Below are 135,628 nucleotides of genomic sequence, written 5' to 3'. Positions count from 1 at the left end.
CCGGCGCTCAGTCACACCCCGGGAGGGCATGCCCAAAAGGAGCGTAAAGACACGCGCCTCCCTAGACTAGCGTGGAAGCGGTGCAGAAGCCTTACCCCCACAGCCGGAAACCAGGCCGCGATGCCTGCAACGGCACAAGAGACGCAGAAACGTGATGCCCACACGGGCAGTGGGATGCTACTAAAGCATGAAATTAGGGGAACTCCAGCTTCGGACCACCGCGTGCGTGGATCTCACGCACAAACCATGGAGTTCTGCACTCACATGACAGCGTTCCATTCTGCAGAGCTCCAGGGTGGGCAGGACCGCTCTGTAGATGACACGGCCAGAACCGCAGGGTCTGGGGAAGGAGAGAGAAGGTGCTGCCTCGGGAGCGTGGCTTTGTGACCTGAGCGGGGGGCGCAGCTGCGCTCATGGTGCCAGCACTTCCTGCCCACACGCCTGGCACCGGGCCGGCTCTCCAATGACTGGCATACCTAGCTTACTCAAAAGTAGGCGGCGGACTCCACACGTGTCCCTGTCCCTCCCGTCCTAAAGCCCTGTGGAAATTCATGAGTCCATTCAGCCCACGGATGGAGCATCTGTTCCGGGTCAGGTGGGAGCTGGAGCGGCAGAAGACAAGGGAACAAAATGTTTGTGCCTTTTACGTGCTCACGTAGCGGGCAGTGGCGGGGCCGGGAAGAGACGAGGAGCGAGCTGACTGCCGATGGTGACAGACATGACGACTAACATAGGAAAGGAAGGGGCGGGAGAGCAGGGCATGGCGGTGAGGTGGTGGGTACATTTCTAAAAAGGCGTGCGGGCAAGGCCTTGCCAAGATGCGGTCATGTGGGCAGAGGCCGGAGGAGGCTGGGGAGCCCTGAGGACGTGCAGGGGACAGACAGCAGAGGCTCCAAGGACACAGGTGGCAGCTGGGAGGAACCTGGAGGACTGTGAGGCAGCAGGAGACGCAAGGACAGGAAGGGCAGTGTGAGCATGTGGGGTCTGCTGTCAGGCCTTGGGGGCCGTTGAAGACACAGGGCATTGCCTTGGTGGGTTCGGACGTCACAGGGATGTCCCTCAGAAGACACGTGTGACCTGGGATCACATGGGGTCACTTTGCTGCTGTATTGAACAGGCTGGAGATGACCTGGGAGACAGACTGTGGCGGTCGGGCCAGTGGCCATGGCTGTGCAGGGGAGAAGCAGACTGGGTCAGAATGGCCGTCATCAACAAATCAACAAACAACAAGTGCTGGCGAGGATGCGGAGAAAGGGGACCCTGGTGCCCTGCTGGTGGGAATGCAGACTGGGGAAACCGCTGTGGAAAGCAGTATGGAGATACTTCAAAAAATGAAAAATGGAACTGCCTTATGACCCAGCGATTCCGCTTCTGGGAATTTATCCAAAGAAAGTCGAACCAAAGGACTTCCAACCAAGATAGAGGTGTAGGTGTAGGTGGAAACACTGCGTCTCCCTCCACAGCTAAGAAGGAACACAACTACCTCAAAACTGGAGACAACCAGAAGTTCCAGAACACTAAGCTGCATGGAAGTCCTGCAAACAAAGATATAAAGAAGAAACACTCATCCAGACAGGTAGGAGGGGCAGAGCCAGGGTGGAGAGGACGCGGTGTGGTGGTGGCAGCAGCGGCAGCAGCAGCAGGCCCGTGGAAAAGTGCAGTCACAAGTTTTAAAAAGTCAGGAGGGACACCTGGGGAGTGTTCCCAGCTCCTCACTAGACCGCCCACCTCACGGTCCCAGCGCCGGGGAAAATCAAGTCTCATTGCTTCTGACTGTGCAGACCAGTGGGGGTTGGGGCAGAGGCAGAAACTGCCTGTCTCAGTAGAGTTTGCTTGTTTAGAGGCCCCCACGGTCCTATAACATCCGCAGACCCACCCACTCTGGGAACAATGGCCAGGACAACAGCTAGAGAGGTGCCAGTCCCATAAGAAAGTGGGAGAGGTGCCTGGAAAAGGGGCAAGTGCTGAGCAAGAGGTATTGTTCCCTCTCAGACTCCTCCCCCACACACAGCACCACAACGTGGTGAAACGGGTCGCCCTGTACTGACGAATCCGTAAGGCTCCGCCCCTTACAATGTAACAGGTGCAACAGTTCTACCTAAGACACAGAGGCAAACAAACACAGGAGCCTGTCAAGATGAGGGGACAGAGAAGTATGGCCCAAAGGGGAAAAGAATCAAGGTTCCAGTGGGAGAACTAAGCGACGAGGAGATAGCCAGCCTAACAGATGCAGAGTTCAAAACATTAGTGATAAAGATGCTCACAGGATATGCTTGAGTACGGCAACACATAAGGGAAGAAATGAAGGCTATGCTAAGTGAAACAAAGGAAAATACACACAAAACCAATGGTGAAGGGAAAGAAACCAGGGTTCATATCAATGATTTGGAACATAAGGAAGAAAAAAACAGTCAACAGTGCAGAATGAGGAAACAAGAATTGTTGCTTAGGAACCTCTGGGACAACTTTAGACATGCCAACATCTGACTCATTGAGGTGCCAGAAGGAGAAGAGGAAGAACAAGGCATTGAAAACTTATGTGAAAAAATAATAAAGGAAAACTTCCCAAATTTGATAAAGGAAATAGACAGACAAGTCCAGGAAGCACAGAGAGTCCCAAACAAGCTAGACCCAAGGAGGACCACACCAAGACACATCATCATTAAAATGCCAAAGGTGAAAGATAAAGAGACTCTTAAAAGCAGCAAGAGAAAAGCAGAGAGTTACCTACAAAGGGGTGCCTATAAGAGTCTCAGCTGGTTTCTCAGAAGAAACTTTGCAGGCAAGAAGGGACTGGCAAGAAGTATTCAAGGTGATGAAAAACAAGGACCTACAACCAAGATTATTCTATCCAGCAAAGCTATCATTTAGATGGAAGGGCAGATGAAGTGCTTCCCAGACAAGATAAACCTGAAGGAGTTCATCATCATCAAGCCTTTATTGTATGAAATGTCAAAAGGACTTATTTTAAAAAAAGAAGATCAACACTATGAACATTAAAATGACAAGAGACTCACAACATCAACAACAGAAACTAAAAAAATAAAAACAAAAACAAACTAAACAAACAACCAGAACAGGAACAGACTCACAGGTATGGGGATCATCTGGAAGGTTATCAGCTGGGAGGGGGAGGGGGAGAAATGGGGAAATGGCGCAGGGATCAGGAAGCAAATTGGTTGGTACAAAACAGGGGGAAGTTAAGAATAACACAGGAAAGGGTGAAGCCAAAGAACTTATGTGCACCACCCATGGACATGAACTAAGGGGGGTGGGATTGCTGGAGGGAAGGGGGTACTGGGCAGAGGGGAGCAAAGAGAAAGAAACTGGGACAACTGTAACAGCATAACCAATAAAATATACTTTAAAAATAAAAGAAACTCAAAACACCGATTCGAAAGTACGTACCCACCCCTGCGTTCATCACAGTGTCCTTTACAGTCGCTAAGCTATGGATGCAGCCCAGGTGTCCATCGGTAGCTGAACAGTTAAAACAACTACAAGACACTTCCACAAGGGAGTGCTATGCAGCCATCAAAAAGAAGGAAATCTTACCTGTTGCAACAGCATGGGTGGACCTGGAGATTACTGTGCTGAGTGAAATAAGCCAGTCCGGCCCTGGATGGTGTGGCTCAGCAGATAAAGCACCGGCCAGTGGACTGAAAGGCCACCAGTTCGACTCCCAGTCAGGGCATGTGCCTGGATTGCGGGCCAGGTCCCCCACTGGGGGCGCACGTGAGAGGCAACAGATCAATGTTTCTCTCTCACGTTGCTGTTTCTCTCCCTCTCTTTCACCATCCCTTCCGCTCTCTCTAAAATCAATAAATAAAAACTCTAAAAAAAAAAAAAGAAAAGAAAAAAGGAAATAATAAGCAAGTCAGAGAAAGAGACATACCATATAATTTTACTTAGAGGTGGAATCTAATAAAAAAGAAAACAGTAACAAACGAAATAGAAGCAGCCCCACAGATACAGAGAGGAGCCTGATGGGTGTCGGAGGGAGGGGGTGGGGGGCCGGGGGTAAAGGGCGAGGGATTAAAACACTCACAGACATAGACAGAAATATGCTGATTCCCAGAGGGAATGGGGGGGCGGTAAGAGAGGGTGAGGGGGCAGGTGGAGGGAGACGGGGGTAAATGGTGACGGAAAGAGACTCTCCTGGGTGCTGAGCACACAGTACAACACGCAGCTGACATATCAGAATTGTGCCCCAGAAGCCTGGATAATTTTGTTCACCAATGTCACCCCTATAAATCCAATACAACTTTTAACAATAAGCAAATAATTAAAAAGCCAAACCCTATGTACTTCACTTTGATAAAAATTTAAATTAATCTTTAAATACTGAATAACAAAACTAGTATGAGAATTAATTAGAAATTAACAGTCTCCTCAACGAGCCCAAAGGACTGGGCCCTGGGCACCGAGACCATGAGGCTCGCTCCCCGTGGCTCCTGCCCTCGCCCCCAGCGCCAGCCACTGCAGGAAGTCAGACCCCTGAGGATGCTCCTGGGACCCTGCGCGGTTCTGGCAATTAGCACGAAGGCAGGTGGCCCGTTCCTGCCGCTGCCGGGAAGCACCAGGCAAACAGAAGCTGAGTCCCTCGTTACACAGGCCAAGAGAGGAAGACACCGAATTTAGAAACCTAAGAGAGTGGACGTTTCCTGAGCCAGTGAGGACGGGGACACCCAGCAAACAAACACGGCACAGCAGAGTGGCACACAAGGAACCAGGAAGTGACCACGTGCCGGCCTGCGTCCCCCCTGCCCCGGCAGGTACATAAAGGCCCCGGCCCGGGAGCCCCGCACCAGCCACCTCCCTCTCCACCTGCTCCTCTGACCTGCTCCGCCCTCAACTGCCAGAACCATGAGCTGCGGGGGCTGTCCCGGGGGCTGCGGCCCCAGCTGCTGCGAGCCCGTGTGCTGCTGCGTGCCGGCCTGTGCCTGCTCCAGCCGCGGGGGCTGCGGCTCGTGCGGGGGCTGCAAGGGGGGCTGCGGCTCGTGCGGGGGCTGCAAGGGGGGCTGCGGCTCGTGCGGGGGCTGCAAGGGGGGCTGTGGCTCGTGCGGGGGCTGCAAGGGGGGCTGCGGCTCGTGCGGGGGCTGCAAGGGGGGCTGCGGCTCGTGCGGGGGCTGCAAGGGGGGCTGCGGCTCCAGCTGCTGTGTGCCCGTCTGCTGCCCGTCCAGCTGCTGCAAAACCATCTGCTGCCCGACCACCTGCTGCAAACCCTGCTGCTGCCAGACCAGCTGCTGTGCCCCCGTCTGCTGCCAGACCAGCTGCTGCAAACCCTGCTGCTGCCCGACCACCTGCTGCACCCCCGTTTGCTGCCCGTCCAGCTGCTGCAAACCCTGCTGCTGCCAGACCAGCTGCTGTGCCCCCATTTGCTGCCAGTGCAAGATCTGAGGCTCTGCGCCCAGACTTTCAGTCTCAGAGCCTGGGGACCTGAGTCAGGTCTCTCCGCACATGCTCCCTGAGGGACTGCAACACCCTCCTCCTTGTCTTATGGGGTTCAGATCACCCTCCACTGTGCAGCGCCCTGGCCTGTCTTTGTCCCCCTCACTCAGGAGCAGTGTGATTCCTGGACCCCAGGGATGCCTCTGCTTGGAAGAAGGTGCCAGCTGACAGCCATGAGGTGCCCTTCTGACTGGTGAGCAGAGCCTCTGCCGGCCCTCCTGGGCTGGCGGAGGGGTGGGGGCGGACCCTGCAGAGCCAGGGCTGCGTGTCAGCATGGTGACCAAGGACTGCTGTGACCTGGCTTCTTCGTCGCCGGGACTCTAGCTCCTCCGGCCACATTCTCCATCACCATGACTAGCCTTCACTATGACAGTTTCCTTCCTCCTTTGCTTCCAACTTCTTCTGTTTAAAAAAAACCCTGAATTTCTCTTTAATAAAACTTCTCCTGTCCCTGGAAGCCCACCGTATACTTGGTGTAATTCTTTCCTGTCTGGTGACGAATCACCAACGGCCACATAAATATGATCTTGGACCCGCCACCTCTGTCTGGCATGGCCACAGAGCACCTCCCATGGGCTTGTCTTCCCGGTGGCCCCCAAAGTCACCGTCCTGTCCACTGCCAGGATGAGGGTGCTCTGACACAGGGAATGGGCGCCAGGTGCCTCCCCTAGAGGTGCCAAGGGCAGACACACACACAGACAGTGCTGAGCGGCAATGACCACCAGAGCCGGGCTTGGCAGGAGTGCCCAGGTGACCGGGAACAGTGGCCACCCGCCTGGCTTCCGGCTCCCAAGTGCTGGTCAAGGCCAGGCCCAGAGGGAGCCACGGACGAAGATGCCAGGCCCTCCCCTTGGGGAGCTGCGGACCCCCCGCGATTCAGACAAATGATTCAAAGACAAAGTGAGGGATCAGCAGTGCGCTGCAGTGAGTGCCACTCGGGGCCCCGGCCGCCACAGCGAGGGCACGGGTGCTTTGGGGGACCTGGGGGAGTGAGGCTGTCCCACGTGGACACGCCTCGGCAGCGCCGTACTGCCAGAGCAGGTCACTGTGCAAGGTTTTAGAAGTGACGGTGTTTCTGGGGAGGAGAGGACCCAAGTTCGTGCGGAAGTGCCCCGGCCCAACGAGCGTTCCACACCACAGAGAAAAACCCAGAAGCACGGGCGGTCGGTGGGCGCCCATGGGCTGTGCAGCGAGACCCAGAGAGTGGCTGACGGCGGGGGGGGGGAGGCATGAGGGGGAGGAAACACAGAATGACCTGGAAACAAAATTTTGGATTTTCCCAGCTCCATTTGGGAAAGGAGAGAGTGTGCCAGAGGCCTCGCCTCACCAGGGAGCCGGGGGTTGTTTATTCGACGGTGCTGAACGAAAATGCGGTTTAAGATGCTTTGGTCAAATATTCTAGTCGGGGACTCGGGAAAGGTGGCGTGGGTGGACAATGGGTGCCTGCATATTTCTGTGTCCACACGTAAAAGCAGACAGAGTCACCAGCTAGGAGCTTAGAAGTCACAGTGGGTGCTTCTACCGAAACCAGGGGAGCCCAGGGTGTGGGTTTCCAAGGGCCACAGCCCTCTGCGGACTCGGCATCTAGGCAGGAGAAATCGGGGTGACGGCCAACCCCCGGAGGACAGGGGGCCCTGGAAGCGGCCACGAGAGACCTGCATAGGTTTCGAGCTCAGCACCTAAAACGGGGGGTGGGGGTGGGGGCTCCCTGCGGGACGGGGGCCGCGGCCCTGAAACCAACGGCCACGCAGCTCCCCCGTCCAGAACTAGGGGACGGCCCCGGCATGCGCACAAGATGCCCGTGGGCCGTGGGCCAGACCCGGAATATTTGGGAAACCAGGCGACAGCCGGCAAGGGAAGGGCGCACGGGCCAGCGGAGAAAAACCGTTTCAGAAACAGACGGGAAGGCAGGGGACCCCAGAGCGTGTGAGCACAGCAGACAACGTGAAAAACCGCAAAGAGATGAAAGAAGAAACAGAGGATTCAAGAGAAAGTGACAAACGCTGAAGCGGGCCAAGGCCCCGCCCCCGAGGCCCCGCCCACACGCCCCGAGGCCCCGCCCACACAGGCCGGCCCCCAAGGCCGCGGGGAGAAGCGGGGCAGGACAGGGCCCTCGGGGCCAGAGGCGCCCCAGGAAATGGAGAGAATGCAGACGCTCAGCACCGCCTTAAACACAAGGCGGGGGGCCTTACGCCCACGCGTGTCCGCAACAGCGTCAGACGTAAACGGACAGACGGGCCCCAGTTTAAATGCCGTGACTGCTGAACTCGGGTTCCCCAAATCCCGCTGCAGGCAAATTCAAAAGCCGCACCAAACACACACAGCGGGAAAGGCTAGGCTGTCGGTGGGTTAAAAATCAAGGACGAAAAGGGCGGTCCGTGCAAAGAACGCTAGATTCCTAGGAGGCAGAACAGAAATAAAGGCCCAAAAAGTCACTAGTGTCACTTCAATAAACTAAGAGTTCTAACCATTTAAAATCTGTTGAGAGCCCCGGCTGGTGCGGCTCAGCAGACTGAGCACCGGCTTGCAAACCGAAGGGTCGCTGGTTCGATTCCCAGTCAGGGCACAGGCCTGGGTTGTGGGCAGGGTCCCCAGTTAGGGGCGCGTGAGAGGCAACCACACAAATAAATTAATAAAGTCTGCCGATTCATTACGAAATGCCTTTAAAAAAAGGAAGCAACATTTGACAAACTACGGGGTGAGAGGAGGAAAACCGAAATCAAAGCGGAAATTTTTAGCAGCCCTGCCTGCGTAATTTACATGCAAGCAGACAAAAACCATCAGAGCCGATCTGGCGTGTCTGAACCCCAAAATTAACCAACTGACCTCACACGTCGTATGCAGAGCCTCGTGTTCCGGGTCTGCACCCTCAGCGCGACCGCAGAAATGGACAAGAGCAGCCCAGACAAACGGCAGAGGGCTAGAGCCACCCGGAGCCCGTTCTGTCTCCGCCTTGGGAACAGGCTAGAAACCAACACCAGGAACCCAATGGAAATTTCCCGAATGGGTAGAAACGAAGACACAGCAGAGCTCTGGCTGATCTGGCATCTTCCTGAGGCCAGCTGCTTGGAAGAACGGGGCCAGTGTGTCCAGAGAGAACAGGCCCATCCCCTCGTGGGGGGCCAGCGGGTAAACTGTCTTCCAGCGGTGACAAGGGTCACCTCCCAGACGGGACAGGTGAGAAGGGAGCGAGCAGGACTCCTGCGGGACAGGGATCCTGTCGGTTTTCCTGCTGCCAGCGGAACGCCCACACCTCCCAGAACACCCGAGGACACACGGCGAGGCGCCCCGGGGGCCGCTGTGCAACTCACAATCGTCAGCAAGTGACCCTCCCGTGTCATGATGGCCATGCCCATCCTCGTCCGCCCCACGCAGGGGCACATGCTCACGCGCGTCTCTGGCATCCCTCTCTCCCACGAGTTCATGGGAACATGCGGGCGTCCTGTTGTGACAGACAGGGTGTCTTTTTCCAGTGTGCGTCTGCTTACCTTTGTGATGGTCACCAAGCTGGTCCTCTGTCTCCTTGTCAGCCCTCCTGGCATTTCTGAGAGGTGCCCGCCTTGCCACAGGAAAAGGCCACTACACAGAGTGTGACAGTCTCCGCAGGGATGCCCCGCCCTGCAGGGAGCTCTGTGCTGCCCCACGCAGCACACGGCTTACGTCCCTCTCCCTTGGATCTGTGTGTGTGTTTCCCTGGGGTGCGTCCCCGGGGAGGCGAGGGGCCGTGTCATCGGGCACACGTGTATGTGATACTCCAGGCCACCAGCTTGCTCCTCAGCAGAGCTACCAGACGTACCCTCTCTGCAGCTGTAAAGGGCTGTTTTCCTTTCATTTGCTTTTACTCGGGTTTAAAATAAGGGTGACGCCCTCTCAGTGTCCTCGTGGCCACTCATGTGTGTCCCGGTCCTATTCCCTGACCCCTGACCGTGTCCCCTTTGGGCTCCTGGCTCCTCCACACGCGCACCCCCCTCCCCCACTTCACTTGCAGCACTTTCTAGTGTAACCCACACGTCAGCCCTTCGGTGGCGATAAATGTGGCGACACCTTCTCTCGGGTATCCCGCCACCCTGCATGCTGCTCCGCGGTGGCCTCCCTCAACCGAGGAACCCTTAATTCCGTGGGTTTGATGTGCTGAAATCCGGCATTCTTCTTACCATGACTTGTGCTCTGGGTTGGATTTAAGAGTTCCTTCCCTACCCTTAAAATAATAAACATGACCTCCGGCTCGGTCTTCTCCTCTTTCCATATTTTCCCTCCCACCGGAACACGTGCTGTCAGGTCTTAAATCCATCCGGGTCCTACAGGGGTGAGGCAGGCGCCCAATCTGAATTTCCCGTGTCCAGTGGGCCCTCTTCCCTGTTCGGTGTATTAGAAATCACAGTTCGAAAACCCTCGGTTCTCTCCTGGGCTCCTGTCCCATCCTTTCCTCTACTTACCCAGCCCCGTGCCAACAGCACACTTTGAATAACTGGGACGCGTCACGCCTGATATCTGGCCACGTCCCACCTTGGCCGATAGCTCGTCATCAGCTCAGTCACTCGTGGGCTTTCCACGTGCGCCTTAGCTCTGTGGGGACAATTCCCCAATCAGACCCTCCTGGGATCTCCACCGGAACGGCGCTGAACCTATGGATGAATACAGGGAGTGCTAACCCTGTCTAAGGTTAGGCCTTTGCACCCACGAACGGGGTACATGACTCCACTCATCCACATCTTCTTTGGGCTTTTTTTTTTTTTTTTTTAAGATTTTTCCATTTTCCTCATAGAGGTCGCAGGCATTCCGTATAGATTAAGTACATGTAGCTTTTGTTGCTATTTTAAATGATGCGTTATTTTCCACCAGATTTTCTAATTATCCGTGGTGACGAGGAAGGCCCCGTTGCTGTTGGCTGAGCTGGAACCCTTGAACCTGTGCACAGTGACCTGTTGACTTGGAGGTTTTCCAGGCAAATGGTCAGGTTCTCTGGAAGAACGCGGCGATTTTCTCCGCCCCGTCCGGGTCGCACAGGAGCTGCAGCCCTGCTGCCGGCCATCCGGCAATTTCTAAGTGGCTCCGCGAGGGCTGTGTTTGCGGGAAGCCTCCGCTGCCCGGTGTGACCAGGGGACGGGGTCTTCTGTGTCTCTCCTTTCTAAGCCACTAACACAGAACACGTCCTCTGCCCTCCCAGCCCCACGGGGACCAGAGCTGCCTTCAGGACCAGGGCGCGCTGGGTCGCCAAGCCCAAGCCCCGGTCCAGGCCCGACGAGGGGCCGAGCGCCCTCCACGTCCTTCCCTTCCTCCCCTTTCTGAAGACTCCAGACCTCTGCTCGTGGCCCCACCAGGTCTGAGCCCCAGCTCCACGTGCCTGCCCCGCTAACACCTCCTCCGGCCACCGCGGACCTCCTGGTGGGCTGTGAGGGTCCTCGGGCTGTTCCGGGAGCGCCGAGCGCACAGCCCAGGCTCGGGCCGCAGCTCCGGCCGCCGCACCCAGCCCGGCCCCTGCTCGCCCGCCTGCCCCGCGCTCAGCCGCCCGCCGGAGCGGCTCTAGCTTCTCACTCGGGGAGCTCCGGGACTGGCCCGGGGCCCAGGGGCGGCGTGGTGTGCGCAGGGGGCAGCGGCTGCTCACAGAGCTCGCCGGGGCTCCCCGGACGCCGCGCGTGGGTGTGGAGGCACATGTCGCTGCGCCAACAAACCATGAGCCAGAGGGAAGGGAAAGACACACGGCCGAGGTGCTGACGCGCCCGTGAGGCGGGAGGGGCGAGCAGGCTGCCGTCTCTGTCTCCCCGGTTCCTGGCCCCAAAAAGCTGTCCTTGCACTCAGACCATGTTTGGTTTGAAAACATTGTGTGTGAAATGTACAGGGTTGGTCGCTTCTAAATCAGTCAAGGCGCAGGATCCAGCCCGCTGGCCAGGGACAGGAACCCCCAAAACAGGCGTTTGCAAAGCGGCTCCTCCCCAGTCACGAGAAACAGCCCCCACAATGGAAGCGGAACCGGACGCAGGGCTGGCCGCTGGGTGCTTCGGAACCCAGCCTCCGACAGGGGCGGGTATAGGAGCCCCGTCCACCCCCCAGGGGAGGCGCAGCCCAGCGAGGCCAGCACGTGCGAGACCCTACGGAGGAAAAGGCATTCAATCTTGAGGCCACGGCGCTTCCAGGCCTTCTGCGTGAGCGGAGAATCACGTGGCGTCCGTGGATGAGAAGGATCAAATCTCTGCGCCGCCAGGTCTCCCGTCAGCAAATCTATTAACTCAGTGCGGGCGCAATAACCCTGCTGACAAGGTGACTCACTCCACGGGGACAGAAGAGACGGGGCGGGGGGGAGGGGTCATGGCCAGGGTCATGGTCAACTCAGTCTCGTAGGGAGCCGGATGTTTGAACTGGGTCCTGGAGGGTCCCCGGGCAGAGGGCGGGCCTGGAATGGGGCGGAACCACACGCTGCAGACCACCAGGACTCGGCCATACCAGGCAGGCCTGCTATTCACTTGGAAAAGAGTTTTAAGTAAGTGGAATCTCTACTTCAAAAAAAATACCCAAAATTTAATTACTTTATAACTCCCAGCTTTCAATTTTCAAAAAAACAAACAAACATAAAGGGAATTATATCTGATGAAGGGTCTTGAGGAAGGGAAGGAGTTTCCAAATAAAAAAACAAAAATATGAACTCTAAAGAAAAAGGTGAACACGTTTTGCGACATCCAAATTTTAAAGGCTGGTACACGAGAAATGGCGGCAGGTGGGCGGGAAGCACAGAGGGCGACCCCCACGGACTGAAGAACGACAGTGGCAGTGCCTGTTCCTGATTAGAGTCCGGAAAATTGAAAGAACCTCAGAACTCAAGAAAACAATACGCAGCCCAGCTTTGCTACGTGGGCAAAGGATGTGAAGGGAGGGTGAACGAACAGAGGATTCTGGCAACAAAGAAGCATGAAAAGACTCGCAGGCTCACGAGGAACCGGGAGCAGCGAGGCCGAACAGAGCAGCCCCGCCTCCCCAGACCGGCAGGTATTCCCGGTGATGGTGACGGTGGCAGGCGCGGGCTGGGACGCCAGCTGGGACGGCGGCTCTGGGGGATGGGCTGGTAATGCCCGCTCAGGGCTCAGTGGATCCCAGGACCCAGCTGTGAGCGCCCCCCGGCAGGTGCCCCAGGGACTTCCAAGAGCCAGAACAGGTTGAAATAGCAAAAACCGGCAACAAAATGTCCCCCAGCAGGTAAACGGATACTCTAGTGGTTGCACCTTCAGCCATTAGAGAAAATGGACCCACCCAAGCACCAGGACTGACAAAAATCTCCAGCCCTGATTTCTTCAAAAGCCATTTTCAGAAGGAGAAAGAAAGCATCCTCCCAATTCCATGCAGTTCAAACCCTGCAAAATATGTGCGTTTCAAGATAATATATAGTTCGTAAGAATGTCCAGATCTCGCAGGACTGATGAACTCCAACTCAGAAACGTGCCTACAGCACGGGGTGGCGGGGAACACGGATGGGTGTGTGAAGGGCTTCATCTGTCTTTGTAAATTTTCATAATGGGGAGGTTTGGTACATGTTTATTTGACATATTATCTGTACCCTTTCCACAGCTAAAATACATCATCTCTTAAAATCAAATGAAACTCTGCAGTTAATAATGCGACGCACCCTTGGGTGGGGGACGGGGCCCCCTCAAGTCTGAGCATGATATCAGCAAAAGGACTGGGTCCTGATGAGCAACCAAGAGCAGGTAATGGCACGTGAACCTCAAACCAGGAAAACAAGGTGGAAGAGGTCCTAAATATGGCACACGCAGGAACCAGGAAGTGACCGTGTGCCGGCCTGCGTCTCCCCTGCCCCGGCAGGTACATAAAGGCCCCGGCCCGGGAGCCCCGCACCAACCACCTCCCTCTCCACCTGCTCCTCTGACCTGCTCCGCCCTCAACCGCCAGAACCATGAGCTGCGGGGGCTGTTCCGGGGGCTGCGGCCCCAGCGGCTGCGAGCCCGTGTGCTGCTGCGTGCCGGCCTGTGCCTGCTCCAGCCGCGGGGGCTGCGGCTCGTGTGGGGGCTGCAAGGGGGGCTGCGGCTCGTGCGGGGGCTGCAAGGGGGGCTGCGGCTCGTGCGGGGGCTGCAAGGGGGGCTGCGGCTCGTGCGGGGGCTGCAAGGGGGGCTGCGGCTCGTGCGGGGGCTGCGGCTCGTGTGGGGGCTGCAAGGGGGGCTGCGGCTCCAGCTGCTGTGTGCCCGTCTGCTGCTGCCAGACCAGCTGCTGCAAACCCTGCTGCTGCCCGTCCAGCTGCTGCAAACCCTGCAGCTGCCAGACCAGCTGCTGCGCCCCCGTTTGCTGCCCGTCCAGCTGCTGCAAAACCATCTGCTGCCCGACCAGCTGCTGCAAACCCTGCTGCTGCCAGACCAGCTGCTGCACCCCCGTTTGCTGCCAGACCAGCTGCTGCGCCCCCGTTTGCTGCCAGTGCAAGATCTGATTTTTGGTTTTTGCGGGGACTCTTCCCAAAGTTGGTGTCATCCCCGGTGGCAGGCTGCAGCAAAGACGTCACCTGCCCTTCCCAGCCCCCCGAATGAGCCTGTCCCTCTCCACCCCAGAGCCCTACCTGCTATCCCCTCCCTCGCCAGATGTGATCGTTTTTCGCTGGCTTTCCGCAAGAAGTGCCGTGGGCATTTGTGGCCAAGAATGACCCCCAGAGCCCCGTCTCCCAGCAGCAGAAGACCTTCCCCGCACCTGCGGCCAAGGACCGTCCCCAAGCCCTGCCTACCTGGCCCCTCCTCCAGGGAGGACATCTGCGTGGGGACGGCACAGGCTTTTCTGCTTGTTCTGTGGTCACTAAGTGGCCCCTCCTGCCCTGTAAGCATCTAATAAAGACGCTTGCCCCACTGCTGTGTTGGTGCATTTATCCGTTTTCCTGCCTCTGTGGGGTGGGGGAGTGTGCGTGGGAACAGCGCCCGTGACCCGCTCCATTCCGGGGCCCTGTCTGAGCTCCCGGAGTGCCCTCCGCCGACGCTGCTCCGCTCTGCCTCCCAAACGCCACGTGCATGTTCCCATAGCCGGCTAGCGGAACAGCCTGAGTAAACCCTTTTCCTCCCAGCACCACAGTGCCCACATGTGGGACGTGGGCTGCCCTCTGAGCCTTCCTCGCAGAAAAGGATCTGTGGGTGGGCAAGCAGCCCCATGAGACGGGGCCTGTTACAGCGACCGGGTGAGTGGCTCTGTTTTTCATGTCGGGATGCTGACGGTCTTGGGGCCCCCACACACGCTTGAGGAGCCGATGAGAAAACCCAGTGTCGCCAGCAGGACCCCCAGCCCGCACGGACAACCTGTCCCCTAAGCAGGACAAAAGCCAAAGCACGGTCCCTTCCCCATGTGCAAGCTTGGGGGCCTGCTCTGCACACCCCACTCTGTGACGAGCAAACCCTGCCCTGCCCTCTGGGTGGGCAAGTAATGTCCTCACCTGATGCCTAAGCCGCTGGAGGGCAGGCCACGGGACGGCCACAGAGCAGGCACCTCACCCCCATGCTCTGCGGAGGCTCCGGCGAGGACTGAAACCACTCGGGCCACCTCTGCACCCACAGCCCCAACCTCCGAACCCTGAAGGTCTGTGTGGCGCTGTCCTGGCAAAAGCCACAGCGCAAAGCTCTGCTTCTCCCGGAAGCTCAGTGACCCCGCTGCAGCCATTAGGAAAGGCCAAGTTCATTGCAACATCCATAGGTTAAAAGACATTAATAAATTTTATGTTTTTAGCCCTGGCTGGTGTGGCTCAGTGGATTGAGCGCTGACCTGTGAACCCAAGGGTTGCCAGTTCGATTCCCAGTCGGGGCGCAGGCCTGGGTTGTGGGCCGGGTCCCCAATTGGGGTGCAGGAGAGGCAACCACACACGGATGTTCCTCTCCCTGTCTTTCTCCCTCCCTTCCCTTCTCTCTAAAAGTTATTAAGTAAAATCTTTCTTTAAAAAAAGGCAGCTAACAGGAGAGAGAACCTGGATAGAGGCGGAAGAGGAAGTTGCGGTAGTCGGGCGCAGACAACAAGCCCAGCAGTACAGTAACCTGCGTCAGCGATCACCCTGCGTGCGCGCGACCTGAACACTCGCATCCGATTCGGACACCAGGCTGGACACTGAGAGAAAACTCAACTGCACGCTGTTCACCAAAGACACACTTTAAATACGGGGACCCAGGGAGGCAGGAAGCAAAAGGTGTGTCATGCAAACACCGATTTTGTAAAAAGCTGGCGTGGCTGTGTTAGTGGCAGACGCTGCGTGTGGGCTCTAGGACCGCACCGCGGCTGGAGGTGGCCAAGAGCATCTCCTGATGCTAGACACTGTCTTCAGGCGAGAGCCCTGGGCCCCAGGGGCTGGGGGCGTGCGTGCGTGTTCGATGGCCACAGAGTGCCGGTTGGGGAGCAGGGGAAGTTCTGGAGACGAGGGGGCGGCGGCTGCGGGACCGTGTGCATGTGCCCGACGCCACTGATGGGCACGTTTATGTTATGCGTGTCTCAGCACAACAAAAAGGCGATTTTACATGAGAATTGGCAAAAGTAAAGGCATGCGGAAAGCGAAAAACAGAAGGCTGAACGTGTGCAGCGCGCCCGGCTTGTGAGGACACGTGATGCCGGTGCGGCGGCGGAAGCGGGGCGCTGATGGGGTGGGTCTAATGCACTGGTGACACCGACAGGGCCAGCGGGGTGACCGAGGGATGTGGCTCTGAGAGGAATTAGCCAGAACGCTGGCTGCATGCAGAAAACCGTGCGAACGAGCCACGTGTCCGGGGACAGAGGGACGGCTAAGCGACAGTCCCTGCGTGCAGTGGAAGCCACAGCACCTAAGATGGGCCCCCAGGCCGCCACCACCCCCGGCACCACCAGGGCAAACAGACCAGGAAGTGATGAAAAGCAAACTGAGGGGGAACAGTTGCTTATACGTCAATACCTAAAAACACACACGGGGACTTCCAGGTAAGTCAGAGGCTCAGACAGACACGCTGCGTCTGCCTCCACAACTAAGAAGGAACACAACTACCTCAAACCTAGAGACAACCAGAAGTTCCAGAAAATAAAGAAGAAATACTCACCCTGACAGGTAGGAGAGGCAGAGCCCAGGCGGAGAGGACACAGTGTGCTGCCAGCAGCGGCGACAGTGGCAGGCCAGCAGAAGGCTCAGTCAAACATTTTACAAACTCGGGAGGGACACCTGGGGAGCATTCACAGCTCCTCACCGGACCTCGCAGCTCATGGTCCCAGCACCAGGGAAAATCAAGCCTCATTGCTTCTGACTGTGCAAACCAGTGGGGCTTGGGGCGGAGGCAGAAACTGGCGGTCTCAGCAGAGTCTGCTTGTTTAAAGGGACCCCACGGTCCTAGAACATCCACAAACCCACCCACTCTGGGAACGATGGCCAGTGCAGCAGCTAAAGGGGCGCAGGTCTCATACGAAAGTGGGAGAAGTGCCTGGAAAAGGGACGAGTGCTGAGCAAGCGGCATTGTTCCCTCTCGGACCCTCCCCCACATACAGCACCACAACATGGTGAAACGGGTCGCCCTGCACTGACAAATCCCTAAGGCTCCGCCCCTTACAACATAACAGGTGCAACAGCTCTACCTAAGACACAGAGGCAAACAAACACAGGAGCCTGTCAAGATGAGGAGACAGAGAAGTATGATCCAAAAGGGGGAACGGATCCAGGTTTCTGTGAGAGAACTAAGTGATGAGGAGATAGCCAACCTAACAGATGCAGAGTTCAAAACACTTGTGATAAAGATGCCCAAGGGCTTGACAGATATACTTGAGTACAGGAGACACATAAGGGAAGAAGTGAAGGCTATGCTAAGTGAAACAAAGAAAAATCCACACAAAACCAAGGGTGAAGGGAAGGAAACTGGGGTTCAAATCAATGATTTGGAACATAAGAAGGAAAACAACAGTCAACCAGTACAGAATGAGGAAACAAGAATTGAAAAAAATGAGGAAAGGCTTAGGAACCTCTGGGACAACTTTAAATGTGCCAACATCCAAATCATAGGCATGCCAGAAGGAGAAGAGGAAGAGCAAGAAATTGAAAACTTATGTGAAACAATAATGAAGGAAAACTCCTCAAATTTAGCAAAGGAAATAGACATACAAGTCCAGGAAGCACAGAGAGTTCCAAACAAGCTAGACTCAAGGAGGACCACACCAAGACACATCATCATTAAAATGCCAAAAGTTCAAGATAAAGAGAGAATATTAAAAGCAGCAAGAGAAAAGCAGAGAGTTACCTACAAAGGGGCGCCTATAAGACTGTCAGCTGATTTCTCAAAAGAAACTTTGCAGGCAAGAAGGGACTGGCAAGAAGTATTCAACGTGATGAAAAGCAAAGACCTACACCCAAAGTTACTCTATCCAGCAAAGCTATCATTTAGAATGGAAGGGCAGATGAAGTGCTTCCCAGACAAGGCAAAGCTAAAGGAGTTCACCATCACCAAATCATTATTATACAAAACGTTAAAGGGACTTATTTAAGAAAAATAAGGTCAACACTATGAACATTCAAATGACAACAAACTCACAACTATCAACAATTGAATCTAAAAAGAAAAAAAAATCTAACTAAGCAAACCAGAATAGGAACAGAATCATAGGTATGGGGATTATTCAGAGGGTTATCGGCTGGGAGGGGGAGGGGGAGAAATGGGGAAAAGGTGCAGGGACTAAGAAGCATAATCGGTTGGTACAAAACAGACAGGGGGAAGGTCAGAATAATATAGGAAAGGGTGAAGCCAAAGAACGTATATGCATGACCCATGGACATGAACTCAAGGGGGTGGGACTATTGGAGGGAAGGGGGGTACTGGGCAGAGGGGAGCAAAGGGAAAAAAATGGGAACTACTGTAACAATATAATCAATAAAATATACTTTAAAAAACACCGCACACACATGGGACTCACACATGCAGTGAAGCATAAAGACGGACCTGGGAAGACACCCAGCACCCTGCCCTGGCTGCCTCTGGACAAAGCGGGTCAGGGGAATGGGGTTGCCCCTGGGTCCCCGCTGTCCTGTGTCTCATCTAAAGCAAAAATGGAAAAATACAGACATGATTGGGGGATCTAGGAGCTCAGTGCTTGTTTACTATTCTCTCTGCACTTGTTTGTAAGTATTTAAATATAATAAATAACAGGAAAGAAAATCACCTGTGACGTGTCATTAGAAGCACACAGAGCCCTGGTCGGTGGCTCGGTTGGGTGGAGCGTCATCCTGTACACCAGAAGGCCACGGGTTCGATCCCTGGTCAGGGCACATGCCTAGCTAGCAGGTCCGATGCCTGGTCGGTCGGCGCCCATCCCGGAGACACTGGATCCATGTTTGTTTCTCTCTCTTGCTCTCTTTCTCTCTCTCTTTTCTCTCTAAAATCAATAAACATATCCTCCGGTGAGAATTTTTTTCAGCATATAGCATATCGCTCGGCACACTGTCCTTATAGCTGAACTACGGGAATAGTCTAGTGAAACAGAGTAGGTTTGAGTACCACTGCACATCCAGAGAACACAAAACACCACGCAGAGACTGAGCATCGTTCCTTGAGTGAAAAAAAGCCAAACACACAAGAAGTCATGCTGCACGTTTCTGTCTCCATGAAGTTCGAGAACAGGCGACGTTAGCCTGCTGCGAGAGGTCAGAAGGCCGGGGGACAATTGTCCGGAAAGGGGCGCGGAGGAACTGTCCGGGGTGACCGGAGAGCGCTGGCAACACGGGTGCACCCCGTTTTCACATCCATCTGCCTCCGTGTTCACCTGAGACACGCGTTTTATTAACTAGGCCTTGACTTTTACAAAGTCAAGTAGTGGGAAGTGGACACGTTGGGAAAACGGTCCCTCTATGTCCACTGGGCTGCAAATCAGCGAGAGGAAGCGAACCGCTTTCCTTTCAGAAGCGCCCGCCCCGGGCGTCCTCGCCGAAGCGCAGCGCGCGCAGGCGGGCGGCAGGCGGCGCGCACGGACCACCGAGACCGGGGCGCTCGGCTGGCCGGAAGGATGGACGGACCCAGCACGCAGCCTCGCTGCCTCCCTGGCCCTGCGCGGGTCCGGCTCTACCCCCGGGACCTCGCGGAGCCGCATTACCTGCGGGGAACCAGGGCGCCCCGGACAGCCGGGCTTGGACTTTGCCTCGCTTGGCACAGCGGCCACTGCGGGAGTCCAGGCCACATCGGAGCTGTAAACCCCGCGAGGTGTTCCCTTCCACGCGCGTGGCCTACTGCTCGGAACCATCGCAGCTCGTCCCCCAGGACGCCCCTGCCTCCCCCCACCTGCGCCCAGAGGACATGCTGGCTGCCCAGCAGAGCTGAGCCGGTCTCGGGGCTCAGGGCCCACCCGTCAGGCCCCAACCCTCTGCTTGGGGATGAGGGAGCACCCGAAAGCCAGAGGGGATCGAATCTAGCTCCTGGACTGGGAAGCACCTAGGGTCAGAACTGGTGGCCTTGCGAAGCCACTGTCCTCGCCAGAGTGAGCATCTCCTTACCCACCAGCCCCGCTGCGGCAGAACGCCAAGTTTTGAGGGCTCATTTGCAGGAGAAACAGCCGTTAGGATTAGAAAATACGCATGCGGAGACACACTCCCCTGGCCAGGCACAGCCCGGGGCACTGTATGCCACCCACAACCTGCAGCTTCCGGAAGGGGACACAGGGACAGCACCGCCAGCCCCTCCATGGCCCGCCGTCTGCTCAGGCCTAGCCAGGAGCCGCCCAGAGCACAGCAGAGTCCTTGGGGACCGAAAGACCCCGGGCCACTGGCGAGCACTGATCCCACCTGGGCTCCGCCGCAGGGAGCTGGTCCACCCCTTCCCGGGGGCCCACTCAGACACCACCGCACCCCGACCTTCCTCCTCCCTCCTGGGCTCCCCCTGGGCCAGGCAAGGGGAGCAAGCGGGGCTGGGCATCTCCCGCCCCCTCAGGGGCCAGTGCTTCCAGAAAGACGTGGACAACCTCACCCCTGCGGGTCCCAGGCCTGCCCGCTCGGCTAGGGCCTCCCGCAGTCCCCACCACCCCTCCCGAGGCCCTGCCTCCCCCACTTTTCAGACAGGGCGTGCGCCCAGCGCAGCCAGGTCCCACCGCAGCCCACCCCCACGGCTTGCTGGGCATCTCCCTCACTGAGCACCAGGTCCACCTCTGGCCGGGACCTGTCTGCCTCAGGGAAGGAGCAAAACCTTGAGCCCCGCCCCAGCGCTAAACAGCCCTGTTCCCAGTGCTTCCACCCTCCATCCCCTCCCCACACACACACCCCACCACTGCCCAGATGCTCCTCAGGCCAGCGAGGGAGGAGTCCCCAAGCACTCATTAAACTCCTACTGTGTGCTAAGCTCTGAGGCAGCACAGTCTGGTCAGAAGAACTGAGGACGGGACAGGGGAGGGCCCCTCCTAATCCCTGGCCAACACGCACCTGCTGCTCGCTGCCCTCTGCCCTCCCCCATTCCCACTCAGAGCTCTGGGGTCCTGGGTGCCCACGCTGGCCCTGAGGGGACAGGCCAAGTCTTGCCTGCTTCATTTTTGTGACCCTTCTTTCAACCGGCGATAGCCGAAGGCCATCCCCAGCTCCCTCCCTCCATGGCAAAGGGCTGCACTTCCCGGGGACCGAGGCCTCTCCCAGAGCCCAGGTGGCCGGCGGAGGCCTGCGCTGGTGGGAGGAGAGACCACCCTCACTCTCCAGGGGGGCAGCCCGGGCCAGGGCTGGGGATCTCTAGGCTGCCTAGTCCCACCTCCCCGAAGATAGTTACCTTCCAGGCTCCCGGGCTCTTCGTTCCCTTTCTCGGAAGTAAGTCCCAGCGCGCGGCACAGGGCCTGGCCCCGAAAAGGCACTCGGTAAATATTGACGAATCAATAGATGCGCTGCCGCGTGTCCTCTCCGCCTCCAGCGCTCTGGCCTCCTCCTCGCGGAAGGACAAGGTCCTCTCCTGCCCGGACGGTCCCTGCTGCACCACAGGGCTCCTGGGCCGCCAGCCACTGCTCGCATGTCACCTCCTGGGGTGGCCTCCGGGACGCCCACCTGCTCCACGGTGTTGCTGGCCTCTGTTTCCGGCGGCCCAACATTTGCCCAAGGTGTAATTACCTGTGCTTGTTCCCGCTCTGGACTCCCAGCGTCCAAGCCGCCGGCTGGCTGTGTTCCCACAGCGACCGGCTGGGGGCGGACCCTCCCAGTCTTTACTGGGGATGGGGGTGGGAGGTGCGGGGAGCTGGGGAGGGGGACGGGGACTCACACCGTCGGGGTGAGCCCCGGGCAGCGCTGTTTAGGGGCGGTTTCTCAGTGGAAGCGCCAAGGGCTGGATGTCATCGGTGGGGCTGGGGCGCACAGCCCTGCTCTGCGCCCTACACCAGAGTTCGTGAGATGTGTGACGGAGGCCAACCATCTCGCCTCTAAGCTGCCAATCCTCTCCCAGGCGAAACGGAGACCTGGGTTCCCGCCTCCGGGGTCGCGGAGACGGGTGAGCGCAGACGCTGCAGGGCAAGCGCTCCGCAGGGCTGGGCTCAAGGTGCGCACTCGCGGGCCAGCCCCGGGGCAAGCGAGAGCTCTCCAGGAGGCAGGCCCCGCACGAACAAAGGCTGCGGGGAGGGGGGCGGGGGCCGGCGCCGGCTCCTGCTCGACGGCGGGGAGAGGATCCTCGAGCGGGAGGACCCTCCGCGAGTCTGCGTGCGGTGGGGCTTGGGGTCCCCGGGCAAGGCAGAGCGCTGGGTCTGGGAAGGCTTCCTGGAGGTGGAGGTGGGGTCTCCAGCCCTGCATAGGGACACCGCGCGGCCCCTTTAAAAACCAGTGCCCGGGTGCCGGGTGAGGGCAGAGGGCGGAGGGCGGAGGGCGGCAGCCGCGAGCCCGGTCCCCCGCCCCCTGCGGCCGCGTCCTCTCATCTGCACCCAAAGCTGGGCTCCGGCTGACGTCACCTGCCCCGGAGCCGCGCGCGCTGATTGGCTGCAGGTGACGTCAGGGGCTTTTTTCGCTCGGCATGACCTCATCCCCTCCGGCGGCCCCGCCCTCCGCCCCGGGCCTGTCACCCGCGGCGGAGCCGGCTCCGCGCCCCTAGCCCGGACGCCGGAACCCGAGCCGAGCCGGAGCCGGGGCAGCACCGGCCGCGCCCGCGGAGCTGCGGGGTGGGATGCGCGCCGCGAGTGCGCGTGCCCGCCCGCAGTGCGCGCGCCCCGGCCCGAACGAGCGCTCCCCGCGGCGGCCGTGGCGACGACGACGGCGACGGCGACGCGGCCCGCACGCTCCCCTGGCTCCTGCCCCGGCTGCGCGGGCCCCTGCCGGGCCCATGGGCAGCGCAGCGGACCCGGCGCACTGAGCGCGGCAAGGTGCCCCGGTGCGCCCCGGAGGCGAGCGTGAGCGAGGTGAGCGGGGGCGCCGGGCGGGGGGCGCCGGCGGGGAGGAGGTTAACCGGCGCGGAGCCCGTGCGCCCGGCCCGGCCCAGGGGGCGCTACGTCGGGAGCGCTAGGGGGCTGCGCCTGCCGGGCGCCCGGGAGGAGGAGACGGCCAGGAGGTGAGCGGTCCGGGCTCGCAGGGCGGCGGCCCCAAACCCGGCTCGCAGGGGTACCACGGACTGGACGGCAAGCCCGTGCCCCGCTCCTTGCGGCGCCCAGAGGACCCCGGCCCGGCCCACGCCCTGCCACCGATTAGCACCCTTTCTCCTTGAGATTGCTTCTTATCTTGGTGGGGGGAGGGGTTACGAATTAAGAACCCAGGAGGGCCATTTCAGATCCAGCGGGGCTCTGTCCCCGACCACCGAGCGAGAGCACGACGCCCAACCCCACCCCGGACAGCCCCTGTCACGTTGGGGCCCAGAATTGGAGAAGGTCGTCCCCGCCGCGGGCTTGCCGGGGATGCGGAGGCTTTGGCCGTAGGGACGGAGGGCCTTTGGCCTTTGGGAGGCTCAAGAGAGGGCTAATTCTGCATCGGGTGGGGAGAGCTGCAGACCTGGCGCCCCTGCCTGCCCAGGCCGCCCCCGGCACCCCCACCTCGGGGTGCACAGTGCGCCCCTGCGGAATAAAGACCTCCGCCACGCTGCCCCAGAGGCAGCGCGAGCGCGGGGGGAGGGGCTGGCACTGCCAGGCTGAGTGCTGCCAGTCTCCTTCCCCCTATCTGCCCACCTGGGGGCGGGGTACATAATAGCCTGGCCTGGAAGGAAGGGGTACCAGGCAGCCGGGCGCACACCAGGTCATCTCATTCTGGGAGAATTTGCCTCTGGCTTCTGCTGGGGGGAGCTGAGGGCCAGGGAGCTGCAGCGATGCGGGTGAGGGGTACCTGGGGACTGGAGGAGAGGCATCTGCAGTGTTCTTGTTGTGCAGCTGGGGGGGGGGGGCTGCAGGCCAGGGGAGCAGGGTTCCTCCTGGCTCCAGGCCTTCTTGCCCATGAGGAGCACCCAGCACCCCCACCCTGCTCGGCCGGACAGGTGTCTCCCGCAGTCACTCAGATGGTTAATGAGCACCTGCCAAGGACTGGGCTGCACCTGAAGCCTGGCTGCAGTCCGCCTGGGCTGGGAGAGTCTGGGCAGGGTCTAGTCCCTCCTGCCCTCAGCCCTGGGGAGGCTCCTGGCCCCAGAGGGTGCCTCCAGGAACAGCGAGTTCCAGGAACAGAGAGGCTGGGGTTCGTCCTGTTCTCTGAGACCCTTCCCAGTATTGCCTCTCCTCTCAGGCTGAGGCTGCCCTCGGGGCCAGAAGCTTCGGTGGGACAAATGGCTCCAGGGGCCATACCTGTGGCCAAGGGAACCTGGACAGTGTCCCGGCTATGCCTCCAAAATGTGCGGGCAGCTCATGCAGAAGGAGAGGAGAGGCCAAACCTGCAGCAAAGAGACACGCTCAGGCAGGCTGACCCTGCATGGGCCGAGGCCACTTCTCCCGGGCAGCTGGTCCATGTGGGGAGGGAGCATGGTGGCCAGTGGCCAGCAGAAGCCTGGGCTGGCCTGGTTGTGTACCGTGGGGACAAGGCCAGCAGGAACAGGGAACCCTGACATGGTGGGTCCTGCACCTGCCCCATCAAAGGCCCTCAAGCCCAGCCCTCCCACCCCAGGCTCAGCCCAGACCCCTGAGGACCGAGGGGACAGGCCTCCACCTGCTGCCTCCAAAGACCATTGCCTTCCCAGGCTGGGCAGGCAAGTGAAGACCCGCTTGGGTCCTGTCCTGCTCACGCCCAGGAGCTGAGAGGGGAGCAGGGGTGCAAGCTTTTGGGGTCCCTGACAAGCACAGAGGAAGGGAAGGTGAACTGACCTGGTGTGAGCCCTGGGGCCCCTGCCCTGGAGGACTCAGTGCAGCAGTGTCTGCCCGGTGTCCCTGCAAGCAGGGCCTGCCAACATCGCAGGTCGCCCCACTGCCCGCTTTTCCTGAAAGGCAGCCCGTGAGAGCCACAGTCCCCATCCTCACCGTCCTGATGGCCACGCAGGAGGGGCCTGGGTGAGGATGCCGGCAGTGGGGAGTCCCCGGTCATACATGCACTCAGGCACATGCATGGGCTGCTGGAGTCCCTCAGTGCCGAGGGTGTGAGGTTGTGACACTGGCACCAGGGGTGGGGTGTCCTGGGATTTGGGGGTACTTGGCATGCAGCGGGTGGGGACGTGTGCATCCAGTGAGCACATGTATGTACACACACGTTTTGTGTAACTGCATATGGCTGGCAGGAGTGAGCTGAGGGGACTGTGGGAGAGGGGTGAGCGCGCGTCCGGCTGTGTTCAGTTTGCAAAGGGGCATGTCCCAGCAGGCTCAGCGGCATGCGTGCGGCCCGGGCCAGGGCAGGCTCTCCTGCCTCTGGACTGGGAACGGCTGTTTGGAGATGGTGGGTGGGGGGGTGTACAGGCTGTGCCTCCCTCCTCCCTGCTCCCGGGCTCTGGAATAGGAGGTGGTCAGTGCCCCTCCCCTCAGTAGCTCCCAGAAGTGGGGTCTGGTCTGAGCCTAGGTGCATCCTTGAAGGCGGGAAGGCCCAAGACCTTACAGTGTCTATGACCTCTGTACGGTGCACCTGGCCCCAGGATCTGCTCGAGGCTGTCCTTAGCATCTCCACCCCTGACCCCCGCCTTGTGCCCACAGCATCTTTGGGAAGGGAGGGGTAAGCTTTCAATCCGAGGGGGTCCTGTGCTCCCAGGAGGCCAGCTCAGTGCAGGAGGGGCTGGGCCAGACCTTGGCCATCCAGAGAAAGCCTCCAACGGCTGGACATCTGTGCAGGGTGGGTGCCAGACGGGGCGGAGGGTTAGGACCAGGTGGAGCAGAAAGGGAAGGGTACTCATGGGGCCTGGCTGGGGTGGTGTGAGGGAATCCCAGGCCCCAGCTACTGGGCACCTGCAGGGATGGGTAGAGGCGGAACAAGTGAGGAAGGGGACCTGCCACTCTACAGAGCCAGCCTTGCTCAGTGGCTGCTGCAGTGGGAGGAGCGGTTGCCTGGCACCTCTGCTGTTGCCATGGCAACAACGGAGGTGCTAACTGGCTAATGAGTCCCCGTTGGCTGCAAATAACAATACTGTAGTGGTTAATAGGGCCGCACCGGAGGATCCTTGGGAGGCAGCGCCGTCCAGGTGCTGGCCTGGGGCCGGCGGCCCATGCCCCCTCCAGCCTCTGCCGGCCCTGGCCCCCGCCCCTCTCTGGCCCCAGCCTCCCCTCCGCCCTGCCCTCCCTACAGCCTCTGTTCCCCTCTGTGGGGTGGACATCTCTACACCCTGCAGGGAGCCTGCAGGCCTCTCTCCCAGCCCCTTCCCTCCTCCCTGCGCTGACGTGCCAGTGCCGGGTGGGAGGGGATTGCTCCCAGCTCCCTGACGAGGATGTGGAGGCGAGGGCCCCCTCCCCCACCCTGTCTGCTCAGGGTCCTGGGCCTCGGAGCGGGACTCTTGGTTCCACGTCAAAGGGCAGGAGGCTCTGCCCAGGCCTGCAGGAGAGGCACGTGGGAGGGGACCTGGTGGCTCCTCAGCCTTGAGGAGATTCAGGTCAGAGCTCACAAGCTTCCCAAAACTGCTTGAAAAGGAATCACACCAGGGCCCCCACAGCAGGCGGGACCCTCAGGAGGGCAGCAGCCCCGGCTGCACCCCCACAGCAGAGGGGCCTGGGAAGCAAGTGTCTGTGGATAGACCCCAGGGCCAGTCCACTGACCAGGGCTGTGCTGAGCCACACCTGCCTTGAACCTGCCTCCCTGGGGACTGCTGCCAGCTGGGGCCCCCTCGGGTGGGTGGTCCAGAAGCGGGGGCAGCAGCTGCTGTTGCCTCCAGTGCTGTCTCACCGTCTGGAATGTGACTGGTGTCCTCAGGGTGCCTTGCCCCAATGCCTTCGGGGTCCCCTCTCTGTGAGCCCCAGGGGACATCTGTCTCTCAGCCTCCCCTTCCTCCCACGCTGGGCAGGGACTAGCCGGAGGCAGGAACTGATGGAGTGAGCCTGGGGTTCTGTCCAGCCTCCTGGGTGTGCCCTTGGGTTGACCCCACCCCTGTCCTGAGCCTCAGTTTACCTGTCTTTAAAGCAAACATCCTCCTGGGGGGCTGGGAGGCTTCAGTGGAGACAGGAAAGGTGGGGCCTGGCAGGTGGGGCGAGGGGTGGCAGAGCCTTGGCCCTGACCCCCAGGAGGGGCTCCCACCCAGGGCTCTGCCACCCCTGGACCTCCCCCTCCATCCATGCACCCTCCACCCAAGGGCCTGTGGAGACCGTGACGAGGGTCCCAGCTCTCCCAAGGGTCCCAGGTGCAGGTCACCCATGTGGACCTTCATCCTTGGGTTGTCTCTGCCCCACAGCACCCTGGGATCTGGCAACCCCCAGGCCCCAGGCCCCCGCTGTGCCCGGAACAGGTGGTTTTCACCCTCGCTCTGTGAGCATGGGTGCACCTCGCAGGAGGACACCGGCTCTGCACCCCTGTGTGGCGGGTATGCGGCCGCTCCAGGCCTGGCTGCAGAACAGGAGCAGTGGGGGCAGCAGGGGGGCCCCACAGTGCTGAGCCCCCGCCAGTGCCCCACCGGGGCCACCCGCCTCTGGGAGCCCATCCGCCCCCAGTCACCTGTCCAGATCACCTGGTTATGGAGCGACTGGGCTACTCGGGGTCAGAGAAGGAGGGTGTGCCACAGCAGGGGCCTTGGCGGCGAGGGGTCCTGGGGACCAGGAAGATGTGGGGGCCAGAGAGGGGAGTGGGTAACAAGCCGCAGGGGCAGACAGAAGGGGGCCCCCGGGGCAGGACGCGCAGGGCTGTCCTGTGTGTCTGTGGCCCAGTCCAAGCCCTGAGCCCCTTCCCTCGGGTCCCCACGTGCCCTGCTTTGTCCTGCTGAGGCTGGTACTGTGACCAGATGCGGCAGGCTGGATGAGCCACCCCTGAGTACCCTGGACATTGCAGCTCTCTGTGTCACACGTCCCAGTGCACTTTCAGGGAAGAGCCAGAGGGGCACCAGTTCACCGAGGGAGGGAATCGTGCCAGGACCAGGCCGGCTGTGTCCTGGGACCGCACGAGGGCCCCTCTGAAGCCTGTGCTGACCGGCTGCCTCTTCCTGCAGGTCTGGCACCATGCCCGGTCACTCTGAGCTCTAGGCCGCACCCGGGCCATTGGAGCAGCCCCTGCTCGCTTCACGGGGCACCCCGCTCCCGACTGCCCACTGCCCACCATGGCCGGGGACCGGCTCCCCAGGAAGGTGATGGACGCCAAGAAGCTGGCCAGCCTGCTGAGGGGCGGGCCTGGGGGCCCGCTGGTCATCGACAGCCGCTCCTTCGTGGAGTACAACCGCTGGCACGTGCTCAGCTCCGTCAACATTTGCTGCTCCAAGCTGGTGAAGCGGCGGCTGCAGCAAGGCAAAGTGACCATTGCGGAGCTCATCCAGCCCACCGGGAGCTGCCAGGTACCGGCGCCAGCCACAGCCCTCCCCGGCTCCCGCCGCCCCGCCCCGCGCTCTCCCCCCACCCCACCCACCCCCGCCCTGCCCCGCACTCCCCCCGCCGGCTCCCAGGCGGAGGGTCCCAGCCAGGTGCACAGGGCCTGGGGCTTGGACAGCCTCCCCTCCCTTGCCCTTGAACCCAAACGAGGCTCACTGGGGTCAGGATGTCTGGAGCCATTCCACACCCACGCTGTGGCAGGGTAGCCCCTACACGGGAAGGGCCCACCGTCTCCATCCCCCTCCACCGCCACCCCAGAGCCTTCCGACCCTGCCTGGGTCCTCACTCAGCCCCCACGGAGCTGTGCAAACACTAGGCTGGGCCATGTCCTGGGCGCCCAGAGAGGCGCTGGGTGGATGAGCAAGGGTTTCCGGGCACAGGGTGCGCTGCGGCCCAGGTGACAGGGGCCAGGGGCCAGGACGGCAGCCGGTCAGGCACACTCTGGCGGCTGTGAGGACTCAGGAGAGGACAGGAGGGTGACCAAGAGGCTAATGATGAGCAGTCCCTGTCCCCAGCACCCCGGTTCTTTCCCCTTTGGAGTCTCGAGTGGCCCAGAATTCTCTCTGTGACCACCAAGAATGCCACAGGTCACCTGCAGTGGACAATCCTGTCTGTGTTCCTAGTAGCATCAAGTCCAGCTGGGAGGGATGGCTGGGCCAGTGACCTAAGAAGGCAGTGGCAATGGGGGCTGCAGGGGCTGGGGGGCGGTCTCCATCACAGGCCCTGCCCCGGGCAGAGTGCAGACCTAGTTGTCAGAGGGCGCAGGGGACGGCCGGCAGTCGGGAGCCCCCCACACCATGGGCAGACCGCTCCCTGCAGCCTCAGTGAGGGGAATCCGGTCATTAATCACCCCCAGCGAGGACTCCCTGCCACAGTGTGATCCCATTGGCTGGTGGTGACATCACCGGCTGAGTTGGGGGCTCAGCTGGCTTAAGGGCTGATTGTGCGTGGGGGGCGGGGGTATCAGCCGCTCTCTGAGCAAAAGCCGCTGAACATCTGGCCCCCAGGCTGGGCACCCGGGGGAGGAGGGGGGCAGGTGGAACCCCGGCTTCCAGCTGCTGCCTCTGGAATTGTGGCCCACAGAGCTGGCTGGGGACACGGGGAGAGCCCAGACCCAAAGGTGCCCTGCCTTCAAATCCCTGAAGTGTGCTTCCCAGACACCCTGAGGACAGGGTTCCCTTGGCCTTGGCCAACATGGGAGCCAGCCCAGGCCATGGCTGTGCAATCCTGTCCCTGTGGGCCTGCTGGGGACCCTGTCACATTCACCTGTGTCTCCTCCACGTGGGCCTGGCCACAGTGGAAGCCCATAAGTGCCTGTTCCCTTCACCTGTGTGAGTGTGCGTGAGGCATGGCTGCATTGGGGACCAGTGTCCCCCCCATCTCTGCCTGCACTGATGGGCCCACCTGTGTGGCTGTGGTGTGCACACCTATCCAGGTGTAAGATGGGTGCCACCCTGTGCTCAAGGCAGCTGGGTAGCAGCAGCCCCTCCCGTCCATCCCCTGAGCCCCACCTGGAGGGGCTTTGACCTCTGCCCTGTGGCCCCCAGGTGGAGGCCGAGGAGCCACAGGATGTGGTGGTCTACGACCAGAGCACACGGGACGCCAGCGTGCTGGCCGCGGACAGCTTCCTCTCCATCCTGCTCAGCAAGCTGGACGGCTGCTTCGACAGCGTGGCCATCCTCACAGGTGAGCCCCGGCAGACGGGAGGGGTGCAGGACACCTGTGCCGTCTGCCTCTCCCCCACTGTCCGTCTGGCTGGGAGTCAGGGGCGTCCTGGGGGCAGGTTCTGAGTCCACCTCTGATCTCTATAAGTGTCTGCTGGGCCAAGGCGGGGAATCTCAGTAGCTCTGGAGTTCTCGGGGCTCCACCATCCCTCCCCAGACCCCATTCCTCAGGGCCCCTCCACGAGCAGGTGAAGAGGTGAATGGAGGAAAACTCACAAATACCTCTTATGGTGGGGGTGGGGGACAGATCTAGGCAAAGATGTGGCTCTGCTGAGAACCCCCCCCCACCAGCAACTGTCCCAAGGAGAAGGAATAGGCCCCACCCTCTGGAAACCCCAGTGTGAGAACAGGCCCCCCACTGGGAGGGCCCCTGAGGGCTCCATCCCAGCACAGGATGCCTGGTTGCAGGCCAGGTGGTCATGACCCCAGCCTGGCGACCCTCAGGGGTCCCCACAGGGCTTCCTGTTCCCCAAAGGAGCCAGGCCAACCTGGAAGCTGAAAAGCCCACACACATACATGCTTGCACACCTGCACACACTTACATGCATGCTCGCACACATGTATGCACGCACCCTCACACACTGCGTATGCAGACACACTCGCACAATGGTTGCACACAGGCCCACTTACACAACTTGCACCAATACACATGCACACTTGCACCCAGACACACACACTCGTACACAGACACACACGCACACACTGGCACAGACACACTTGCACACCCATGCATGCACACTTGCACATACACTGGCACATAGACACTTGCACACACCTGCATGCACACTTGCACACAGACATGTTTGCACATAGACTCAGACACACTTGCACATACACTTGCACACACCTGAATGCACACTTACATGCCAACAAATTTGCACATACACACAGGCTTGTACACAGACACACTTGTATGCAGACTTGCAGACACGCTCACATAGACACACTTGCACAGGCACACACACCACTGCACACACTTGCACAGAGACATGCTTGCACGCACTCGCACACTCACACAGACATTTGCACACAGACCACTTGTGCACAGGCTTGCACATGTGCACAGACACACCTGCATGCACACTTGGCATGGACACAGCTGAACACACTCATGCACACACTTGCATACACAGGCTCTACTGTGGTCCCCACTGGTTCCTCACTCCTATGGGCAGTCTCCTGGCTGCCTTGGCCAGGCTGCTCAGGGCAGACCTCTGTGCACGGCTCTGGGAAGCTGGTGGCCAGCACCCACCAGCCTCTGAGTCCCACTGCTGGGGCTTCTGAGGTCATCTGTGTGTCCCTGTGGAGCCAGAATCACAGAACAGACACTGGTGGCACCCCTGCCCCCCAGTTCATCTGAGGCTGAGTGGCTAGGAAGTGGAGAAGATGGCAGCAGTCAGGGCTTTTTACAGGTGTCCTGGGCAAACGGGAGCTCCCAGGGCCCGGCCAGGAACCCCAGTGTGCACATGCTCCCCAGCAGGAGCGGGGACCACCAGGCCCTGCGGAGGGTCTGACAAGAGGGTCCCAGAGCTTTGCCCTTTCCATCTTCAGGCTGCCAGGAAAAGCCCAGACTCTCAAGTGGTCTGCCTCCCCGCCCCGCCCCCAGGGGTGAGGACTGGGGCCCCTCCCACAGGCCCTGGAAGGGCAGGCCTGGGCTGGGGTGCACCAGGAGGGCTCACTTGGGACCTGGCTGTGCCCCACCTGCCTATCTCCCTCTCTCTGCCCCACCCTGCAAAGTTAGGATATCTGTCGCCGTTCCTCCTAGAGCCAAGCCAGGACGAAGCCCTGACCCTCCGGGTATGAGTAGGGCTCATAGGGACACCAAATCAGGACCCAGACATGGGGACAGCCCCTGGTCTTGCCCACAGCTCCCACCCCGTCAAGGCAAGCAGGCCCATGAGCTGTGAGAATAGGAAGGCCGGGCTGAGTGGGGGAGTTGGGAAATCCAGCACAGGAGAGGGGTCTGCGGAGGCCAGAACTGGCAGACTGATTGCTGGGGGAGAGGTGAGGGGTGCTGAGGAACCCCAAGAAGAGGCGGACAGCAGTGCTGGGAGGGAGGGAAAGCGCCACCCCACCCACCACCCACATGACAGGGAGGTGGGCGCAAGCGGGAGAGGGTAGTGGGATCAGGCGCACGGGGGTGCGAGAAACGGCAGCTGTGACCCCGGTCCCCCGTCCCCCACCCCCAACCCAGCCGCTTGGCTGTGACGTCCGACGCGGGCGGGGACTGGAAGGGGAGCCTGGCCCTTTAAGCGGCCATGGCCCAGAACCCGCGGCTGCTTGCGCGCAGCGCTGCGGAATGCGGGGATGCTACCGCCGGACGAGTGCGCCCCTGCGTCTCGACCCCACGCGCATCGCCCTCCGACCCAGGCTGGAGAAGGTGGCAGGAGCAGCCTTAGCGCTGAGGGTGGGTGGGGACCCGCCGGGGAGGGTGGGGTGGGGGCGGCCTTAGGGCTGGAGTGCAAGGTGGCAGAGGCAGCGGCGGGGCGGTAGCTGGGCCCGCGTGCCGGCGGGGTGGGCGCGCGTCAGGGCGCGTGCTCTTGCGTGAGTGCGGGATCTCATCGTGAAAGGCATGCTGGCTGCTGTACCCTCCCGGACTCTCCAGGCAGCAGAGGGGACGGTGTTAGTTGGTAGCGGGGCGGGGGGGGGGGTCCCTCCTGAAGGAAGGCGCCCTTAGGGATGCTTAGGAGGCAGGGACCTGCAGGTGCCGCAGGTGTGCTGCCGCTGCATCACTCCCGTGTGCCCATCCCTAGAGCCCGGGGCGGCCCTGGTTTCCTGCTGGACCTGGCACCTACAGGGCATTGGTAGGGGGCTCCCCAAGCTGGTTGGCTGTACCCAGGGGGCGTCCTGGGAGCTTTACCCGAGAAACGGCAGCGAGCGCTGGCAGGTCTCTGCACTTGTGCAGACAGTTCCCTTTGGGGGAGGGGTTCCTGGTGGACCCCCTCCCATTTGGCCAGGCTGCTCTGAACATGGGGGAGTCCCTGGGCTCTGGGTGTTGAGCGGAAGCTGAGCCCAGGCTCCAGCGTGGCCTCCTGGGGGCCAGGGGTCTGCGTGGTCAGTAGCTCTTTCCTGGGGAAGGAACAGCTCCTCTCCAAGCTAGCACCTCCACTCCCCAGCCTGGAGGTCCCCATCTCCACGGCCCCCCCGGAGTCCAGCCTTCACTGGGGACACAGGGAGCATTCTGGTTGGGGGTTGGCACGCACTGGCCACAGAGCTGGGCTAGCGTGAAGGCGGAAACCCCTGGGTGTCGTCAACCTTGGGAATCGGCCAGGTCGCTGGCACTAGCTGCTTCTGTGCACCAGACCCCGCCTCGCCCCCTGCCTCCTCCGCTGGGGCTGAGTAGGCCTGGGCCCTGCTGTCACATGGGATGGGCTGCCCCACTAAGACCAGAAACAGTGGCTCACTGGGCTGGGAGCAGACAAGGTGCCACAGGGCTTGTGCCCCCAGAAGTGTGGTCAGCCCCAGTGGGCCACCGTGCAGACCTTCCTCATTCTACCAAGAGCTGGCGGCCACTGGACACTGCTTGGTTGCTGACCCGGGCCAGAGGTCACCCGGCCAGGCTGGGTGTGTGAGGGTCCATTCCCAGTGCGTAGCAGGCAGGATGGGGAACAGCTGTGCCCGTGGTCACTCACCGAGTCAGGGGTACAGAGGGGAAGAATTCCGTTCAAGGGGGCTCCCTTCTCCAACCCATGGCCCAGGACTCAGACATGCCGTGTGGGGACAGTGGCAGCACCCGTGCCTGCTGCCTGCCCTGGTGCTCCCAGGCCCCTGGCTCCTCGGTCTTTGCTGCTGGAATGGAGCCAGAACCAGTGGGTGATGTCATGCCCGGGGGGGGGGAGGGCCTCTCAGAAGCTCTTGCCTCCTGGTCCTGGCACCCAAGCCTGGCCTGGGGCTCCTGGCCAGATGGAGGCAGAGAAGTATTGCATCAGCCCGGGGGGCAGAGGTGGAAGGCGCAGCCTGGCCCTGGCCACAGGGGCTGTGTGACCCACACCCTCCACAGGGGACCCCCAGCACCACCACCAAGCCTGCCCTGCCCGGGCCCTGTGCGTGCTGCTGTATTGAATGCCACCTGGACCCCACATTTTACAGGCATCATCACGGCATCCTCAGGGGGCTGACCCCTCCCTGGCGAAGGGAGGACTGTTGGCCTAGGGGTGGGCTGAGCCACCGCTACATGGTGACATGGCCCTCCAGCACCCGTAGGGCCAGCCTCAGCCTTCGGGGCCAGGCTGCCGAGGGGCTGGGATGCAGCAGTGGTCCATGCCCTGGGCTCTCTCCTGCCCCGGTGGCCTGACCTGACCATCTCTTCCACTCCTCCTCCCGCAGGGGGCTTTGCCACCTTCTCCTCCTGCTTCCCCAGCCTCTGTGAGGGCAAGCCTGCGGCCCTGCTGCCCCTGAGCCTCTCCCAGCCCTGCCTGCCCGTGCCCAGCGTGGGCCTGACCCGAATTCTGCCCCACCTCTACCTGGGCTCTCAGAAGGATGTCCTGAACAAGGTGTGTGCGCAGCCCCGGGAGCTCAGGAACTCCTCCTGGGCTTGGCTGGGGGAGGAAGGGAGCTGACGGCTGGCGGGGGTGGGGTGAATGAGCACGGACTAGGGGCACAGGAGGACCCAAGGGGACCCAGCAGGACCAGAGCCCGGCTGGGGGAAGGGCCCGGTAGGGCAGGGTGGAGAAGCAGCTCCTGCCCCTCGGCGGTAGAGCTCACATGCCAAACTGCTGATGTCACTGGGCCTCTGGCCAGCGCTGAAAGAATCCCGTGTTTTAAAAATGGTGACGAGGGAAGAGGGTAAAGCCACCGCCCAGGCAGCCCTGAAATTCCTGGGAACAAGGGCGGGCTGTGGGCGGGGCGTACAAAGCCTGCGGGCTCCAGGGTGGGAGTGGGCGGGGCTCCCGGTCCTGCCCGGCTGCAGCCCCTTCCAGCCTGTCTTCCTGTCCCTCCAGGATCTGATGACCCAAAACGGAATAAGCTATGTCCTCAATGCCAGCAACTCCTGCCCCAAGCCGGACTTCATCTGCGAGAGCCGCTTCATGCGCATCCCCATCAATGACAACTACTGTGAAAAGCTGCTGCCCTGGCTGGACAAATCCATCGAGTTCATCGGTGAGGGGAGGGCGGGAGCCGGGCCGTGGCTGGAAGGTTCCCCATCAGGAGGGCGGGGTTCCCCACCGCGGTGGGGAGGGACTGGGCCACCCTGCAACTCACCTGGCCCCCTGGTCCCCACCGCCCCCAGATAAAGCCAAGCTGTCCAGCTGCCAGGTCATTGTGCACTGTCTGGCTGGCATCTCCCGCTCCGCCACCATCGCCATCGCCTACATCATGAAGACCATGGGCATGTCCTCGGACGACGCCTACAGGTAGCCTGCCCCGCCTCTGGCCGGAGACCATCCGGTCCCCTCCCTTCCCCTCCCCTCCCCTCACCTCCCCACCCACCGGCATCAGAACTCCGGGCGTCCAGGCCCCCCGGCTGGGGAAGGGGTGGGGAAGCCTGCCCTAGCCCAGCAGAGCCGGTCGGCAGGGCCGCCGGCGTGCCCGGGACAGGCCGTGGGTTCAGGGCAGAGGCGGGTGGGCAGCGTGGCCTGGCAGGAAGCCCTGTGGCCATCCAGCTGCCTCCCGCCCCAGGTTCGTGAAGGACCGGCGCCCGTCCATTTCGCCCAATTTCAACTTCCTGGGCCAGCTGCTAGAGTACGAGCGGAGCCTGAAGCTACTGGCCGCCCTGCAGGGCAATGGGGCATCCCTCCCGGGGACGCCCGAGCCCCTCCCGGGCCCTGCGGTCCCACTGCCGCCACTACCACCACCTACCTCAGAGAGCGCTGCCGCCGGGAGCACAGCCGCCAGCCCGGCCGGGGAGGGCGCCCCGAGCACCGCCGGCAGGGAGCCCCCCGCCCCCGCTGCAGCCCCCGCCACCAGCGTGCTGCAGCAGGGCCTGCGCGGCCTGCACCTCTCCTCCGACCGCCTCCAGGACACCAACCGCCTCAAGCGCTCCTTCTCGCTGGACATCAAGTCGGCCTACGCCCCCAGCCAGCGGCCCAACGGCCCCGGGCCTTCCGACCCCGGAGAGGTCCCCAAGCTCTGCAAGCTGGACAGCCCGTCAGGGGGCGCGCTGGGCCTGCCCTCGCCCAGCCCGGACGGCTCCGACGCAGCGCCCGAGACGCGGCCTCGGCCCCGCCGGCGGCCCCGGCCTCCAGCAGGCTCCCCGGCACGGTCCCCCGGGCATGGCCTCGGCCTGAACTTCGGAGACACTGCCCGACAGACTCCACGGCACGGCCTCTCCGCCTTGTCGGCACCTGGGCTGCCTGGCCCCGGCCAGCCGGCCAGCCCTGGGGGCTGGGCGCCGCCCCTGGACTCCCCCAGCACGCCTTCCCCGGATGGGCTCTGGTGCTTCAGCCCCGAGGGCGCGCAGGGCGCGCGGTTTGCGCCCTTCAGCCTGGCAGGCGCGCAGGGCACCGGCGGTGGCGGCGACTTGCGGAGGCGGGAGGCGGCGAGGGCGGAGGCCAGAGATGTGCGGACCAGCTGGCCGGAGGAGCCAGCCCCGGAGACGCAGTTTAAGCGCCGCAGCTGCCAGATGGAGTTCGAGGAAGGCATGGTGGAGGGGCGCGCCCGCGGCGAGGAGCTGGTCTCCCTGGGCAAGCAGGCCAGCTTCTCGGGCAGCGTGGAGGTCATCGAGGTGTCCTGACAGCGGCCGGGATGGCCCGTCCGCGAGGACCCAGCGCCCGGAGCCCTCCGCTGCCCTCGGCTGGGCCGCCAGCAGCTGGGCCCACTATAAATATATATTATATATAATGCAGAGAAGGGTAAATGGTTTTACTGCGATTTTTATCGAGAAGTAAATATTTCGATTTTTTATTTATTGAAGCTCTTCATTCTGGCAATGACTTGGCAACAGTGAGGGTGGTCCTCCGAGCTCTATTTTCAGTCTGGTATTTACACTGAGACGCGTTTCTAAGCAATATGAGGCCACCTTCAGTGGCAAGCTGGGGTGCCGGGCCTGGGTCCCCTCCTCGCCAGCCCCAGCCACAGGAGACACTGCTAACTGTTGCGAAGAGGCTACCGAGCTTTCGTGCACTTTTTACATAAGAAAAAGGGGGGAAAAGGAAGAAAAAAAAAGCTTTGCCACAAACTGAGCCGCAGAAACTCCCTGCCTGCCCTCCTTGCCCATCTCTCCTCATCCTCTTCCTTCTCTGCTCCTTTCTCGGGCCCTGGGAGCTGTGGTCCAGGGGTCCCTGCCACCCCCTGACAGCTCAGGGCACCATGTCCTGGTATCATGGCGGGCACCCCCATCACCCGCCCCCGACCCCAGGCTTGTGCCTGGTAGGTGCCAAAGCCGGGTGTGTGAAGGGCTGGGACGCAGAACAGGGCGGGACTGGTGCAGGGGGCTCCGGGGTGTCAGGGGTAGAACACCCCCCCCCCCCGCCTTAGCCCCGTCCCCGGTCACTCCCAGCGAGGCTGTTTAGAGGAGATTGCTCCCCACCTCTCCACTCTGCGGTGCCCCAGCACCACCTGCAGGTGGGGGAGCCCAGGAAGAGGACCTTGGCCTCTGGGGTGTCTGGTGTGAGGAGCTGCGCTAGCCCAAGCTGGCTCTACTGGTCCCAGGGCAGGTGGGTGTAGGGTGTAGTTCGGGGCTCTTCCCTCCACCAGCCCAGCCCCAGACCAGACTCAGAGGTCAGGTTTATTCCCGCAGAGAGGGGGGCCAGGGGTGTGTCTGCCTTCCAGAGGGAGAGGCTGAGAGGCCCTTGCAGACCCGGTGCTTCCAGGGTGGGGGTCTCAGCTTTGAGAGAGCTGGCTCCAGGCAGCAAAGCCCCTGCCCTGAACAGAGGCAGGTCTGTCCCCCAGGTTTGCCCTATCCCCAAGGGGGCCTGAGGCAAGAGACCCCCTGCATACCCATTTCCTGGGAGCTCACCTCTCCCAAGTCTCCCAGAATCTTGAAGGTGATGTGCTGGTCCCTACCCCGGATGGCTTTTTGGCCCAGTTGGGCTAACCTGGAAGTGAGGGCAGGAAAAAAGGCCTGGCTACCCCGGCCCCACACCTACTTGGGTTATTGGGACCCAAGGTTTCTGGAGGCAGGAGTCGATGTCCCCTGAACTTCAGAAGTCCTAGAGTCTAGGAATTGGCTCCGGCCACCCTGGAATGAGGCCAGGAGCTTGGCAGGAGGGGCGGCCCTGGCAGGGTGGGGTCCTCCAGCAGGTTGAGGGAGTGCCTGCTTCTGCCACCACCCCTCTGGCTGTTTCTGTTTGTTCTGTAGACCCACGGCCCTGTGTTCCTGTCCTGCCTTCTTTAAGCAGAAGTCCTGTTCCTGTTCTCTCTGTCCCCACCCCATCCTCCAAGAAATAAGCTATCGTTGTATTTGCAATCTATGGATTAGAAGTTTAAGTATTTATTATTATTGGTTAATTATTATTATTGATTATGTAAATCTGCCTCCTGTCCGTCTGCCGCGTTGGGTTTCTGAGGTGAGCCTGGGTGTGGAGGACACACTGGTCCCCCTCCGCACCCCCACGCCTGTGCTGTCCCGGAGACAGTGGTCTGGGCCGCTGGTGGGCCCAGCGCTCTGTAGGCAGGTCCCGGGGCCGGCCCTTCCCACCTCCGCCCTTCCTCCAGGGCGACAGCAGGTCTCACAGCTTCTTTCCTTGGGGGTGTGGGGCTCTTGCTCTTGAGGCACTGGTCCCCCCAAAGTGAGCAGCTGCAATGCAGAAGGTCCCCCTTCTGTGCTGGGGGGCCTCCCTGGTCATTCCCACCCTCTGTCCCAGGCAGGGAGGGGAGGAGCCCCTGTCCACTCCAAGTCTCCCTCAGCCCTTCACCGCCACCCCCACCCTGTGCCCTGGCATGGGATGGCCCCAGAATGGGTCAGGCCCCCTCCTGTTATCTGCTGGGAAGTCTAGCAGAGGAGAGGTGGCAGGGCCCCCCTGCACAGCACCCAGTCTCTGGACTGGGCCACCTGCCGACCCCGCCTCAGACCCCAAGCGCGGCCCCGCTTCCTGCTCCGTCCTGTACCCTACTTTTGTATTTGGAAAAAAATGTGTTGTAATAAATCCTGAGGTGGATGTTTTCTCCGCGCCTCTGGCTGCCTCTTTCTTCGGGCTGGAGGAGGGAGGGTGGGGAGGGGGTCCTGAAGGCCCCCCCACCCCAAGCCAGGAGGCTGGTGTGTTGGGCCCGGCCAGCCAGCCTGCCCCAAACCCAGAGGGCGGAGGCCCGGGTGGGGGCACTGCTGAGCAGGGCCACTGCGCAGAGGGCGAAGCGCAGGCCCCAGCGGTGCCCTCGTGTACAGAGTCCGCCCGGCAGCACCGCCAGCAAAGACGTCAGTAACGTAGAGCCACGCAAAGTAAAGTCTCAGTGCTGCCCTCCTGGCGCCCCCACCCTGCTCTCCAGGAAGAGCCACAGGGGATGACCTGAGGCGTCCCCACAGGCCCCCTGGCGCCCCACGTGGGCACATGCGTGCACACACCACACCACACTTTCCCTTCACGTCAGAAGGGGTCCAGCCAGCCAGAGGGCACCAGCTTTTTAATGTCACAGAAACGGTTCGTCAAAGTCATACGTTCACGTGGTGGTTACAAGGGCCTCTGCTGTCTCCTCACCTTGTCCTGCTCTGGGGTCCTCTCTCGAGGCAGCCCCGCCCTCCTGCAGGCCTCCCCACCTCGCAGCCAGGCTGTGGCGGGCATGCGCGCGCACACGTGTATATGCGTACGTTGTGTGTGCTGTGTGTGTGCGTGCACGCGTGCGATGCGTACACATCTTCCCTGGGGGGGCTTTGAGACAGCACCGCTCTGGGTCACTGCCAAGTTTGCCTGGACGGTGCCACAGCACGGCGCCCGCTGCTGAGCGCCCACCGAGTGCCAGGTGCCGCCCCAGGTACTTCCCAGGAACTTCACTCCCTCTGGCTCCAGGCAGCTCCAAACAGGTCTGCGCCCTCCGCCCATGGTCCTGTGGCCCACACGCTGTGAGACCTCGCGGGGGCCTGACCTTGGAGGTTTGGTAGGCAGGTGTCCCCCTCCAGTGACACCCGCCAGACCCGTGTGTTTGCATGTGTGTATGTGAGTGCCAGTGCGTGGCGGCCCGCACACGTCGGGGCTGCGGGAGGAGCCGGAGTCCTTGAATCCTACATCTGTAAGAGTCCTCAAAGAGGCCGAAAGCTAGAAACGTGGGCTGGCCACTCCAGCAGAGCTATTTTTAGCTCAAGAACATCTATTTATAACCCTGGCAGCCCCTTGGAGTCACTAAAAGGAGGACTGGAAAGGGCTGGTGCTTGTCTCAGGCAGCATGGCAGTGCGTCCCCACCCGTAATGCTCAGCCCCTGTGGCAGTGGGCGGTGGGGGCACCCTAGGGTGACCTGCTGGGTCCCTGATGCCTCGGACCCTGGGGCAGGGTGGGACTCCAACCACTGACCGAGAGGACTGGGCACCCAGAGGTCTACTTGCCCAAGGGCCGAACCAAACAGGTGGTGAGGCAGGATGGAACCCAGCCCCGCTGCCCAGGCTGGCCTCCACCTGCTCTGGCCCCCCACTGCCGTAACATATGACACGGGTCCCCTAAATGCTGGGCACGCCTCCTCCCGCCTTTCTCCCCAGCTCCGGGCCAAGAGCTGTCGGCACTTGTAGGCAGAGAGTGGCAACGGGCTCTGTGTGTGGGGCTCAGCCTGTCGGTGGCGATGCTGTTGGTTAGGACACCTGCCCCCCCGCCCCCACCCGCACCCCTGGGCCCCCCACAGGCATGGCTGGCCTGGCCCGGCCCAGCAGTTCCTCTAAGGGCAGTGAGCCGTGCTCAGCACTGGCCCCAGGGACGTTCAGATAACAGGTTTGTTTGCCAGTCCTGGAGCGTACGTACATCCGGTGCCCAGGGCACGTGGTGAGGTGGGGGCAGCAGGACGGGGCTCAGCCACCATCGGGGTCGAGGGCGGTGCCCAGGGTGTCGCGGGCTCACTCCTTCTTGGCAAGTTTAAAACAGAGGAGCAGAAATTAAGGCGCGGGGAGGGGACAGCAGGTCACCCCAGTGCTCACTTATCTAGGCCACCAGGGCTTTCTGAAAGGGGACCTTCAAGGAGGGGGTAGCCAGGGGAGCTGGCCACTTGTTTAGGCATGATGGCCACCTGGAGCTCCGTGTCAGGCACTCACCTTACGATCAACAGCACTACGTGTCGGGCACTTAGACTGCGGGCGCGATGGATGGGTGTGCATGTGAGTGGGTAGATGGGTGCAGGGGTGGGCGAGAGGATGGGTGGGTGGCTGATTAAGGAGTGGGTGGCTGAAATGGGTGGGGAGCAGGTGAACGGAGGGGGTGGGTCAGTGGTTGAATGTTTAGATGGATGGCGGGCAGATGGCGGATGGTGAATGGGTGGATAGGAAGTGGAGGGTGGATGGATGGGAGCGGATGGGTCATGGGTGGATGGGAAGTGATGGGCTGGTGAATGGGAGGATGGCAGGGAGACAAGGCAAGAGTGACTACATGCCACCGCTCTGCCAGCCTGCCTTGCGTTACAGCTGCGCACCTGCCTGCACTCCACCCCCCCCAGACCTGAGAGAGGTGCTGACCTTGCTAGTCAGAGGCACCCAGTCAGTATTGTCAATATTTAGTGAATGAAGCCCACACTATCAGTCTCAGAGCTGGACACCACAGTGGAAGCCCAGCTCAGCCCTCTCCGAGGCCCAAGGTGGGGACCTGACTTCTCCAGTGTCCCCAGAGTTGAGGGTGGGCTTAGCTGCCGTTAAGTAGTCCCCGGAAGTATCCTGGAAGGGGCCGGCCTCAGTGGCCACTCAGACAGTTCATGCTCCCGTGGACGGATCTGTCAGGCACTCCCGCTGCGCAGGTCCAGCCAGGTCTCAGGAAGGCCAGGGCTGGGGGTGGGGGCAGCCCCTGAAGGCCAGGCTGTGCTTGGAGAGGCTGGTGCATCGCAGCCAGGGCCACCGAGCGTGGACAGACTCGCCACTGCACTGGGTCTATGCTGACGGCCTCTGCCCAAGGCCAGGTCGATGGGAGGCGGGCTATGTCCAGCTCTGCATGGCTCTGAATGGCAGAGGGGATGGGCAGGTTTGTGTGTCCCACAGAAAAGGGGTCCACCCTGAGCAGGTGGGGTCCATTGCCATCCAGGAGAAGCCACGAGCCTCTGAGGACCTGAATAATGGAACTGGGAAGCTGGTGCCCTATCTCCCAGAAAGGGGTGCAGAGAGCTAGGCGCTGGGTAGACAGGCGTGAGAGTGGGCCCATTGGGTGGGGCTCCTCCAGGGGGTCATCTCCTGCTGGCAGGACACCCGGGTCAGTGCAGGTGTCCCTCCCAGCTGGTGGGGCTTGTGGAGCCACCCACTGAGGACTCTCACCCATTTTGGTGAAGGCGGGTGCAGAGGTCTAGACTACTAAGGCCGTCCTGGGCCTGCTCCCAGCCCCGGGGTGAGGGTCTCCAGACAAAAGGTCCTTTATGAAGGTGTGCCCAGGCCTGATGGTGTGGCAGGGGCTTTACGAAGGGGGGGGGGGGCGGGGGTAAGGGCGGGGCCAGAGTTAGTCTGGTCGGGCCTGAGAAAATGGGGTTGAGCTATGGGGCTGGTTCCCAGAGCTCGGAGTGAGGCCTGGCAGGGCTGGGACCAGGGAGGCCTCCACAGGCCCGGGCCAGCAGCAGGCAGGTGCCTGGGGAGCTCCATTCCCCTGTCTCCTCCTGGGGAACCTCAGGCGGAGGGACGGGGAGAGGGAGGGAGGGGGCAAGAGGAGAGGGTCTCCCTGAAGCCAGGAAGGGGTTCCATGAGGGAACTTTGGGAATGTGGGGGAGGGGAAGCCACTGTGCAGCCCAGAAGGGGGGTGTCCTTACAGATGCAAACTTGAGACTAGGGCACAGGAGGCGTGGCCCAGCGGGGTTGCCAGGGGATAGGGGCAAATCGCCCCTTACTCTGTTCCATGCCATGAATTGGGCGGGCGCTGGGGCCTCCACCCCACCCCCAGCCCCGTGCTCCTTCGGCTCCTCCCTGTACCACAGCCCCAGCTGGGGCCCCTCCCGCCAGCACACGCCGGGCCACCTGGCCCCGAAAGCCCTGCAGGGCAGGTGGTGCTGGGGACGAGGTGGAGGGCGAGGGCACCGTTGGCATCAGGGCCCGGCGACGCCAGACTGGCCTGATGCAATTGGCGGACGTGACTATAAATAGCCAAGGAGAACTTGAAATAGAAGCGGGGGGACAGGACGGAAGGAGGTGGAAGGGGGCCAGAGTTCTGGAGCCCAGGCGGGAGGAGGGAGGGCCGGAGCACCTGGTGCCCAGGGGAAAACAAAGCCCTGTGCTCAGCGCCCTGCCCCCACCGCCCGTCGGCATCGGGACACACTTGGGGAAGCAGGGTGAAGGCAAGAACTCTGCCAGCCCAGCCAAAGTGGTGCCGGGAGGGGGTGCGGGGTGTAAGGGACAAGGGGGAGGGGGCCCTGTGCCCGCCCCAGCTCCCCACTTTCTGTCCCAGGTGGCCTGTGAGCGGAGTGCCCTTCCTCCTCTGCCTCCCAGGAAGAGCTGAACTGAGACTCCTGCCTCTCCTTCCTGCACCCCCACCCCAGCCGAGTCCCTGGCCGGAGACCCCACCAGCACCCTCTCAGGGCCCTGGGGCCTGCGGACACGGGCCTGCCCAGGCCTGGCGGGAGGGAGGCTCGCTCTCTGCACCTTGACCTGTACCATCCAGTCGGAACCTCCCTGACTGGGAGGGGACTCAGAGGTAAGGCCAACCTGCCCAAGGACACACGCCCCGCCTGCGGCTGATGGGGGAGGCCTTGGGGCCCCGGAGCCGGCCCTGGTGCCTGTGGCCCTTCTGCTCAGCTTCCTTTTCTCCTCCTGCCCACTTCTCTGGGGGGTCTGGGGACCTGGGCCGAGGCTGGGCAGCCACAGGCCTGCAGGACTGAGCCCCATTGTGACAGGGTTTCCCAAGGCTGTGATCAGAGGTCGGACAGAGAACTCCGGGGCCTCCTCCCTCGCCAGTGACTTCAGCCCGGGTTCCCAACGCTCACCCTCTCTGAGGCTCCCCCTACCCAGGCGTCTGCCCCTCTCTGCTCCCCATTTCCGCTGGGCAGTCCTGGAGAGCGAAGCTGGCAGGAAGGACCTTGGCCGGGCGGCAGGCCTCTGGGCTGATCCAGAACAAGGGGATGGCGGGGGCCGCCGATAAGGCCCTTCCCCCGGAGTCGTCCCTAACAGGAAACTGCAGGAGGGGCAGGATTTGGGGCAGTCGGGGGACATTCGGGGCCCTCACCTCTCCCGCAGGTGGCTGACTGCCCCTCCCCTTGCCGAGGCCAAAGACCCAGCGCGGGGACGTGTGGCTGCCCCACCAGCGGTCCTACCGGCACCCGAGGGGCGCCGGGCAGGCGGTGACGTCCGGCCCGGGGTAGGGGAGCCCGCAGTGCGTGGCTGCAGCGGGCGCAGCCGGTCTCTGGACCCTCTGGGAAGAGCCCTCATCACACTCGGGCCTCCCGACCCCGCTCCTGGGAGACCAGGCCGCCGCCAGACCCGCCCGGCGCGCACAGCTGGGCTAGCCCCGGGCTCCCAGGGCCGCGAGACCGGGCGCAGTGGGTGCGCCGCGCGGCCGGGAGGAGCTCACGCCGGGAAGGCCGCGCCCACTCCCCGCCGCCGCCCGCCGGAGCGCGGCGCCTTTCATCCTCAAAGCGCCGCCCCGGGCCCCCGGGCCCCCGGGCCCCCGCCCCTGCGCGCGCCCTCGCCGGCCCCGCCCTGGGAGCGGAGGCGGGCGCGGTGCGCACCTGCTCCGCGGCCCGGCCCCTGTCGTGGCCCCAGGTGGGCAAACACCTGCTCGGTTAGGGCGGGACAGACGTCCCTCCAGAGTGCGCCTGCGGACCGGGGCGTAGTGCGCGCTGCTCTCCCGGCCTGGGCGACGGCCTGGGCTCGCGGCCACCCCACCGCGCGCTCCCGGGGCCCCGCCGGCGGAGAGCAGCCGGGCAGCGCCATCTGCTGCCCGTGCCCGGGGAGGGGCACATCGTCGCGGGCCGAGTTCACCCGTTAGCAGGCTCTGCACATCCCACTTGTCGGGGGCCCTGCAGGCTGGGACGAAGCGTGGCCCGGGGCTCCGGAGAGTCTGCCGTCTCCAGCCCCGCGCCCCCACCCGGCCCGACTGCAGCCTCTACCGCCCACAACCGGCAACGGCTCTGAGTCTCCCCGCCCATTCATCCTGGACCGTCAGACCCGGAATTGCCAAGCTGCTGGGTGCTGCCTGAAGTCTGGCTGGACTCTCATCCCAACCCCTCCAACTGCTCCCCTGCCCCTCCCCCGCCGCACACCCGAACCCTCACTGCGCACAACCCCCGCCCCTCCGGAAGCAGCACCGGCTCGGGTTCTTGACTCTTGCCCCAACCCCTGGAGGTTCCACCAGCCTTCAGCATCCCTTCTGCCCCGCCCCGCTTCCTCTTCCTGGTAAGCGTGCCTCCCCTGGTCTGGGGGTGTGCTCTGTGCTCCTTGACGGGCTCCCCACACAGCCGAGGGGGCGCATGTACTCACCCCCTCTGCTCGAGGTCTATCTCTTCCCCCCGCTGCCCGCAGGGCCCGGCACTCTGGGGTCCCCGTCTCTGCCTTCATGCTCGCATGGCGCCGGTCCTGTGTGCACCTCTGTGTCCACATTTCCCTTTTTAGAAGGACACCAGTCACATTGGATCAGGGTCCCCCTCATGACCTCATCTTAACAAACTTAATCCACAAAACCCTATTCCCAAGTGAGGTCCCATTCGTAGGTGCTGGGGACCAGGACGTCTTTTTGTGAGCGGGACACAATCCAGCTCATAGCAGGTATCAGCACAGGGAGGGAGGGAGCGAGGGAGAGTGGGAGACAGGCACCCACTCTTCCAAGGACCCGGGGAAGCACCTCAGTGTCCTGCCTCAAGAACAGGCTTTCTGCCATGGGTCTGCAGAGCCAGGCTCCCGGCCGACTGACTGGAGTCTCTGCAGACCAGAGCAGGCACCAGGCTGACCGGGAAGTGCCATCGGGCCATCTGGTCCCAGGGTTCCCACCTGCTGCTGTTCATGATCCCCTGAGAGAGCTTCTTCAAATGCAGGCCTGTCCCTGGGCCCCACCCGGACTACAGGGTCAGGCCCTAAGGGGAGCAGGGCCCAGGACCCTGTATTTACAAAGCTCCCCAGGGAGTGCGTGCACTTGTTGATAGTGACTTCCCATCTAGTGACTCCACCCACTGGTTAGAGGGGGTGAGGGGCGGTCCCCAGGGGAGCTGGGTCCACTGACACCTGCCAGGGGCCATGGCCTGGGGGCCCCCAGCCTGCCCTGCCCCAGCCAACGTGGGGACTGGAGCCAGAGAGGGCTGTGTGGAACAAGGTGGGGGAGCAGGAGCTGGGAATGCAGGGGCCCCGCCCTCCAGCCTAAGGCACCTCTTCCATCTGTTGTTCACAGCACACACACATGACATTCAACTAGCAGGCGACCCAGTCCAGCAGGGGCTGGGGAGGCGTCCTGTGAATCCCCTTGGAAGGGCTGGGTGACAGGGAGTGAGGCCTAGGCAGTCCCCCTTGCCTTGCTCCCCATTTTCCTCCCCCTTGAATGTTTCTGGGTACCACACCCCACCCAGCTATGGAGGGGCTGATGGCCGCCCTTCCCCACCCCACTGAGCTCTCTGAGTGACAGGCCCAGACACCCCAGCCGGCCTGATGCTCCAACTCCCCCAGCCCACCCACACCCCCAGGGCGCCCGGCGCCCATCTCCAGGGCACAAGGCTCCCAGCAGGACAGCCTCTCCTACACCCCATGCCCCTACACCCTGACGTGGCGCCTGCCCATTCTTGGCTGCTGGAGGTGGGGGTGGGGGTCGACCTGAGCTCCCCTGGGCCCCAGGGGTCAGAGCTGGCCTGTGAGTCCCCATCTGGGAAGGCAGCAGGAGCAGACCCAGTTGACGACGCACCCCCTCCCCCAGCTCCTCACTGCACCTAGGGCGAGTGCCTGACCAGAGGTGCAGCTTCTCATCGTAAAATGCGAGTGGGGAGCAGGGAGAGACTGTTGCTGACTTCCATCCCTGCTCCCACCTTTGTGAATTGTTTCACTTCATGTGTATTGGAGTCCCCTGGTGCTGGGGTGTGCATAAGACAGGGCCCACACCCCTCACGCCCTGGGGAGCGCCTGTGGGTGGAATTTGAGCGGCAGGGGGCATGTGGCACACCCCCACGGTGACGTCAGTGGTTCCTGTGACAGTGTATATGCAAGAGATGCTACTATTCAGAGGAAGGGGGCAGCAGGAAGATGGCCCAAGGAAGGGGCATTTGAGAGAGGCCTTTGAGGGATGAGCAGGAGTTCTCTGCACTGAAACCAACAGGCGGAGGGAGGAGCAGGACCCCGGGAGTCGGGGTGGGAGCGGGCAGGCTGTGCTGGGGTGCCCACTGCAGGCCGGTGCCCTGCCACCTTCCAGGGCTTTTCCCTTCTGGAGTCCATCTAGAATGGGGGCCGGAGGTCCAGGCCCGCCAGGGTGAGGCAAGGGGGGCGCTGAGGCTGCCGCCACGACCCTGAAAGCGAGCACCTCCTCCCACTCTGTGCCCACCCTACCTGAGACTCATCGGGGCTCCGATCACTCAGCCCTGGGCTGAGGCCAGGTGTGTCTCTGGGAAACGTTCCTAAACACCTGCATGCCATCTTCTTTTGAAAAATGGAAGCCAAGCCTGGGCCAGTGTGGCTCAATTGGTTGGAGCAACGTCCGGTAGCCAAAAGGTTGTGGGTTCAACTCCCAGTCAGGGCACATGCTCGGGTTGTGGGTTCGACCCCCTGTCTGGACTCATATGATCCCTTGTCCCTTCCTCTCCAAAAACAATTAAAAAAAAAAAGTCCTCAGGTGAGGAGAAGGAAGAAAGGAAGGAAGGGGGATGGGACACTTGGCGAGGCTGGGCCTGTGGCCTTAGGCAGCGGGAGACCCATTCAATCTGGCTGCCCTTTGCTGGGGGACAGACGCAGAGGCGGGTTAAGCTCGGTTGAGGCTCCTGGCGCGGAAGAAAATATTGGGCGCCTTAAAAAAAAGGGAGAGACAGGGAAAATAAAAATACATGTTGTTAACCACATTTTTAATAAATTAAAAATTGCACATATGAAACCAAACTTGGTGTCATTAGAAAAAAGTGTGAAGTTGGGGTTTTGTGGGGCCATTCAGAAGTTGGGGCCCAGGGCCCGCGCCCGGTGCGCCCGCCGTTAAGTCTCTCTGGACAGGCGCCCAGAGAAGCCTCCCTTCCTGAAGTCGTTCCCTGCCGTCCTGGGCTGGCCAGCGGCACCGACAATGAAAGGGAACTGCCTCCTTCCGCCTGGGAGGAGCCTGTGTGCTTCGAGACTGTACAGGTAGGTAGGCAGGGGCTCCCCTCCCATTCTCTTTGCTGCAAGAGGGTCCAGGTAGAGGGAGTTTGTCCCCCGGAGTCAAGGCCAGAGAGGACCGAGGTGAGTGACGCTCTTGAAAATCCCCACTCAAGAGTCGAGAGCATGGAAGACACAGATGTGGGGACTGGCGGGGAAGCACCCAGTTGGACCTTAGGACGCATTCCTGAAAAAGATGCTTCGACCTGTCACCATGCAGATGGGTCACACTGAGGCTGGTGGCGGCAAACCTGCAGCTGCGACTCGGTGGGGACTCCCAGAGGGAAGCGCATCCGCTGTGCTTTCGGCGATTCGACTGAGCGGTCACCCCTGTTATGGGCTGAATTGTGTGTCCCCCAAAGATACGTGGGAGCCCTAAGCCCCAGTGCCTTCTTTGGGAACAGGGTCTCTGCAGGTGTAATTGGGCCGAGGTTGTCGGGGGACCTGATCTGTGGCTGGTGTCCTCAGGAGAAGCAGGAAGTGTGGACACAGATGGAACTCACACGGGAGGCGGGGGTGACGTCACGTGAAGAGGGAAGCAGAGATCGGAGCGCGGCATCTACACGCCCTGGAACCCCTGCCGTCCCCAGAAGCTGGGAAGACACCAGGCAGGTCCTCCTGTAAGGCCTGCGACACCTTGACGTCAGACTCTGGCCTCCAAAGCTGGGGGAGGACACATCTCTGTCGACGTCAGCCACCCAGTCTGTGGCTGCTTTTTACCGCACCCTCGGGAAACGGGTCCCCTCTCCCCCCAACATCTCCATTCCATTTTCTAAAGGTTCAGTCTCCACACACACAGGCCCTGAAGTGACAGCCAGAAGCTGGGAGTGGGGGCATGGGTGCTGAGCACGAGAATAAGCCTTCAGCCCCGGCTGCTGTGGCGCAGGGGACTGAGCACCGGCCTGCAAAGCCAAGGGTCGCCAGTTCGATTCCCAGTCAGGGCCCAGGCCTGGGTTGCGGGCCGGGTCCCCAGTTGCGGACGTGTGAGAAGCAACCACACACTTATGTTTCTCTCCCTCTCTTTCTCCCTCCTTGCCCCTCTCTCTAAAAATAAATAAATAAAGTCCTGAAAAGAAAGAATAAGTCTTCAGCCCTGACCGGTGTGGCTCCATGGGCTGGGCGTTGGCCTGCAAAGCAAAAGGTCACTAGTTCAGTCCCCAGTCAGGGCACCTTCCTGGGTTGCGGACCAGGTCCCCAGTTGGGGTGCATGCAAGAGGCCGCCAATCAATGTTTCTTGCCCTCTCTTTCTTCTTCCCTTCCCCTCTCTAAAACTAAACTAAAAGAAAAGAAAACAAAGAAAGAACGAGAGAAAAGAACGGGAACTCAGTGAAGAAAACACGAGGAGTCAGTCACCTGACAGGTCCCAGCAGCCCTCAGTTAAACAGACAAGGCCCGTTTCTGGGAACCCAGTTACCCGCTGTCGCTGGGACCTTGGCTGGCCGCCGTTTTCATGGGGGGATTGTAGTCCCCTGCAGGTTCCAGGGAGGGGGGCTCAGAGGAGCGGGAGGAGGAAGGACCTGGAACGCAGGTGTGAGGTGGGCAGGGGGGCCGGGCATGGTGGTGATGAGCCCTGAGAGAGGAGCATTGGGTGGAAGTGCCTCCCAGGGGCACCGTGGGCCAGGTGGCTCAGCCACACCTGTAGACGGGGACACCGAGGCCCCCGCCTGGGGGTGCAGGGAAGCCTGAGCGTCCCAGGAGTGATGCCAGGTGGTGCTGGTGGGCCCTGAGCCCTGGCTGCCCCAAGGGCACCAGTCCCTCCGCCAGAACCTAAGCCACACGCCACAGAGGGTCTCTCCTGCCTCTGGGGACAGGGCACTGGAGCTGGAGTGTCCCCCAGCAGCTCAGCCCTTCAATGCCGGTGTGGGACAGGAGGCCCGCTCCACGGGCTGCTCCCGGGGCGACCCCCTCCTCTGTCCTATCCAGACCCAGGGAGGAGAGCCTGCCGGGGGACAGGCCGGAGTGGGCAAGTGGCCGGCTTGGGAGCAGATGGCTCTGGAATGCCAGGTCCCTACCTGTGCGCCCAGGGACCTGGGGCAAGTCACCACACCTTAGGCGCCCACAGTGGTGTGAGGTCATGTTAGAAGCTCACGTAGGGCGGTCGGGCCAGTGCGCATCCACGGAGTTTAGTGAAGACTCAGAAGGGCCGATGCCCTGGAAGGGGGAGGGTCGGGTCACGAGGAGGCCACCCAGGGGACTGGCTTTCTGCAGGGCCTTTCCCAGAGCAGACCCCGGGCTCCTTTGAGACCAAGGGAATGCTGGCCCTCTGGGGCAGTGGGGAGGAGGGGCTGTCTGGGCTGGGCGGGCCCTCTCTGTTGCTGGCACCTCCGTCCCTCACCCTCGGCCTTACTTGGGACTGTCCCAAGCACAGGAGCCAGCTCAGGAGGCCAGAGGGGGCCATTGTTCTCCGGCCTCCGGAGGACAGGAGAATGTGTGTCACGAGGCCTGCCCCGTGCCAAGGCCACCCGGTGGGACAGCTGGCACCGGGAGGGGGTGCTCTGCCCTGACAGACCACGGTCCCCATTGGCTGTGGGGGAAGGGAAGACAGCCAGAGGCAGGCCCTCTGCCCCCATACATGATGACCAGGGGCCTGCCGGGTGGCAGGAGTGGGGGCGGTCAGTGGGACTGTGGCACAGAGAGGGTCAGGCCAGAGGCCAGAAAAGAGAAGGGAGGACCAAGCAGGGCTCAGCCTGTGTCCTGGGTCAGCCATTGATGGGAGAGCCGGCTTTGCCCGCTGAGACTCAGCCATGTGCCACCCTTTTCCTGGACGCCTCGTGGCGGTCCACCCCATGAGGGAGGACAAGTTCCTTGCGGAGATTCCTGCAGGTCCTGCCTTCTCGGGGTCCACAGTCTAAAGCAAAGCATCCTTGGGAACAGCAAGCGCCTCCTGTCCCTGGCTCAGCCGCCCCGGGAACCCCTCGGGACCTGGGCAGAGGCAGGTGCCAGCAGAAAGAGGCGAGGCTGAAGCCTGGAGCCTGGGTCCATTTCCTAGGGCTGCAGCGGCCAAGTCCCACCGGCGACAGCTGAGAACAGCAGGGGTGGGCTGTCTCAGTGTGAGATGAGACACCCACCATGCTCCGCGTCGGTGGGGCTGCTGCCGCCAGGGCGGGAGGCAGGGGTCTGAGGGCGCCTTCTCCCTGGGACCCTTCACGCTGGCACCCTCTGTGCTCATCCATCTCTGGGTCCCCATTTCCCTTTTTCCCAAGGACATCAGTCATATAGGATTAGGGGCCCGGCCTTCCCCAGTAGGACTTCATCTGACCCTGTTTCCACATAAGGTGCCTGGGGGGTTAGGACTTCAGTTTTTCTCTTTGTGGGGGGAGGGGCACACTTCGACCTCTGCCACCCCAACCTTCCTTGTCCCTACAGTGGTGTGACTGTTCTCCCGAGGGAGGAGGAGGAGGAGATGGACGGGGATGTAGGGCAGGCAGCTTACGCAGGCTAGTGCTCCCCAGGCTAGTGCTCCCTGAGGGCGCTGGTCCTCATTAGCAAGGGCCCTCGGAGCAGCGTTGAATGGGCCCACGCTGAGGAGGTGTGGCTGAGGCTGTGGCCCTGACAATGCTACCACCTGGCACTCCCCCGTCACCAGGTGCGTGGAGAGTGTGGGGAGCGCTGACACGAGGAGGCAGGAGGGCCCCGGGCTCTCGGAGCAGAGCCACATCCTCTTAGGAAATAAATCACGATTCTTTGGGATGCAGGCTTCGGCTTGTCCCTGGGCTCCGCCTGCGGCTGTGCACAGACCAGGGGCCAGCGCATGGCCGTGCAGTCTGAACTGCCCGTGGCAGGCCGAGTGACGTGGTGCCATAAAGTGGGACGTGCCCAGAAGCAGCCTCACCCAGGGGGCGGGCATCGGCCTGGAGCACAGGTTAGCTGCGTGAACAGCTGGGGGGCACTCCCGGCGTGCCCGTCGTGCCTGCCCACCTTCCCACCGTCAGCCTCCCCCTGGGACCTCCTGAAGCCTCTTACGACACACCTGGGAACACTCTCATTACACGCATAAGGAAACTGAGTCACAGGGGTGTTAAGTTGTCCAAGCCACCAGCCGCCAGTAAGTGGAAGAGCTGGGATCTGAACCCCAGGCTGCGGAGGGGACACGGGATGGCTGGGGCACAGTGGGGACAGGAAGGAAGGCGGATGGGACCTGGCGGTTGCCCGAAGCACGCCTAGGACCAGCACGCCGAGCGAACAGCTCGTGGAGGGGCACAGCAGCCAGATCACAGCGGCTCGTGCTGCGGGGCGGCGGGCGTGGGGTCTCCGTGGCAGGTGCAGATACAGCCCGCAGGCGAGCGTGGGCCGGACAGCCTCCCAGCTGTAGCGCGGGCCCCCGCCACGCATCTGCACGTTCTTCCTTCCGGAGACGGCACGCTGTCCTCACTCGTGTCTCACATGGTGGCGGTCACGAAGAAGTGACGGGACAAGGGAGGCCTCCGCGCGCCCCGGCCGCTGCGGAACCCACTAGGGAGAGGGGAGCAGAGTTTCCGGGATAGGAAGGGCAGTGGCACCGCGGCGGGCAGCCACGTGGGTTCCCCTCCGGGTGCCGAAGAACGGCGGGTGTCGGTGCGAAGGCGCAGAACCGGGCGGACGGCCTTCCTTCCGAGGAAGGCCCTCCTCGGCAGGCGGCGTCTGCCTCTCCGTCTGCCAGCCGCCAGCCTCTCGCGGCCCGGGTTTCCCGGGGGGAGCCCCTGCAGCCGGGGCGCGCCCGCGTCCACCGCCCGCCTGCTCTAGTGCGGGTCCCCGGCCTGGCATCGGGGCGTCGGCGCGCTGGCAGCCGACGCCCGCCCCCCACCCCAGTTTTGGGGCTCCCGTGCTGGCAGAAGGGGCTCCCTTCCCACCCTCCCAGAACCGCGGAGGAAGGCAGCCCGCGGCTGGGCCGGCGCCCGCTTTCTGAAGGCGCCCCCGTCCCAAGCTCTGTCTTTGGTCCACCGTCACGGTGCACCAGACACGGGGCCCCTGCGGGAGCTCTCACTCGGGAGGGGCCTCCCCAGCGGGCCTCGCGCGGCTGCGGGGCGCTGGGGCCGGAACGTTCTCCTCGCGGGTCCCTTCCCTGCGGGGCGGCAGGACGCAGACCGGTTCCCCGTCTGCCCGGCCCTCCTGGCCGTGCCGGGAGCCTCCAGCGTCCGTCCACGAGAAGTGCCCGTCCGCTTTCCCCTTTCTGTCGCGGGCGCCTGAGAGGCACGACCGACGCCTGAGACTTTCTGGGCCTGGAGAGGAGCGAGGTGACAGGAGGGGACCTGCAGGCGAGGGCAGGGCTCTAGGGGTTGGGGGCTGCTCCCCTGTGCGCGAGGGGCCAGCGCGAGCGTGCGGGGACAGCCAGGGTGGGCGGGGGCCGCCGGGGGTCCGGGCGGCCGAGGGCGGTCCCAGCGCGTGCGGGGCAAGCCGAGCGCAGGCTCCGAGCGCTGTGCGCGGGGCTGGGCGCCGGCGGGACTACGCTTCCCAGCAGGCGGCGCGCCCGCGTCACTTCCGGCGGCGCCCGCGGCGCGCGTGTGGGCGTGTGCGAGTGAGTGTTTACTTCCGGCCGCCGCCGCCGCCGCCGCGGGCAGAGGGCCGAGCGTGTCGGGCGGCGGGCGCGGCGGGTCCCGCGCAGCCATGGACTGGCTCATGGGGTGAGTGGGCCGACCGGCGGCCGAGCGGAGGGCCGGGGCCGCGGGAGGGGCGGCGGGCCGCGCCGCGGGCAGCACCGGTCAAGGGCATCCGGTGCGGGCGGCGCGGGCTGGGCCGGCGAGGGGTGTCTCCGCGGGGACCGGGAGCGGGGCGCGAGGTGGCGGCGCGGGGCCAGGGGCCGCTGCGGGCGGGGGCGAGACGCGCGGCTGTCGGGACCCGGAGCGGGGCGACGCTTGGCCCGGGCAGGACCGGCGTCCCCGCGGCCCCGCCGCTCCCCGGCAGCGGACCCGGGTCAGGCCGGCCGCACGTCGCCGCCGGGTGTGCGGCGCGCTGGGAGGTCGGAGCGGGCGCCGTTCTCGCCGGTCGCCGCGGAGAACCTGCCTCCGGGAGAACTAACTTTGACGCCGGCAGAAGGCAGCTCCTTAGCAGCGAGGACAGCGGAGGCGAGCGGCCCCGCCTAACCGGCACGCCGGGCCGGGTGAGCCGGGCGAGCGGGGCGAGCTTGGGGGTGGGGAGGGCGCGGTGGGCGCGGCCCTGGTCGCGCGGCGGCCGGCGGAGCGGGCCGCGGGGCGGGGTGGAACGGAAGCGGCGCGCCGGGCCTCCCCCCCGTGCGCTTTTGTGTCGCGCTGCGGACCGGAGGGGCAGGAAGCCGTCACGTCGCCTGCAGAAGTTCCGTGGTGGAGCGGCTTCTCTAACCGTCCTGTCCTCGGGAACCGAGAAGAGGCGGCCCTGCCGCATCCGTCCCGGGCTGCGGCCTCATGGCACGGCTCGGGGGCCCGGTCCTTGTCCGGGGGCTCGGGCTGGGAGCCGGGCCGCGGTGGCAGGGCTGGTGCCGACGCCCGCGTCCTGGGAGGCTGGGAGGGTCTTTGTCTCCCCGGGCGGTGCCTTTGCCTGCAGGTTGGGTGGAGTCTCGGGAAGGCGGGGGCCAGCGGACTAGCGCCTGCCGGGTGAGCTGCGAGGCCGCGGAAGATCCGCGTCAGGCCGCGCAGCATGGAGCGGAGCGCAGGGGGCGCGGGGCGCGGGGCGGGGGCGTCGGGAGGCCGTCGCCCCGGCCCTGCCGCTGTGAGCTCTGCAGGCGGCCGCTCGCCTCTCCGGCCCCGGCCCCTCGAGGCCTCCTGGGAGGTGGAAAGGGCCGTATATCTGCGTGTGACGTCGGGGGAGGCCGAGAAGAGCGTTTGTGTGCCCGCCGGTGCTGTCTCGTGGGGGCCTTGGAGCGCGAGCAGCCGCCTCTGCTCCGTGGGAATCGTGGACGCTCGTGGACACTCGCTTCCTGCGCCCCCCGGGAGGGGCCGACCCGGTTCAGCCCTGTGCGCTCTCGGTGGGCGCGGGGTCCGCTCGGCTGTGTGGTCAGCCGGCTGCGCGGTTTGTCCCTGCCGGCAGCCCGCGTTCGCCCGGCGAGTCCTCGGAACCCACCGCCGTCTGCGCTGTAGGACTCGGCTGTCAGCAATGCCCGACCCGGAGCTCACCGGCGAGGCTCCGGGGGCTGTCTGAGGCCGCGGTCCGGTGAGGCCTGTGCGCGCTCACCCCTGGGCCCCCTTCCGGGGGCTGGTCCAGCTGCTGGACGCCGAGGCTTGGAGCGGCTGCTGCGTGGGCCCCTGCCTGGCCGCACCCAAAGGGCGGCGGTGTCAGAGGGCTCCGAGCGGGGCTTGGTCCTCTCAGTGGGCTGTGTCCTGGGCGTTGTAAGTCGTGAATTTGCTAATGAGTCTTTAACCGCGACATGCCACCCCTGCACCCCAACCCCAGAGTGAAGGTGGTGCAGGGTCAGTGGTCAAGTCTGGTCTTCAGGAGCCCGTTTTCAGTGTGACGTCACAGGACACGGGGGGGGGGGGGTTGCTGGGGACCCCTGCCTTTCCCACACCTTTATTGAGCGTCTCCTGGGAAGTGTGAAGGTGCTGGTGCCCAGATTAGGCGCACAGTGCGCAAGCAGCAGCGTCCCCTGGATGTCGCCTGCGCGTGTCCACTTCTGCAGCCCGTCCCCGCCCCCTGTTCCCTCCGAGGACAGCCGGCCCGCGTGTGCACTCCCAGCCGCGGCCTGAGCTGGCCGTGAGTCCTGCACCTGGGCTTCAGCCTGGGAGAATGCAGGAAATGTGTTCTTGTCTTACTGTGGCTTGGTATGTTTGTTAATTCACAGCATTGCTTGTCAACCAGGTAGTTTGGACTGTAGCTCTGTTTTTGTTTTAAATCTTTTTTTTATTTTAAAGAAGCAGTTTCTTTGCTTCAGTTCATCTCAGGCGACAAAGCATGGCCGCGACCGTAGCAGCAGTCATGCCCCCTTCTTTGGTGACACTGTTTTGTCCCTGAGAGGCTTTGCTGAGTAACGGGGCGGTGTATCTTCGGCTCCTGACTGCGTCTGAGGGGAGGGCGGCCCTGCGGGAAGCCTGCTCGGAGGCGGAGGCAGAGACAGGGCCAGGCCGGTGCGTTGGGACTTGCTGCCGGAGTCGCTGGCACGGACCTGGCGCAGCGGTCGCAGGGCGGCCTGTGCACACCTGCTCCCCTCTGCCTTCCCCGGGCTGGGCAGGGGCCGGCCGTCGGAGCCCGCGTGCCGAAACGCCTTCCCGATCGTGCAGGGGTCCCCGCTTCTCACGCCAGCTGCCCCCGTCTGGGCAGCTGATGCCCAGGTGGCGGCCTTGCGGCCGGGAAGGAAGCCAGCCAGCCCCAGAAGGGCAGCGGCGGGAGCCACGTCTGGCCCCTGGGTCGGCGACGGGGAGCAGCCCCACCGCAGTGTTTGGTGGTTTGGGGAAAACTTTTGTTTTATCCTTGACTGGCAACCGTGGGCATTTGTGAGCGGATGAAGAAAGTGTAGTTTAAGTTTTACCAGAAGCTTCCAAGGTTCTGGAAATGCTGCAGAGGAAACTCACCTTCTCTTTGACTGGTGGGAGCAAACATGCGCCCTCCCACTGGCCCCACATGGTGCCCGCACCGTGAGGTTTGCCGGGACAGGCCCGCCCTCCCGCCTGGTCCCACAGCCGGGGGTGGCAAGCGCACCCAGGAGTCCCCGCCCCCCTTGCTGGGGCCGTGGCCCCCTTGACATAGCACCTCCTGTTCTCCTTCAAGCGGCAGGCGCAGTAGACATGGGCACGCGAGTGCGTGGCCTCGGAGCCCCGGGCCAGCGCACAGGTTTTCAGGAGCCTGGCTCTGCCCTTGGGCCCCCGCGCCTGGGTGGAGCCACATCCTGTCTGCAGGGACTGGAGGGGGCGGTGACTGTCTCCCCTGGCATGGTGCCTCATGGGAGGATGTTGCCGGTGGCTGACGACTGTGTCTGATCATGGGGAGACCCAGACTGAACTCGCCCAGCCTCGCTGAGGTGTAATTTACATACCGTGGAGTTTCCTTGTTCTAAGTGTACAATTAAGTAATTTTTCACGAAATTACAGAGTTGCGTAACCATTGCCACAGTTTAATTTGAGAACATCGCCATCCCCCCAGAAGAGACCCGCTGTCCGTCGGCGGTCACTCCCTGGTCTGGGCAGCCCCCGCCCTGGGCAGCGTCTGATTTTCTTCTTGTCTCTGTGGACTTTCCTTTCCGGCACAGCGCATCCGTGTTGCTGCGTGTGGTGGCCGTCTGGCCAGTGCTGCCAGGCGATGCTCCGGGGTGTGGGGATTTGCGTGCTTTGCTTCTCTGTGGGGTCTGCACCGGCCCACGTCTTGCCACCGTGACCTGGCCTTTCCCACAGGAGCGGGGCCGCATCCTCAGCAGCGGGCCCTCCAGGTCCCGGCTGGGCTCATTCTGTTCTGGGTCCTGGCCCTGTGCCGCAGGTTCCGCTTTCTCAGGTGGCGAAGGAGGCCGGCACGCGCGTGGGACCGCAGACACAGGGGACGTGGAGCTGGGTGGGGGGCCGGGCGGAGGTGGCCCTGAGCCCAGCTCAGTCCGGCCGTTGGGGGGGGTGCATGGGGATCTTCCAGGTGCAGGGGAGGTGCGGCGGGGCCCAGGGAGAAGGAACCGCGCGCGCAGGCAGGAGGCCCAAGTGCAGAAACCGCCCTGCAGCCGGCGGCCCCCGAAGCAGGGGTTGGGGAAGCGCATCCAGGCACAGCCGCATCCCTTGGGCTCTGGGGCCCCGACATCCTTTGGGCCTGGGTCTGTGGAGCAGCTGCCGGGGCCGGCGTTGCTTTCAGGCCCCCGGAGAGAGCAGGGGGACCGGGAGCCCTCTCTGGGGCCAGCCCGTGCCTGGACCTTCTGAGCAGTACCGCGTCTGTCATGGGCCCTCCTGCTTGGAGCGTCAAGGACACCCAAAGTGTCCTTGAAGCTGTGCCGCTGGCAGGGGCCAGGTGGGACAGGACCCACTAGAGGGGTCTCTGAAAGGCTCTGCCCCAGCCAGCGGCTGGGGGCGGGGCTGCTCTCAGGGCGGACCCTTTCTAGGGGAGCCCTGGGCAGTGAGGGCCGCTGGCAGCCCAGGCCAGCCACCTGCTTCCAGCCTTTGTCCTGGTGGTCTCATCACCAGGTGTCTGCATTCGGGTGTCCCGTCCTGCTCTCCTCGCCCTTCTGCCAGCGTGAGGTGCGTGCTTGCTGGGTGGGTGCTCGTGCTGTTCCCACTGGCAGCGGTTGGTGAGCACGCCCCAGCCTGTGGGGGTCACTGCTGGCACGCTGCTGCCGTGGTGGGTGGCAGCGGTGCGCTTTGGTCTGTGCTCACGGAGCATTTCCACGTGGCATGCAGGCAGTGAGCCCGCACCACTGAAGTGCCAGCCCCGCTGTGCCCGGACTGCGGAAAGACCTGATGGTGCTGGGTGACCCTGCAGGTGTCAGATGTCTGGACCCCTGTGCGGCCTGGCCGTGTGCTCAGGCGAGGCTTCTCTGGGTCAGGTCTAATCCGCAGCCCTGGGCCCCGAGCCCCAGGCCCCCGGCCCCAGTCCGTGGCTGGCCAGAGCTGCTTTGAAGTCTCTCCTAGCACGCTGCACGTCCCTGTGCTGCAGCCTGTTCTCTGGGGACACGTGCGGTGAGGCAGCTTGTCAGAGCTGGTGCTGTGGAGCACGAGCGTGACCGCTGGTGTGCGGGGTGCGGGGCCCCCCGCGTGCGGGCGCAGCTGAGGGCAGGAGGGCGGCTTTCATCTGGGTCTGAGCGGGCACCCGTGGAGCTAAGACTAGGGGTGGCGGGGCCTCACCCTGGGCGTGTCGGTGGAGTTGGCTGTCCCCCATACCACCTGGTGGGGAGGGGAAGTCAGGGCTTGCCGCGCACGGCTGTGGTCTTACAGCGCTTGTGGGCACTGTGGGCGGCGGGGTGCTGGGCTTGGCCGGCCGCCCCCACCGGGCCCCAGGCAGCTCTGCAGTTTTTCCACCGTTGTTTCTCTCCCAGAAGTCTGGGCCTTTAGTTTTCAATACAGATAATAAGATGTCCCTGAAATGACGTTTTTAGGGGCCTGGGGTGAAGCCCACACTCAGGCCTGTGTGCCTGGGCCTGGAGCCTTGCTGGGGAGGCGTGTCCTGCTGCTGGCATGCGTGGTTGTGGCTGCCCCGCCACACCAGGGCCCGACTTTGTGGGGCTCCCTGCAGGCAGGCCCAGGCCCCAGAATCCCAGACATGGGCACCAGGGCAGGGGCTGGGGGGTGGACATATGCTGCCGTCTTTGACTTGGATCTTCCACCAACCACCAGAGAGCTCACCAAGGCATACTCCCACTTAAAGGATGAAGGCCAAGTCTTCCCCATCCCTCCAGCCTCGCCGCCACCCCGTGGCCACCTGTGGTGCTGCAGCCTGGTCAGCCCGCTGGCCTGTGCGCTCGCTGTCTCCTTGGCCTGGAGAGCCCCCCCCCCCCCGGCCTCCTGTGTGTGTGTGGCTTTGCTGGCTACGAACTCTTAGGACGTTCTGACTCCAGCCTCAGGACCCAGTGGGAGTGAGGATGGAGCTCCCTGTCACGTGTCTGTCAGAAAGAGAGAAACTAGTTCCATGTGTAGGAGCGTCAGAGGAATGGAGTACTTTGGGGTGAGCTTCCCCAGGAGGGAGAGCTGTGCACAGAAAGCCCCGAGGCACTGATGGGAGACGCTGGAGCCACGCGGGTAACCGCAGAGGCGCAGCGCTCACAGGTGAGACCAGTGAGTGTGGCCGCGACCGCGCTGCCCAGAGACCTGCAGAGAGATGCAGCGCGGTCCCATCCACGGTCCAGCGCACTTGTCACAGGAACAGAACTGACACTTGTTCTCAGCTCGGGGAGACCCGCAGCGGACCCCAGAGCGGCCCTGAGAGAGGAGCCAGGGCTGCAGGCTCACACTGCCTGGTGCCAAATGAGGACACAAACTAGGTCATCTAAGTGGCCTGGGCCTGGCCCGCAGACAGACCCACAGGCCGAGGGGACAGAGCAGGAGCCCGGGGGTGCGCCCTTGCTCATGTGGCTGGTTAGGTCATGGCAGAGGAGCCAAGAATCCAGAAGGGGCAAAGGGCAGTGTTTTCAGTAAAGGGGCCTGGAAAAACCGACAGCCACGTGCGCAGGAACGGGGCTGGACTGCTGTCTTACACTGGTCACAGACGTGAACTTGGTGGGGCGAGACGTGAGCGGAAGGCCGGAAACCATCGATCGTTCGGAAGAACGTGAGCTCCTTGACGCTGGTCTCGGCGGTTTTCCGGCTCTGACGCCCGCGCCAGGCAGTGAGCGCAGACCAGCAGGCCGCCTGGCTGAAGAGGAGCCCTGCACAGCAGAGACGGGCCACGGGGTGAGCCGCCCAGGGCGTGGGGGACGTGTTACAACCGTGCGTCTGCTAAGGGTTAGTACCCGGAAGCTGCCAGGAGCTGACATGGGCAGAGCACGGGACCAGGCGTTTTGCTAAAGGAGGCGTGCGGACCGCCTGCAGGTGCACGCAGAGGCGCCGGCCATCCCCGCCACTCAGGCAGACGCAGCCGCGGCCACAGGGCAGAACGGCTCGCATCAGCGAGCCAGGAGACGGCAGGTGCTGGTGGGGATGCGGAGAGAAGGGGACCCCGCGTGCTGTGGGGGCTCGTACACTGTGCAGTCCCGTGGGGACAGCGTGGTGGTCCCTTGCAGGGCTACAGACTGAGCTGCCGGGGCTCTGCCAGACAAGGCCGTCGCCTCGGGGCGTTGTTCCAGGAGCCGAGACATGGCCGTGAAGGCAGGGTCCTGCGCACAGCGGAGGCCGTTCAGCCTCAGAAAGACGAGGAAATCCTGCCATCGGCGACGACACAGCAGCGACGACACGGCGGCGACGACACGGGGCCTGGAGGGCATGGTGCCGATGGGGTCAGGCAGAGAAAGACGAGCGCCGCCCGACCTCACTTCCCGACGGTGGAGTCCAGAAAAGGAAGCCGGCTCGTAGGAACAGCGTAGGGGGTGGTCGCCGGGGCCGGGGGTGGGGAGGTCGGAGAGGTTGCTGCAAGGACACGGACTTCCAGGGAAAAGGGAAAGCAGGCGCTCGCTTCCCGCGTTCCCCCGTTCCCGGGGCTCCGGGCAGCCAGCCGCGGGAGGTTGTGGGGCTGGCGCGGCCCCAGGGAGGTGCAGGGAGGCGGAACCCACGCGCGGAGACAGAGACCGGGAACCGCGGGGCCCACGCCTGGCCGGATGTGGAGAGTCTTGCCACCCACGGCGGCCGCCCACGCACCCCCCGAGCGCGTGTGGAACGTGCGCAGGGCTCGGAGCCGCCGCACGGTTCCGCCGGCCGAGAGCGGCCGGAGCGGAGTCAGGCCCGCCGCCGGCCCGGAGATAAGCCGGGTCCCGTGTTCAGGGCTCAGGAGTCCCTTCCGAGGGCCCAGTGGGCCCAGGAGGGGTCGCGGTGGGCGTCAGAGGAGGTTTTCAGCTGACGGATAACGAGACACGCCCCGTGGGGTGCAGACGCACGTGAGAGTAGGGGCACCCGCGCCGGGCGGCCTCGCGGGGTGGTGACGTATGCAAATGAGCGCATGCAAATCACCCCAGGCCGGCCTCCCTCGGGAAGTACAAACGGGCTTCGCTTGTCCCCAGAGGAAATGCTGGGGGACCTAGCACCGCACTTCGGCCGGCCTGGCGGGGGACGCGGGGAGACGGAAAGAGCCCGCCCGGTGTGTTGCCGGGTGAGCTCACCGGAACCGGACGTGTGTTCGGGAAGGTGTGGGCACGGCGCCCGCGGGCGCACAGGCCGGGCCGCGAGGGGCGCCTGGCGGGTTCCCTCTCGCCTCTCGCCCTTTCGTCCCTTTCCTCTGCAGACCTGGGGTGCAGTCCTGGGGCGCTCTCTGGGCGGGTTCTCGGAGAAGGCCCCCTGGCTGCTGGGCGCGGGCGTTGGAGCAGGGGGCCCGCCGACGAGCTCACGTCTCTGAGATTAGAAATGGCGCGAGTGGAGAAAGAGACGGTCCAAGGGGCCATGCTTTGCAACGACGTGCTGGGCCGACAGGGTGTCCGTGCGTGTGCAAGCACGGTCCCCAAAGCTGGGGGCAGTGGAACAGGGGGGGCTAGGACAGAAGCAGCGGCAGGATCCTGGGCGGGCTGCTCTGGCGTCTGGACTGCCCGAGGGAGGGGGCCTTGGAGACGGGGCCGGGGCAGGGGCTGGACACGCACAGCTGCCCTCTGCTCCCCGTCTGCGGGCGTCATGGGGACCCTGGGAGCTCAGGGCGTGCACGCTGGTGGGGGGCGGAAGGCATGGCGTGCTGCATCTGTTTTTTAAACCCTTGGCCCGCGCCTCACACCATACAGAGAATAGGGGGGCCAGGAAGGAGGTCTGGGGGTGAGGCCTTCCAGAGCAGCACCTGGCAGCCGTGCACCGGATGTGTGCCAGAGGGCCAGGTGTCATTGATGTTTGTATAGTGATTACATGTTGGCAGGACATTTGGGGTTAGGCGAAATATGTTATTAAAACTACTTTTCCCTATTTGCTTGTATGTTTTCATTTTGGCTTCTGGGACCCTAAAACTAAGCTGGTGGCTGGCAGGTGGGCTCGTGGTGTGTCCCTCCTGGCTGGCACTGGTTAAAGGGACATTGGATGCTGTTCCTGGCCCTCGGGCTAGCAAAAGGCTTTTTTTTTTTTTAAGATTTCATATTTATTTTTAGAGAGCTGGGAAGGGAGCAGAAAGGGAGAGAAACATCAGTGTGTGGTTGCCTCTCACATGCCCCCAACCAGGGACCTGGCCCGGAACCCAGGCTTGTGCCCTGACTGGGAATCAAACCGGCGACCCTTTGGCTCACGGTGACTGATGAGGAGACGGGTACCAGTCCCACAGAGCGCTTGGTGGGATTCGCAGGGGCCCCAGCCAGAGGGAGACGCACCCGGTGGGCCAGGGCCACCCCGTCTCAGGACCATAGCTTCCTCTCCCTCACACCTGTGACTGTCACAGAACTGTGCACGCACTGTCTTCCCTTGTAATACTGTGTGTGGTGTGGGTCGCGTGGCTGCCGGTGTCTGGGCTTGAGCCTTCCATCTGTTGCGCTTTCTGTTCTCTGTGCCCATAAAGTGTGCACGTTTCATAACATGACCTGGAACCCACTGTATGCAAGTGCATGTAAGGTGTGTGCCTGTGCACATGTGCACTGTGTGGTTTGCATGCCGCATGGTGTTTACATTGGTGTGGTGTGTGTGATGTGCATGTATGTGTTTGGGGGTGGTGCCTGTACGTGGTGAGTACGTGTGTTGTGCACATGTGCATGTGCGCATGTGTGGTGTCTGGCTGTACATGTGGGCTGCACTGTTCTGTGCGCACATGCGTGTGGTGTGCCCTGAGTGTTCATGCATGTCACGTGTGGTGTTTGTGGTGTGTGTGCATGCACATGGTGTGTGCTTTGTGTGTGGCATGTGCGGTGTTTGTGTGTAACAGAAACCAAAAGACGTGGGGCATGAGCCGTGCGCTGGTTGTTTCTGGTCTTGGCCAGTTCGTTTAAACACGAAGAGTTGGCCCGGCCCTGTGCATCGATTGTACAGCTGCACAGGGGGGTCCAGCGCGTGGGCTGAGAGCTGCAGTCCTAGAGCACATGTGTGTTGTCATGTTAAGAAGCCGGAAGGAGAAGCACAGGCGCTAGGAGGTCCGCGTGGGGCCCACCAGCTCGGCATGGTGCCCTGACGAGAGGTGCGGCTGGGCTTTAAAGGGGGAGGGGACTCTCCTGGGTGTGGGATGTCCTCGCAGGGCCTGCGCCGCGCCGTGGGCTGTGCATGTACATGCCGTGTGCATTCCTGTGTGTGTACAGTTGTGCCTGCCGTGTGTGTATGTGTACCTGCGTGCTGCGTGGGTGTGCATGCTGGGTACGTGCTGCGCGTGTGCACGTGGGCTGCACACCTGCTGTGGGCGGAGGGCGGCAGCTCCTCTTGGGAGGGGCGCGAGTCAGCCGCCTGCCACGGAGACCTGGCCCCTGTGCTGTAAGCAGGGCCTGGACCCACACAGGCTCCCCCGCAGATGCCGTCCTCGGTGCTCCCAGTGCCTCATCCCCGGTTCCACTGTCGGGAGGGGAGAGGGCGGCACCGGGCTCCTCCTGCCTGGCTTGGTGCGCACACGGGTCCCCTGTCCCTTCTGTCTGCCCCTTGCTGGGCGTGTGGTCCTCCTGTTTCCATTTTCTCTGCCCCCTGCTGGGACATGGGCCCCCATTCCTGCTCTCTGGTCCTCCATCCCGGCCTGGCGGCCCCTTCCCATCCCCCCGAGCTCACCGTGAAGAGGCAGGCCCCGTGCCTCTTGCCTTTCCCTTCCTCCGCTCGTGGGGATCCGCAGTGAGGCGTTTGTGCTGCTGAGTCAGAACTGAGGCTCCTTTGAGGAAGTGAGGTCCCCACATTGTTTATGCAGGTGTGACTCTGTCAAGAACATCAAGTTCAGATGCGTGAGCAAAGGCTTTTGCACACCAGGAAAGCCCTGTCTCACATCCCTCCTCCCGTGGGAGCCTTCCGCCTGCACGTTCGTGGCACCTGCCTGGCGGGGCTAGTGCCGGTGCTGCGCCCGCAGGTCAGAGCGGTCCCCGTGGCGGGCGGATGGGCGGCGTGCCTTGGCTGCCAGGCCTGGGCCTCACCGCTCTCTGCGGTGGCAGCAGCTGCTCCTCTGCCTCTCAGGTCCTCTGCTCTGGGTGCTGTGAGGGAGGGCGGAGGAAGCCGCGGGAGAGCTGCTCAGTCCCACTTCGGACAGTTGTCAGAGCGAGTTCTGCAGCCGTCGTCCTTGGTGCTGTCACTGGAGAGCAGACCCACACCTGCCCCGCGTCTCCTCAGTGAGCAGGAGCTGCTGCTGGGGCGGCTCCAAGGGCCGTTCTGCACCCCGAGAGCCCTCTTCCTCCCCCGGGAGCCGTGGGCTCGTGGCGGCCGCGCTTGCCCCAGCCGGGCCTGCTCCCTGGTGCGCGCAGCTCCTGCCCAGTGCCCGCGGCCACCCGGGACGCTGCGCACATCTCTGCCTGTGTCGGGCCGTCAGCTCAGACGAGCACCCACCCGGGAGCCCACGTGTCCCCAGCCCGCGTCCTGCTGCAGGCCTTCCCTCGAGGAGCACCATGGTCCTGGGCGGCAGCAGCAGCAGGGGCCCCCATGGGTGCTGGTCAGTTCCACCCCAACACACGCCCTGGGCTGCTGGGCTTTGGCCACGCATGGAGCCTGGGAGCCGGCGCCTTGCTGCTGGGCTGTTTCCGTGGCATTCCAGCTGCTGCCCTGCTGCCTCGCGGCCTCCACGCGGAGCCGGGCGGAGTGGAGCAGGCTTCTGCGCGGCCCACAGCACCCAGGTGGTTTGCACTCTCAGCCCATAACCCTGCGCCCACCCCGCCTGCCCAGCGCGGCCTCGGCCTGGGCCGCTCCTTTGTTCCCCAGTGGCTTGGCGCTCGCTCTTCCCGCCACGTCTTCGCTGGGCTCGTCCCTTAGCGTTACTCAGGCCTCGACAGCGATGTCCCCTCGCCAGAGAGAACCTGGGCCTCCTGCTTCCTGTTTCCAGGAGACCCCCGCCTCCCCGTCTGGCCATGGCCACCCCTTGCCAGTGTGTCTCCTTCGTTGCACATGTTCACCGGGGGCACCTGGGTGGTCCGCGTTCATCCTAGTCCTCCAAAAGCTGCGTCCTGGCAGCAGGGCTCCGGGCTGCGTGACATGCCGTGAGCTGGCCCCGTGCCTGCCCCGATGCAGGGCTGGGCATGTGTGGGCCGTGCTGGTGGCTGAGCCGAGCCCCCGCTGACCTGTGGGACCCCTGCAGCCCTGTGCGCCTCTTCACTGCCCAGCGCACTGGCCCACACACCAGGCCGGGGCCTGCACGCCGCTATAGGTGGCAGGAGGATGCTGCTTGCCGGGGCTGAGGGTGGCTTCGAGGGCACCGGGAAGACTTCCAGGTGCTCAGCGGGACCACGGTACATTTTCCCGAGACGCAGCGGTGCTGTAGGACCCCGCGAAGGGGCCACTTAGGGCAGCTTTCAGGCACTCAGCTCCTGCTGTCCCGCGCACTGCAGGATGCTTACTGTGATAGTGTTTCGAGGTGACAGGCACAGAGTGGATAGGACGCTGCCTGCGTGCAGCCTGGCCCCGCCATGCTGGACACCAGTCCACGGTCCTCTGGTCAGATTCGAGGGCTCCTTAAGGGGCTTGGCTGCAGCTTCCCAGGGACAGGGAGGCGGGGCAGGTGCAAGCAGTTGTGGACACAAGTGGGGGGCTGTGTTGTGACCCCGGGCAGGAGAGAGTAGGAACCTGGGGCTGGGGCCTGGTCAGGAGGGGGAGCCGGTGAGTGAAGACAGCACTTTCCGGACGCTTGATTGAACGGCAGACGGGTGTGGCTCATGAGGTTAGCACCCTGCCCTTCCCCCCCGGCGGCCTTTGCGTTTTCTGTCCCTGGACTTGGGGGCTGCACTGGAGAATCGCCCCAGAGGCACGGGCACTGCGTTTGCGTCGGTGACTCTGGTGCTCTGGCTCCGAGCATGGCTGCTTCTCGCTGCGCAAAAAGCCTAGAAGGGAGGCCTGGGTCCCCTCCCCTCTTGGGTCCAGGGACCCCAGGCCTGAGGGGTGTTTGCTCCTGTTTTTGTGCCTTTTCCCCCATTGTGGATCTTGCTGAAACCTTCCTGGCCTCTGCTCAGGCTGGTAGGGGCTTGCGTGTGGCCGGAGCCGATGAGGCAGGACTGGAGCCCGGGGACGGGCCGCTTCCACGTTGCAGGGCCGCGGCCCTGTCTCTGTGGCTGTCTTGTTTTGTGTTTATTTATGTTTACCAGGGAGTCAGGCGACCTCCCCTGCCGGGACATTGGGTCACATACTTCCTAGGAGCTGGTGCCTGCTGGGTGGCCAGCATCCTGCCCCGGCCGCGCTGCCGGTGCGTGTGGCCCTCCGTTTGGCAGGGGCAGCGAGCACCGTCACTGCGCCGCGTCATCCGTGGGCGCAGCGTCGCTCCCGGCCTTGGTGAGCTTCTGTGGGTTTGCTGTGCGGGCTCCTGGTCTCAGGGTCCTAGGAGCGGCTGGGGAAGGCCGTTCCTTACTCACTCCCGCAGCTGCGCTCTCAGGCAGAGGCTCTGCCCCGGGGGACAGGTGGGCTGACCTCCTCACGTGTCCTCAGACCCTGGTCAGCAGGGCCTGGCGCCTGCCCTGTCACCGTCCTCGCCGCCGCCTAGCAGGGAGCTTGGGCGTCCCGTGGCTGCTCCCAGGCCCACTTCCCAGAGGCAGCTTCTCGTCCCTCCCACTGGCGAGCGTGTGTTCCGGGGCTTGCGCAGCCACGCTGCTCCGGGTGGGCCCGGGGCGTCCAGGAGCTGGTGCTGGCCTCGCACCCGAGTGCTGCGGTCCTCTGCTCGCTCAGGACACACTGGACGGAGGCCTGTGTCTCCATTTCCCAGGCCGGGAGGCTGGGCCAGGTGCGGCGCTGTGCCTGCTCCGCTCTGGGCCCCCAGCCCGCTCAGCACCGCCTCCTCGCTGCCTTCTCCCGAGGCTGAGGCGTGGGCGTGGGCAGGACGTGGGTCCCGACCAGGCGGGCCGGGAGGGTGCATCCCAGGGCTCGTGGGAGAGGGAAGAGCTGTCGGCACTCCAGCCCGTCCTGGGGTCAGGAGTGCAGGACCCGTGCCCACCAGGGGGCACTGCGGCCCACGCAGGGGGCTCAGGCCCCAGGTGAGGGCAGGGGGTGCCGACCACAGTGCTGGGGGGCACGGGTGTCTCCCCGGGAAGCCGGCAGCTTCACGGGCACAGCGAGGGCCTGCGGAACGCGGGGCTGGCCAAGCCCGCCTCGGGCTCATGTGTGCACACGGCAGCCTCAGAGGGTGCCCGCCGCCCACCAGCGAAATGCACCCCCTGCCAGGAGGCCCTGGACTTCCCGTTGAGGGTGGGGTGACACCCCTCCTCGGTGCATTCTGAAGAGAGCTCGCTTCTGTGACCCCCATCTTCCCGTGAACACTCTTCCTCCCGTGAGCCCTTTCCTCCCACGAGTCTCTTCCAGGAAGTGCCTGAGGGGCCCAGTGCTGGAGGGAGAGGGAGGGTAGCCCTGCCCTCCGTCCCCGTGCCAGTGTGAGGCGCCTTGCGCCCTGAAAAATTCGCCAGGGCTGCCGCTCCCGTTGCGGGGCCCGCTGTTTCCGAGGAGTTGGGTGCAACCAGACGTCACTGTCGCGCTAGCCATGCTAAGGAAGCCTCACTCCATGTGGCGCGTGGACACATGTCCACACTGTGCCTCCGGCGTCTTCTCATTCTTCCTCGGGGGAGAGCAGCACTGACTTTTTAAAGACATTTTGGGCCCCGGCTGGTGCGGCTCAGTGCATTGAGCACCGGCCTGAGAACCAAAGGGTTGCCAGTTTGATCCCCAGTCAGGGCACAGCCTGGGATGCGGGCCGGGTCCCTAGTTGGGGACAGGCGAGAGGCAGCCACACACGTTCATGTTTCTCTCCCTCTGTTCCTTTTTTTCTTCTCTCTAAGAATAAATAAATAAAATCTTAATAAAAAGGTGTCACGGGGGGAGGAGGCGCAACGGAGGGGCTTGCCCATCACGCGTTTCGTGGGGAGGGTCTAATAGCCGAAGTTGCCTTGGCTGTGGGCCCGGGGCAGACCGGTGTCCCTCAGCCTTGTCCCCTCAGCCGTCGGGACAAGGGGCCGTTCCGAGCAGAGTGCTTGTGACGAATCTCTAGAAGCGGACTTCCCAGTCAGAGGCCCCCCCACCCCCGTGCACTGAGGGGCGGGGAGTGCAGCTGAGCCCCCCACACACTCTCGTGGTCGAAGAGGGAGCAGACCGTCTGGCCTTCGCAAGGTCACTGTTGGACTGGAGAGACCCTCTTCCTGCTGCTCTTCACTGACCACAGGGGCGGTCTGTCCCTGCGTGGGCTGCAGCAGGTTTTGGGGTGGGGAGGCATCTCTCTCTCTCCTCGGTTTGCCAGTGTTCTAGTTTGTGGGTTCAGAGTGAGGTCATTCAGAAACCGCGGTCTGCTGCTCACCTCGCTCTCTCCCGGGGCTGGCGGGCCGAGTTCCCGCCCCCACGGAGCTTCACAGACACACTGGGGGGCGGGGGGGGGGGTTGGGGTTGGCCCAGGACCCTGTGGGGCCAAGGACTCAGCAAACCGGGGCCCTGGGGTGGCGGCGTGCCCCCCTCTTGAGGCCGGCCTGGTTTCCGAGGCTCAGAGACCTTTGAGAGGCGGAGAGCCTTCACAGCAGGACATCCTGGGCCCTGCGAGCCAGGGAGTGACAGCGAACAGGCCTGGGTTTTCACAAGAGCCCTCTGAGGACGGGGTCTGGGACCAGCAGGGTGGCCAGCGGGGACCCTGCGGACCTTGTCAGCCCAGAGGCAGCGGGCCTGGAGGCCCGGCTTGCAGGCGGTGGGTCGGAACCTGGTGCTCCTGGCCGGACCCCCGCTGGCCACTGGTCCATGCTGAGTGCCTCCCCAGGCTTCTCTGGACCTCCCCCTGGGGACGCGAAGTTCAGGCCGTGGCATCTCTGCATCCCCTCCCTGTTGGGCACTCCCTCCGCCCCCACTCCGATGCCTCCCCTCTGCGTCCACAGAGGACAGCAGCATTTCCACGTGGAGAGGCGAGTGTCCTTTATCCAGACCAGTGGGCACTGGGGAGGAGGGCCAGGGTCCCTGCCCTCAGCACCGCCGCCTCTGTCTTCCTGCGTGGGACCTGCTGCGTCTCCTTCCCGCAGTAAAACAGCCAGGGACGGGCCCAGCCAGGCCTGCCGCCACAGCAGGCAGGGACAGGGACTAGGCCCGCCAGCCCAGCAGCGTGGCTGCCGGCAAAGCTCAGGGAGCAGAGCTCTCCGGGGCTTTTGGGACCTTGCGCCCTTGCTAGCAGGGGCTGAACACCAGGCACCCCACGTGTGCCTGTGCCGCTTGGGGCTTCGTGCGTGCTTGGGAGGGGGGCTCTCCAGTCTGCGTCCCTGACCCTCCCCTCCCCAGGCCGCTGGCCGCCCTGGAGGACTGAGCTGTGAGGGGCAGCCTGGGGCCCTGGGTGCAGCTGACGGATGGGATGTGACCCGGGACCGGTCCCTTCCCCACAGGCCTGCAGATGGGTGGCTGTGGGGTGGGAAGTCCTCCGCTGCATTGGGCCCCTCAGCCTGTGCCCCTCGGGGCTCCTGCCTTCTCTGGAGCTCTCCCCCCTGTCCTGCATGGCAAGGGCACTGCCATCTGCCCCTGGCATTTCTCTAGGGCAGGGCTGTTTTCTGGCTTGGATTTCCGTGTCTGGTGGGAAAGGGAACAAAGATTCCCAACGTGTCTGCTGGAGGACCTGAGGGTCGCCAGGCCCGTAGGCGCGAGGGCGGCCCTGGGCACTGGGCGGACAGGCCTCCTGCCTCTCCCCAGGCTCCGCTCGACCCAGCGCTGCATCCTGCCAGGCGCTGCTCCCAGCCACCGTCCTGTGGCCTGAGCCCAGGCTAAATCCTGCAGCTGAAGCTTTTATACCAGCCGGGAGGGCGGGGTGGCTTGGCAGGACCCACATTGCCCTTTTCTTGGGCAGCCTGCGCCCTGGCTGCCTGGGCTCGGTGCCTGCTTGGCTGGTGACGGCCGGGGGAGTAAAGAGAGACAGTGTCCCCTGTCCCCTGCCAGGAGCCCACTGGCTTTCCTGAGCCCACGTGACCTTACAGAGGAGCTGGTGAGCACCAGCCTCAGCCCTCACCTGTGCCCGTGGTGGTGGGGCAGGGGCTCCGCTGGCCTCCAGCACAGCAGCTCTGCAAGGGGTGCTGTGTGCTCAGGTCTCGGCCGGCCCCCACCCCTGGGCACCCCGTCCGTGCCTGAGGCTGCCGGCGGTTGTCCGGCAGGTGCCAGTGCAGGGGCCGGCGGGAAGGCGGTCAGCAGGGCCGGGGGCCGGGGGCCGGGCGGCGTGACACTTGGGCCTGAAGCTGGGTGGGGTGGGTGCTGTGGCGGTTGGGGGGGGGGGGGCGGGCGCCTTCCGCCTTCTGACTCTGCCGCAGCCCCGGCCCCGCCACCCACCTCCCAAGCCAGGCGCTCTCTGGCGTCCTGTGCTTTCCTGGTCCCCCTGGTGGCTGGGCTTCTGTGAGCACTTGACCTCCAGCCTGACCCCTGCGGGTGCTCAGCCGGCCTGCCACCAGAGGTCTCCCTGGCTTCCTGGCCTTGGTTGCGCAGGGCTGTGGGGCGAGTGTGGGGGGTGCAGGGCAGGGCTGGCCGTGCGCGTGCGTCTCCTCCGGCGCGGGGTGTCCCCGGCTTTCTCCTGCCCCGACGGCCTCCCTGCTGTCCCGGTGGGAGGGAGGCAGCACGCGCTGCCCCTGGAAGTGGGAGCTGACGGGTCTTGAGAGAGGGCTGCCCGTGCCCTCTCGCCCTCTTGTCTCTGCCGGGACCACAGCGCGCTGGCCAGTGCAGAGGAGGCTTCCCTTTCTGAAGGCACAGGGCCTCTCGGGGGTGCGGGGCGCCAGGTAAGAGCGCAGGCTCGGGCGGGCTGCCTGCGCTGCAGCCGAGCCTCCTCCGTCCCTGCTCAGTTCCTCCTGAGGTTCGAGGGAGCCAACCTTGGAAGGTAGTCGGAGTTGTGGGGGGCAGTTCTGTGGACTGACATCACTCCCGGGCGTGGCGTCACCCCACATGCAGTGTCACCCAGGGAGGCAGGGGCCAGTGCCCTCTGTCACACCCCCTCCCAGGGAGCCCAGGGAGGTCTTGAGGGGGCAGATGAAAGCTCCTTCAACTCAGCTTAGGTCGCCCCAGGCTCCAGTCCCGTGGGCAGGCCCAAGCTGAGCCTGTGTCTGCGGCCACCCTGGTGGCCGGGCTTCAGGGGCCTGGCCTGCGGGGCAGCACAGTGGGAGGGTCCCTCCTCCCTCCTCTGCCCACTGCACCGTGTGGGGTGGGGCCTCCGGCCTCGGGAGGCTGTTTCAGCCCCTGCACCAGTGGCTCCAAAGTCAGCCGTCCCCGCCTGTCCCCTCGGACGCACGCCCGGTGCGCGCGCTCCTCTCCCCTGTAGGGGAGGCCAGGGCAGTGGGGACGGGGCGGACGTGGCCGCCCTTCTGCGCTGCGGCTCTGCGGCTGAGGCAGCTGTGCAGGGAGGGCCGTGTGGCCGCACCTGGCTGACCGTCCGGCCCGGAGCTCTGCCGAACCTTCCCAGGGCAGCGGTGGGCGCGGGGCTGTGGCGTCAGCCAGCTGGGAGCCGAGGGGGCCCAGCCGCCGGGCGCTGACCTCCGCAGAGCGGGGGGCTCAGGAGAGCGCCGCGGGGTGGGCAAGGCGGGGGAGGGAGGGCTCGGCAGAACGGAGCCCTGCAGCCCCACAGTCGCGCACACGCACACCGCTCACAGCCTGTCACGTGCGCACGTGTGCTTGCTACCTCGTGCACACACGTGGCTATACCTCGTGTGTGTGTGCTCGCCCCCCTCACATGCACACATGCTCACGCACGGGCTGGACTCGATTTGCTAGCTTCTCATAGGGAGTTTACGTGGAGGCTGTGCCCTGGTCCTCCTCTCTGCGGTGGTCTCTCTCTGGGGTCCGCCGGGTAGGCCCCCGGTCCCCCGAAGGGCGCGTGTGCGGACGGTGGTGTTCCTTCTCTGTAGACCGGGTAGGGTTCGCCCATACGGCCGCCCGCACCTAGCGTTTCCGTGTGGGAAGGTTTCTAACTATCAATTGAAGTTTTTAGTCTCTTCACCTGTTAGATTTGGTAACTTTTGTTCGTGCCAGAAGCTGCCGGTTTCCTCAGGTTTTTGCTGCTCCCGGTGACCTGTGACTTCTCAGTGTCTCCTTCAGTTTCCCACGCTGGCTGCGCCGCCCCTTTCTGGTCGGTCTGGCTGGAGCATTGCTCTGTCTTCTTAAACTTTTCAAAGCTCTGCAGAGTTCAGTTAATTCTTTATGTGTCACTTTTCCGTGTCACGGGTTTTTACTGTTACCTTCGCTTCTACTTCCTTTGGGTTTAACCTGCACTTCCTTTGTCAGCTGTTTAAGCTGGGGGTATAGGTTACTGACTTTAAGCCTTTGCTTCTAACATAGACACTTACGGTTATAAACCGGCCTAACTGCATTTGACAGATTTTATGTTATGTTTTCATAATCTTTGTTTGCGTTGTTTAATCTGCTAAGTCTATCCCATAAAATTTCATTCTAGATATTGTCATCAGTTCTAGAAACTTCTGTAGGTATTTTCTGGAATTGCCGTGTTTTTTTGAGATCCTAATCTCCTCACTCATTACGTGCATCCTTTCCTTTAAGTCTTCGAGGGTGTTTGCCTTCGCTGTGCCCAGTGCTTGGCCTGCCGCTGGTCTTCCCGCTCACTCCCATGGTGAGGCCCGGGCTGTGCGTGCGTCCCACGCAGAGCGCCAGCCGTTGGTTTGCTGCGGGTTCCGCAGAAGCTGTTGAGGCCTGGGGAGGCTTTCTTAGGGCCGGTCTGGAGAACCAGGCCTGCTTCCCCCCGCCCCCCACTCCCCCGTGGGGGCCCTTGGCCTCTGCTCTGGGTGTGGGAAGGCCTGTCTTCCTGCCCTCTCACCCTCTGGAAGACCCCTTGAGCTCACGGCCCCCTGGAGCTGCTGTTCGCCAGGCCCTGCATGCCCTCGGCTTCTGCGGCTCTGTCTGTCCTCCCAGAGCCCCCTGCCAGTCTGGCGCCCACTGTGCACACCCGGCAGCAGCCCTGCTGCGGCGGTCCCGGCCTCCACGCCGCCTGCCCACCGCCCCCGCCCCTTCCCCAGGCCTGGCCTGTGCGCCGTGATGCTGGCCAGCAGCTGCAGTGAGCTGCTCCGTATGTTCCTCCCAGTCCACAGGTGTTGATGGCGGCTGTCCAGGCCCGTGTCCACGGCTTTGTCCTCGCAGAAGGGGGACTGCGAGTCCCGGGTGCCTTGTGCTGCCCGCGCATCGGCTTTGAGCTCACCCGTCGTTCAGGGGTTGTCGTTTCTGGTTCCCTGAGCGCTCTGGCCTTTCTGTTCTAATCTTGGCGCTTCCGTCCTTCATAAAGAAGGCTGTGGCTACCCAGTACTCACACTGGGTGCTGTGGACATTTCCGTCCGGTCTGCGGCCCCTGGCCACTGCGGGGGCAGCCTCTGCCAGGCCTGCTAGCGCCCGGTCTGGATGCTCCGGGGCCGACTTCGTCTTCCCACGGCTGACCGTGTGGGGGTGTGCCGCGAGCCTCTTGCCACTCCGCAGCCCCACTGCGCACCCGCCTGGCTTCTTGTCTCACAGCGTGGGGGCCAGGCAAGGGTGCTGCTGCTCCCAGGGGAGCTGCCTGGGCTGTGGCCAGGGGCCTCAAGGTGCCGCCCAGGCGCCCCCGACAGGCCGGTCCCTGGGGCTCTGCCCTCCCCACAGAGCCCCCGCCCGCAAGGCGCCACTCTGAAAAGTCGGCTGGGACACGCCCCAGCTCCCCAGTGAAAGGAGGGCTGTGTGTCTGCCTGGCCAGAGCCCTCCTGTCCCCTGCCGGCCTCTTTGGCTGGTGCTGCCGGCTCCCCAGCAGGCTGCCCCGGGCGGGAGCTGTGTTGCTGTGGGCTCCTGCTTCTCTCTCCACCCCTGCGCCGCCCCAGCATGCTGGGGGATCACAGCGGTCTCCCCGCAGACCGGGCTCTGCTCAGCCAGCCCCCCAAAACTGGACTCAGCTGCAAAATGGTGCTTCAGGCCGTCGGCAAAGTGCTCAGGTGACGGGGGCACTGAGGGCTGTCTGATTGTCCCTGGTCCCTGCCCCGGGGGTCAGGCTGAGGAGGAGGGGCCGCTGGTGTGTGCTTCTCCCCTCACCCCGTGGCTGAGGGGCCACAGCCGCCAGCAGGATCTGGTTGGAACTTTGTTTGCAGGGAGGTTTCCCCTAGACGCCCGCATTTCCTGCTGCTTGTGGGAGGGAGGGAGTTGGCCCTGCGGGGGAGGGGCCCGTCTGCGTCTGGGAGCTGAGAGTGGGCCGGCTGGGCAGTCCTTCTGGCCACAGCAGTCCCGCTTCGTCCCTGTGAGCCTGCTGGCTGGGCCCTTCACCCCCGGGCCGGGTGACCGGGCCTGTCCGTGAGCGGCCTTGTCCGGAGCACTGACACGGGCCGGGTCAGCCAGCCCTGCGGGGTCCTCACCAGAAACGCCAGGCCGCTCCTTCCACCTCTTCCTCCTCTGACCCGCCGCAGTAGACCCTCCAGTGCCCCCCACGCCCCGGGGGGACCCGCTGCAGCGCCTTCTGAGTGGGACTGGCCGCGCCGGGTGCTCGGGGCGGGGGGTGCCCTCCTGGGGCCAGGGGCCAGGGGCAGGGCCAGCCCAGGCCGAGTGTCACAGTTGGGCTCAGGTCAGGTCTGCTGCCACCTGCCTGCGGGTCCTGACTGTTCAGTGAAAGGGTCTCTGGCCTCAACAACGTCACCTTCACTGTAAGGGAACTGAGCGAGTCTGTAGTGAGGGTCTGCGGGGCGGGGGTGCTTGTGGAAGAACCTGTGTGTGTCTGGGCCTCCCGTGGCCCACCTTTCCTTTCCGCAGGGCCCTTGCACACATGGGTCAGCCGCGTGCCACACGGGGCTCACGCAGTACAGGTGGACTCCAGAGCCCTGCCTCTTAGGCAGCTCACCAGCGCTGTGGCCTTGTCGTGCCAGGCGTGAGGTTCGGGGGGGGGACACGTCAGCGGCACTCCCCAGGGTGCTGGTCAGCTCGGGAACAGTGACTGACTGGGACAGCGTGGGGCGCTGTGGGCGCTCCCTGCGTGTGCACGGTGGGGAGAGCCGCAGAGAACGACAGCAGACGCTCTGGCAGGCCCTGGGGTAGCCTGAGGCCTGAGCCACGCTCTGGGGGCCTGGAGACTCCAGGAGAAGAGGCGACCTGGCCAGGGGTCTGAGGGTGGCTGCGGTGCGCCTGCCTTGCGGGGTTGGGGTGCTCACAGCCCTTGACAAGCCCTCGTCCGGCTGCAGGGCAGGGCCCCCCCACCCCCCCGGCGGTCACTGGGGCCTGTGAAAGCCGCCTTGTTTGGGGTGCTGCCTGCCAGGCAGCCCAACCCAGAAAAACGACCCGCGTTTCCCCCTCCCGGCATTTGGCCGGCCACAGCCTGGGGCGGTCTGGCAGGGACTGGGCGGGGGTCCCGGGGTGGCTTCCCGGCCTTCAGCTTTCCAGGCTGTGCCAGTGGGGGGTGCGGGGGCGCCAGGCCAGTTGGGAACAGAAAGAACAGTCTGGGCTGGGAGCCCCTGAGCGTCAGAAGGACAGTTTTCAGGCCCCACCCAGGGCCCTGCATCGGACACTGGGGGGTCAGCGCGGCAGTGAGCCCATGTTCCCCAGCCCCAGGGGTGCCCTCGTGTCTGGGCCTGGCCATCGGGGGGCAGGGCTGACCCCCAGCTCGGGCCTGTGCCCCAGAGTGTCCTAGGAGGGTCTTAGGAGCCTGGACTCCGCTGTGCCGCCGCCCGAGAGCAGGACGCGTGCGGAGGCCCCGCCACCCCCACCCCAGCAGCTGTTGCTGAGGCTCCTCTGGGCCCAGGACCTGGGCTCCTGAGCTCCGTGCCCCCGCCCACGGGCGGCCTGGGGTGTGTGCGGCGGCCGCGGCTTGGGGCGTCTTGCTGGCCCTGTCTGCCCTGTCCCTGGCAGCCCTCCCCACCGGGTCCCCTGGCAGGCGGCTGCCACAGGCCCTTTCCGTGGAGCGGTGTGCTGGGGCCGCTGCTCACGGGCCCGCAGGTTCCTGGGACCTTGCTCCCCTGCACCTTCCGCCGCTTGTGTCCCCACAAGGCTGTGTCCAGACACAGCCACCTCTGGTCACCCTGCTTCCAAGGCCTCCATGCTTCTCTTCTTCCCATGGCGCACCTCCCAGGTCTGCCTGAGCTCTCCCAGCACCCACGAGGGGTCATGGGGGGCACACGAGGACACACACACGAAAGGCTGAGTGGGACCCGGGGGAAGAGGGCAGGGAGCATCCTGCCTGGCCTGCTCCCTGTCCAGCGTCACTCGCTCTGCCCAGTGAGTTTTCGTTACTATTGCTCCTCGAATGGTGGGGCCACGCCTGCCGGGGTGTCTGGGGGCTGTGGGACCCTGGGCTGTGGAGCAGGGCAGCATTTGGCAGTTGGCATGCTCCCTCCACTGGCCCCCCCAGGTGCTTGGTGCAGCAGGTGGGAGCAGCGCCCACCCTGCTCCTCGGGCTGGACTCCTGCCTCGTAGCCGCAGGCCTCCCTCCCTCCTGCTGCGTGGCCTCTCCCCACACAGGTGGGTCCTGTGTCTGTCGGGGCGTGGCGGGCAGCTGCAGGCCCTCTGGTGAGGGGCCCGCGTCTCCCCAGAAGTGTCTGGGGGACGGGAGGCACACAGGCCGGTGTGCGGTGCCCGCAGCAGCGGCACCCTCTGCCGGGGTCTGCCTATGGCCACTCACATCCCAGCTGCCCGCAGGCTGGTGCTCATGCGTGTTCCCGGAGTCCCCAGGTGACATGGCTCCTAAATGGCAAAGTGGGGAGGCGGGTCACAGCCTGGTCCCCACCTTGCTCTGTCCCCACTCACACGATCATGGGACCCCCCAGACCCAGAGGCCGAGGCGGCGTGTGGCCAGTGTGCACTGAGCACGTGAGGGGGCTGGCCCCGGCTCGTGGTGGGACCCTGCCGGCTGTGGGCGCCCACGCGTGCAGAACGGAGGCCAGCCCACGCGCCGGCGTGTCCTGCTGGCTGTTCCTTCCTGCCTGGGGCCACAGGCACAGGACTCTCCGGGCCCATCGTGCCTTCTGACGCTCAGTAGCAGAGACCCGGGGTCAGGGCATCCCACACCCACCACCCTCTCCAAGGGGGTGTCCTAGGGTGTCAGCAGAGCCCCTGGGTGCACTCAGCCCTTCCTGGGGCCCGGTCCCCCATGTGCTCCGCCCCATCCTGGCTGAGGGGCTGTGGGGCTCTGGGGAGCACATGTCCACACTTGTTCCGAAGGGACAGCCTTGCCCCATCATGGGGCCCCCAAAGGGCCCACGGTGTGTGCGGCCTCCGTGCCTGCAATACAGCTTGGCCCACCCACGCAGGGTCGGGACCCCAGGGTCAGGGGTCAGGGCCTGTCCCACCAGCCCCCAGAACACCGCGGCCCCGCTTGGCCCTGGTGCAGCCGCGCCGCCCCCAGAGGACCAGCACACGGCTCCTTTTAAGGCGAAGAGCCGCTCTGAGAAGCCAAAGGGGAACATTTCCCTGGCGTCCGGGGAGCGTTTTTCCGTCCTGTGTCTCTTACATAAACTGCCAGCAACTTTGCAAAACAGAACAAAAAAGGGCCAGGACGGGCAGCTGCAGAGTCCTTTCACCCCCCACAGGCACCACCCTCTTCCCCCCGGGCGGGCTGGCAGGGGGACGCCAGGGTCTGGGTCAGGCCGTAGGGACAGCGACAGAGGCCTGGAGTGAGCAGGGGGCCACTCCTCTGCGAGTCTGAGGACCCTAAGTGTGTTCTGGGGGGGCGGGGCCGCACACCCGCCACGGCCCTCCTGGGTCGCGGAGGAGGGGCGGGTTTGGCACTGCGATGGCCCCGTGGCCGTCGCCGTGCTCCCACCGTGTGTGACAGACACAGTGACCTGTGTCAAGCCCAGCCTGGGCCAGCATGTCCAGCCGTGGCTTTGGGCTGCCCGCTGGGCAGTTCTCCTTCTTGGGGTCGTGCCATCTCGTTGGCCTGCCTCAGCCGATGCACCACGGTCCCGCCAAGAGGCAGAGGCCCTGCAGCGGGGGCCTGGGGGCGTGGTCTGCCACCAGGGCTCACTCCTCCCACGGCATCAGACGCTTTAGGGACGTGTATTCACTCGTGTAAAAATAGCCACACAGGCCTGCTCTGTATTAAATAATACCACGTTTTTCTGGGAAAGAACTATTTTCCTAAACAACAAAAAATTTTAGTGAGAAGTGGCCATTTCTGCAAATGCCAGTAGCACAGGCAGGCAGGGCAGGTGTCGTGTGGGTAAACCTGGAGCCCGTGAGACAGGAGGCCTGGGTCAGGGGGTCGGGGGTCGGCACATGGCAGGAGCTTGGTAAGGACGCTGGCCTGCCTGCCTACCCAGTAGGCTCTGCTCAGGGCTCAGCTGAGTGATGCCCATCCCCGTGTCCTGCTTGTGGGTCCTGCCTTGGAAGGCCAGGTCTCAGGCATGGGCCAGGCCGGCCTCAGGACCAGGGTGCCACACATCAGGGAGGACCCAGAGCTCCAGGCTGGCCCCGGGATGTCAGGTCACTGGCCCGTGTCACTGCATGCCCGTCCCCCGTGCAGTGGGAAGATGCTGGCCGGGGACAGCACGCGGTGCCCAGTGGGAGCAGAGCCTCCCAGAGCACCTCTAGCAGACGCCTTGGTGTCCCGCTGGAGTGGCAGGGACAGCCCCGCCTCTCCTCTGGGGCCTGGGCGTGGGACCCATGTCTGCGATTTCGTGTGCTGACAGTTCCCTTCTCTCGGCAGGAAGTCCAAAGCGAAGCCCAACGGGAAGAAGCCGGCGGCCGAGGAGAAGAAGGCGTACCTGGAGCCGGAGTACGCCCAGTCCAGGATCACGGACTGCGAGTTCCGGGAGCTGGTGGTGCTGCCCCGGGAGATCGACCTCAACGAGTGGCTAGCCAGCAACAGTGCGTGGGGCGGGGCCTTGGGGACCCACAGCCCCGTCTGCCCACATGGCCTGGGGCCCGGGCGTCACCCCCCAGAGGCTCAGGTTGGCTGGAAGCTGCCACTCAGGGTGGCCAGCCCTACAGTGCCTCGAGGGGACTCGGTGGGGGTCGTGGTCGGCCTGAGGCCGGGCTCACAGGAGCCGAGGGAAGGTCTGCGGCTCGAGGTGGGATTCCACGGGGAGGGGTGGGCTCTGTGGGTGGGGGCTGCAGCTGGCGTTCGGCTCAGGGGCCGTGGGCGTCATCGGTGGGATGTCTCTCTGCCCCCCGTGGAGGGCTCGGTCCCGATGGCCGCCGGCTCCACCCCTGCTCGGTGCCTGCCGCCCAGGCCTGTGTCTGCCTATTTGACGGTGGCTGGCGGCTGTCCCCACACCGGCTGCTCCACGCAGGGCCTGCGTCTGGTCGGTGAGGAGCACCGGCCACCCCAGGTCCGAGTGCAGAGCCCCAGCCCCAGGCGGTGGCCTCGTCCGAGGGGGCAGAGCTCACACCAGCCCTTCTCCCCACACAGCCACCACGTTCTTCCACCACGTCAACCTGCAGTACAGCACCATCTCGGAGTTCTGCACCGGGGAAGCGTGCCAGACCATGGCCGTGTGCAACACGTGAGTGCCCCCGCGGGCCCCGGGCGGGGCGGGGCTCTGGCCCTGGTGCTGCGCTCCTCCCCACACCCCCCACTCTCCTGGTGTGCGGGCGAAGTCTCCCTGGGGCCTGGGGCCTGGCAGAGAAGCAGGAAGCAGAGCCCCCCTCGTGTGGCGCCCGTGGGTCCACGGGGCCAGAGCTGACCAGAGGCCAACAGGCCGTGTTCTGGGGACGGGAACCTTCCCACGGACACACTCTGTTGCTTTCCTGGGACAGCAGCCCCGTGGCACTGCCCGTGCCCCCTGCTGCAGCTGGTGGCTCTCAGGTGGAGCCGCTCCTCGGGCTCCCGCTGTGCACAAGGGGTGGGCCGCCGGCGGCTGGTGCTGCTCACCCCTCCAGGCGCCCGCACACATGCTCACCCTTAGCAAACAGCCGTCCCCGAGGACCCGGCCCTGCCGCTCTGCCCAGCTCCTGAGCTCAGCGCAGTGGGAGAGCGCCGGCCTCTGGAGTGGAAGTCAGGGAGGTGGGTGCCAGCCGGCAGGAGGCTGGGGGCCGAGCGGGGGCCATGCGGGCTGTCCTGTGTCCCTTCCGTGTGTAGGCCGTGCTGGCTTCCTGGCTCAGACCCAGGCAGGGGAGCTCAGCTCTCAGCCCCGGGGCTGCCCTCGGGGCCCCACTGGGTCACGGGAACAGGTGCACACAGCAGCGGCTCTCTAGGCCTTGCCTGCCAGGGAAATGCCCCTGGAGGTGGCTGAGGTGTCGTGTCCCTGGCTGGCCACTGACACATGGCCCAGGGGAGGCGAGGCAGGGGCGCAGCTCCAGGTGGGCTCGGGGAGGAGGGCACCCGTGGGCCAGGGGTGGGCTCTGCAGCACAGTAGGGAGAGCAGGGGTGGGACCGTGGAGTCGCGTGTGCCACGTGCTCAGGGGGGTGTTTGCAGCTACGTGCCGGGCCAGGCGTCTGAGGCGGCCCGTCAGCAGGCGCAGGGGGAGCCGGGCTCGCTCGCTGCCCTGCCACCTGCCTTCGGTACCCACGTGTTTGAGAGGCTCACGGAGCAGCCGAGGTTTGGCGTCGGGCTGGCGGGTGCGTGGGCGCCGGCCCCGCCTGTGCGTAGAGATGGGCGGGCCTGAGCCCCCCACTCCCGCCCCCTTGCCCCAGGCCTGCTGTGCGGGCTCGTGGCCGCCTTGTATTGGTTGACGTGTGCGTGACGAGTGGAAACGCGCTTGCTACTTAAGAGAAAGGGGCGGCGCGCCACAGGCCCAGAGCCACCTGCGGCCCACTGACCAGCGGGCAGCGTTGCCGTCCTGGGTGGGACGGGCACAGGGAGCCTGAGGCGTGATGGCCGAGGAAAGGGGTCTGCAGACATGCGAAGCCGGGTGAACTTGAAATGGCACGGATACACGCAAGGAGCCCATTCGCTGACCGTCAGTCAGGCCGCTGGAAAGAAGGGACCAGGAGCAGCGGGCCCCATGCACAGACCCCGCGGGGACCCCGACGGGGGCCGCCCTCGGGAGCCCAGGGCCGGCAGAAGCAGTGTTTCTCAGGTGCGGGAGGAGTGAGCCGGCCGTCCCTGCAGAGCGCTGCCCCTGGCCAGGCACAGGCACCCCTCGCAGGAGAGTCCCTAGGAGCAGACCTGCTCCGGGCAGGGCAGCGTGGAAGAGGAGCACGCGCGCGCGCGCAGGGGTGGACGTGGCCGCGCCAGCACAGGAAGCTCGGCACCGCAAGCACAGCACGGGGGTGGTGCGTCTCAGGGCCCTGGTGCAGCCCCTCAGAGACTGTGTGAGTGACAGTCACAGTCGCGATGGGAAGGCGTGAGCACGGGAGCGACTGTCGTGGCGCACGTCGCTGAGGTGGCTCCGCAAGCGCAGCCTCGTCACTGGCGGGAAGTGGGACAGCGGGAGTGGGTCTTCAGCTCTACGGTGTCGGCCAGAAGCTCACTTTAAACGCAGCCACACAGGTTCGAAGTCAAGGGACAGGAAAAGACGCCCCGGAGAGGCGTGAAGCAGCTGACTTCAGAGCAGGGGCCGTCGGAGGCATGAAGGAGGCGTTTACAGGAGCATCAGCTCATCAGGAAGGGCGCGCCGCACCCAGTGACACAGCTCTCTGTGGGGCAGGCGGACAGAGCGGACGCAGGACGTCCTGTCGCGGTCGGAGACGCCAGTGCGCTCGTGCGGCGGGCGGCGGGCCTGCTCCACAGGAAGTCGGCGAGGAAGGGGCTCAGTCCCACGCTCCGTGAGCTGGCCGCCTGGGTCCTGACGCTTCATGAGCTTCCACATGAAGCAACTAGAAAAAAAAAGAAACCCAAACTGGGCAGGAGAAAAAAACAAGAGCAGAAAGCACTGCAATTGGCTTCTGAAAATGGAAGGGAAAATGGATGAAACCAAAAACCGACTCCCTGAAAATATCAGTAGAATTGACGAGTGTTTAGCGGGACGGGCAAAGCTAGAAGAGGTTCCAGTGATCAACACCAGGAGCAACAGGGTCCCACACACCCGGCAGGTGCTAAAAAGATAACGGGAGGCAGGCCCAAGAAAGTCTACAGCTCAGAGCAAACGCCCGGCCCTTGGAAGGCTCAGAACATCAACGTGCCCCGAGGCAGCGACAGGAACGGAAGGTGCCCGACTGGGAAGAAGCAGAGCCGCCGCCGCCGTTCACTGGCCTCCTGTGGACCATGTTGAGAGTCCCATTGATTTCTAGTGGAAGATAGAAAGGATGAGTCCGTTTAGCAAGGGCAAGCAGCACCCCGGTCAGCCCTAGTCTGCGCCCTGGTGACATGCAGGGGACCCCCGGCGGCTTCCGAACGACAGACACCCAGACGTGCGCCTGTGGAAGCATCTGGCACGGGGCAGGCCCACGGCAGGCCCCCGGTGCCACGGAGAACGCAGGGACGCCCTGTGCTGTGGGCTCCTGGGGCACAGGCCCCGCACAGACCCGTGCCTTCTGCACGGTGGCGGCTGGAAGCCGGCTCCCTCCCGTGTTTGCTTTGAGGGCAGAGGCCCCAGCGGAAGCTGCGGCGATTCTGACAAAGAGCAGCAGTCGGGAGAGTGTGGTGGCGAAGGGACAGGCCGCTGTCAGGGACGGGTGGACAGAAGCAGACCCACACAGCTGTGGCCTTTGGTTTTGGCAGATGCAGAAGAACTTCCGTGGAGAACAGGCAGTCCTTCCAACCCGCAATGTTGGAGGAATAGGTCCTGCACCAAAGAAGAGCCACGTGCTTGACCGGAGCCGCCCGCTCTCCGCCCTCGCGCCCTCTCGGCTCCTGTGTGTGTGTGGGAGGCAGCGGCCCGTGCAGCAGAGCGTGGGTGGAGCTCCGGGTGACATCGTGCATTGAGGGCTCTTGGTCGGTGTGACATGAGGCTCGGCCAGTGACGCGGGCAGGATGTTGGACCGGAGGGGACGGAGCACTCTGCCTGGGGGCGGAGAGACCAGCAGCCAACAGGTGACCTGAGCAGCAAAACAGTCCAGTTACCGATGGGTGAAGGCTCAGACTGACAGACAGATGGCCCGAGGACAGGAGGACGGCAGAGGGGCCCCCGGGGGCCCACACCATGAGTGGGGGGGACGGAGACCGGGATGAGGCTGGTGCTGGTGAGGGCGTGGAACAGCGCTCTGAGGACGGCGTGGCGACCCTTACAGAGGGCGGCGCTCGCCCACCGTGGAAGCGACTCTGCACTCGTGGACGCCCCCCCGACAGCAGAGGGCATCGCACTGACACGCAGGCCGGACCCACCGTGGCCCATGGCCCTCAGCAGGTCTCTCCCTGCAGCAGTGCGTTCCAGGGAGAAGGAAGGGTCCGGGCCCCCGCACGACGCCCTGGCCGGGCGGCACATGGCGTGCCTGGGGACAGCACAAGGGGGCGGGGCCGGGCCCAGGCTGGGGCCTGCATCTGCTGGGGGCGGGGCTGTGCCGCAGCAGCGAGGCCGCATTGTGGGGGTGTGGAATGAATGGGGACGGGGGGAGCAGTGGGGAAGGCCGCGCTTGACTGGCCGCCAGTGTCCCTCGGAGCGGTGCCCAGGTCCCCGGTGTGGGCATGTGTCCCGTCTGCAGCCGCGGGGGCCGGACAGGGCTCCTGGGGGGTGGGGGGGCCGCTGTGGCGCCTCTGTCGACTCTTCTGCGCATTCACATGGCAGCGCCTGTCCTGGACGCTGAGCAGATTTGGTGCGAGCGGACCCCTTGTCCGATGCAGCTGCGGGTCCCCAGAGGTCTGTTCCCGGGGGCTCTGCGGGCAGGAGCATGGGCACCTCAGCACCTCCACCAGGGCGGTCACCCACTGGGTGCCACCTGCTGACCCCGTGACCGGCTCCTGTGTCCCCACAGACAGTACTACTGGTATGATGAGCGGGGGAAGAAGGTCAAGTGCACCGCCCCGCAGTACGTCGACTTCGTCATGAGCTCTGTGCAGAAGCTGGTGACAGACGAGGACGTGTTCCCCACAAAGTACGGTAGGTCTCAGCGGCATGGGGCTGGCCACAGGCCAGGAGGAGCAGAAGCCGGTGACTTTGCTGGGGTGGGGGGGTCAGCCCAGCCTGGCTCGCGAACCCACCCCTGAGCTGGGGCTCGGCTGGGGCCTGGCAGGGGCTCCAGCCGTCCTGAGCTTCTGGGGGCCTTGCCTGGCTGAGCGGGGTGCTGTGGGCCCCCATGGGACCCCCAGGCCAGTCCAGGTCTGAGCAGTGTGTGGAGGGTCCCAGGCCCCGGGTTGCAGGGGACCAGGACCACTCAGCAAGCTCCCACCGTCTGGGCAGCCCAGGAGGGCCGCTCTCAGGCCGGGACGGCGCCCGTGTGGCGGAGGGCCGCTCAGCGAGGGCTGGGGGGCGGCCCCAGCAGCGGCGCAGGCCCGAGTGACGCGGCCCTGTCCTGCAGGCCGAGAGTTCCCCAGCTCCTTCGAGTCCCTGGTGAAGAGGATCTGCAGGTACCTGTTCCACGTGCTGGCGCACATCTACTCGGCCCACTTCCAGGAGACCCTGGCTCTGGAGCTGCACGGACACTTGAACACGCTCTACGTCCACTTCGTCCTCTTCGCCAGGGAGTTCGGTCTGCTGGATCCCAAAGAGACCGCCGTCATGGACGACCTCACGGAGGTGCTGTGCGGCGGGGGCCGCGGCGGGGGCGGCGGGGACGGGGCCGGCGGCGGGGGCTCAGGGGCACAGAACCACGTGAAGGAGAGGTGAGCCGCACAGCTGGGCCGGCGTGCACGTGTGCAGGGACAGCGGCGCGCGCGGGAGGTCGGGGGGGGTCCGCCGCCCGGCCGGCCTGCGAACCGGGGGCCCGAGCCGGCGTCTGCCTGCACCCCGCGCCGCGTCCCTGCCGATGGGTGAGTGCTGCCCGCCGGGAAGCACCTTGGACTCCTGCCGTCACTCAGCGCACAGCACAGGACTGCTGTCCGCTCCCTCCCGCGGGTCTCCTTCCCTCGGCCCTCTGTGCGGCCCGGCCCGCCTCCCCGGGGCTCTGCCCTGCGCTCGCTCTGAGAGAAGTCGCTCGCCCGTGAAGCAGCTCCTGCCGGGGCCTCGGGCTCCATGGTGTCCTGGGTGTCGGGCTGCATTACTGTAGGTCCTCCCGCCTCTCCCCTTCGCTCTCCCGGCCGTGCCCGCATCTCGGCTGGTGGCTGCTTGGCGTGGGGGTGGGGGCAGGCCAGCGGCGGCCTGTCCTGTCCCCCTTCCCCCTGCCACAGCTGTCCAGGAGGGACGGCAGGACAGGCTGGGCCCGGGGCGGGCAGGCGCCTGCCGTGTGAGACGCAGCTGCTGGCAGATGGCGGGGCCTGCGCGCTCTGCTTGCCTTTCGGTCGAATAAAAAGAGTTCTCTCAGGTCATCGCCCGTCTGTCCTCAGCGTCTCCGTGGCTTGTCCCCCTTCCTTTGTCTCTCCACCCGGGCGGTCCCTGCACACACCCCGGGCTGGGTCAGAGTCCTCACCAACACCCTTCCTGCCAGCAGCCGCAGGCTCCCGCTGACCCCACGCGGCAGGGCTGGCCACGGGAAGCGGGGGTGGGAGGGAAGGCACACTTGTGGCCTGTGTCCCCAGCAGGTCCGGCCCACTCCCTCTGTGCTGCGTCTCCGTGCAGGGCGCAGGCACCCTGGAGCGTGAACAGGAAACGGCTGGGGCTTCCCCGCCAGCCTGGCACAGGGCACGGGGGAGCTTGCGGGCGTGGGGTCGAGAGGCATTGGGCTCTGTGCTGCACACGGAACGCTCGAGCTTGTCCCGGCTCTGGTGGCAGAGAAGAGGCGCTCTAGGTCCCCGTCCCGTCCTGACCGCACTCCCGGCATCGTGGGCAGCTCTCTCTGGTTGTTGGTTTCAGTCTCACGCACCCCTTAAATGGTGGGGGCCCTGGTCTCTGTCTCGTGGGGTCCTGGCTGCCCTGCGCTCCCGATGGAGCCTTTCTCTGCCTCCCCGGCACCGTCAGTCTGGGCCCAGCTGGAGACCAGGCCCTCCCAACCCGCCTTCTCGCCCCACGTCACAGCAGCCTCCGCCTGCCCCTGAGAGCTGCCTTCTGCCTGGGGCCTCCCCATAAAAGCCAAGTGCACACTGGGGCGCCTTGCCTTTCCCACCTGCCTCCCGCCTCCCTGCGGTGGTCCGGCCCTGACCCCCGCCGGCACTGGAGCACTGTCCCGCGGGCTGCGCAGGGGTCAGCTGGGCCAACTGCACACTTCCTGGTGCTTGAAGTCCCATCCCCGTTGACTCAGTCTGAGGGTGGCCATCAGCATCATCCCAAAAGGTTCCACCCGTGTGTCCTGCTAACGCGCTCGTGCTTGGAGCCCCGGGGAAGCGCCACCAGCCCTGCTCCGCCCCTTGGAGTCCATTGGGCATGTGTCCCTGTCCCCGCCTGGTCAGGGGCCCGGGGGAGCTGGGCAGCCTCCCCGTTTCCTGTCCGTCCCGGCTGTGCCGCAGCAGTGCCTGTGTCCTGTCCCTCAGGGAGGCTGGGTGGTCCGCGCGGCCCCCATCAGCCCGGCCTTGCAGGCCCAACACAGCGCCCTGGGGCCTCCGGGACCGCTCAGCACCAGTGCTCGCGCCTCCTTCTCCCCGCTTGGCGGGCTGTGTGTCTGGGGCCTGTCCTGCCCTGGCTTTGGAAGCAGATGACGTGTCCCCTGTCAGGTCCCCAGGTGGGGAGGCAGCTCCTTGGGCTGGAGCGGGTCGCACACAGGGACCCGCCCTGCCTGACTCAGTGTCCCCGTGAGGCGTGGGGTGGCTCGCTGCTGTAACTTGGGGACCTGGGATGAGGTGGCTGGTGAGCCTGAGGTGGGCATGAGGCGGGGACAGAGTGTGGCAAGAAGGACGGTGCCCCCTCCCCACACGTCCGTGGCCCGATCCCTGGCACCTGCGGGTGTCACTGCACAGGGCATGCAAGCGGCAGGCGGACCAAGGTTGCTAATCAGCTGAGCCTGAGACGGGGAGAGTCTGGGCACAGTGTCATCGCCAGACCCTTTCAGACGGGCACAGGAAGACCCAGGGACAGCAGCGCAGGGGACGCAGCCCAGTGCTGCTGGCCTGGAAGGCAGAGGGCGGGGCCTGCGGCTCTGGAGGCTGGGAAACGCCGGGAAGTGGGCTCCGCTGTGGCCGAGAGACTCGGTTCTGAGACCCGCTTGGGACCCCAGCACGTGGGGTGGACTCATGCTGTGTTCTAGCAGCCACATAAGACTCGCCGGTGACAGGACGGGCCCTGGGGCTCACAGGGTCTCCGCAGGGGTGCGGGGGAGAGGGTACGATCTGCACAGCGCTCAGCCCGGCCGGACCCCGAGGGCGTGGGGCGCACGGCAGCACTCGGGCTGGGAGCCCAGGCCAGTGCGGGCTCCTCCCCGGCTGCCCTTCTCTCTGAAGTTTGCCACTGGCCACCCTCGGCCCCTGCTGACTCTACCCCTTGCTGGTGGCGGGGCGGGTTTGGGGGTGCAGCCAGGAAAGGGGAGGTGTGAGGGGAGGAGAAACCAGTGAAGGGGACACTGACTTGGTGATTCAGCTCCTGGTGGCCTTGGGTGACGAGGGAAGGGGCCCTGAGTGTGGGGAAGGGAGGGCCTGGCCCCCTGCAGGGGCAGCTCCCTGGCTTGGGTGGTGTCCCTGGGACCGGCCTGCGGGACTTTGGGGCTCCCCTCCTGCTCCAGGAGGCCCTGAGGCCTCACGGTGCCCAGGGTGGCCTCGTCTCTGCCCAGGAGCGTGCGCTGCGTGGCCCTCCGCCTCCATTGCCGCCTGAGGGCGTGGCCAGAGTCGGGGCAGGCCCTCGGCTGAGCGTCCTCCTGCGTGCCAACTGCTGGCACTCACTGCGGGGACACGAGTCCCACCATCTCCCTGCCCCCTCGCCACGGCAGCCCTGGGAGGCCGGCTGGGCTCCCTGCGCTGCACGACGTGCCCGCAGCAGCGTGTGACGCCCAGCGAGGCCTCACGTGTTTCACCGTCTGTGGCTTTGCTTTTGTATCAGTGAGTATCAGTGCCGACAGTGTTTGGCGTGGTTCCTGTTACAACCGAGAGAGCGCTTGGGGTCAGCAGTGGGGCTGGGGGCCGTGGCCCTTCCCGTGGCGGGCCTGTGGGGTGTCCCGTGGTCTGTCCTGGTGGGGCTCCAGCCCTGTCCCCGCTGAGGCTGGCCCATGGGGCGGCTGGTGAGGAGGCGGGCGCGTGTCCACAGCCCCTTGGGTGAAGCGGAGCCGGAGGAGTCGGGGCGCTGCTCTGTGGCAGCAGCCTGGGGCCCGCGTGCCGAGTGGCCGTCCCATGCTCCCTCCGTGGGACGCTTTGCTGTGCAGCACCTGCCGTGGAGCCTGGGCCCTTCGCTCCCAGGGGGCCTTCTGCCCCCCACCCCTTCCCAGCGAGTCTGCAGTCTCCTGTGAAGCCAGAGGAGCGGCTGGACTCAGATGACTCCGCCCCAGGGAATGCGTGAAGTCTGGGAACAGGTCTGATTGCCACGCCGGGGCGGGTGACGGAACAGTGCTGACGTGTCCAGGCGCAGGACGCCACCACCGCAGAGGGCCACCCAGGGCGGGACCCCGGCTGTGCTGCGCGCTCCCCCTGCGTGGGCGGGTGGTGTGCACAGGGCCAGGGCTCCGCGCCAGTGTGCCCTCTGCTGGGCCCCTCGTCCAGGCGCTCTCCCCGCCGTCCTCAAGGCTGCGCTGGGGCCCCGGCTGCTGCCCTTCATGGTGTGGCACCGGGGGCGGCCCGCTGGTGCGTGGTTGAGGCGCCTGGGTCCCCGATGGGCGTGCCCTGTGGGGACAGTTGGACAGCCAGCTCCCCTCTGGGGAAGAAGCCAGCCTTGGCCTGTGGCTTCCAGGGTTGGGTGACAGCACCCCATCTGCCTCTTCCCAAAAAAGGATTGAAAAGAAGGTTCCTCCTTCAGGAAGAAGCCCAGGTGGTGGGGTGACATCTTGCAGGTGGCGCTCCTTGTCTGCCTCGGGTGGTGCTTCTGCTCCCTGCCCAGCCCAGCCCGGCGTGTCCTCCCAGCTCAGGCTGGAGCCGCTCGTGGGGACGCCCTGACCCCCCACGCAGGGGCCTGTCCTCTCCAGCAGAGGCAGAGCCCAGAGGAGCACATTGGGAGCGAGCGCGGTGGGTCCCGCCCGCCCACCTGCACGCCCACACGGAGACTGGCATGGTGTCTTTACTGAAGGAATTTATTGTTCCAGAACTAAAGTTGCTCACAGTTATTTGACAGGGGTACACGGGGTGGGGGTTGTCCGTTTCTGTGACGTCTGCGTGTGTCCCAGTACAAAAGGGGAAGGCTGGAGAGAGATATTGCTTTCGGCGTCCTCCGCCTCCGAGCAGCCCCTCCCGCTTGTACCGCGTGGCTTCTGCTGTAGTGGGTGTTTCATTTTTCTTACGCGTGGGAATCCCAGCCTGTGGTAGGGGGTCCATGTAACGGGAGCAGGCGGGGAGGCGGGAGACACCGGAAGCGAAGCGGCCCGCACGGCAGCGGCATGCAATCGGAGCCCGCCCGCCTCCAGCTGCCAGGCCAGCGCTCGCGACCCCGCGGGCCTGTGCCGGCCTGAGGGAGGAGACGGGAGCGGGAGCGAGAGCAGGGACAGGCTCGCTGTGCACGGGGAACACCGCAGAGGGCGCGCTGCGGCCCTCTGCCCTTGCTTTTTTTTCCACTTTTTGTTACTTTAATAAAAAATCCTGCGGTGCCCCTGCCATCCTGTGAGTGGGTGGGGCCAGCTCAGGGCCTTCCTTCTGCCCCGCTCTCAGACACAGAACCAATGGGGTCCCCGTTAGGGCCTGGAGGGGGGCCTTGGGCGGCGGTGCCCTCGCGACTGGAGTTGCTTCTCCCCAGGACGGATGAGCGGCCAGAGTGGACCACGCCGTTCTTTAAATGTGTGTGTGTGTGTGTGTGTGTGTAGAAAGAACCAAGAGCAAGAACCGAACACAAAACCGAGCCCTGCCCAACGGCTCCCCTCCCCAACACCCTTTTCCAAAAACAACCAAGAAAAAAGTTTATAAAAATATCTTGCAGGAATTCTTTAAAGTTTACAGTAGCTTGCCAGTGCTGCGCCCCGCGCCCCGACGGCGCCATCCTCGGGGCGCCCGGGCCGCAGACCCACCCTGCCCAAGACAGACCGACCGACGGCAGGAGATGCTGCTGCTCCTTCCCTGAACAGAGAAGTAAAGAAACTCAGTAAGCTAAAACAGCAAATAAGTAACACTGCTCTCCCCGGCCAGCCCGCCGCCTCCGGGCCAGGACGGAACACCAGGCCCGAGAGCACCCTGCCACCGACGAGCTGAGAGGACCGGGTGCCAGCTAGCAGCAGGGTGGGTGCACGAGGTGTCGATGGACAGAGGACGGGGTGCTGCATGGAGGCGGGGGCCCAGGAGAGGCCGTGAGCACCGGCCCGCCCGCCTTTCCGCTGCATCGCCCCCACGGGCCCCGCCCTGGAGGCGGCCTGGTCGGGCGGGTGGGACCTGCCGTGGGCTCCAGTCACTGTGAGTCTGGTCGGTGGGGCTGGAGCCGCTTCCCCTGGGAGCCGGATCCTCCTCCCGGCGGCCATGCAGAGCGGGAACCGGGCAGGTGGACAGAGGCAGCGGCGGCGGGCGGGGTCTTGCTGCCTTCCGTCCCCGATGTCCGGCGTGGGGCCCAGAGGACGGCCTCGTGGAGGTTGACATGTTAACTTTTCGGGACAATTCCTGGTATCAGAGTGGAAACAGTGATGTTGTCAGAGACAGGCAGAGAGAGGGACAGCGAGAGCGGGCGCGCGGGCAGGTGGGCCCAGCCGCAGGCCACGGCCCCCGCGCCCCTTCCTTTCCTCCCTGGCTTTGCGACAGTCTAGATGGACAGGTGGGCGAGGCCCCGGGGCCACACAGAGCGGGCCGGCGGCACGGTGGCCTTGTGTGTGGGGGGGGTATGTGTCTAAGGCTGCTCGCGGCGGGCGGCGGGTGGCCCCGTCTTGGCCGCGTCCTTGCCCGTTGGGTGCTCGGCATCCCCTGCAGGGCCAGCGGCCGCCAGGTCACCAAGTGGACTGCGGGCGCTCCGCTTGGCGGGCGTGCTGGGGGCCTGGGCCGCCTGCCCGTTCTTCTCGTCTGAAAAAAGTTGTTTAATTACGTCAAAGAAGTTACTCAATGGGCTGCCTGGGTACACAGAACAGAAGAAAAAAAGAAGGAAAAAGAAAAAAAGGGGGCGAGAAAGAAGAGGGAAAGGAGAGAGAGAACAAACAAACAAATGAACAGAAGGGTCTTGGCGGAGAGAGAGACACCCAGCGAGAGGTCTGCGTGGGCGTGGGGGCCGGGGCAGGCGACAGCAAGCGGGGCGGGCAGGCGGCCGGCGCGAGGGGGCGCGCTCTGTGCCAGGGGCTGGCGGGAGGTGCTTTGGGGACCAGAGATGGGACTCGTCAGCCTGTGAGCTGCGGGGCGGGAACCCAGGGCAGGCAGAGCCCCCGCCTCCCCCCCAGGCCTGGCCCCTGCCGCCCAGCCCTGCCCTGAGCTCAGACCCCGGTCAGCCTCCCCTGTCAGCCCGTGGCCTGTCTGGCCGGCCGGTCCACTCTGAAGACGGGGCCGAGTGGGACCCCAGGACCGGGGGCGGGCTCTTTGCACAAGGCCACGGGCCTGCCGCCCCCCTCCCCTGGCCAGCCCAGGCTGCGCGGTGTGGGCACAGCAGACAGACGACGGATGGATGGGTGGACAGGCGTGGTGAGCGGGGTGTGGGCGGGCCAGGGGCAGGCAGCCAGCGTGGGGGGTGTCCTGAGGTCAGAGGGGGGCCCTGAGCTCGCTTTCCCGGCGTGGCGACAAGGCCCCTTGGCCCTCAGCCCTAAGCCTGAGCTCGGGGCTCTGGGGCCGCCTTTCCCTGCCGGCTACAGTGGGGGGGGGGGGGGGGGGGACACTTGCAGGTGAGGTCCCCTGCACTCCCGCAGTGGACAGAGGGCCTGAGGCTGCCTGGGCCAGGACTGGAGTCCCCCGTGACCCAGGCCGCAGCCCGCACAGGTGACCCTGGCCTCGGGCGAGCGCTGAGCGCTGGGGCCCCTGCCTGCCTGCCTGGTCCGAGGGCCGCCTGTGGCAGCCCTTGTGTGGGTGACGGGCTGCTTCCGGCAGGCGTGGGCGCTGGGGGAGCCGTGTGTGCACAGAGACCCCAGGACAGCCCCAGGCGGCACCAGCCAGCAGCGGGTCGCAGGGGGGGTGGTAGGCTGGGGGGCCCAGGTGACAGTGAGGGGTTCTTACCACACTTGGAAAGCCTCCCCGCCATCATTTCCACACAGTTAGTGGTGTCTGGAGCACAGAACGGAAAGAGGGGAGACCGGTGAAAAAGGCTTCCCGCTAGGATCTCGGCTGGGCACCTGCGCAGGGCCTGGCCCTCCGAGGGGCGGGGCGGGGCCCGTGGGGGCGGGGCCCCGGAAGAGTGCGGAGTGGAGGGGGGTCCTGCAGCCACCAAGGCCTGAGGACAGGACAGGGCCTGCTGGCCCTCCCTCTGCTCTGTCCTGTCTTGGGCCCAGGACACGTGCTCTGGAGCTGAGAAGCCCGGGGCTCTGGCGGCCACCCGTGTGTCCTCGCCCTGCCAGTGTTCAGGACCCTTCCCCTGACCCTCCACCTGCTGCCAGGCCTGGGAGCGCGGCCCTCCCTGGGACCCAAGCGAGGTGGCCACCAGGTCTCTTGGCCTGGGAGGTGCGGGTGCCTCCCACAGTGGCTCTGGGACTGAGCTCGCGGACAAGGGCATCCATGCGGGAGCAAGGCTGGGGGGTGGGGCCGGGGGATGGGCTGGGAGCCCAAGCTGGGCTCCCCCAGTACAGGACTCACTGACAGAGGACAAGGAAGATGGTGGGGGGCCCAGACTGGACCCCCCAGAGTCTCCATGGGTTTGGGCACAGAACTAATAGGGTCGGGGCCAGCAAGGCCCAGAGGTGCCCCGGGCCGCAGGGGGGGCCCTGTCCTGCCCCCCACCCCAGACAGGCTCGCTGCACCCCGGCCTCGGCTTCCCTGTCAGCACTGCCCTGCTCTACACGGAGACCTGGCCTGCTTGCTCCCTGCCCCCAGGGCCCGGCTGTCGGGGCGCTGCAGCCCCGGCCCACGCGTGGGGTGACGAGGCACATGTCGGGAAGGGTGGGGAGACAGACAATGGGATGAGGATGGCAGGACGAGGTGGACGCGCGGGCTGGCCTGGCCTCCGGGGCTCCGCACAGAAGCACGAAGGGGACCCGGCGGGCAGGGGCAGGGCCCACTGAGGCCCCTGCCAGCCCCCAGGGCCACAGAGAGGCAACACCTGGGCTGGACGCTGTGCTCCCCGCACCCCAAACCTGAGGACAGGCCTCACAGCAATGCCACGCCTCACTGTGTGCAGACAGCACTGCACACCCTGCCTGAGGGCGGCGGCCACGCAGGCACCGCTAGGGCCCACCCACACCCACGCCAGACACCGAGTGCCGGGCCCCTTGGGCTCCTGGGCCCAGCACCTCCAGGCCTGGGCAGCCCCTTCCCTGTGTGGCTTCTCTAGGCTCAGCTGGGGAACCCCTGCTTTGTCCGGACCTCAGGTCCCCTCTATCCTGCACAAGGCCAGGCAGTCACCGGCCTGTCCCTGGGGGGGCAGGTGGCAAGCAGCCCCACCTCGTGTCTGTCGGCTTGGGCGCCAGGGCCGCAGCCACGTGGAGCCGGGGCTCCCCCAGAGTCCACTCTCACGGGGGGCCCCAGGGCTAACCCATCCTGCGTCCGGCGACTCAGCCTGGGTTCGGGGCCTGCACAGCCTGTCCAGGGCCAAGAGCTGGCCGCTGGCTCTGGGCGTGGGCACAGGGTGCCCATCTCAGGGTCGGCCCGGCTCTCGCCAGAGGCCTGACCGCAGCCCCCTCCCTGCCCCAGCGGCGGGGCTGGACACCTTACCTGCCAGCGTCAGAGGCTACTCTCGTAGCTGGTGGCCACCTTCTGGCCTTTAAGCCCAGCACCCCAGCTTAGTCCTGGCGCTGGCGGGGAGGGTTCTACAGTGGACAAGAGGCGCCTTTCAGTGTGGGGTGCTGGGCCCTGCTCCCTGGGGCGCCATACGGCCGGGGACGGGGAGGGCGCGCGGAGGGGCCACACGCTGGCCAGCGCACGGCGGCCTGAGCTGAGCCCCCGCCTCACCTGACAGGTGCTGGGCGGAGGGCTGGTCATGTGTGCTCAGCAGCTGTGTCTGCATGGTCTCCACCACCCTCTTGAAGCGGCGGCTTGGGCCTGGGGGAGACAGCGGGTTGAGCGGGGGCGAGGTGGCCGCAGCCCGCACCCTCGGCCCGCGCTCACCTGACAGGAGCGTGAAGGTGACAGAGTAGATGCCGTTCTCCTTGTGCGCCGCGCCGCCCTCGGTGTACGTGATGTCCACCTGGAATTTGACCGGCTTCTGGAAGACGGCAGGGCCCCCGGTCGCCTTGTACTCGGCCCGGAAGCTGGTCTGGGAGATGACGCTGTGGCCAAGGCTGGGGATCTGCAGGGTGGCGGCTCCGCATGAGCGGGGACCCAGCCCGCCCCGTCCCTGTGGCCCGACCCCCAGGGCAGCCCGCCCAGCCTCATCCGTGACAGCCTTCCAAGTTGGCAGCTGGCCTCCACCCGTGGCGGGGGGGTGGGGGGTGCACAGCCAGAGGGCCCCCAGGGGTCTGATCATGGGAGCTGGGACCAGGCCCAGCTGAGACCCTGAGGGAGGGCTTTCTAAGAGGGGTAACACGGCGGGGGTGCCCGCAGCGCAGCCGCAGGACGGAGGGCCAGGGCTGAAGCCTGCGCTGGCCCCTGAGGCTCAGGCACGGGGCCGTGCACTGTTGCTGGGAGGCTGAGGCGCGTCCCCCCGGCGGCGTGGGCAACCGGTCACAACAGTCCGAGTGGACAGGACAGGGCTCTGCCCCCTGGGAGTGCACAGCACTCGAGCCGGGAAGGGCCAGCCTGCAGTGGGCCCAGGAAGAGGCAGAGGCTGAGTCCCAGCGGCACTAGGAGGGGCCTGGGAGGCAGGGACAGAGGCCCAGACCCAGGGCCCCGAGGGACAGAGCAGGGCCCAGGGGCCTCCATCTGGCGCAAGGCCGCCCCTGCCTGCAGCTGGGCTCTCCTGGCCCCTGAAGACCCCTGGGAGGAGCTGCCAGCATCCGCGCGCCCTCAGGGGACCGAGGCTGCCCCACGTTGGAGAGACCACCTGGCAGCCCCCGCCCACCCTGGGGCGTTGATGGAGCCTGAAGCAGCAGTGCAGCTGCTGGGACGCCCCACATAGGCGGGGTCCCCTGGCAGGGCCCCAGAAGCAAACCAGGGCTCTCTGTGCCATGCGCTCATGGTCCCGCCAAGACCAGGGGAACCTACAGAACCAGCAGGCCTCAGGGAGGCAGGGGTGCCGGCTGGCAGCCTGTGGAGGCAGGCACAGGGCTCCCTGGGGTCCCTTCCCAAGGCCTCAGGCACAGCCACGGGGCCCGGTGGGGGTCCCAGCACGTCAGCCCCCCAAGGCCCATCCCCGTACCCAGCGCCCACCGGGGCCTGTTCGCCATGCGACTTGCTCTGTGAACCCCTGTCTCCTGCCCTGACCCGCCGCCCCACGGGCCCCCTGGGCCCACACCTGTGGGCACTGCCAGGGCAGGCGGGCAGGGGCTGTCCCTGCGGGAGCGGGCCCTCGGCCCGGGGCGGGTGAGAGTCTCACCGACAGGAAGGCGTGGACGATGTCAGCTTTGATGGAGCTCAGGGGCTTGTCCTTGATGACCACGAAGATCTGCTCCTCCTTCTCCAGGCTGATGAAGTTCCCGAACCAAGACTTCTTGGCCAGCCTGAGGCGGGGGGGCAGGGGCTGCTCACGCCTGCCACCCAGACCCCCTCACCTGACCATGACCCCCTCATCTGACCCTGACCCCTCACCTGACCCTGACCCCCTCACCTGACCCTGACCCCACCTGGCCCTGACCCCTCATCCTGGCCCTGACCCCTCACCTGACCCTGACCCCCTCACCTGACCCTGACCCCCTCACCTGACCATGACCCCCTCACCTGACCATGACCCCCTCATCTGACCCCGACCCCTCACCTGACCATGAACCCCTCATCCTGGCCCTGACCCCTCACCTGACCCTGACCCCCTCACCTGACCCTGACCCCCTCACCTGGCCCTGACCCCTCACCTGACCATGACCCCCTCACCTGGCCCTGACCCCTCACCTGACCATGACCCCTCACCTGGCCCTGACCCCCTCACCTGACCATGACCCCCTCATCTGACCCCCTCACCTGGCCCTGACCCCCTCACCTGGCCCTGACCCCTCACCTGACCATGAACCCCTCATCCTGGCCCTGACCCCCTCACCTGACCATGACCCCCTCATCCTGGCCCTGACCCCTCACCTGACCATGACCCCCTCATCCTGGCCCTGACCCCTCACCTGACCATGACCCCCTCACCTGGCCCTGACCCCTCACCTGACCCCGACCCCTCACCTGGCCCTGACCCCCTCATCTGACCACGACCCCCTCATCTGACCCCCTCACCTGGCCCTGACCCCCTCACCTGACCACGACCCCCTCATCTGACCCCCTCATCCTGGCCCTGACCCCTCACCTGACCATGACCCCCTCACCTGACCCCTCATCTGACCCCGACCCCTCACCTGACCACGACCCCCTCATCTGACCCCACCTGACCCTGACCCCCTCACCTGACCATGACCCCCTCATCTGACCCCACCTGACCCTGACCCCCTCACCTGACCATGACCCCCTCATCTGACCCCGACCCCTCACCTGACCACGACCCCCTCATCTGACCCCTCACCTGGCCCCGACCCCTCATCTGACCCCTCACCTGGCCCTGACCCTGCAGCCCCACTGCTAACCCCACGGGCCTGGACAGCACCCACGGGAGCCCAACCAGAAGGGCAGGAGCGCTCACCTGACCCCCAGCCTCACTCCTCTCTGGGAAGCTGCCACCCTCTGGGGATCTGCAAGGCGGCAGTCCCAGGGACGCCTCAAGGACAGTGCCCCCGCCCAGGGTGGGGAGGGGAGCCGGGGGCACGCAGCAGGTGGAATGGGGGTAGGTATGGGTGGCAGAGATGTGGCACAAAGAAGCCCCCGCCCCCAGGCGAGCCTCATGTCCCCATCCTCAGGGACCGGTGGCCACCTGGCTGCCTGCCTCCCTACTGCCCCCGCCCAGGCCCCTCCGTGAGCTCAGTGCCCGGGCTGGGCAGGGCTGTACCCCAAAACCCCAGGCTGGACCCCACTGCACTCAGGGCTTCCACTCGGTTATCATGCCAGCCCCGGCACGGTGTCCTGCATCTGGGGCCACCCCTGGGAGGTGGAGCCCTCCTCTGCAGCCATGTACATGGTGGGGACAGACCCCGCCAGCCATCCCGCCTGCACTTGGGCGGGGCTGCACGTGGGGGAGGTGGCTGTCGCCTCCGAAATCCCATCAAGAGGCTGGGACTCCCCTCTCGCTGGCCAGTGTCCCGCCTTTTGGTGGAGCAGACTGATGGTGAGAGAGGCCCACACAGACCCGGATCCCGCCCACAGCAGGCCCTGCTCCTGTGCCCCTAGGGGAGGCGGCGCCTGCCCTCCCCGGAGCAGAGTCCAGCTGACCACAGAGGCTGGGGGAGGACGAGCAGGCACCGTTTTATGCTGCGACAGGTCGGAGTCGTTGGTCGCGCAGCCGCCCATTGCTGATTGACACCCTGCTGCCTGCTACCTGCCTCCCTTGCAGCTACAGTGTGGACACGTGACCAGGGCACCGCCCGTCCGGCTGGGGCCAGGATGAGCAGCAGCAGCCAGGCCCAGCGTCTGGCCCCGCGGTGTTGGCAGGGTGCCCCACGGCGCTCTGTGCTGGCCTGGGGTGCGGCTGGTGGATTTCCTGTCAGTGTGACGTCTTCCGTTTCCCTGCCCATTTCCACAGCTGCTCTTGAGCTGCCATGACAGTGACCAATCCGCCTTCCAGCAAAGCCCCTGTCGTCACCATGGCCAGGAAACTCAACAGAAGACATGGACACATGTCACTGTGGATGCTGCCACTCGGCCACCTCCTCTTCCTTCCCTGCCTCTGCTGGCTCCCTGGCCATCTGCCGTGACTGCGAGTGAAGACTCCTGGCTGAGCTGCTCACCGCCAGTCCCAGGACCGCGCGGGGCCTGGATCCCGCAGCTGGGGCTCTGCCTCCTTCTCCTTTGAAGGTAGAAGGCGAAGTCACTTCTGACGCCAGTGGTTTAGCATCGGGCAGGGACAGTCCTGTGTTCGAAATGGCCTGGCTGAGCCGGAAGGGAGCTGGTGGAGGGCATGCGGAGACCAGCCTGTGAAGGTGACCCTAGGTGTCCCCTTGGCCTGTCTGCTCCAGTGCTGGGTGTAGCTTCTTAAAGGTGCCCTGTAGGTGCGGCAGTCAGCGGGTCTGAGTAGGAGCAGACTGCCGTCCCTGGCTTGTCCTGGCAGCCGGCAGCCTTAGGAGCAGGGGTGCTGGTTTCTCGGAGGAGGAGGAGGAGGAGGAGGAACTCCCCACAGGGCAGCCACGTGGAAAGCTGCCCGAGGCCCTCACCTGCCAGCCTGCACGGCACCCATGCCTGCTCCGTCCTGGTTTCCTCAGGGACCCCAACCAACATAGGGCTCCTGGCAGCCACAGGGGCGGGGAGCCTGTCCTGTGTGGGAGGAGGTGCTGGGGTGCTGAGTGTGCACCCAGCTGTCAGGGCCGCCCGAACCTGCTCATTCCCTCCAGGCCTTCGGGCAGGGACGGCCCCCACTGGGACTCGATGGGAAGGGGATGCTGCTGGCCGCCGGCCACAGCAGGCAGCCGTGTGCGGTTTTGTACCTTCTCTGAAAAACGCAGCGGTTCTGCTGCAAGCATGTTCGGGGGAGGCTCTCCTAACCCACAGCAGGAACTCACAACTGGAGGTGCCACCCATGGGGCGCAGCGCCCGCCACTCCTGCTGCGGTGGGGCAGCTAGAGGTGCCCGCCCGGAGCTGGGTCCCTGCCACCCTCAAGCACACGGCAGGCACGCCTTCTCTCCCTCCGGCAGGTGGCCCGACTGCCTTTGCTGCCCACGTGAGGTCCAGGTGGTGGCCCCCGCAGCCCCTGTGCCGCGCCCTGTGTCCACGCCGCGTCTCCCGTTCACACCCGGGGACTCGGAACCAGGCCACAGGGAGGACGCGAGCTGGGGAGGACGGGTCTCTCCTGGGCCTTCGCTGCGGACGCCGCGGTCCCACGTCCTCTCATGGGATGGTGACTCGTGGGCTCACGCTGCCCCTGGCCTTGGTCGGCCCACTACCCCTCCACACACGGCCCCGCGTCATTCCTTGCTCTCCCCCTGGGCCAGCGCCGTGTTTTCGTATTGAGACCCTCCAGCCATCGACCCCGCGTGTCTGGCTACCCTCTGGGCTCTGAGCTGTGCAGTGCGCCCCTCCCCGGGGCAGGCCCCCGAGACCTGGCGCCCTCCCCACCCCCAGCACGTCCAGGGCGGAGGCGGTGTCTGCGGAAGTGTGAGCCGGCCAGGCCCCCACGGGCTCCTGCGAAAGGCGGCCAAGCTCAGGGGGCGGCGCCATAGCCCCTGCAAGGCCTGGCCAGACGTGCCTGCTTCCGGCCGGCACAGGCTGTGGCTTCCGAGCCTGTCCCCAGAGCTGCCCCCACCACCCAGGCCGCTCCCTGCCTGGCGCCCTAAACACACGGAGGAGGGACCGACGGTGGCAGCACCAGGGGGCTGGGGCCCTTGGCCGACACCCTCCTGGGACACCCTGGCCTGCTGTGTGGGAGGGTCCCTGGGGCCCCCCCTGTGCACTTGGCACCCCAGCAGCAGGAGGCAGGCTGACAGTTCCCACCCAGCCTCAGGCGGGGGCCACTTACTCTGGGGACGACTCCGGGGTTAGACTGGACATCTCCTCTGGCGTGGGGACTGCGCACACAGGAAGGACAGGAAGAGGAAGTGACTGCTCTGCCCTCCCCCACAGGCCTGCCCAGGGGGTGGGGGGTTCCTGTGCAGCGCCCCACACACGGTCTGCGGGGCGGGCGCCTGAGGGCACAGGTCAGCTTCACCCCTTCCTCAGGCCGCTGTCCAGGCCTCCGGTGCTGAACCAGGCGACGCCCGCTCCGCCTTCACCACAGCCCGGCGCTGGGCCCCACGGCCCGCAGCACCCAGCACCCAGGGGCAGGCTGCCCGCCCCGACCCCGTGGGTTTCCTGATCGTTGTGCCCGCAGCACCCAGCGGCCACTTCTCCTCGGGCCTCGGGCAGCCTGGCCTGAGGCCGCCGCCGGGCTGAAGTGGAGCCAGGGACCCAGGGGAGCTCCCGAGGCGCGGCGGGCCGGTCCGTACCACGGGGGCCCTGGACACACGCCAAGCAGGCTGGGGGACACGTGGGCCTGCGCCAGCCCCCGGGACACGGGCACACCCGGTGCTTCGGGTGGGACTGCTCCCCTGGGACCCGTCCCCAAACTCACCCTGCAGTTTCCGGCGGTGGAAGCGGGGTGACCCCAGGAAGCTGTTCTTGATGGAGTTGAGCCGCGCTCTCCAGGGCACGCCCCCGACGCTGGGGCTGGATGGCGGCGTGGGGTTGGGCGTGCCGGCCGGGCTCTCCTTGGGCGTGTGCACGGGCGTCCCCTTGGGGGTGGGGAGGGGGCTACCCCTTGGAGAGGGGTGAGGGGTAACCTGCATGGTGGGGACAGATTTAGTGTTTGGTTCAGTCCCGGGGGGTGGGAGCCGGGGGGGCGCGGGCAGGGTGGCCAGCGGGGGGCCGAGGCCGCCGGGGACGGGGAGCTGGGCTTGGGTGCCAGCCGGGAGCGGGTTGGACTTGGTGCCCTGCAGAGGCTTGTTGGTCAGCTTGGCCTTGCTCGGCAAGGTCTGGGTCTTGGGGTTGGGCCGCGGGGCGGCCTGCGGAGGGAGGACGTGTCCGGGCCGGGTGGCGCGCTGGCTGGCTTCGGGCTCCGCGGAGGTGGCCGGGGCGCAGGCCACGAAGGGGCGCTCGGGGGGCGTTGGGGGCAGGACCAACTTCCTCACAGGCTACGGGGCACGCGGAGGGCCCGCCATGCACCCGCCCGCCCGTCCCGCATGCAGCGCCCACGCGGGGGCCCGAGGGCGCAGGAAGCGCGGAGCGTTTGCCACGAGAGGGCACGGGCGACACAGGAGAGAACACACAGAACAGAACAGAGGCGTGCGGTTAGCGGCGCAGCAGCAGCCGGCAGCCCCTCCCGGCCCCTTGTGCGCGGGCGCCTGGTGGGCGGGCGGGGCACTCACCCGGGGGCTGCTGAGGGGGCTGGTGGACAGGCCCGAGGAGGCGCCGCTGATGGACCGGGACCTGGGGACACAGGTGCGGGCGGGGCTCAGCCAGGACGGGGCCGCAGGCGCGCGGTTCTGCTCCCCACGGGCCAACCGTCCGGGGGGCCCGGAGACCTGCTGCCCACCTGGCCGTGCCCGGGGCTGTCCCGCTGCCCCCTCCCCGCCTCTCCCCAGGCCTAGGGGAGCCCCGGCAGAGCTCCGGCAGGGCGGCCTCGGGGCTCCTGCAAGTGCGCGGCCCGAGGCCCGGGCCGGCAGAGGACCCTCAGCAGGGCCCGCCGGGGGCTCGGACGGACAGAGGGGCGAGGGAGCCTGGGGCTTCCCGGGAACCAAGGCCGGCCCTGTGCGCAGCCTGCTCTCCGCACTCCGGCTGCCCTGAGCCTGGCCTGACCCTCAGGCTGAGCTGGCCCGGGGCTCCAGCTGGGCATGAGCCGACCCCTCCGTGGCCGTGGCCTGCCCACCCAGCCCCACGCTGCCCACAGCAGGCCAGCTCTCTGCCCCGGCTACTTGGCACCGCGGCCCGGGCGAGACAGGCTGTGGTGGGCACGGCAGGATTGTGGGGCTTCACCATCACTGGCTGCACGGGTCCCACAGACCTGGCCTGGGCGTGGCCGGAGGGAGGCCATGGCCCCAGGGTGCCTGGCCGAGACGGGGCCATGGCCGCCACCGCGGGATGGACCTGGGCCTGCAGGGCAGCACCATGCCTGCTGTCCTCAGGAAGGAGACAGGACTGGGGCCGATGCGGCCCCAGGACGGGACAGGAGCGTGAAGTACATCCCACAGCCTGCCCGTCCCAGCCAGCCTGGCCTGGAGAAGAGCAGACCACGCAGGCCTGGCTCCCGGCTGCTCTACCAGCACCTGGTGGCTGGAGCCATGGCCGTCCAGTTCTCCCGCCAGCCGCAGGCACAGAGCCGGAGACACCGCCCTGACCCAGAGTCAGGACTGGGCCCAGAGCTTGGAGGCTGGGTGACGCGCCGGTCCCTGCGGGCGCCCCCAGCAGCCACGGACTGACAGGCAATGCCACATGTGACGCCCGGCGCCCCTGCCGAGCTGAGCCAGCGTGAGCTTGTCCTTCGCGCACAGGAGCAAAGAACAGCAGGGGAGGAGGGGGTGGGCACGTCTGTACCCCCTGCCAACCAGGGAGCCCCTGGAAACTAAGCTGCAGCTGCCAAGAGCCATGGACAACGGGGACAGTGCCCCCTGCAGCGCCCCAGAGGGACTGCAAAGGCCCCTGTGACCCCCGCGCCACCTGCCACTAACGTGGGAGCCTGCAGTGGGCTGGGGACCGCAGAGCTGCCTCTGGCTGTCACTCCCACTGGAACCCTTAGGCGACAACAGGTGGCCCCAGGACCCAGGGCCCGGCGCTGGACAGGGCCGGGGGAGGTTGCGGGGCCACCACCAGCCACCGCACGGGTCTCCCAGGCCCTCGGCGGACTGTCGGCCTCGCCCAGAAGCACATTCCTCCTGGGCCCCGACTCGGCCTGACCCAGCCCTTCCCCCGGCTTCTGGAAGGTTCCCTTGCTGAAGGGGAGAAGGCAGGATGCTCCCCAGGCCCAGCCCTGCCGCCAGGCCCGAACTGCCTGGGGGGCTGGGGGGCGGGGCGGGTGGGCAGGGTGTATACCTGTCTTCTTTGCTGAATTGGGGGTGGGCCTCAGCGATATCCAGGCTTTTACTGAACATTGCTTTACTACAGCGGGAACAAAGCGAGAAAACAGAGTTACTGCCGCAGCGCCGCCCGGCGGCCGGGCCCGCACTCAGCTCAGGGCCGGCGGCCCCCTGGCCCCAGGCCAGGGCGCACAGACGCGGGGGTGCTGGCAGGGGAGCCCCAGGGCCACGGCACACCCCCGGCGGCCCCGCGGGATGCCCAGCTGGAGGCCCAGCTGGAGGCCCGTTGTCACTCGGCACCAGGTGGCCAGGCACAGAAGCACGGCCCCAGGGGCTGCGGGGCTGGTTCACGTGACTCCACCCAGACCCAGCACCTGTGGCAGCTGGGCCTGCAGAGCAGAGTGGGGGCCCTTGGGCCCCCCAAGGCAGGCAGCTGGGTGGTTGGGGTGGGACGGGGGCCAGGGGCCAGGGGTCAGGCAGGAAGCTGGGTAGGGAGAGGTACTCTCCCCCGTAAGCAGGGACCCTCCTCCTGCTCCCCCTCACCCCACTCCGTGCCAGAGCCAGCGGGCGGTGGACCACCGCTGCCTAGAGACCTGGGTGGAGGCTTCAGGGGGCCAGGACCCCAGGCCAGAGGCTGAGCCAGGTTGCCTGAGGGTGGCCGGGGCCTCCAGGGGGCTGGGCGCCCCCAGCCCAGTTTAGCCCAGGAGGTGGCCCGGCTGCCCGAGGTTCCCGTGTCCTGGACCAGAGACAGCTGGGCTGCCGGGACACCCATGGGGCTCCCCGGCCGACAGAAGCCTCCGCCTGGGCCAGAGCACCAGGCGAGCAGGGGCACAGGCTCGCCCGGCCAGCACGTCAGCTGCGGCTGCGGGGCCAGGGTGCCGGCCCTTCCTCCGGGGGCCACTGGCACAGGCCACGTCTGCTCATCAGCCCCTGGAATTCCACTTCCCAGCCCTTGCACAGCCCCCCGCAACCCAGACACGGGGCCAGTGGGAAGGGGGGACAGGCCTGCTGGGCTGTGGATCCAATCACAGCTTGACCATGATCCATCCAGTCCACCCGCCTCAGCCTGGCCCACCCCACTCCAGTCCAGCTCAACGCACTTCGGCCCCACTCAGTCCAGCCCAGTCCACTCCAGTCCAGCTCAGCCCAGCTAAGCCCAGTCCAGACCAGCTCAGTCCAGTCCATTCCAGTCCAGCCCAGCTAAGCCCGGCCCAGTCCAGCCCAGCTCAGCCCAACGCAGTCCAGCTCAGCCCAGTCCAGTCCAGCTTCGCCCAGCCAAGTCCAGCCCAGCTCAGTTCAGCCAAGTCCAGACCAGCTCAGTCCAGTCCATTCCAGTCCAGCCCAGCTAAGCCCAGTCCAGTCCAACTCAGCCCAGTCCAGTCCAGCTCAGCCCAGTCCATTCTAATCCAGCACAGCTCAGCCCAGTCTAGTCCAGCTCAGTCTAGTCCAGCTCAGTCCAGTCCAACTGAGCCCAGTCTAGTCCAGCACAGCTCAGCACAGCCCAGTCCAGCCCAGCCCAGCCCAACCCAGTCCAGTCTATTCCAGTCCTGCCCAGCTCAGCCCAGTCCAGCACCTCTCAGCCCAGTCCTGCCCAGCTCAGCCCAGTCCAGTCTATCCCAGTCCAGCACTGCTCAGCCCAGCCCAGTCCAAGGTGGCCTCACGCAGCCCAGGCCAACAAAGCAGAGCCCTGCCCAGCGCAGCACTGTTCAGCCAGCACAGCCCTAGGCTGGGGGCGGGGGCGGGGTGGGCAGAGAGGAGTCAGGGGCAGCACAGCCCACGCGGCCAGGCCAGGGCACCCGCAGGTCGGGCACTGGGTCCTCCCCGAAGGCACGCACCTCTGGCCATGCTGGGCCATCTCGATGGCCCGCCGCGCAGGCACCGGGGAGCCGCCATCCGCCGCGCTGAGTACCTCCATGGACTTGCGCTCGGGCCTCCGCTTGCCGTGCCGGCTCAGCATCGGGGAGTCCACGCGCTTCCGGGGAGGGTCTGCGCGAGATGGGGGTCAGGCCCGGCAGCCCTGGGTCTGGCAGGAGTGGCGTGGGGCCAGGCCTCCCGGGGACCTTGTACCTATTTCGTTCCTGGGGGGCAGGTCCTCATCCTCATGGCTGGGGTACCTTTCTTTCCGGTCCAGGAGGAGGAAATAGATCATCTTCTCCTGGTTCTCTCTGTGGAGGGCGGGAGGCCCCAGGAAGGGCGGCGGGTGCCATGAGTCCACAGCCAGAGGTCCTCACGGCCCGCGCCGCCCCCCCACCCCACCCTGCCGCCCGCAGGCCCCCCATGCACGTACTCCTCAGACAGCAGATCCTGCAGCAGCTTGTTGCGGTCCCGGAAGCAGCCGAGCGAGTGCATGCTGTCCAGCACGTCGGGGTCGATGTCCTCCAGGCTGGGCAGCGAGCGGATCTGCACCTTGCGGGGGACGGGCTGCTCCGGCTCCGGCTCATTCTTGCCCCCTCTGTGGACGACAGGGCGCCCCCAGTGGTCACTGGCCTCCGCCGGCCCCAGGCTCCTCCCGGCCCTTCCTGGGGACCCTGAGTCCTGCAGCTCTCTCCCTGCCCCAGCCCCTGTGCACCTCCTGCGTCCTGCTGGCCTGGGCCCCCCCACTTCCCTAACCGCCCGCTGGGCCGCAGCAGCAGGCAAAGCAGGCGATGAGTGGGAGGGAAGGCTACTTACATATACCATATGTGTTTCTGAATGTGCTCTAGCTACAAGAGAGAGAAACAGGGAGTTAGTCGGGGGGGGGGGGCAGGCAGCCCACGTTAGAGGCCAGGGGGCAGGAGCTGGGAGCACATGGGGAGGGGGGACCCCCGTGGAGGAAGACAAGAGGGCGAGAGAGCGGGGCAGGGGGCAGGGTGGGGGGCGACGGAGTGAGGGTGAGGCTGCAGATGGAGGGGAGGTGGGGGGAGGGGGAATGGAGGGAAATGGGGAGGGGCTGCGTTCCCAGAGGCTCCAGGTTAGCCCCCTGACCCTGCCTACCCCTGTGGACAAGGAGATGCCAGGCCAGAGAAAGGGTGGTGGGGATGTGGGTGCTGGGGCCCAGGCGGTGTGAGGGAGGAGAGCAGAAGGCAGCCCGGGTGGCCTGCCTGCAGCGGGGGACTGGGGTGCAGGTGATGGCAGGGGCTCAGGAGCCCTCTCCAAGTGCCTCTCCACCAGCCCGGGGACCTTGGTCGGGGAAGGTGGGAAAAGGTGGCTTCTTGGTCACCGGTTACACTCAACTGGGAGGGGCCAGTCCAGGGAGCCCTGCGGCCCTTGCCCCAGGGCCCTGACGTCCTGGCACCAGCTAAGGCCTGACTCGGACGTTTGGGCTCGGCAGAAGTGGACCTGCCTCCGAAGCCCCTGCCCTGCCGTGGTCAGTGGTCACAACAAGCCCTGGCCACTGACAGGGCGGGCTGCAAAGGGTGGGGGACAGGGCCCCCGGGCACACCCAGCGCTCCAGAGTCACCCCTGCAGGACACAGGTGGCGCTCACACAAACCTGTGCACACGCGCAAATACAACCGCATGCAACCTCACGCGCACACTCACCTGTGCACACGCCCGCTCACCTATCTGAGCACACATTCACACCCAGGCACATGCTCACGCATGCACACCCCCGTGCATGTGTCCACGCACGCATGCACACACAACCGCGCCGGTGCGTGGGCGCACACACCAACGGCTCTCACATGCACATGTGAGACAGTTGCACAGTTGTGCACGCACTCATGCATGTGCGCTCACACAAACCTATGCACATGTGCGAACACACCAGCATGCAATCCCACACGCGCTCGCCCGCGTGCGCACACGCACAGGCACACCTGTACACCACCGACCCACGCACTTTTACGCCCGTGCGCACACACAGCCGGGCACACGCGCGTGCACACTCGGGGCTCCCCGCGCACGCACCGTGAGGCGCCGCGCCGCGTCCACCTCGATCATGCCGCGCAGCAGGCTCTGGCAGTCGGGCGGGATGAAGTGCGGCATGTGGAACACGCCCCGCTTCACCTTCTCCAGCAGCTGCCGCAGGTTGTCGTCGTCGAAGGGCAGCGCCCCCTGCCGGCCGGGGACGGGGTCACCGCGGGCTGCGGCGGGGGCGGGGCGCCGGGGGCGGGGTGAGGGGGCGGGGCGCTGGGGGCGGGGGCGGGGCGCCGGGGGCGGGGTCTGGGGGCGGGGCGAGGGGGGCGGGAGGGGCCTTCGGGGCGCGGCTCACCACCAGCAGCGCGAACAGGATCACCCCGCAGCTCCACACGTCCGCCTTGCGCCCGTCGTACTTCTCGCCCTGCGGATGGCGGTGCGGTTGGCTTCGCGGGGGCGCGGGGCGCGGGGACCCGGGCGAAGGGGCTCGGGTCCGCCAGGGCGGGGGGCTGGGGGCCCTGGGGCGCCGTGCGACTACTTACCCGGATCACCTCGGGGCAGGCATAGTGGGGGGACCTGAAGGCAGAAGCGGCGGTCAGGGCGCAGGCTCGGGACTCGCGGTCCGCGCAGCCAGGCCCACAGCAGGTGGGCGCTTCCAGAGGGGCGCCGACCCACTGCCCTCGCACATGTCGCCTAAGAAGGAGGCCCCGCTGGGCGACCCTCGAGCCCACCGGCAGCCTGAAGGGGCTTTGCTGCCACCCCGCCCCTTACTCGAGGGGAGACAGGGCTGGGAGCCTGGCGGCGCTGCCACACTCTAGGCAGCCCGGCCGTCCTGGGCCGAGGAGACAAGACATGGTCGGGAGGGCCGCGTGGATGGGCCGGAGCCCCCCCAGCACCACCCCTGAGCGGCTGAACCCGCCGGCCCTCCAGGGCCTGGCCGCGGCGCCCGGGGAGCGGGTCTGCGTCGGGCGGGTCACCTGCACGCCCCCCCCCCCGCACCGCACATCAGAGCGTCCGCCAGGAGCGGAACCAGGGGTCCTGCCCGCAGCCCGGCGGTGGGGTGCTCGGGGCCGCAGCGCCCCACTGGCCACAGAGACCCCTCACTCGGGGCCCCGCAGAAGCGGCCGCGGCCGGGAGGGGGCGCCCACTCACCCGCAGCTCGTCTCCAGCAGACTGTCCCCCACCTGCAGGGACGCCATGCCGAAGTCCGCGATCCGGATGTTGTTCTTCTCGTCCAGCAGGAGGTTTTCGGGTTTCAGATCCCTGTGGCTGGAAGGGAGGCGGGGAGGCTGGCCGGGTCCCTCCCTCAAGCCCCGCCCGCACAGCCCAGCCTGGGGGGTCGGGGTGGGGATGTCACAGGCAGCCCATCAGAGTCGCCCGCCTGGCGGTGGGCTGCGGGGGCCTGGGATGGAGGAACAGGGGCCCCCCAGCCCCTGGGCGGGCCGCGCCTTCCTCCTCCGGGTCCCTCCTCTGCTCTGGGCGATGCCACCTGGGGCGCTCAGTCTGAAGGGCCCCGGTCCTGGGAGAGGAGGGGCTGTTTGCAGGGCACGAGGGGTGGGTCACAGGGGATGCCCGCACCAGATGGAGTGGCTGTGGCAGAAGTCCAGCGCTGAGATGATTTGCCGGAAAAACTTCCTGGCCTCTTTGGGGGTTAGCCTCCCCTTCTTGACCAGGTAGTCAAAGAGCTCCCCACCAGACACGTGTTCTAGCACCAGGTATCTGTGGGACAGGTGGGCCTCAGGGGGGTGCCCACGCATGCGCGGCCCACCTTGGGGCTGCCCTTAGCAAGAGGGGCCCCCGTCCGCCCCTCCTGGCAGCCCCATCTGCAGGAGCCCCTGGTGCCGGGCCTGGCCGGGGGGCACTGCGGCTGTTGACCCTCATGGAGGTGGGGCTTGGCCCTTCTGGGCACCCCCCGCCCCTGCACTGGCCAGCCCAGGTTGGGCTCCTGGAGCAGGGGGGCCAGTCAAGATGCTGGGGCCCCAGGGAGCCCTAGCTGGCAGGGTGGTCCTCAAAGCAGTGAGCAGGGCTCCGGAGCAGAGCACAGCGGGGCCAGGGGCCTGGGTGGGTGGACCGGGAGCAGGGGGTGGCGAAGAGAGGTTGAAGGCAGGAAGCTGTCCTGCGGCATGGTGGCTGGGGGGCCCCACACCCCTCTGGGTCCGAGCTGAGCCTCCCACGGCGGGGCCCAAAAGGGCGCGTTTCTGGGGTGGGGCAGCGTGGTCCTGGGACTTGGGGACACTGAGGCCTGTGGGGCCTCAGGGGAGCTTGGGTGGGGGCTGTGTGGGCTCCCCTAGGAGGTGCTGGTGGGCACCCGAGTGTGGTGGCCCTGGTGGGCTGCAGTGGCTGGGCAGGGGCAGGGGTGTTGGAGCAGGGGAGGTGCTGGCCAGGAGGAGGGGGGGGGGGGGCAGGGGACCAGCTGTCTCCAGAGCTGGGGGCGGCACCCTGGGGCATAAGGAGGGGAGAAGAGGTGGGGGAGGGGCTGGAGACACAGAGCCAGGGCCGCGGTGGCGTCCAGTCCAGGCCGGGGCAGCCTGAAGGGTGTCCCGACCTCGGCCTGTCTGCTGCTCTGTCCCTGGGCTCCCTGGCTGCCTTGAGACTTAGGACCCCCTGGGAGGGGGCTGGACCAGCCCCCTGCCCCCTTCATCCCAGGCACCCTGTTCCTGTCATGGAGCCCTGGCCCAGGCTGCACCCCCTCCTCAGGCTGTCATCATAGGCTGTCCCCTGCCTCCTGACCCCTCCAAGGTGGCCTCCCCTCACCCCTGGGTGTCTGTCCTCAGAAGTATCTTGACAGAAGCGAGGAGGTGACCTGCCATGGGACATCACCGAGACACAGCAGGTAAGCCAGCACCTGAGCGCCGGCCCCGTCTGTGCCCTCGCTCGTCACACTGATGGTGGCCGACTTCCTCCAGCTCAGCAGCGTTGGCTGGCCTGCGGCCCCTAAGCCTGTGGCGATGGTGCCCCTGCTCCTCAGGACGCCCCACGTGGGGCAGCTCCGTCACCCTTCCCCAGTGAAACACGGGAACTGGGCTGCTCGTGCCGTGCTGGGGTCCCGCTGGCCCCTGCCCCTGCCCGCTCCTCCAGGAAGCCCTGTGCCCCCTGGTGGCTCAGGCTGGTGGCTCTCAGAGCCACACCCCCATGTCTGGTCAAGGAGCAGCAACGCCACCGCCTGGGGCTTGCGCTGAGATGGCCCCCACTGCCCCAGGGGCCGCCTTTCCCTCCCGGCCCACGGCCCCCACACCGGCCCCCCGCTCTGCACGCCCAGCAATACCTACAAATATTTTTTGTTCTCGTAGACGTCATGCAGCTTCAGGACGTGCGGGTGCTCGATGAGCTTCAGGATGGCGATCTCCCGCTCCACCTGCGGGCGGGCGCGTCATGTGGGGCCCCACCCCCGTGGCCCTGCACCCACCCCCACTGCCCGCCAGGCCCGGAGCCTTGGCTGCTGGGGACTCGGAGGGGTTGCCTGGGACACGGCAGGGTCTGCTCCCTGTGGGGTGGGCCGCCCCTCAGGTGCCAGGGCCACCACTATGCCCTCGCCCAACTGCACCCAGTCCTTCCAGGCCTTCACGGGGACGGGCCCCAGTCATGGCCCAGGCCCCTGCCCCCTGTTCCTGTCTGTCCACTCTGACCTTTGAGCCTCCAGCTGGAGCCCAGGCGCCAGGCACTGTCCCAGACAGGGTCAGAAGCCACCTGGTCCCCACCGGCACGGCCTCAACCTGTCTAAGCAACGGACCCACCTTGGGTTGCCCCCGGCACCCCAGACGAGCCTGCCCAAGCCCCACCCCCCGCCCCCAGCAGCCAGAGGTCCTCCTGGAGGTCGCTGCCCTCCCCCGGTGAGCAGAGCTGCGGCCCTCACCACCCTCCTGGTTTCCTGCTCCCAGGCGCCTCCCCCGCACCCCACCACCCACAGCCCCCGCTTGGAGTGGACACAGGCCGGGCTCAGGGGCGCCACCCTCCGGTAGAGAGCCCCCCATCCGCCCCCCGCTCCCCTCACCTTCATCAGCACAGACTCGCTGAGCTTCTCCCGGTTGACGATTTTGATGGCCACCTTCTGGCATGTGACACAGTGAATCCCCAGCTTCACGAGGCCTATGGGGGAGAGGGGCCCGTCAGCCCCGCCCAGGGCCTCGAGCACTGAGGCCGAGTCTCCCCACAGAGTGTGCCTGGGGGTGACCTAAACCAGGGCGAGCCCCACTCACCCCTGACCCCAGCCCTTCCCTCAGAGTCTGACTCCTGTCCCCCCTCAACGTACCTCCAGCTGGACTCCGGGGGCCACCGGCCGTGTCCCCACGCACTCCCTGGTCACAGCTCAGAACAGGTTTGTGCCCCCCACACCCCGTGCCATGTGTCTGGCCCTGGGTCCAGCTCTGCCCAGCACTGCGCCCCTGCGGCCCCCACCGTCACCCTCCCTTCAGCCTGTGGAACCCCGGACGGAGATGGCCCGGCCTTGGCCTGCCCTGCGCCCTCCGCCCTGGAGCCCTCATGCAGTGAACGCCCGGCTGACCCTGCTCTCCTGGCCACGGCCCCATGTCACGTGTGCCCAGCTGGGCGCCTGTGTCCCCTCTGCTGGGACATGCCACCACCAGCCTCTCCCAGCGTCACCCAGCCCCCGCCAGCGGCCCTCTGCTGGACTGCTCTGTGGCCTTGGGCCCCAGACACTCTGCGCTGCCCCTCCCCAATTTGGGGGGCTGGGCACTGCCACGTGAGGGACGACCCAGGACCACGGCCCCACGGCCCGATGGTGACCTCTGTGATTCTAAGGGGCACAGTCCCTTCAGGAGTCCCACACTATCACTTCCGATAGTTTCAGATGGTGGCCAACAGCACCCCTCCTCCCCTGTGGTCGTGACCTTGACACCCCTGATTGCTTGGTTTGTCTCCTCCCTCTTTACACTTCGAGAAGGGGGAGCCCTTTGTCCTACGTCCCCCAATCAGTCACACGTCTCAGCCCCATCTCCAGCCCTGCACCCCCGCCTCCTTCCAGCGCACTCCAGCCCTGCCCTGTACGGCCAGGAGATGAGAACGTGTCCCCCAGCAGCACAGCCACCAGGCTCAGAGGGTGGGAGCCCCGTGGCTCCAGCTCGGGCAGGAGAAAGCAGCACTGCACGCATCCGTCAGGGCCAGTGGCCGGGACCCCCGCCTGGAGGGCCGACGGGGCTGGCACCGGCCCTCCCCTCCTCGGCCCAGACGCAGAAACAGGCGGGAGCGACTGCAGTTAGGGGCACAATTGTCCGGCAAGTCCCCAAAACAAGGTCGATAGGCCGAGAGGAACCAGAGAACAGCGGTGACAGGGGACAAAGGCCACAACGCTGAGAGGGACAGGGTCCTACAAGTCCCAAGTGCCCACCAGTGAGGGGGGTTTGGGGGAAGAGATTCCAGAAACGCCCACCTGTGAGTCTGAGCGACCCCACGGGACAGAGCGTGGGGGTGGGGGGTGAGTCAGGCAGGCACGACCTTGGACAGCTCGCTCTGTGCTACCGTTCATTTAGCAAAACGTGGGGACAGTGCGATGTCCCCACACGGTGCAGTTAAGTAGTTAGGGTTGCTCAGCGGCACTGGGCAGACGTGGAAACGGTGGCACCCCCAGACCCTGACTGAGCAGCCGGTGCGGCGCGCGCAGCCTGCGCAGGGGCAGGACGCACGGGCGGTGCACGCGCCCCTGGAAGGCGGCGTCCCAGCCGTGGGGTGGGTTGGGGGGGCTCTCCCGCTTCCCCTGAGGAAGCGGTGGGCCTCGTACTGACCGGCAGAGGAAGACCGGGCCCGGCCGGCCCCCGAGAAGCAGAAAGGCAGACCAGGCAGCCACCGCCGACGGCGGCCGCAGCGCTCTGCCCGACGGAAAGGGGCCGGGCGTTGTGAACTGGGCTCCCGTGACACCCCCACCCCCCACGCTCCACAGACGAGGAAACGCGGCTGCCGCACCACCAGCTGGTGCGCGCTGCTCGAAAGGCCGGGAGGAGAAGGGCACGCCGGGCGTGGTGGCTGGGGAAGCCGCGCGCTGTGGGGCCGGGCCGGCTGCGCCCTGCGAGCCGGGGTCCAGGCGGCCGGGACTCAGGGCTGGGGTGTCTCCTGGAACTCCCGCGGCTCCCTCCCCACCCCACAGACTCCTGTGCAGCCCTCGAAGTCCAGCGTGGAGGTGCCCCTCCTTGGCGAAGCTTCCCTCCACAGCCCTGGATCTCTGGGGACGGGGCTGGGTTTCAGGGCCTGCCAGTCCCTGGGGCAGACGGGGAGAGTCCGCGGGGGCAGAACCAGCGCCTGCTGGGGGAGCCCGCGGCCGCCGCCCTCGCCCAGCCCCCCACCTGCTCGGCTGTCGTCTGATTGGCACTTTATCTCAAATCATTGTCTTTACAGCAAACATGGGCGCAGATGGAGAGAGGAGAGCGCCCGTGTTTCACTGCAGCGGCGCCAAGGTCTGCGCAGGTGGGGGTGTGGGTGGGACCCCAAGGCTGCCGGCCACCTACCCCCTGCAGGATGGGGCTCAGCCATCAGCCCGTCTGCAAAAGCAGCAGGAAGGCCAGGAAGGACCCTGGGTGCAGTTCCCACAGTTTTATCCCCAAAAGACCTTTGCTGTTGCTCCCAGCCCATCGCCTGAACCCGGCTCTCGGAGATGGCCCCGTGCTCCTGGCCCCCGGCCCTCCCAGTGCGTCCCGGCCACCTGTCCGACCGTGCAGTGGGAACCTGGTCTCCACCCCGGGGGGCCTCCTCCACTTGGACGCTTAACACCTGGTGTCTCCTCCCTAAGGGCTGGCCCTGCCCCGTCCTGCGGGTCACTGGGACCCGCTCTCCCTGTGCCCAAACTGTGCTGGGAGGTCCTCGCCAATGGGAACCACGCCCACCACCCTCCGACCTCGGGACACAAACCCATCTGTGCAGCACCTGGGACGCACCTGGCCTTGCCTGGCTGAGTCCTGCCAGTCACCACGCAGGTGCCCGTGGCTCTTCCTCGCCAGCAAAGCCAAAGGAGGGACCGCCCTGGGCCATGTCCCATTCAGGTCACCGGATCTGAGCACCTGCCCGTGGGGTGTGGACCCAGCGGGGGGAACAGAGCTGTCCCCTGGAGCTGCTCTCACCACACAGCTCCCCTGTCCCACCCGCCCCTCGGATCCCCACCTTGCTGTCTCCCCCGACAGGGCCCCGTGACTACCCAGACAGAGGTCTTGCCACCTCCTGGCTGACCCAGTCACAGCCCTGCCTCCACCCCATGGGGTCAGCTCTCCAGAGCCCTGGAGTTTCTATCCTCAAAGTCCTGTGCCCCCACTCATGTCTCCTCCTGCCACGGACCAGCCCTGTCCCTCCTGCCCAGGGGAGAGGTGATGCCCTTCAGCACACAGCCACCTCGCAGCACAGTGCACCAGGGACCTGGCTGGGTGTCAGCCGGTCCTTGGCACGGGTGACAGAGGGCAGCACCCCAAGGCTTGTGGGGGCCAGGACGCACCAGCTCTGAGTCCACAGCTGAGCCGGGAGGAGGAGCCGGGTGGACCCTCCTCGGCTCCTCCCAGGTCTGGCCGCTAACACTGACAGGACCACGCCAGACGTCGCTAACTCCTGGGACAGTGGGCGGACTGTCCTCTCCACTGCGCCTCTGGGGTCACGTGGCCGGCTCCCCAGGGCCACAAGCAGAGCTCAGAGTGACCCACTTTCCGCCACCTCCCAGGCCTCACTGTGGGGGTGTCTCACCTGGGCTTTCCTGGGAGGGGGAGGTGTGCGGCATGCCGGCTCCCAAGAAAATGAGTCAGCAGAGGGGGGCACTGGGGAAAAGCCCCCAAGCCAGGCAGGGGCAGACACGGTGACGGATGGGGCTAGGGGACTGTGGGGGTGGTACAGTCCTGCACCCCCTACAGCCTCCTGCTGAACAGCCTGGACCCCAGCTCCCAGCCTGCAGGCTGCCCTTGACCATCCTGGGATGTGAGTGTCCCAGGTGCTGAGGACACAGTCCCTGCACGGGCCACAACCCCACTCCCAGGCCAGGCCCCACACACGAGCCCCCTGGGCCCTCATCTGGGCCCTCACTGAGTGGAGGCCTCCCTAAAGGGCGCAGCCTTCCCCACCTGCCAAAGGCCCCGATGGGAGCTCAAAGCAGCAGATGTGTCCAGGGACAGCTGGCCACAGGCTTCTCCGAGAAGCTGAGTCCCCCACCTCCCAGCTCCTCAGGGCACCACCCGGGCTGGGGCAGGGGGAAGGGAGGCCCTGTTCACTCGGGAGTCTGCAGTGTCCCCGTGGCACCCGGCCCTGTACCCCACCTCCCAGTCCTGCCTCTTCCTGCCACTTCGTCACCCTGCTGCTGCAGATTGCAATAAGACATTCGGGGACCCCCACCTCCTGACAGGCCCCTCCCACTGCGCCACGGCTGCTCTGTGTGGCCCTGTCCCACAGTCAGATGGTGACAGCAGCATGGTGTGCCCTTGGGGGTCCCGCGCCCTGGGTCTCTGCTCAGAGGAGCCCACTGCTGGTGTCCACGCTCATGGAGACACCCAGTGGCAGCTGACAGCCGTGAGCAGGCCCTGGCCCCACCCTGAACCTCAGGAGACCCCTGAGCACAGCTACTCTGCTCAGCTGCCCCGGGACCCCGACCCTTAAGCCACTGGGTTTGAGGTAACTTGTCATGCAGCATCAAAGCAGGAGCACGCTCAGTCCTCCGACGACCAGGTGCAGAGGCATGCTCAGGACTGGCGGCTGGTACAGTGAGCACATGTGGGGGACAGCCGATCCCATCGGGGGACACACACCTCAGCAGCACACTGGCTGGGGTGGGCCAGGAGGGCAGTCACACAAGGCTCCCTGCCTGCCCCAGCGGGGACAACGTGGAGTTGGCTGAAACTCTGGGACTGGAGGTGGGCACACAGGACAGAGCCCCTGCCCTGGTCTGTCTCCCACACGCCCGCCCCGTCTGCGGGCCAGGTCCCGCGGGGAGGGTGGGGCGAGGCAGTCAGCGGCTCCTGGGAAGCAAGGGCCTGCCTGGATCCCTGCTGCTTTGCAGCCCAGACAGGAGTGGGGAAGGGCAGCTCCAGGTGACAGGCTTCTCCTGGGCCCACAGGGCCACCCACCACGGGATCCGCCTGGGCCCCCCAACCGCAAATGGAGCACGCGGTCCCTAAAAAGTTGCGTCCAAGTCCTAGCGCCTGGACCCCGTGAGTGTGGCCATTTTTGGACAGAGGGCTTTGCAGAACTGAGTGACGAGGTCACGTGGCATGTGAGGCCTTCGCTGCAGCCAAGGCAGGGGGGGGGGCCCAGGCGCGTGGTGACCCCGGATGCGGGCGCAGGGCCTGCACCAGGACTCGCTCAGCCTCAGGAGGAGCCGGCCCGCAGGCTCCAGGCTCCAACCTCCAGAGCAGACAGAAGGCATGTGCGTCAGCGACCAGGTGAGCGCAGTTTGCGGAGCCCGGGAACCGGTGCGGGCGGCTTCCGCTGCGAGAGCACGCTTTGTTCACGCCACGAGGACTGTGTTCAGGGCCCCCTCCCCGAGGCAGGAGCTGCGCCCCGCGCCCGCACGCACACAGCCAGTGTGTCCGAGGCTCCTACCAGCCCGAGAACGCCCGCGGGGCTCCCCGGCCTAGTGAGCCGAGGGTGGTGCTGGGGCCGGCGTGCGGGTCCTGCCGCCTCTGTGGGAGCCGCAGTGCACCCCAACAGGCGCCCCCACGGCCGGGCGCAGCAGGCACACGCAGATCCTCAGCCGGAGCCCTGGCTGAGCCTGGAGCACGGGGGGCTCGGGCCTGGATGGGGCCGCTTGTTCCAGAAATGTCTGCTCAGAACGAAGCACCCACCCCCGGCCCCGGTATCCTGCACTTGGCCGTGGATCCTCACAACCGCCCCGCTCTTTCCCGAAGACGTCAAAGCCGGAGGGGTCAGGGTGCAGCCCGCTCGGGCCCAGTCCCGGCTCTTCCCCGGCGGACGCACGCACCAACGCCACCGCCCCTGCCGCTCCGGGAGGGCTGAGGGGCCACCCACGCGCTGGGCAAGGAGGTGGGGCGCAGCCGCGACGGAGGCCCGCAGTCCCCAGGGCCGCCGAGGGGCGGGGCGCGGCAGAGGGAGCCCGGCTCCCACGGCGCCTTTCAGCACCACGGACAGGGCCTCGCGCTCGGGGCTGGGCGGCGCGGCCCGGCGTGGTCCCAGGCAACAGCTTGTGGGACGCCAGCTCCGCCCTGTACCCGAGGCCTAGGCCTGGAACCGCTAGTCCTGGGGGTGACAGCAAGGCTGGGACCTGTACCCCCAAGGTGCTCCTGCCCCGGACTGAACGAGAGCGGCCGGAAGCCTAGACCAGCGGCCCGGGGCCAGGCGCTGCTTGTCGGTGTGAGGGCAGCCCCCACCCAGCCCGAGCCTCGGCGGCCACCCTTCGCTCCTCCTGCGCCCAGGTCTACGGCCTCGCGCGCCCGCCCTCTCGTCTGGCTTCCAATCCGCTCCTCGCAGAGGGAGGTGGATCCTGCGCCTGGGAGTGAGGGGCACAGGGCCGCTGGTTTGGGTCTAGGGACCCAGCGAACACCCTCAGCCTGGGGTCCCCGGGTCCCAGGCCCGGGGGCGCCCAGGCCCAGCAGGTTCATTGCAGACACGGGCGTGCGCGCCTCGGGCCACTGCAGACAAACGCGCCGCCGCGCGGCGGCCCCTCCGCAGCCCCCCGGACGCCGCAGGGGACTCAGCGGACTCAGGCTGCGGGCGGCGGGAGGGCCGGTGCGGACATCAAAGCACCGCTCGTTCCCCCTCGTTAGCCAGCGGGCCCCGGACGCGTGCCTCCCGCGCCCCCGCCCCACCAACCCCCTTTCCTGCCGCGCTCCCTGGGCTGAGCAGGCGGCCCAGTTCTCAGCCTCTCCTCCCCAAACCCTTCCTCCTCCTCCGTTTGGGGCGGAGGTGGGGTGAAATGCCCCGATCCCGCGCCCCGCCCACATTTCCCACCGCAGCCGCAGTGACACCCCCCCAGCCCATCACGCGCCTGGTTCCTGGTTCGCACCTACGCACGCTCCCGGGTGCGGGGAAGGAGACCCCGACAGAGGGGATGGGAGCAGAGGGCAGAGAGGGAGGGGGGCTGGGCACCCCCAGCGCGGCTCCTCTCAATATAGACTCCGCTCCTTCCTTCGCCCACCAGCGCCAGAAAGGCGAGGGGAAGGAGGGGTGCGCATCTCTTGGGAGACAACTGTTCACGCTCCAAAAAGGAATCTCTCAAATTAAATTAATTAAGCCCTGAAATATTTCACACGCCCTACAGCCGCTGGGCCGCCTCTGCTGAGCTCCCTGCCCTCCCCACCCACAGCCCCCACACAGGAGGAGGCACTGCGGTCCCCTCTTCCAGACAGACTGGCCGCCCCCCTCCAGGTGGCCCTTGATCCACGGGAGGAAGGGATGTGTGGGGGGAGGGGGTGTTCTGGCGCTCCTTACATAATGCTGGATATTCTAGCACCCGGTGCCGTTCCCCGTGATCTCTGCAGCCCCAGGACCGGTGAGGCTGCAGTGAGGCCCCAGGCTCTGTCCACTCCTGGGGTTGGGGCTCCAGTGGCCCCTCCAGACCCAGGGGTGTCCTAACACCCTCACCTGGTAAAGACTGACCAGAGGCCCTGAAATTCAGCAGACATCACCCACACACCTCCCTTAAGCTCCCTCTTGGCTCAGCATCAGATGCTGAAAGCAACGCCCATCAGAGTCCCAGAGTTAAGGACCCATGGCAGGGGGTTGAGGGCACTGTGACCCTGCACCCAGGGAGACTCAGGCTAGACTTCCAAGGTCAAAGCTGAGAAGGGGCGAGAGGCTGGGCCCCTCCTGGATGCCAAAGGACGCCAAGCACCCGGATCTGCAGGCTCAGTCACAGGGGCAGACCCTAGCCTCCCCTCCCCCAGGCTGGTGTGGATTCAGCACAGCTGGGAACAGGAGCACCCTGAGGCCGGGGCGGGGGATGGGGGGTGGCTGGAGGTGTTTCCCAAGCAGGCCACCATGAAGTGCATGTCCAGAGAGGGAAGCTGCAGAGGGCGGCTGGTCCCCAAGGACCCTGCTACCCAGGTGATGAAGGAGGTGGAGCGTGGAGTTCTGGGGTGCAGGAGGGGCAGGGACAGATGTGGGGGCCCTGGGAGGAGTCGAGCTGGGGCCAGTGCCCACCACCGGGCAGGCCCAGCTCATTCAGGTTGGCCTCCTATTGGCCCCACACATGGATTTAAAGAGGGAGCCTGGGGTTGAAAGGCCAGCTCTCAAAACATTCTGGAAACCTCTGGAAGGAAGGCAGGCAGGGGCAGGTGACGGGGAACAGGGGACCCTAGAGAGGCTGGTGCATCAGTCAGGCCTGAGAGTGGGGGCGCAACACATTGGGGCCCTAACTGAGGGTGTAGGATGGGGTGGCCACTTGGGTTGCCAGGACTCGGACAAGGACACGAAGTCCAGCCCAGCGTGGAGGCAGCCGTGAGCGAGCCCTGGCGGTTTGGTTGTGTGAAGAAGGGCCATTAAGAAATGGTGTTCAGGATGGGAGGCAGGTAACCAGCTCCCTAGGAGGGGTCCACTCTCCACGGGGTTCCTCCCGCGAGGCTGGGACATGCTCACCACGTGGCTCCCTATGGGGCCACTGTGCCGCTGTCACAGGCAGCCCCAGGCCCCAAAGATGAGCCACCAAACGTCCTCTGCCTGGCAGCACGGGCCACTGACCAGGGCTGTCCTTAGCCTTGGTCTCCCTGGCTGAGCTTGCCCCAGGGGCCGTGTCTGCAGCCACGACGGGACCGGCCCCTTCCCTGACCTTAACTGCTAGCTCAGCAGGTTGGGAGCTCCCCTCTGGGCCCCTGCCAGCTCTGTCTGTAAAGGCTCCGACTTGGGGACACGAGAGCCCCGAGACAAGGCTGAGCCCCAGCCCACAGGCCCTGATGCTCCATGCCCCTCCTGACTTGGGGGGTCTCTCTCAAGGAGCTGGGTTGCGGGCTGATGTTAGCACTCCTGGGTGGAGGCAGCCAGGGGACAGGGCAGCTGGGGGGAGGAGCACAGGACCCCTTAGAATGAGCCGCAGGCCTCCTGCTGCCCTGGCCCTGCAGGAGCCCCAGGCCACGCAGGGTCTGCCCCACACCCACCATACCAACCCAAGGCCTTGGTGGGCAATCCTGTCCTGGGACAGTAACCCAGGATGGCCCCCGCTCCCCATCGCAAGGGGCTGCAGCGGAGGTCAGAGGGGGCAGGGCAAAGCAGGATCCCTTGGGCTGAGGGTAGTGGGTCGAGGCACATACCCCAGGGCCAAGGCCTGCCCGCCATGAGCACCACCCCATGATCACCCCAGTCAGCCCCAGGCTGGCCCTCCAGCACCCTCTGTGACCCAGGGAGGGCCCACGGGTGGGGATGGGAGGGGCTCTGCCTTCCCGGATGGTCACCTGCTTGCAGAGAGCCTGAGCCCTCCCCCTGCACTTCATTCCCTGGCTCCCATGGCACCTCTCCTCTGCACAGGCATGAGTCCATGTGTGCAAGAGTGTATGAGCGTGTAAGGTCACATGTGTGCGGGAGCACGTGAGAACATGAGTTCACATGTGTGCAGGAGTGTGAGTTCACATGTGTGGAGTGTGAGTTGTATGTGCAGGAGTTTGTGAGTTTGTGTGTGTGCAGGAGTGATTTCATGTGTGTGCATGTGCATGTGTGTATGGGCTCACAGGTGTGAAGGAACATGAGAACAAGGGTTCTATGTGTGCTTGGGTGTGTGGGTTCACATGTGTGCAGATTGTGTGGCTGAGTCATGTATGCAGGAGTGTGGGGAACATGATTTCACGTGTATGCACAAGCATTATGTGGGAGCATGAGTTCACATGTGTGCAGGAGTGTGTGTCGGAATGTGAGTTCATGTATTTGTGGTAGTATGTGTGAGTTTGCATGTGCAGTAGCGTGTAGTATGTGGAAGTGAGTTCACGTATGTGCACAAGCTTGTGTGTGAGGCACCCCCTGCCTGTGGGAAGGGCCCTCTGCACGTTCACTGGCACCAGGTGAGGCCCAGCTGTGAGGTTCCAGGGGGGTTGCTGGCACCTGAGCTGAGTCCTTGGATCTGGCACCCCCACCCCGTGGGTAAGAGGCTGCTGGCCACCTGCCTGGCCACTGCGGGGCAGGCTCTCCAGCCTGACAGACTGAGGGGGGGCGGGGGTGTCAGGGGCAGGTGCTGCCCCCCAGTCCATGGCAGTGCCCAGGCTTTTGCATTAGGCTGCTGTGCCCCAGCCAGGCCTTCTCCCCCACTCCGGGGTGGCAGGAGAGCCATGCCCCCTGCCCAGATGCAGCCCCCCACTCTGCCTCTGACTCTCAGGGTGTCCAGGTGGGAGCAATGGCCTCTTTCCAATCAGCCCTCTGGCCCAGGAGCCAGGAGGAGAGGAGGGGTGGGCCACCAGGGGCTCTGATGGACTTGCATCTAAAACCAGCCCTGCAGGGTAACGGGGGCTGCTCTGGGGGCCCCGGGGAGGAGCCTGCTCAGCCTGGCGCCCCCCCCCCCGCCCCCGCCCAGCCCCATCCCTAAAGGATCCCCAGCTGGTCTCTAAACCCTGAGCAGCCTCATACAAAGCCCTCCCCCTCCTCTCTCCTGCCAAACCGCCATCTGTTGCCATGGCGATGGAGCAGAAAAGGCAGGCGGCACTCAGAGCTTCCCCCACCCCCTCTCTCCTGCTCCTTCGGCTGGGCCCTGGGCTCAGAGCAGGCGGCTAGTGCAGCCCCGCGAGGGGCCTGGCCTCAGCCTGCCCGGCACTCCTTCCTGCACAGAAGTCCTAGCAGAGCCTTCCCACAGCCTCAGCCTCCAGAGTCCCCTCCTCTGGCCCCACTGAGGTGCCAGCCTGCCCTGCGTGGGGGAACGGCCGGTGGCCCACGTGGGGCCTGACCCACCTCCTTGCCGCTGCGCGCCCACAGAGCAGTATCCCAGTGCCAGCTCCGGGGCAGGCCCAGTCCTGGCCGCTGAAAGGGTGGTGACCAGCAGGTGGCCTCGCCTGCACCTGCCCCCCCCCCCCGGGTGAACTCCCAATGTACTGAGGGGACGGGGACAGGGAGGGGTGGCTGTGACGCCAGGGGTCCCGGGGGGCAAAACCACGCAGCAGCAGCCCGGTCCCCCCTCCAGGTGCCGCCCTCACGCCTCCGTCAGGCTGGCCCCGGCCCAGAGAGGGTCAGCAACTCCTGGAGGCGACCAGAGCGGGAGCAGTGGGCCCAGGAGACTGCACCCAGCGGCGGCAGGCCTGAGCTCACGGGTTTCCTTGTTTTGAGCCCTGGTTTGCCCCCCAAAACCCGCTTCCCCAGCAGCCCCCACCCAGCTGCTCTCCCCCCGCCCCCATGAGGGCATAGACATGTGGCCTCCAGAGGGGGGGAGCAGGCTTCCCCCTCGGCGCACGTCCGAGACACCGGCATGGCAGTCGGGACAGCGGTGGCCTGCCCCGGCCCCGGGCGTCCTGGCGCCCCTTGGTCCCCCTCCGTCCCTGTCCGCAGTCGGACTGTCGGGCAAATGCACCTGCCCTACCCCCCACCGCGGAGCACAGGCGGCCGCAGAGCTGGCTCAGAACAGCCCAGCTCCCTGGATCGCGGCAGGCAGCTAAACGGGGAGACGGACTCTCCGCACGAAGGCGCCCTGACTTAGAAACCCGCCAACGCTCTGCGGTCCTCAAAGGAGCCAAGGAGGACTTGGGCTTCTCTAAGAAATGCAAATGCCCAACACACAGGGGCTGCGGGTGCCACCCCCCACCCCCGCAGCCTCGGAGGGCCCAGGCCGGACGGGCCGCAGACAGTCCCCAGCGAGGCCGGCCCTCCGGACTCAGGCACAAGGCCGGACAGCAGCCGGAGGCTCGAGGCAGAGATGGGGAACACAGGAGCAAGCCTCTTTTCCTTCCTGGGGGCCCCAATGTCCAGGGGCCACCTCCCTGGTGGGTCCAGGAGGCAGGGGTGGGGGCAGGAGCCTGAGGCTGAGGCTCAAAGCGCCCAGGAAGCCACGTCCACCCAGTTCCTTCCCGAGCTGCTCTGGGTTTGGTCCCACGGGCGGGGCCCCGGGGCCACAGGAGGTGCAGGCCCTGGGGAGGGGCGGGGGCCCGGCAAGAGGCCATGCACACCCCCTACCCTGAGGGAGGGCACTGGTGGGGAGGGGGAGGGGATTCCCTCTTCTCAGCAGAGCAGGGTCGCCCAGCCTCAGCAGCTCTGTGGTTGCCATGGAGACCACAAAGGCAGCCGGAGACCCAGGGGTGTATGATGCAACAGGGCACCCCTCCTCCTCCCTCCCCACCCCCACCCTGCTTCCTTCTACCCTGGCACCGACACCCCCAAGGCCAGGAGCCTCCAAACCGGCCCACTCACCCCACTCACCCTGGAGCCAGGCAGGAGGACGGACACTCCCCCTGCACTGGTCCCCATCGAGTCCCCGCCTCCAGGCCGTGGCTCCCCCAGACACAGCAGGGCCCACCCGCCCACCTTCCTCAGCCATGGGAACCCACCTGCCCAGCCAGCGTCTGGGAGGGGTGCCCCCCCACTGTGCCTTCAGTGCCCCACGTGTGAAGGGCACAGGGCCCCGGTGCCGGGCCCACAACCCGAGGGCCGGCAGGGTCTGGGGGCGCAGAGGGGGGCACGTGCTGGAGGGAGAGCACCCGCACCTGGGCACCCGTCTGCTCCACCCAGCCGGGCCCACAGCTCTGCCCAGGGGACCCCGCCGCCTTGACGGGGGCACAAGTGCCGTGAGCCTGGGCGTGCGCGGCCTCCCGGTCCCTCCCCCGGTGCCCTGCTTCAGGCCCCACCTGCCCAGAACGTCCCCACTCCTCCCCTCGGGGCCCGTGACCACATTACATTTTTATTAACTGGCTTTTCAACTCAATACTGGAAAATGAGACCAATGAAATATTTTGATTGAACCCAGTAACTATTCAGTAATTCAATCTGGTGAATTTTTTCTTAAGCTGGTGCCCTAGTTTCCGAAGCCTCAGGACGGGGGGCGGATGACGGAGGGGGACGGCGGGTGGCCAGGTGCAGGGGCTGCTGTGCCGGGGGGCCGGGTCCCAGCTGCAGTGTGAAGCCCTTGGGGCGACCAGGAGGCGAGGCCAGGGCTGTCCCCCGCCAGGGCCGTGTGAGAATGCGGGGTGTGGGGCAGTGGAGGGACAGACCCAGGGCGCACCGCAGGAGCGCGCCGCGGCCCCCGTGGCCAGGGCTGGGGAGTGCAGGGTCCAGGCCCCTCTGTCCAGCTGAGCTCTGACCGCACCCCCGGCCCCAGGGATGGCGATGGGGTGGCCGCTGTGATAAGGTCGGACGTCTGTCTACACGGGGAAGTCCAAGGGGGTGTCCGCCTGTCACGACACACACAGACAGACCCCACCGCCTCTTTGGTGGACAGCTGCAACCCCAAACAATTCCGCACACACTTGCTGGGTGTGGGGGACCCTCGGCACAGAGCCAGGCCAGGCCTCACCGTCTAAGCCAGGGGTAGAAATACTGCCTAGAAGCCTCCGGGACCCCAAGGCCCCGTCCCACAGAGGAGCTGAGGGTCACCAGACCCCAGAGGCCAGACACCCTCCATCCCTGTCTGTCTCCTGCTCCCACAGCGTGCTGCCTGCGCCCCAGGCCCGACCCAGGACGCAGCTCCCTCGTCGGCTGGCCAGTCTGTGGTCAAGCAGGGGCACTGCAGCCCGGTCACAGGACACCCTGGGGGGGGGCTGTCAGGTTGGGGCTCCTGCAGCCCAGCAGGCACGTGAGGACAGGGCTGGAGGGCGGACATGCCTGCGGAGCAGGCAACCCTCTCTGGTCATCACCGACACCTCCTGTCCCCACGTGGGGTTTCCATGAGGACGGCACAAAAAACTGGGTGTCTCTGCAGGGGGTGGGGCTGAGGGGCTGCTCTGCTTTGTCAAATTTGGATTTAGCTTAAAGAAAAGCATCCACGTTTAAAAACCACTGGGTGGTCTCTGGCCTTACCACGTTCCCGGCCCCTTAGCAAGTCTGTGCCCCTCCCCACTTGTGGGGGGAGGCGCTGGGCACAGGAGCTGCAGTCTCTTCCTAACTCCTCCCCAGAGACCAGCCCTCAGGTCCTCTGGGCAGCTCAGCCCAGAGGAAGGGGCTGCTGGGGGCCTCAGTTTCCTCCTTGGTGCCACGGCTTCCAGAGCACCTGGCCCAGGAACGGGGCTATGGTGGGTGCCGGGCAGGGTGGCCGGGCTCAGGAGCCCAGCCGGTGCCGGCATGAGAAGGACACCAAGGCACTGGGGTGGGACAGGAGCATGCCGGCCGCTCCCTGCCCGGCCCCGGAGCTCAGGACGGGGCTTGGCCGAGCACCGAGGTCCTGGGCTGCTCCCTGGGGGTGAGCCCGGACCCTGCTCGGGTCCCCGGCCAGCCAGACAGACACGGGCCCTGCCCGCAGCGCTGCAGGAAGTGGGGAACGACCGGCGCCGGGGCCCCCCACCCCCAGCTGGGTCGGGAGCCAGGAGGGCCTGGCGGCCGCGGAAGCGCTGGCCCGGTATAATCCCGATGCGGGGCAAGAATAGAATCTGCTTAGCGGGCAGCGGGCAGCTTGCTCCAAGGACAGAGGGAGAGGAGAGAGGCAGACGCGGCCTGCCCACGCCGGCCAGTCCTTGTCCCCGAGCGTCTCTGCCTTCCCAGGAGGCCCCGGCCTAGAGCTGTTCATGGTCCCAGAGCCGTGGCGGGACATCCAACTCGGCCGGCGCGTTCCCACTGGGGCTGGAGCTCAGGCGGGCAGCGGGGCCGGCAGGACAAGGGCGCGGCGCCTCCCCCACGCGCTGGCCGCACACCCACGTGCAGCCTGCGGCCCCTGCCCCACAGGCCTCTGCCGGGAGCCCCAGGGCGCCTGCCCTGACCCCTGACCCCCCGAGCCCCGCCCCCCGCCCCACCACACACCCACAGCCCCGAGACCATGCAGTGAGCTGCGGGGCTACCCCTGCACTGGGACCCTGGGCACCGCCTGTCCCAACGCCACCAGGAGGCCTTCTGTCCTGAGGCCACATACGCAGAGGACCCAACGCCACCCTGCCAGCACGGGGCCTAGGTTCTGGCTCCGCCACCCCCGGTTACAGCACTGGCACCCCCGCCCGGTGCCGCCTGGGGCTGACGGCCTTCCCTGGGCGCCAGCCTGTGTCTGTGGCAGCCGGCCCCTCTCGGGTCAAGGCCACGGGCACCGCAGAGAAAAGGTGCCCCATGGGGGGCAGTGCTGGCCCTCAGCCCCCCAGGCATAGCCCCGGTGGTGAACCCCCTGGCCCAGCAAGGAGCCACAGAGAACTCACGACAGTGTGTGCGGACCACGCCACAGCCCCGGCTGCTCTTGGGGGGCCTGGCTGCCCACAGGGCTCCTACAGAGGTTACTGAAGGGCCAGTCACACTGTGGCTGAGGACGACCCTCAGCAGAGACCCGCCACCACCCTGCGGTCCCCTCAGCCGCTGTCCTCCCCAGGGCTTCCTGAGGGGCGCCTGCGGTGGGCGTGGGCGGAGGCTGCAGGCCCTGGCGCCTGGGTCCCCGCCCCGGTAGGACTGTCCCCGGCAGTACCGAGGGGGAGCTGCTGAGCAGGCCTGAGTCAGCACGAGCCCCACGGGAGCCACCTGGGCTCAGCGGGACTGTCACCCGGACGGTCACCCACGGGCCGCCTGACAGGAGTCACGGGATGCTGTGTCTCTCGGAGGGAGGGGCAGGGAGTGAGGTTGTGAGGTGGGGGGCCTGGGCCCCTCAGCCTCTGCCAGGCTCCGAGTGCCTCTGGGACCCCAGGGTCTCGCCTAGACGTGGCTTCAGCCTGACTCCCCTGCTGGTCACCTGCCCCCAGCCTGGCTCCCAAGGGGGACAGCACCAGCGACCCCCAACGGGAGGTGGTCCCCATAGTGACCCATGGACCAGGGATGGCATGAGCTGGGGTGCAGACCGACCACCTCCCTGGTCCCTGGGTATGGAGACAACCACTACCGACCCCCGAGTGACCCCGCTCCGGGCCCCACATGCCCCTCCCACAGTCACCAGGGTGTGAGGAACACACGCACTGCAGAGGGTGGCACAGTGGAAGGCCCTGAGGCCTGAGGTCCCAAGGCCGGCTGACCCCCAAAGGGGGACGGTGGAGCACGGGTCTGAGCACCACGTAGCGGAGGGACCGGGACGGGGGCGGCATGGACGTGGGCCCGTCCCCAAGTCTGGGGGCATCCCCGGGCGCACCTCTGCAGCCCAGCCAAGCCCGAGGGGCCCACCCTTCCCGGGCCCACAGCCCCCGTCCGTGTGCAGAGGCCCCCCTGCACTGCAGCACCTGCGGGGGTGCCCTGCCTGCGCTCCTTCTCGGTGAGTTATAAATCCCATGGGATTTGGGGTTTAGTGTCAGCCAGCCTCCAATCTGAGGCGAGCCCTCGGCCTTGGAGATAAGCCAGTGCCTAAAGCCCCGGGGCCGACACCCCCCGCCCGGGGCCGAGGGCCTCCAGCGGGAGCCCAGGGCAGTGCCTTGGGGTGCGGCTGTTGGGTGGAGTCGGGGCTGGGGGCCTGGCTCCCTGAGTCCAGTCCTGATTCCCACCAGGTGGTCACCCCTCGGCTACCTCCCGGCCTCCCACAGACACCCCAGCATTCTTTGGGAACTCCTGCTTTGCTTCCCCCTCAGGCCACAAGACCCCAGACGCGGGGTCTCAGGAGTGAGCCAGGGGACCCAGCCCCGCAGCATACCTGCCCCTCCTCAGGGGCCCCCACGGTGCAGAGCCCGGGCCTGGTGGCCAAGGCTTCCCGGGTTGCTCTGTGCCCCAAGGCGCCCACCCTGGGCGACACCTCACCCCCAGAAAGTCAGCAGCGGCGCCAGGAGCGCCAGCCATGGGGGCGTGGGGGGGCTCAGCACATTCAGCGCTTCCTGCGCCTCCTCAGCACGGAGCCGAGTCCCGCGGCGAGGGATGGGTGCAGGGACTCGCTGTGGGTCTGCGCAGCTGCTGGAGGCGTGAGGACCCACCGCGCACGGAGCGGGAGCTGCGTTTCAGCACGGCCCTGCTGGACAGCTCCCACCCACAGCCCAGGCCTCCCCGGGAGAGGCTCCCGCCCGATCCCGAAGCCCTCACCCGGCCTTGCGCCCACATGCCCCCACCCAGGGGGTGCCACGGAGATGCGGGCGCCCCCGAGGGCCTACGACACTGTCCCTGGACACTGGGAGGGAGGGGCAGAGAGAGCAGGGCCCGGGCAGCCCGGGAGCTCGGAGGACAGCCCAGCTAGCTGGGTCCCAGCCGGGTGGCTGGCAGTGAAGTGCGCGCACATGGGCAGGGGGCCTCCACGCGCCCAGCCTGCTCCGTGGGCAGGAGAGCGCGCCGGCCAGGCAGGAAACCCAAAACCAGACACCGCGGGTCTGGGCATCCGCCGCTCCCGGGTGGGGCCAGGTGTGCAGGCAGAGGGGCTCAGCCCAGACAGGGCTGGCGGTGCGCGCCGGGGATGGGCAGGGCCTCGGCCACCTGCCTGAGCTCTGACCACCTCACTCACTGTCTGTCCTATGACGTGAGGGAGACCAGGCATTCCCAGCACCCCAGGGGTCAGGGGTCAGAGGCCAGGGGCCAGGAACAAGGAGCAGGACAGGTCACATTCTCCCCACGCGGGGTTCTGCCAGCATCAGCATCACCCGGGGACACTGCGCAGGCCCAGAAGCCAGGCCAGACCCCCAGACAAGAGCTCCCCGAAGTCCCACCACTGAGGGGACGACACGCCCCACGCTGCCCAGGTGGGGGCCGCCGAGGGAGACACAGGACACAGGCCCCTGCTCCGCCCTGCGCCCCACCCCACCTGAGCCGGCACAAGGAAACGCAGGTGTGGGGACCTGTGATTGTCCAGCAGCAGCGTCTGGGCCCGTCACCAAACACCTGGTGAGGCTGCCTCAGGCCGGCCCAGGGCCCCGAGGTCACAGCGCTCTGCGCCTTTGGTCTGACTCCTGGGGGCGGCGAGCTCGGGTCTGGGATGGGACGTCCTGCCCAGCTCCCTGCGAACGACACAGGCTGGCCTCCCAGCGCCACCTGCTCCGGCCTCGTGGCCGGTGCTCCAAGCCGAGGTTGGTCAGGAGCAGAGAGGTCAGGCTGCCCGGCAGCCACCCCGGCTCGCAGGGCCCACCAGGCGCTGCCCCCTCGGCCGCTCCCCCCTAGACCTTGGCCCAAGCCAGCGGCTGCCCCGCAGCTCCGCAGTGAGCCCGGGACGGCGGCCAAGCCACCCGCACAGACGCCACAGTCCTCGCCGGCAGCCCTGCCACCTCCGCAAGCCGCCCACGGCACTGAGGCCAAGCGGCACCCTGACGAGTCCCAGGGCCCAGCTCCGTCACTCGGGCCGTCCCGCTGCCGCCCACCCCTGCCCTGGGGCCAGGACCTCCGGCCCCGCCTGCGCCCCGAGTGGGCGGCAGTCACACAGGCACCCTGGGTGCTCCGGGGCCCCCTCGCCCCAGCTCCCAGCCTAGAACCACAGCCCTGGAACCCTGCAGGGGCCGCGCAAGACCGAGTCGGGGCAGCCAGCTGGGGAAACCGCTCTGTCCGTGCAAGCTGGTCCCCCCACCAGGGTGCGTGTCCCCAGGACATGCGCCACATGGCCCCGGAAAGGCACCCGAAGGTGCTGTCATCAGCGCACAGGGGAACTGAGGCCCAGCCTTAGCCTCCCAGGCTGCCAGGGACACAAGAAACACTCGGGAAAGCTGGGGAAGAAAAGGGCCCTTCTGAGCTGCTCTGACGGGCGGCGGGGGTGGGGGGCTCCCAGCTGCCGGCTCGGAACACTGGCCCCTCAGAGGCTGCAGAACAAGGCCGGGCCGCCCCGCAGGGCCCAGCCCACACAATCCCTGCTTTGTCCCCGCGGCCCCTGCCCAGCCCAGCCTCCGTCTTGTCCAGAGTCCGAGGCAGCTGGCCAGTGGCACCCCTGGGGCAAGGCCTTGGGCGGCTCAGCCATCCTGGCTGGGGCCCGGGACTGCGGGCCAGGCTCCCAGAGGCCTGCCCTGGGCCTGTCACCTGGCATGGGGACACTTCAGCCACCTATAGGTGACCGTGGGGCTCACCACACCTGGCACCGGAGAGGGTCATTGGAGCTTCCATCCGGGACAGCAGACCTTGCACACGCAAGAGGGTTTCCCACAGCAACCCCGCCCCCCCAGAGCAGCCAGGGGGTCCCTCCCTTTCCGAGACCCAGAGGGGCCCTGTGCAATCCCGGCTGGTGTCCCCCCACCATACCGCAGGCACAGCAGCTGTACCGACACTGTTCCCAGCCACAGAGCCTTGCAGAAGCTGCAGGAGCCCTGCTCCAGCAAGGGGAGCTGAGGCTCAGAGCCCCTCGGTGGCGGGGTGCCAGCCAGGAGGGCAGTCCCTCGGAGCGGGACTCAGACCCGCCCATCAAGCTCCAAGGCGGTCACAAGGGGACCAGGCTGCGGCCAGGCCACTGCAGAAGCCGCCCGAGAGCGGCCCTTGGGGCCACGGGCACCTCCACTCCGCTCCCTCTCCAGGTGGCCACAGGCCCTGGAAAGTGCGACGTCCCCCCTTCCAGGAGCCTATGGGGACACAGTCCGCCTCAGATGGGGCAGGCACCAGGGCCTGGGGCCCGGGGAGCCCAGGCGCGGCCCTACAGCCGTGAGCACGGTGACCGGCCACCCGACTGAGGTGCTGACTTCAGAGCGGCCTGACCCTCCCAAGACCCCAGAGGCACCGGTTCTGTGTCCCGAGGCCCCAAAGGCCCAGGTGACCTCCAAACCAGAGCACAAAGGTGCCCTACCTGCCCCTTGTGAGAGCCATTCAGGGACCCTCCAAGTGTCCCCACAGACGCGGGCGGCACACAGGCAGGGCGGAGGGGGCTGCGCCTGGCCCACACCCTCCTCCGCTACAGGCTCCCCTCCCCCTCCTCTGTTTTAAGGCCCAGGGGTCACTCCACAGACACTGAGGGGGGCAAACAGGAGAAGAAAGCGGGCAGAGGCTGCATGAGCCCAGGCCCATGACCAGGAGCAGGCCCGGCGAGTGCCCGTGAGGCACCGGGGCAGGCCACCCTGGCGTCCCGTGGCATGGCCCCCACACGCTCCACTGCACCTCAAGGTGGCCAGTCAGGGGCCTGCACTGGAGGCCCCAGTCTACCCCCTACCCCCCACCCCCCGCCCGCCAGGCCTAGCCCATCAGCCACCAGCCAGGAAGGAGCTGCTTGGAGTCACCAGCCCCAGCCCCGTCCAGGGCGGCTGCCTGTCCAGCGGCATTGACCCCTGGAGCTCTGGGAACCTCGGGGCTGTGGCCAGGGTGGCCACGCTTCGTGGGGCAAGTGAGGGTCAGGTCTGGCAGGAAGCTGCCCCCCCTTCAAGGCAGGAGCACCAGGGGTCCACAGGGATAGCCCACCCAGAGCTGGCTCTCCCTGGGAGAGGGCTGCTGGGGGAGGGAGGCCCCCAGTCACTGGTGGGGTACCAAGGGACGCTGCACAGGCCTTTCCCCCACTGCATGGGGGTCGGGGAGATAGGCGGGGGCTCCCTACCGCCCCCCCCTCGAGCCCGGCCGGCAGCAATCTGAAAATGGGGGCCTATGTCCTTGGACTTGCACAGGACATGCGTGCAGCAAGCAGACTGCGCTCCTCTGGCCCGGAAGCTGCCGTCCTTGGCCTCCCTGGCCGAAGTGCTGCGTCCGAGCCGGTTTCCCGCCGGCAGAGCCAGGGACACAGAGCGCGGCAGCCCCGTGCACCGACGGGCGGGCTCTGCGCTCACACAGCCGGGCCGGGGCGGCCACGCGGGGCCAGCGTGCACAGCCCCTCACCCTGCTCTGTCCACGTTTGCCCCACAACCCAAGTCCAGCCCACGAAGGGAGCCGGCGCCTTCTCCCAGTCTCAGTCCCCCGGCACCCGTGACGGGCTCCCGGGCCAGCCCACTTCAGCCCTGCCAGACACGTCCCTTCCCTCTGCCACCTCTGCCTCCCATCCCGCTCGGCGCTGAGCGCCATCCTGCTCCTGGCCGTGGTCACCCACAGCCTGCCCGACTCTCCCCCCCAGGTCACTTGTCACTCCCTCTCACCCATCCCGTCTTCATGTGCTCCCCATCCAGGACTCTGCTCCAGCCTGCCTGCCACCAGCACCCCACATTATTTCTCCTATAGGTCCCCCAAGGACACGGAGGGGGACATGCCAGGTGCCCCCAGGCCAGTCAGGGGAGCAGCAGGGAGGCCTCCCCTCTCCCACCTCCTCTCTCAAGCTCCCTACCAACCCCTGAGCTCTGCTCAGCCACCTCCCCTCATCTCCTGCCCCCGATGGGTCTCCCAGGGCAGGCGGCACCATGTACTGTGGACCCCGGCTTCCAGAACGGCTCCCGTGGCCTGCCATCCACCCCTCTGCCATTTCCTGGGACTGGAGGGATGACAGCCACACAGTGTATGCAACATGTCCTCCTGGACCTGGCTGTCCCCCGCCGGGCCCTCTGAGGGTGCCTCCTGTCCCCCACCCCTGTTGAAGAAGCCTTGCCCGGAGGAGGGAGAGGCCAGGCAGAGTCTTGGCAGGGGCTCCTGCCTGCACAGGCCCTGGATCTCCGTCTCTCCACCAGAAACCGTGACGCGGCTGTGGGGACCTCCAAGGGGCTGTCTGCAGGGGAGAGGGGGGCAAAAGGGATATGACCCTGTGACCCCGGCCCAACACCGGCATGACTGACAGACCCCTCACTGGGCTGACACTGCACAAGCCGCTGCAAACACGGCACAGACTGGACCCGGCCGGTCCCCCGAGGGGCACCTGGCAGGCAGAGGGCAGCAGCCCTGCCCACACCTGCACTCCGCACCGGGCAGTGTCTCCTGCCCCTCATCCGATGCCCCAGAGGCAGCATTTTGGGGCAGAGCAGCGGGCACACCCTCCCACAGGCCCTGGCTCGCAGCTGCTCCCACCACCCAACAGCCCCCTCGGGCCGCAGCTTCCGCTTTACAGGATGAGGGCAAGTGAGGAACAGAGAGGACTGAGGTGGCCGTGGAGCCGGGCTGGGCAGAAGGTGCCCCCACTCCGGCCGGCCACCAGAAGCGTTTCGCCAGGAGGGCAGCCGCCTCAGCTGCACCAGGGGCTCCTGGCCAACAGCCTGGCCCCCGGGAAGGGAGGACGTTTACTCCCGGAGCGAAAGGATAGGCCTGGGAACCGGGAACGCTCTTGGCACTGGGTGCCAAAGGCCAGCTAGCCCGCCAAGCAGCCAGGTCAGGCGCCGGCACACGCGGAGGCCCTGCACCCACCCAACGGAGGCCCCTTCCGCTGAAGGGACAGAGAGACGGACACCGAAGTCTCCCTGGGAAGCAGAAGCTCCACCTGCCAACGAGGCCAGAAGGGACTCAGGGCCAACAGACCCCCAGCCCGGGGGGCCCTCCACGGCACCCGCGCAGGGCCACCCGCGGGAGCGGCTTCCCGACCAGCACAGGGGCGTGTTGTTGACACGCGCACACAGCGCACCCCTTTGTGTCTGTCATTGTTGATTACAGGGGAGACCTCCTGCAATTAACCGCGCGACAGCGTAACTCGGGGAGACGCCGGCTGTGTGACCCGTCCTTGCCGCCGCGTACACACTGATGTTCCCTTACGGCGTTTTATCGGCACAGTAACTAGGTTATCTCGCTGCCTCCTGCCCTCTGCTGCCCCAGGCCCCTCCCCTCCGGGGGTTTCACCAACTACCTTCGTTCCTCCTCCCGGGAAATGCGTAGTTTGAACTCCGAGGAGCCAGGGCCGTGCCGCCGCCTCCTCCTCCTCGAACCCGGCCGTGCCATCCCTAGTCCCAATGCCACTTTTCTAACAGCCAGGGGCCTCTCCGTGCTTCAGCAGTTGGCACAGAGGGCTGTCTATCCAGGGTGGGAACAGGGACACCCCCTCCCCCGCCCCTGCCCAGACACCTCACGTTCTCTGCTTACATCACAGCGCTGCCTCTTCAGACAGCGGGACCTGGCCCACTTTCCTCCCAAACACCACCTTCCAGCTCCACCTCCCTGACACCCTGGGGGGCTCTGGGAAGGCCTCCCGGCCCCCACCCTGCACGGGTGGGTCCAGCCCTTCGGCCCCCTCCCACCTTCCTCTGCTCCCTGCCTGTCCTGGGTCTAAGGGACTTCCTGGAGAGCTCTGCCTGTCGGACCTCCAGGCGCCAGGAAAGGCCCATCCTGGGAGAAGAAAGAAAATGGCTGAGCCCAGCCTCCCACAAAGCGACTCTGAACATTGGCCGGATGAGGAGACCTGGCGCCTGGCTGGGACCTAACCTGGTTCCTGAAAGGGCCAGAACCAGCCGGGAAGCCCCCTCCTCCCTCCCATAGGCCTGGGGTCTGCTCCACCACGGTCCGGGAGGATCCACGGCCAGATCCGTGGTCGGGCCCAGGACCAGCCTCCGTCTCCCTCCCCTGGGGAGTGCCGTGTTGCAGACATTCTATTCTGAGCCCAGGCTGGAAAGGGAGAAAGGCGCTGTCCAGCCTTTTCAGTGGCCTGGGCACTCTCCCACTCCCACTGTGGAGAGAGGTCCCGGCCTGGACAGGGTGGCCTCGTTGGCCAGCAGACCACATCAGCGACTTCCCTGCTTGCCGGCCACCCGAAGTTTGGGGTCGCGGCCGGGGGCGCGCGGCCCGGGGCGCAGCTGCTGGAGCGGCACGCCTATTAGCGCGGCAGACGGCAGATGGGCGCCCGCTCGGCCCCCTCCTCCCGCGGCACAATGGGCCTGGTCGCTTCGGCGCACAATGCGGCCGGGGCCGCGCACCTGCAGCCAGGGCTGAGGGGCGCTGGCCGGGCCCGTGAGCCCCCATCCGCGCCGCGTGTCCTTGGGCCGCGCCCGGCCGACCGCAACCGCGCGGCCTGCGGAACTCCGAGACGGGACCCAGCGCCCAGCCGCCCATTGTTCGCGGCTGCCGGCTGGAGCCGGGCTGGGCCTGCAGCGCCGCACTCGGGGCTCCCTCCGTCCCGGGCCCCGCTCGGCGCGCCGTCAGTGCGGCCTCTCCGACCGCGGCGGGCCTGTGCGTCCCTGCGCCCCGATCCCCCGGCACCCCGGGTCCTCCCCGGCGCCCCCGATCCTCTGGCGTCCCCGGTCCCCCCTGGCGACTCGGTCCCCTTCGGTGCCCAGGTCCCCCTGACCGCGGGGCCTCCAGCCCCCTCCCCGCCGAAATCCCCTGCCCGCCGGCCCGCACGCACGCACGCACCTGTCTGCCCCTTGCCCAGTGTCCTCTCCAGCCGGTAGGGCCCCACATACTGCGCATGCTGCGCCCCGCCGCCGTCCTTCCCCGTCGATGTCATCGCTCCCGGGCCCGGCGCCGGCGAGGTGGGCGCCCCGGGCGGGCGGGCGGCGGCGGCAGGGAGGGGCCGCGTCGGGCCGCGTCTGTCCGTCCGTCTGTCGGGCCGCAGAGCCGGGTCGGCGGCGCCGGGCGGGCCGCGCCTGCTCCGCACCCCTCGAGCCTCCCCTCGCCGCCGTCCCCCGCGCCCGCTCCGCTGCAGCCCCCGGCGCTGCCTCCGCTTCTGCGAGAGGACCGGGCGGACGGGGGCACTAGGATTTCGCCGTCGCTGCCGCCGCCGAGGCCCGCGCCCCGCGCCCCCAGCGCACACCAGCCAGTCGGTTCGCGGCCGCGCAGAGGAGCGGAGCCGAGCACTCGGGCCCCCGAGCCGAGCGGAGCCGAGCCGAGCCGAGCCCTAGCGAGCGAAGCCCG

At 65.7% G+C, this 135,628-nt stretch overlaps 3 protein-coding genes and 1 long non-coding RNA gene across 18 annotated transcripts in view; 2 read left to right on the top strand and 2 right to left on the bottom strand.

Annotated features, from left to right (window-relative positions):
* Positions 1-21,441, bottom strand: part of LOC150017331 (uncharacterized) — a 23,141-nt gene extending 1,700 nt beyond the window's left edge. Inside the window, exons 1-3 of one of the 2 annotated variants that reach the window (XR_016509148.1) lie at positions 21,150-21,441; positions 18,574-18,786; positions 3,556-3,834 (exon numbers count right to left, since the gene is read on the bottom strand). This is a non-coding gene — a long non-coding RNA (uncharacterized LOC150017331). The remainder of the gene's footprint in view (positions 1-3,555; positions 3,835-18,573; positions 18,787-21,149) is intronic. The other variant, XR_016509149.1, reaches the window with a different exon arrangement.
* Positions 21,442-27,864: 6,423 nt separating this feature from the next.
* Positions 27,865-36,804, top strand: DUSP8 (dual specificity phosphatase 8). The gene is made up of 6 exons (XM_090292644.1): positions 27,865-28,199; positions 29,781-29,919; positions 34,284-34,450; positions 34,898-35,057; positions 35,188-35,311; positions 35,577-36,804. Exons 1-6 carry the CDS (start codon positions 27,969-27,971, stop codon positions 36,628-36,630), a joined length of 1,875 nt encoding a protein of 624 aa, XP_090148770.1. The 5' UTR covers positions 27,865-27,968; the 3' UTR covers positions 36,631-36,804.
* Positions 36,805-53,725: 16,921 nt separating this feature from the next.
* Positions 53,726-85,309, top strand: MOB2 (MOB kinase activator 2). Of its 2 annotated transcripts, none has more exons than XM_090292637.1 (5): positions 53,726-53,832; positions 79,343-79,503; positions 80,048-80,141; positions 84,431-84,555; positions 84,974-85,309. In XM_090292637.1, exons 1-5 carry the CDS (start codon positions 53,816-53,818, stop codon positions 85,279-85,281), a joined length of 705 nt encoding a protein of 234 aa, XP_090148763.1. In that variant the 5' UTR covers positions 53,726-53,815; the 3' UTR covers positions 85,282-85,309. The 2 variants fall into 2 exon arrangements, with proteins under 2 accessions (XP_090148763.1, XP_090148758.1); XM_090292632.1 differs by lacking the exon at positions 53,726-53,832 and adding an exon at positions 74,528-74,654.
* Positions 85,310-90,501: 5,192 nt separating this feature from the next.
* BRSK2 (BR serine/threonine kinase 2) lies at positions 90,502-135,275 on the bottom strand. 13 transcript variants are annotated; one of them, XR_016514291.1, is made up of 22 exons: positions 135,128-135,275; positions 111,138-111,232; positions 110,416-110,501; positions 108,725-108,865; positions 108,299-108,415; positions 107,689-107,722; positions 107,502-107,570; positions 107,198-107,344; positions 105,978-106,009; positions 105,595-105,759; positions 105,375-105,472; positions 105,143-105,293; positions 103,324-103,389; positions 101,664-101,724; positions 100,871-101,078; positions 100,280-100,328; positions 96,124-96,247; positions 94,758-94,938; positions 94,602-94,691; positions 94,365-94,459; positions 92,718-92,765; positions 91,179-91,193 (listed from the first exon to the last, which is right to left on the bottom strand). XR_016514291.1 is itself a non-coding variant. In XM_090292578.1 (21 exons), the coding sequence occupies exons 1-20, from the start codon at positions 135,219-135,221 to the stop codon at positions 94,374-94,376; spliced, it is 2,094 nt and encodes a 697-aa protein (XP_090148704.1). In that variant the 5' UTR covers positions 135,222-135,275; the 3' UTR covers positions 90,502-91,193; positions 94,365-94,373. The 13 variants fall into 13 exon arrangements, 11 of the variants coding, with proteins under 11 accessions (XP_090148704.1, XP_090148682.1, XP_090148687.1 ...); XR_016514294.1 differs by lacking the exon at positions 91,179-91,193 and adding an exon at positions 91,573-91,586; XM_090292578.1 differs by lacking the exon at positions 92,718-92,765 and having other exon boundaries at positions 90,502-91,193.
* Positions 135,276-135,628: the final 353 nt, after the last annotated feature.

The sequence above is a fragment of the Furipterus horrens genome, unplaced genomic scaffold (assembly GCF_987537825.1).
Source record: "Furipterus horrens unplaced genomic scaffold, mFurHor1.1.pri manual_scaffold_2, whole genome shotgun sequence".
In the NCBI taxonomy this organism is placed as follows: Eukaryota; Metazoa; Chordata; class Mammalia; order Chiroptera; family Furipteridae; genus Furipterus; species Furipterus horrens.
Note: the sequence above shows the minus strand (reverse complement) of the source record. Positions and strands in the feature narration are given on the sequence as shown.

Excerpts from the sequence above, each read along its gene's own strand:
- BRSK2 (XM_090292556.1), bottom strand. The coding sequence starts at position 135,221 with ATGACATCGACGGGGAAGGACGGCGGCGGGGCGCAGCATGCGCAGTAT. Across the intron at positions 107,571-107,688 it reads CCTGCCCCGAGGTGATCCGG|GGCGAGAAGTACGACGGGCG; the intron begins GTAAGTAGTCGC and ends CGCCATCCGCAG. Across the intron at positions 100,329-100,870 it reads CCACCGCCGGAAACTGCAGG|TCCCCACGCCAGAGGAGATG; the intron begins GTGAGTTTGGGG and ends CTGTGTGCGCAG.
- MOB2 (XM_090292632.1), top strand. The coding sequence starts at position 74,545 with ATGCTGGGGGATCACAGCGGTCTCCCCGCAGACCGGGCTCTGCTCAGC. Across the intron at positions 79,504-80,047 it reads CGAGTGGCTAGCCAGCAACA|CCACCACGTTCTTCCACCAC; the intron begins GTGCGTGGGGCG and ends CTCCCCACACAG. Across the intron at positions 84,556-84,973 it reads CGTGTTCCCCACAAAGTACG|GCCGAGAGTTCCCCAGCTCC; the intron begins GTAGGTCTCAGC and ends CCTGTCCTGCAG.
- DUSP8 (XM_090292644.1), top strand. The coding sequence starts at position 27,969 with ATGGCCGGGGACCGGCTCCCCAGGAAGGTGATGGACGCCAAGAAGCTG. Across the intron at positions 28,200-29,780 it reads AGCCCACCGGGAGCTGCCAG|GTGGAGGCCGAGGAGCCACA; the intron begins GTACCGGCGCCA and ends TGTGGCCCCCAG. Across the intron at positions 35,312-35,576 it reads TCCTCGGACGACGCCTACAG|GTTCGTGAAGGACCGGCGCC; the intron begins GTAGCCTGCCCC and ends CTCCCGCCCCAG.